We start from the raw sequence: 144179 nt of genomic DNA, 5'->3' as shown, positions 1-144179 counted from the left end.
AGTAGTAATACAAAATAGTGCAAATTAAAAAAAAACCCCTTTAATTACAATGGTATAAGTATATGACTCATGAAAAATAATATGGTAAATTAATTACTCGTTTTTGAGAATTATATTAATACTATTTTATACTACACAACACTAAAGTTATTTCGACAAAGTAAAATGCACCTATATAATTATACACGCATATAATATATACAAAATAACTTTTATTCAAAATGAGTCATTTTTAATAGTAAAATTACAATATACACATATATGTATGTTTCATACATTTTGCATAATAATATTATTACTGCAATGATATGGAAACATGAAATTTTACAGTGTTAGCCACAGTATATGCACTCTCGAGGGCAAATACATGATTAAATATCACATTTGTATAATATAATATGTGCCCAGCTGTATAATATATAATATAGATAGGTGAATTTTGATTGAATTGCTGTTCAACTGCATCATCTCTGCTGTAAATATATTATGTTTCTGGATTTTAAATTCAAGAATATAGATATATGAATATTTCAACTGACGAGATTTTCGCGAGACAATTATATAAGGACCAATCGATGACTTACCCACAGTAATTTTTATTAATAATACATTGCCACCGATTTCAATAATTCACTTTATATTAGATATTATTTATTACAATAATAATTATTTTATTCGCTTAAAACCGATCGTTTTACTATAACCGTCAATATTTTCGTCGGTCGTATACGCTCGGTAAGACACTGAAATCAGAACGGTAGTAATAATACATTAGATTTTATATTTTGTTATTTTTGAGCCAAAAACAGCACTGTTATTCTATCATTATACTTATATGAGTATACTGAATGTCCGGTAATATAATACACGGAATCATTTTTGTTAGTACACTGTGCGCGTAGTTAACTTGATTATTAATGCGTTTACGCTACGTTTTAATATTATTGTAAATGTTGAGGGTAGGTCTAATAATATAATATACTATCCTTTTATCATGCGGCAAGTGTGATTGCAAAATAGTGATGTATCGCAGAAATTTTATTTAGCGTGCATACGTGTAAAGCCATTAACGAGGTGAGATAAACGGGCGTCATTCATTTGGAAGAGAAATCAACTGATGGCCTAAATGGATTTATTTTTAACAGTGTCACATATACGAGTATTTAGTTAGATACCTAAAATATTTAACATTGATTGAAATAAGAAGTACTACGCAGTATAAAGCAGATGATACTTAAACATAAAACCAGGTAAAATTATACATTTAAATAATTAAATTTACTCGTGAAACCTAAATATGGTAATTGAGTATCATCTATTAGATAGTATTGCAGTATATTTATCCAGATAGAAAACACCATTTTCCTACTTTGTCTAATACCGTATATACTCGTAAGTAGCATATAAACAGCTTATAAATATATATTAATTTTATGAATGAGTGATTTTATTTTGTAAATTAAGAAAAAAATATTCAGCAGTTAAGCTTATCTTAGGTTGTAATGTGATCCTAAAATTGGAAGGAAAATGTATTAGACATGTTATGTAACCACAAACATTTCAGTAAAAATACCGAATTATATGCATGTAATCTCTCCCAAATTATCTTTAAGATATATTAGACATATATTTATTGGTGTCCACATAAATATATTCCAAGTGGTCTGCATAAATTAGACTAAAAGATATAATATAATCTTGGCTCATTTGATCAAATTAACACCGCACATTTATGCGCTGAGCTCCAACATAGGTTACTATTATTATTATAAGAAATTCAAAAATGCCTTATAGGGTTAAATAATATATAATGCGATATTAGCATTGTGTTTTTAGGGCATGCAAAATCGCTTTTTAAATTTGAATACTATATCATAATTACATTTTATTCGTCGCGAAATGCGATACAAATCATTTCGGTGATGAAATGGCTTGAGTTTCGATTATAAAAATTAAACACTACGTAATGTATAATATTGTTTTGAAGAATAAAAAATTACTTAAATAAAACACGATAAAAAACTGTAGCTGTAAGAAATTCTAGAAACCCATCATCTACTGGGAAGAAAAAATGTATACAATAAGAAATGAAAATTCAGATTGTATACTCGTATATGGTACTCGTATATTAGAATATTATTAAAACAAGTTATACACATTTTTTGAATTGTTTATTTTATTTAAAATTATCTATATGATAGTTGAAAATGTATGAGAATATTATGTGTAAATGAATATTGCAGCTAAATACTTATACGGGTATTAGTTATATTACGCAATATGGTTATATACATAGTACTTCATTAACTTCATAGTTATCTACTAAGGGTTTATTTATTAATTTTTTTTTTATTAACGTATACATAATGGGACAAATAGTTATCACGGAAAAACATCATATATTCGTTAAAGATTGCAGTTTTTGGTTTATGATTACTGTACTATAATGTTAAGAGGTATAAATGCATCGTGAATTAAAAACATTAGGTGTATCATATATATAAAGTCAATGTAGCAATATGTTACCATGTATAATTATCTATTACGCGTTTGATTCACTTGTCATCAATAAGGTTACAGAGACAGTCGATGTCATTAGATTTATCGAAAAGTAGAAAAGTTATCGAATTGTCTCGAAATACGAAATAATTTTTTTAGATTAATAAAAGACTATTTATTATTGTGTCAACGATTTGTTTTTTGATTCCTCTTTGTGCTTAATAATATATTGATAATAAATTGATAATTTTGTGTGCAAAATGTGTAAAATTTAAAAATAAAAATATCGGGCGTTAAAACAATATTTTGTACGCCGTATATCAACATAAAATCAATCTATGTTTAATGATGGCTGGTTTTTGTGCTAACTGTGCAATAAATTTTAGAAAACCTGTAACGTGCGCGTTTTTTATCGAGTCATACCGCGTTTGCAGTTTTGATTGGAAAAATGGATTGTTGAAAATGAACATCGGTGCATGATATTTTACGCGCGAAAAATTTACCGGGTGGTCGCTTTAATAATTTTATTTTACTTTCTGTTTACCTATAAATCTATCGTCAAAGACATTTTCTATTGATGCTGCGCTGCGATGTCTGTGTGCCTGTGTTAATATGTACACTGTCATTGGCCTGCAAAGCGCACGTGATATTAGAAATATCAACAACAACAAACTTACAATATTACGACATATTGACTAACACGTTTTTTTTTTTTTTTAATTATCAGTCAGTATTTGTTTTACCCGTTTTCAAGAATTAGTGCAATTTTAAAAAGTTCTGTGATGGTTGATTTTTATTTTTACGTATCATAATATTATAAATATATACATTATGTTATAACGCGTTGTTATAATATAATATGACAATTTTCTGGGCATATTTCATTTTGATCTTCTCACTCATAATGTCCGGGCAGTTATGTGCGTTTGACCAATTGTATACACCTAATACAATATTATGTGTTTTTAAAAATTCTATACATTCTTACACGGTCACCCCTATAATATGGGATGATGATAATTAATTAAATAGTAAAAGAACAATAAAAAATATTATTTTATGTCACAGTAGTATTATTTTAATTGTATAGTATAATAATATATGTGCTATTAAACATATTATTTAATGATTTTTCTTCGCCCTTATATATTATTATGGAGAACATTAAATATTTATAAGAGTGTGGTTTCATTAAGGACGAACGCAATTTTGACACTTCTTAGAACCGCTGTCGGAAATACGTTAGGGTACGCATGTATAGGTGTATAGTTAGTATTCACTGACTTACTATTACAAAAACGTTATAATTGAAAATGAAGGTTGATCAACGGTGGTAAAATGTTTTTAGTTTTGCGATATATTTATTGTTTTTAACAAAGAAATACTCTACTAAAATAGATTTTTGTTGTTAACATCGCGCATTAATACAACTACACATTTAAAATTAGACCGAATACCTGATTTTGGCCGTGTGCATGAAATATATTCTAATATATTTTCAATTTTAACGAATAAATTTATATTAGAATTAACTTTAATTGTGCTTTTTTCGGGTTCATTATTATACAGCATCGTATAGTTGTTTTATTTTCTTCATTTACGGTCGGTCGACTCGAAGATTTTGCACTGGCCCAACCAAAGTCCATGTTCTAATGGCTTAGTTATAGTGGAAACCGTTAAATACTTTTGATATAAATATGGTTCAAGTAAAAAATATCGTCAACGTTCAAATGTAAAATAATACTAACTTATATTATAAATAAACGAAGAGTGGAAGGAAAAATAGTGAACAAATAAATATACTGCAATACAATTTATATAAAACGACTCGTCACCTTATTATTCACAAACCATAAATAAAAAAAATATTAAATCTTAAGTTACCAAATTCAACAAAGAAAAAAATACTGTAATAATTCTGTTTTAATGCAATTTTATGTGGTCACCTACCCTAAATAAGGTTTAACCTATTTTTTCCTATGAGTCGTGCACTGAATCTGTTCGTATTTAAATTTTAAATTAATTATCTGCCAGGTTTTTGGTTTACGAGGGTTTCAATTCAGGTCGATTCGTTTGTTTATTAATTAAGCTTTGAATTAAAAAGCATAATTTAAAAGCATAATATTAGGATTTTAAACATATTATTGAAAAAATTCATATTTAAAAAGTTAGATTATTTGAAATCATATCACTTCGTATTAATATTATATGTTTTGTATATACATATAATAACAATACAGACTAATCTAATTTTTCTATAAAATTATTTTTTTTATTTTGGAATTTAATTTTAAAAATATCAAAATCATAAGTTACATTTTATATGCTAAAATGCTTTATGTGTATATAATATGCTAGAGATTATTTTATAGATATAAATAATAAATATAATTTTACTTTTCAAACCAGAGACAAATATATATAAGTACGCCGAAAATAAACGTGATTGACAAATGTATAATATTATATACAATGAACTTAAAACAATAAGAAAACAATAATAATAGATTTTACGAAGATTTTAATATCCCTTAAAAAATTATGTGATATATTTAATTTTTTGATTACTACGGAGTACAAATAAATTATGTTTTACTTTAAAAAAAAATAAAATAAATATATATCTATAAAATTAATTTGTAATATAAGAATAAAGTTTAAAATATACTTTTTTCATTGATTTTGTATAACAATGTATAAAAGCATCTAATTATAGTACCTATACTGGCTTTTATATATATAGCATATATTATTATGATTTATACTGAAGGATAACTAATAAAAATACACATATTGTGTATTATGTAACCATGTTCAATTTTTAAATGTCATAATCATTCATTTCGTGTTAATAAAAGTATGTAGTTTCATCTTTATATTATACGTATTATAAATAAACACAAAAAAACAACTGTGCAAATTTTCGAGCGTGTTAGATTTCTGCATGCTAAAGTTTTAATCGTATTAAAAAAATTTAATAATAAAAAAGAAAATTATTAATAAAATAAATAAATTGTAAATTAAAAAAAATAAAAATAATTGTTACAACGGTTATGTAAATAATTTAAGCCTCTTAACTGTTTTAATATTTAGCTATTATATAAATTACACATGCTAAATCTGTAAAACCTAACGGTTAAAGTAAGATAAATACAACAATTTAGTTTTAGAAGGAAATAATATTATGTTTATATATTTATAAAAAAGGGGGATAACTGTTAACTTAGTTACCTGACAATTTATTTTTGTGAATACAGGATGGACTGATACCAAACTCGAATACCAAAAGAAATATTTTATAATATGCTTAAAATATACTTGAAATTGATAACAGCTATTCATTTTTTTTTTTTTTAATTTATAAGTTGAATAAAACATTTTGTTTTTGTAAATAACCTCAAAAAATCAATAACAATTAAATAGTATTGTTTTCTTAGATAGAAAAAACAAATTTAACTAATTACTATTTTACTTGAAATATTAAGGCTATCACCAATGTGTGTGTGTCGTATTTTCAAGAAACTGGTTAAAATTAAAATTATTTTTAAAGACAAAATATATAAAATATTTTTGACACACTTACATATTGGCTCTAGTATATTTTTTGTACTTTTAGGTGTAAAACCAATTATTTCGAACGATACGTTGATGTAGCTTTGAGCGGCCATATTATTATTATTATTATTATTACAAAATGTTATATAATAAAAATAAAAATTGCATGTAAAATAAAATATTGATATCTTGCAGTATGCAAATATTGATTTGATTTTTAACTATAATAAATATTAAATTTCGATTTTGAAAGATGATGTAGCAGCAATCTGAGTATACGTTAATATATATAATATAGGTACTTCAAGCTAAAAACGAATGTTAATAAGTTCGCTAATAACAGTTACCGTACTCTCCATCATATATATTTATTTCGTTCAGTCACTTAGTTAATAGTTATTTAGTTTTGAATAATATCTTAAGAACATTTGATTACATTTTCAAATTTTTGACCTAAAAATGTATAGTATAATTAAATGTATTTATCTTAAAAAAACTGCAGTTAGAAATGTAATAACTAACACGATACGTTAGTCATAGGATAATAAATTAATTTTAAAGAACCATTTCCTCTATTGATTCATTGAATGTTTGATAATTCTTCCAGTAACTTGGTATTCATACACAATTTTAGTATCAAAATACACAATAATAAGTCACAACACTCAATGCACGTGCTTTCCGTTTGTTGTTACAATATGATTTGTCAGTGCACTTAACGAGGTTAATCAAAATAAAGTTTTTCAACCAAACAATAATAATTCGTTATAAAAATTATAAACACAAATATATCTGTATGAAAAGCCAATTAGGGCACATTTTACAATCATCTATACACGCTTCACATCGTACGTACAACGCAACTTATATTGATGCATTGTAGACAGCGGTCGTAGAGGAACCTGTGCATAGTATAATCAAACAATAAAAATACGGGGATGCCATACAATACATAATTCGGCACTAAAGATAATAAATTTCAAAACGATGCCTGGCCGTTGCCAAAAGTTTATATTGTTTCTTCTTCGTGGTTCCGATTTCCGTGTTCCACGCCGTGCTGTGCTTTTATTATTATATTTTATTTTGATTTCCTACGGCTGTTTAGATAACGGCAAATCGTTTAAAATCGATTTCACGGTTTTAGGAGACAACGAGCCACATATCACAGGTAAATTAGTCATCTAAAATATAATCTTAAATTTGATAAAATATAATAAGAACTCATTTTATTGTGGCTTACAAGCATTAACCTTAATACCTGATTATACAGTATTATATAATATTATGCTTATAATAAGGGTAAAATTTAATGGAAATAAAACTGCATTTTAAACAAATACTCAGGAGGCTAATATTTGTTAATCACGAGTTAAACTATACTCTATTTGCACCTATATTATGTTTATGGAGTAAAGGGTTCTAATGCTTCTAATGTTTTTACCAGAGCCTTCGAAATAGTGATTGTAGCACTGCTAGAAACATTAATATAATACAATTTATGAAACTAAATGCATTATATACGTTACAATATACTCGCTGTAATAAGTTATACGAGTTTTGCCCTTGAGTTTTATAATTAACCATAGAGTACAGTTCAGTTGGGCTGCGGCTAACAATATACAATTAAACGATAAATAAGTTAATTTTTATTCATTCAGTGTTGCTTGTAATATTCCTTAAAGATTACTCAATTTCATATTAATCAAAAAACTTTAAGTCGGAAATCGGACCATTATACATATTTTGAAAATAGATTTATTGACAAAGTTATTATTATTATTATATTTTAATAGATAACTTAATTAAAAATATTTAATATTGATAAAAGAGAATAAAAACCCTCATGCTACTTAGGTTTCTTATTACCCTAGCTACTTCTTTGAAGTAACTCTCGCATAGTAATAAAATTTCATGTTATAGACGATATTATAAGACCCATAGTAAAATATTGAACTTAATATGTGTTCAGGAACTTTTTTCGATTTCGTATAGAATATGAATCATTATTATAATAAATCCAGAGCAGATTTCAGATTAATAATATAATATATTCTATCCAGCCGTCATTATACAATAAAAGGTATTCGTATAAAAAATTATAATAGATGAGTAGGTAGTTTCCAAGATAAAAAAAAACTCACGTTATAAATACTTTTCTAAAAAAAAAAAATAATAATATTTAGTCTTAGGACACATATATTATAATATTTGTAGTACAATAAAAGAAGTTCATATTTTAGGCCATTCAAATCAATATTTCCTTACTTACTTCCTCTAATAGTACTTTTAATTACTAACATATTCCTTCAACTAACAATAAGCTGTTATTGTCAACAATATTATATAAGTCTTATTCTATGATACAAGTTTATTTTTTTATTGATTTTAAAATAACATCGGCAGAAGCGACCTTTAGTTTTATTATTAATTACAATATATGTTATTTAAACTAGATCGTATAATTTATATTATTTTCTTAAACATATATTATCTTAACCAAATGGTGTCTCCATCAGGTCCGAGTACTCCATCTAGGGTGTTAAGGATGTTAAGGTTGTTGAGTTCACTTGTGTATTGGAGGCGTAATAATAACAAAAATAAAAATGAATGTATTTTTTTTATATTAGATTCTAACTTTATTATAATTAAGTAAATTTTATTCTCCGATATTAAATGTATTTTTATCAATACAATCTAAAATATAGTCAATAATTTTAAAATAAACCAACCTACAGTAATTAATTTTTTAATGAATGATGTATTTACACAATTTAATGTTTAATTATTAATTATTTAAACCATCAACGTCGTTTGCAGGTTTACAATAATGATTCTAACTTTTAAGTATAAATTCTTAATTTAATGCTTAAAAATAAATGTTGACCAATTATGATAACTAATTATTATTATGCTTACTGATGAATAAACCTTTTCTTTCAAGGGAAAATGAAATAATTGTATTTTTATGTATGTTTTCATTTTCACTGTATCGTGAAAGTGTTTATTTTTTATAGTAGTTAGGCTCTCTCGTAATGTCTTAATCACCGCGCCAAACCAAACAATCACTAAAAGTAATATAAGATGTTCAAGTGTCAGTTTATTATTATCTATATTTTTAAGTGATTAAATTATAGAATCAGTATTATTTTTTTAAATCATCTAAATGCTTTTTATAATCAAAACAGTGAACAATAAAATTAAGTATTTAAACGTACCTATTTAAATATTCAGAATTTTCTACAAGTTTTACTGAGCAAAAATTATTTTAATTAAAACAATATTTCAAAAATCAACAAATTAATTTTTTATATGAAACTTTTTATACATAAATGATCCCTTAATGAAATTGCTATAATATTGACAGGTTTTTAATTTACAGACACATATCACACATAACCTACATTGTTTTGTAATCAATATAATATAAAGAGCAACCGTTTAGTGTGGTACTTAATAAATTTTGCAGATATTTTTGTTGAAAAACGTTATTATTTTGATTTTATAGATGTTTTTAGTTATTCAATAACAGTTATAAGTATTATTTTTATCAACGTTACAACTATACAAACATACAGCTGTGACAGACTGACAGCGTGAGTATACCAATTTTATAATATTATAAACGAATATACGACAAGTCTGTTGTGCAAAAGCGATTTATCAGCTATCGACTTATATTATGTTGTTACGTGCAAGGAGTACTTGGATCGTAGGATATGGTGCGAAGACCGTCGAAGTCACGGAAGTCATCGATAGCCGCCACCGTTCGTTGCACGCAACTTACCTTCACCCATTGTCCACGATTTAGATTTATTGCTGTCTCGTGTCCAATCGCGTCTTTCTGTCGTGTAAATGTATAATCGTTACCGGCACGCTACAAAAATTTTTAAAAGAAAATATGTTATGTACGTTTTTATGACTTATATTATGTACATAGAATTACAATATGCCACCATCCCCTAGTTGCCACGATACGAAATGAATAATATAAAATGCATAAGTTCAACAAAAAAAAAAACATGGTTACCTATTTTATAGTATATAAAATACCATCATTTCAACAATAAGATAGGGGTTGTTAGATCTGCATGTGAAGTGCGTTTTCACAACTAATCCCCTCGAGGTCTGTAAATATACACGGTAGTAGGGACATTTGTTTATGGCACTCAGACGAATAATTATATTATTGTATGTAATTGATTTTCACACAATATTTACCTACCAGTTCACAATATAATAATATATTATGCTATTATAATATCATTATACTACTAATTATTGTCAACCGTTGGAAGAAAAAGTTAAAACACTATTGTATACTATACGATTATGACGCGATTTCAATACACAATTTTAGGGAATAGGTGTACCTATAATAATATTCTAATATATAATATTATATTAATGCGTTTATTTTTCAGATAAAAAATTACACCTGTACACGCACATGGATATTATATTTTTTAGTAATGTGTATACACGTACACGTTTATCAAAGATATCATTACAACACACACGCGTGGGTTTTTTTATTCAGGGGAACGATTTCCCGGGATATTAAACAACAACAAAAATATAATGCATCAACCCCGTGGGTAAAATGATCATGTGTTTTTTCTTTAATCAAATGGATCATTTATAGTTTTATTTATTTATTTATTTTTTTTTTTTTTTTTTTTGGTAGAGGGTTGATAAAATAGGTTTTTTTTTTTAAGTAGATTGATATAATATGTATTTTATTCATTTTCACATAACATATCCCTCGTTACCTTATTATATTAAAAAAAATTGTTTTCAAACTATAACCAAAAAATGTTAAATAGACAATTTGTGGTTATAGTATTAAACAATAGAAGATTATTATTAAAATATGTAAAATTATTCTCCAAATTTTACTTGACTCGACATAATTGCTTACCATTGTAAACAATACGGTAATACTTATCATATTTTATAAAAATGTATTACATATTAAACATTTATTTTTATTTTTAGATATGGTATAAATTTATATTTTAAACCATGCTTTTAATAATCTAAAAATATTACATTTGCTAATCGCACGCCCATTACGATATTATATCAAATTACAATTGTTCTTAATAAAAACTATAACTATAATTTAAATACAACTTTTATCGTGTATAATATGAAATCATATATTTATAAATACATAATATATTAACATAAACATGTTTACGCAACAAGTTTTATATTTGTTTTATTGACAGGTATAAAAAAGAAGCACCGGTACGCATAGTGTGTGTCGCATAATATTAGGTTACAGCATCTATATATTATAGGTATTAAAAATACTCAAATTTCGTCATATTCAATTCAAAAGATATTTCAAAACAACCCCTCTGCGTTTTGATGATGTAATAACCAATTTCTTTTTAACATATACTACACTGAACAAAAACGTAACTACATGTCTACATCCCCTTTTGGACAAATATCTGAAAATGTTCATACAATACACATTGAGTTATCCTCAAATTAACGATAGCTATTCAATATTTCATACGCCCATATCATTTTGAAAAAATTCTCTTTGATTTAATTCAAAACAATTTGTCAACCGTGTATGAATTTTTAATTTTATTTCCATAAATTTATCAACATTTTATTGGGGTGTGTTATTATTTATTAAACATTTTAAATGAAATACATGGATTAAATAGAATTCCGTTTTTTATAATCAAATACTTGTAGACTTAATCACATTGATGTTTCATAAATCAATAAAACCGGCAGTCACCTTCATCTCGGTCAATGAAATATAAATATGGCGAGCAAAAGTCGCAGTAGGTGTTATCATTTTGGCAGATTTCTTGTGATAAATTATTGTCGTTCACGATATAATAGTATGATACGCTTTTTTATGTATGCACATGGAAGTGCTGAAATACTATAACAATGTTATAAAGTGCAAGTTTATCTGCACGTTTATATGAATAATACAAAATAATAATAATACACATTTTTAAATGTAAATTTCGATATTTTTCCGAATTCTTTCGTTATGCACTTTTAATGTGTAACTTTTTTTTTTATTAAGAAACGCAGATGGATTTGACAAAGATACTGAGATAATAAGATTAATGTGACTAATGTGAGTTCGCTTTTGTGACAATTTGGAATATTTTCAAGAATAAGAGCTCGGCGTTATATAAAAGTCTAATATGCATTGGAAGTATGTATGCGAAACAAGAACGTGCCTTTTCCTCGTTTTTTTCGCCCGTAAAGAAAAAACAAAAATTAAAAATTAAAAACGTCTCGTCTTGTCCAAGTCTTCTCGAATAATCTCCATTGTGATCCCGACACGCGATAAGTATTATTTTGTTTTAACCGTCACAGTCTGGTGGAACAATTCTTTGGCTGAACATTATAATAATAATATTATAAAGGAGTCCGAAGCGGCGCTTTGCTGGAACAGGAGAAATCACACGAGAATTCTTCTTGAAAATAATTAAAACATATAGTCACATTTATTTCGTACATATTGCATTATAACAGTTATATAGGCGCGCGACGTTTTGTATCTACAGAGTTGTTTTACGGTAAGGCTGTTTGGTATAATAATATATAGCTATATATGTATATGATAATATTATGTATGTTAAAATCGGCATCGGACATCATCTAGCACATCGTTTTATAACCAAAAGTGTTAATTTATATATTACTATGGACGACGAGAGTTGTTTAATAATTTATCGATTGTAAAAAAAATTGATGTTTAGCAAAACATACGTAGGCACCACGAGGAACTGGTACATAGCCACATATCTGTTATAATAGCCGGTTAGTTGTTACTCAATATACGTGGTTTGTTTATGTACCGCGTATATATCATTGTAATATAAATTATAATATTATACAAGGACGTAGTATAAATAATAGTGCTATATTTCTACACACATTTTAGATTCTAAGCGTAAAAATAATTAATGTATTTTTTTTACAAAGATGGATGGATTTTTTTCTTAAGTGTTAATCATCAGCTTTTAGGGCAGTAGAAATGTTTAAATCTTCAAATTTCTGCAGATAGGAAATTGGATCTAATTAAAAAACTTAGGAAGGTCAAAGGTAAAGAATTCCTAGTATTTTTCAAGATAATCAGGATGAATGCGAATTCTTACGTAAAATAAATGTTTGACAAAATTGATTTAGTTTTTTTGGTGTAACTTAAAAACGAATAAATACAGACACTATAAATTTTCACCAAATATTTATGTCGACGTTTTTTTAAATATAGTATAATTTAAAAACTATTTGAATTTATTTTGAGAAATAAATAGACATAAAAATGTCTTGAAGTTTTAAATTTATTATTGTTTTTTTTTTTTTTTCTATAAACGTTGATAAAGAAATTATCGTTGGGTAAATTTACTTAAGGATAGATACAAGGACTTTCATAAGTTGTTCAACTTTGAAAAATTTATCTAAATCTCAAAAATTTACAATTTATTATCTTGTTAGAATTTCTTGAGAACATTTTTTTTTGTATCTAAAATTGAATACGAAATTCAGCATTAGATTTTTTTATTATAAAAATAAAAAAGTTTATTAACAAGTTATATTAATTTTTATTACGGTTTGAAGTTCAAATTTTTACAAAATCGGATATTGACACATATGATAACTATTTCTGTTTAAACGATTTTTGTTTTTTGTTGTAATTCAAAATGATAGTTACTTGAAATGTTCACTAAATGTTTATGTTTTATTTCCTAAAAATAGTATAATTTTTTAAATATTTTGACTATTTTTGAGATATTAATTGGAAATATCGAAAAACATATAGTGTGTACTTGTGATAAGACTGATAGACGACCATCTTCACCTATAATCATTTTTCGTATACAATGGTGTATTATTGAATTAAAAATTAACATATTCATTAAAGTGCCTCACTTTACACCTATGCACAGTAAAATGGTACCCACTTAATCACTTTTTTATTTAATTTATGCTTGTTATATGTTAGATATTCATTAAAGTGTATACGCTCATTATTTTTTAAAAATTTATTTTATATATTTCGATATTTACAAAATAATTTTTAATGAAATAATATATTTTTTTTGTTTATTAAGTTGTTTTATATATTTTTAGTTTAATATTTTTCGAAGTTTAAAAATACATATAAATTGAATTTTAAACTAATATTATGTAATACTTAAATTACTTTTATCAGGAGATTTGATTTATTTTATGCATTAATTTTATTACATTTCTATACAAGACTTTATGCATTTTTTTGCTGTATATTTTGAGCAAGGATTTGTAAGTTTTTCAATTTTATGTTGTGATAAATATATATTATAAAGCATATGATTCATATTTATAAATTAATATTATTCTATCGACATAAGCCATATTATTTTATGAACTTTTATTTAGCAAAAATACTTTAAAACATTTAAATTCTAAAAATAATGAAAAAAATAATTTGTTTTCAACTTATTTGGGTTTTTGAAGATTTTGAGTATTCTGAAGAGTTTTAGCATTTTAAAGTAGTTATGTTTTCTAATATAGATCAGATTATAATCTAATTATACGTAAATGTTTATAGTTATCAATGCACATGTTATTGTATCACATTATACATACCTACAACAATTATAAAAACATATAGAATGCATAGTACATGAGATAATTTGAATAATAGATTTTCGTATCGTTTGTCCCACTGTATAACGTAGGTGATAGAAAATATCTACATTAACTGAGTTCATTTTATTTTATTTGTTTTCCTCGTAATATTTGGTATTTTTCGTAGAAAATTGAAATAATACAATATTAAAATGTTAAAATACTCCACACTTCTGATACTAAAAAACCTATTTATAATAAAATATAGTTATTTTAAATTTAGTAATAATTATACTATAGTTGACTATTTTTAATGAAATGCACTTTGGGTCTTCAAATATTGTCTTCATATAATCATTAAAAAACAAACAATTGTTTGTTTAAAGAAATGTTTATAAATTAATTTTTTTATTTTAATTTTTATCCAGAATTTCTTTTCTTGATGTTTAATACTAGCATAACATTTGAATCTAATACGTATTGTCGATTCGTACTTGACAGTGTAAAAATGTATTATTATTAATTATTGAGTTAATATCTTTTACCGTTATATTTATTATTAACAAATCACTAAAATATTTTTAATCACTAAATCCAATATTTATGTATTAATATTTTTACATTTATTAAGTTATACACATTTATACATATATCTCATTTTTCTATATTTTCTTATATTTATTTTACTGATTTGAAAGAATATAAATAAAATAATAACGATTTGTCTTATTCTTAAAAACTATTACTTATCGTTTTTCAAACATCACCCATTGTGAATAAGTATTGATACAATTAATAATATATTATATAGGTATATTAGTAGACATTTTTAGTATATTAATTATATATTTTAGTGGTGTTGTGAAAATGTAGTTTTCTATACTTCAAACACGATAATGAAAGAGGAAAAAAATGATAAATATATCCTTTGTATCAGAGAAGATATAATTTGATATTTGTTGAAGTGAAAAAAATAATAACTAGTTTTTGAAACAAAACACAATTGAATGTACATACGTCAGAGCAAAAACCATATGTTTTATATACTTGATCATTAAAACAACAGCTGATATATGGCTATAAAAATAAAAATTATTAAACTTCACCTTACACTTTTAATGCATATCGTTTCACAACGTCCAGGAAATTTTATTTTTTACATAAACAAGATTGGATCAATATTCGTTAAAAATAATGAATTAATTATTTTGACAATAATTTTATACTTGTTTAATTTGGTGAAGATTTTACACACAATAAAAATTGTACAAGGATGTATTAACATATTAAAATATATTCAAAATACTGTTTTAATAATATTTTAATTATTAGCGGTTTTACATAATTTCGAGGTTTCCCAGTTTGTAAATTATTATTATAGGTTATAACTTATTAGTTATAATACAATAAAATAATTTATTAGGTTTGTTTTACAAAATGTTAGAAAAATATTTTATTTCAGTTATGTTCGAATGAAATAATTCACGTAAATATTACCTTTATATAACTTTTTAGAATTATAGTTCACTATAATAATAAAGTTACACGTAGTTTTGAGCCTGAGTACGAATAGTATAATATTATTATCTAGTTATCAGCTTAAGCCATAAATATTTAAGTTTTTATCTCAAGCCGTAACTTACCTAGTCATCTTCAGTTGCATATTTAAAGAACTTGTATTATTGCTATATGAATAATGATTACTGCACTATAGTAGTATACAACTAGTGTATCCATGTTTTGTCGAAGCTCACCAAATTATAGTAGTTGTTACGTTTTTTATTTAATACCTACATTAATAATCGTGAAAAAATGAATATTTAATTAAACAATTTTTCACTCAGATTAAAATACCTAACACAAGTGAGTACCTATATTAACAAATAATAAGTATAAGTCCTATTGTTTGAGTCTGTTTTTAGCGTCGGTTTACAAACAATGACCTAGTTTCGTTTATATAAATTAAAACATATGAAGAACATAATATTATAACGTTATTACTAAAATATTAATTTTTGTATTTTTGGCTGTATAGGTGACGGTTTAAGTGAATACACTACGTAAATCAACATCATCATACAATGTAAACTTTATACATTAACCATATAAAGGCTTAAGGGTTCAAATTAAAACTACTACAGTACATTTTTGAAAAACTTTAATTCAAAAATATGTATTTTCAAAAAAAACTTATTATTAATCCATGTAAAAAGGTGCTATTATGATAATAACATTTAATAAGACTATTATTCGACTAACGTGTTTAAAAACTATGTATATTTTGTCAATAATTCCTTAAGATGTGCAATATCCATATAATATAATTTTATTAATATATACATATATATATTGATTATTTGATTATTTTTACGATTTTACGTATTATATTTTTATTGTTTTCATTTCGGTCATCAATTGTATTAGTGTACAAAACTATGATTTATATTGTGACTTTATAAGATACGATATATTATTTACTAATTATCACTACGATACTATGCCAGTTTATTAATTATAACACACATTTTTGTCAACTATATACTATACGTATACAGAGCCAGAGTGGGCTTCGATGGTTTTTAATTTCCTCTTATCATGTGTAGATTTTCATGGAAAACCAAAACTCTCAGTTCATACTGTATAATATAATATTGAAAATCAGAAATAATTAATAGCGAAAGCAGTACAACATTGACATCGCGTGAGATCGATGATTTATTATTGAATTTATTCAAAGACAGGATCTATATTTCATAATTTCAAATATTGTGACACTAAATAATCAAGATTGACATAACAAACAACTATACTACCATGATAAGATTATAAACAATGACAGGCCTCGACATTAAAATGTTCAAAACATTATTGAACAGGTAATTACTCCAGTAATAATTACGTTTATAACTTACTGTTAAGTACTTAGAGCTTATGCAATAGAACACTATATAATAATATGTACATATTTTAGTATTCAATTATTAATAAATTATTACAGCATGGCTTTTAACCGAATTCACAAAGTTTGATGATAATTTACACAATCAAAATGCGTTAGTAATAAATATTTTTGCTATATTATCAGCATAAACCTATAAATCTTAATTTACAGGTGCAAATTACTTATATCTTATTATGATATTGTAAATTTTAACTATATTATAAGAAATGTAAGTGCTGATTTATATACTATGATATAATTAACATTGAAAATTTTTTGTCTAAAATAAAAAAGTCAAAGCATTGAATATTAAATATTCTCTGTATTCGTACGAATAACCAGAAATGACAACTGGTTGTGGAATTACATTCATCATTTATACAATTTCAAAATATAAGTAACTTCTGTATATTCAGAGACGTTACTTATGACACTTTGTTATATGCCATGTACATAATATACTTAGTCATATTTTAACAATAAACCCGTAAATTGTACTTCGAATGAAAATGAAACTAGCAAAACTGCACAAATCAAATAATGATTAGTAGTATATAGTTTAAAGTTGACGGAACACGTGAATATTTTATTCATATACATACATAGAAAAAAGCAACGCCCATTTGCATTAATAATTTAGCCCATACAAATATTATTTACTATAGCTGACAATGCGAATGTGTGTAAATACATAAAATAATTTTACATAAAAAAAACTCCTGCAAAAGGCGTATACGTGTACAACAATTTCATTAAAATTATAACATTTAACTCTTCAACCATCAATAAAAACGTCGAAAACTTATCACCTGGTTTGCATGTCAATATATTTTTAATACTATATACATAATTATATCAAACGCGCAATCATTTTTTTTTTTTTTTTTAATTTTAAAATAGTTCACCACGCGTATAACACAGTCGTCCAATAAAAATATAATTATTTATGATTCCGAGAAACACAAACCTAGTCTATACAAACAAGCACTTGGCGGATGGAGAATTATTCGGGCTCGACCGTAGTTCCGGTTTATTAATCGAAGCTCGGGGTAGGGCACACCCGCTGCTACAATTGCCACTACGCAGGACGTGAATTGAAAATACGTTGTTTGGGTATAATCAGAGCGGACGCCAATGCAAGTCGAAAACGAATTATTATCACACACCGCATTATATGCATATATGCGTATACGTTTATTATCATGTATACTGCAGCAGTCTGTATAACGTAATGTGTTGCAATCAAGCGATACATTGGTCACGGAAGTTGATGCTTCTTCCCCTCATTCATGGTGCCTCGAAAAAAAAAACCTTAAAACCGAGTAATGCCTCGTATCCATGTGTATAGTGGTAAAAATGTGTGTTTAATTCATGGAGAGAAGCATTTGTAATGCAAACTCGCACACTCTCCATACTGGTCGGTCGTGAAGGCTCTGACAAGGATAATGTTACACGTAGACGATGGAGTTTCGAAAAGGAAAACGGAAAATCGGTTGATTTTAGGTTTGACGTAAAATGAAAACCTATAAGGTCAACATATCTAATAATACATATTAAATTATGAAGTAAGTTATTTCGGAGTTATACGCATTTTGACTGACTTATTGTTCATATAGGTATACAGACTTTCCTCTATTACAATTTACAGTTTACAGTGCTTCTTGAATAACTCCAATCTGAAGGAATGAAAAAAAAACTTACGAAATGACTGCATGGGGTATTATTTTTTGATACGAATTTGTATTATTTTTTCATAGCTACACAGAATACGCTTTTAAATAACTTATCCGTAATGGGAACCGGAGTTTCCTTCTGTCACGCCAACGATCGAGGCACAAACGATTTATCTTTTATTCTACGCTACAATATACACTGTTAACCGATTAATAATAAATATATTTAATATCAAATGGAGATACATAACATATATTACGGGTTAAATGTGTTTATCTCGGTTGTGGTAGATTATAAAAAGATGTGTGAAACATTAAATTTTAAATAAATTGTCATTTAAATCACTATAGAAACATTTGATTTTGACAAGAAGGCGAAATAAATTATTAATAATATAAGCAACCCATTGATTCTAACAAAAATATAAAATACTGATTTGTATAATATGTGTACAGGGATATATTGTATTCGATATGTGCAGTTATGTTCATGGTATCTACTCCGTATATTGTGTTATAATAATTCGCAGTTATGGCATCGTATATCTAATAATTATTTTATGGTTTAAGAATTTACGATTAAAGTGATAAAATTTGGCACTCTAAACTCAAAATGTCGGTTTCAAACCCGTAAAACATTTAAATGGTTTATTTAAGAAAAAAAAAAAACATTACAATTTACAACCTAAGCATAAGTACGCAAAATTATATTGTAATTCAGAGGACCTCGTACAATAGTTATCTAACCTATTTATATTTTTATTTTGGTAATTTTCTCAAACCATCGAAGATCAAAAACAATTGTGTAAATAAGTTATATGTATGTTGTTCTTCTCGATTAAATATAACGTCATCTTATTTTTAGTTTTCATAGTGACACTACTAACGATATATGCATACGACACACTCGCCTGTCATATGTGTGTCTGTGTATGTAGTGATGGTTAGCTAGTGGATACTGCATATGGCATGTCCGGTCGTTTTCAAACCATCAAGATTTAACGGTTATTTTACAGTAAATGTTATTTTTTCTCGGGCGCTTTTTGTGTCCGCGTAATAGCCAAAATCGATTTTTCGTACACAATGCATAATATATATATATATATATCATATATCGTAAAAATACATGGCGGACCCTTAACACGCGTAGACTCGATAATATGATATATTATATGCCATGGTTACACGACAGCGGAAAATGTTAATGTTCAGATAACGTTCTGGATAAGACACATACAGGTATACGCTTTTATACTTTAACTACTTATACGGTAAATTTCCCGTCCGATTGTGTGCGTTCGAACAATGCGTGCTAGACAAGAGAATTGTTATGTGCTACTACTGCTATTTGTACATAAAATTAATTTTGTTGCTCAACTGCGTATAATATTATGATGCACATAGTAATATTCAAGACTTAAATGTTGTAAACAATTATATAAGCATTGAAGACGATAACGATAACAATGTGTTCGATCGAAAATCAGAGGGATAAGAACACAGAATTATTGTGTATTTAATTCCACGATAAAAGCACAATAATACTGTCTACGTTAATGATAACGTTATGAAATGTAAACTAGAAAAACTATATACCTAGTATTGTGTTGTTATTATGTGACAAAAACTACAATGACAAACTAATAAACATAATGAAAGTATAAAATCATGTTTTGTACTGATGGTATAAAATCTTTGATTTTATTGTTTTTCAACACCATGCAATATTACGTGAACATTATTCGATTATAAATCCAAACGGGTAGGGAATGAAAGTTTGACTTTTTAATTTATATAATATTATGTTTTTTTAAACGATTTATCAATCGTTTAAATTTTTGTAATACATTATTAACCAAATGTTTTGTTGAAAAACCATTTTTTTTTCTTAGATTCCAATTGATTTCGTTTATTTCTTGTAATTTAAACATGTGTTATTGTAAAAACTGAATTTTTCTCCAAATGACATTCATGCAAGTATAATATTTTTTAGTTATAATATAAATTTATATATTTTATAGTTATATTTATACTATTAATTATAGCTTTTTATTTTATTTATTTTTTTAATTTTTATTTGATTCGTGTATTACAAAGTGTTTATTTGTAAGTAAAAAAAGTTTGAACATTTAATACAAGGTTTTATGTAAGGTTATCTTGCAGTGATTAAAAAATATGTTATTAAATGTAGCAGCCAACGGTTAAAGCTGTCACAGTTTAAATGGAAAAATTAAAAATAAATAATAAATTTGTCGTCTCCAATTGATTAGCCTCAATTTGTTTGATAAATTACAATATAATAATTATGGTGGTAGTCTTTTAAAATATAATACAATTATAGTATGACGTAACGAACGCATTCAAACATAATTTCCGTCTTCGATCGGTGGCGGTGTGGGGAGGGGGTGTATTACGTTGGTGTTTTAGTCAGTTTATTATAATATTTTATTTTTTGACTGATTTCGTTTAGGTTTTTAAAAAAAAAAAAAAAAAAGTTATTTTTGTTATTATTACTTCCTGGTTGGCACACCCGACGTCAATGGTTAGTGATGGCGATTGTAATTGTATGATGGTAACGACGAATAATTCGTGACGGCGGCGGCGTGGTGCTGCAGCAGTGACAGTCCAGCCGAAACGATCGTTCACCGATCTGAAACCGATGGACGGAAGAGATTAACCGGATAAATTTGCACCCCGTTTTATAATGATATATATAATCATGTCTCATATGTGTCCGAGTACTAACATGTTTTATCGTAATGTGTAGCACAATGGAATTAACTTGTATGCACTACACATATTATGTATACGTATATAAGTACACCCACAGATCGAAAAAATAAAACAATATGTAAGTACCGGCGGCGCAAGTATTACACATAATGTATACGTGTGTATCTACATACGGCAGGATTCACACCTGAGTGATCTCCGACGGTGGTGGCCGGTCAATGCCAACGGTGCACGTATACATTATATTATATTATATTATTTTATTATATATATATATATATATTATATTGTACCTGAGCGACGGCAGCGTCGGTTTTTTTTTTTTTATCGGTCTAACGTATCTGCATGTGAGCCGTGTAGGTACACATCCTGTCGAGCCGATTTCCGTAACCCTGTTTTATTGTGTTGTCCCGGCGGCTGACTTAATTTTCGTCGATATACGATATTACAACAACGTGTCACGGTGAAACCTATTCGAGGACATCGTCCAAGGGACATCTAATGTATAAATGGTGAGATATTGGAGAGGTGTCCATTGTCGAGTGTATAATACATTTCGCATAAATCGTAAAAACGTTCTTTCTCTTAATTGTATAATATATTATTTATTTTCGTTTTCAACTCGTCCACAAACTTTGACAATTGCATTGCACAATAAATAATCAAATTCGAAAAACAATCGATTTTAAATGAATCCTCATATAAAAATACTTATAAAACTGTATCGGGCTTATAGAACTTTAAAAAAAAATGATTATCGTTAAAAAATAAATATATAACTGAGCTTATTAACATTTATTAAGTTTAGAAAATAGTATTAAAAATTATCCATAATTTAAATACAAGCTTAAATTAAACCAGCAAAATAAATTTAGTTTAAATACATTCCTGTTAATTATAATAGAATTCAAATTATAGAGGTACGAGTAATTTACAAAATTTTCCTTTATTATAACATCACTACATTAGAAATTTCTAAGAAAATATAATTTTATTGATGATTTGAAAATGTTTGTGTCATTATCATTTATTGAAATGTCCAAAGTGTAATTAAATAATAAAAATAAAATTAGTTGGTTATTATTTATGAAAACATTTAATTTAAATTTTAAATTTCACAACTAAACATTTGTTTAACAATATAAATGTTGAGTAACTATTTTAGGTTTAAGAATCTGAGCGAAATTTGAAAAGTAAGTTAATACAGTAATACATTAGCTATGTAAAATAAAATTATTACGAGTATAATCCAAAAAAATTAAATTAATCTTAAAATATATTTATCTTCTATAGGTGCTGGTGCTAGACTTAAATAATTTATGATAAATCCTTTATTTTATAAACTGAATTATAAAAAAATTTAAAACTAGAATGCAGGAAATTTTATAATTTCTTTAGTAATTTTTAGATTATTTCAGACGTTTATAGAATGGAAATATTTAAAAATAACTTCTAATTCTAACTATAAAAATAAATTATTTGATATTTCAAATTATATAATACTAAAACCTTTCGAAGCAATCATTCCATTAGAAAAACATTAACAAACGTGAGAAAAAAGAAATTTTTAAACAATATTATAAAACTATCATTGTGATATTATATCTAATTATCACAATCATTCTGATTTACTTAAAACATTATTCCAACCGTGCATATAATCTTCTTTTCTTTCACTCTTAATAAAATTGAACGTTACTCAATAAAATATATATATATATTTTTTTTTTTTGTATAATTATTAAAGAATAAAAAATATTAATGTTGTGTTTATTTAAATCCATTATACGGTTTTAGAAAAGTTGACCATTTGTAGCTGTTTGATACAATAGAGTTTATGTATACATATTCTAGTATATACAAATTTTTTCCCGTGTCTATTTTAATCGCTTTCTTAAATTTTGGAGGACAATTTCTAATAGCATTCGATTTTTGAAAGTAATGCACATATATTTTTTTTCGACTGTCTAATAAAGCATTACATTTTATAAAATTTCCATGTACTCGTAAACATCATAAGTCTTATTTTTCTTTATACTAATAATAATTACCAACAGATATTATAATATGACTGATAAAAATAACTGTAAAATATACTAGCTCATCGACGTACTTCGTCAAAAATAACATTATAAAAATATACTATGGATATTGACGGATGTGTGGCATAATAATATAATACTCGCAACAAATTGGGTACCTACATTTTTACCTACTAATAAAATATTATATATTATTATAACCTCTTTACGCCGCAGCCAGGTATCGCCGCCAACACCGGACGCACAACAAACGGTTGCCATGTACACATACCACGGTATAATATATTAGTGGGATTGCGATCAACCGAGGACAGCTGGTCTAGGTCAAACACAACGTATTTTTTTTTCCACCGCGTCACCATATTGTTGTAAAATCGTTATTTTACACGGCGCTAGTCAATTTCGTCCGAAATGGCTCGGAGGACCGTCGAAAATTTCAACGGGTTCGTGGCGGCAGCGGTGAGACTCGAATAAACGCGTCACTGCCATCGTTCGTATGATATTAATTTCAAACGGCAATATTCTGTTTCAGGCCCGTCCGCCGCCGAAGAAATCCACCGCAAAACCAACTGCGCCAAGCCGAGCCAAGCCCGTGACAACGGTGGCCGGAAAAAAGAACTTACCGGCGCCCGCTGTGAGGACTACCGGCGTGGCGTCGCTTGCGCCGCCGACCAGGAACAGTCAGTATTGCTAAACGACACAGTTGGTACCAGTGGCGCGGTGAACTTGAAACTTTTCATACGCTATGGTCGAAAATGCCATAGACAATACACCAACTCACCTACCCAAAACCTAATTAACGCGTTGACTGTCATATTTTTTACAACTTATCGGAGCAAACACTAAAATATTAGTTAATATTAAATGTTTTTTTTTCCGTCGGTCGTCATCCATCCACTCACCAGCCATAAGAGAACACTAAAAGGCAGTCGACTCATGATTATGGCTTCGCCGCGCCACTGTTGCCGTCTTTCATCAGTCCAAATATGATAATATCATATTATATATATTACTTACATTGATCACACGCCCGTCATCGATTTTATTATTATTTAATGATGGTTGGCGGCGAGAGGGTTGGGCAAAAGTTATATTATAGCATAATATCTACCAGTGCTTTGCATTATCGCTGAAATTATTTTCACGAACATTTTATTGCAGTGCAAATTATATAAGTGGTTTGAATCATTTGTCAGAGGTCACAATATTTGTATTAAATCCACGTTCGTAAAAATATCCAATGTACGAGTGCTTCTGTGCAGATAAAAAACTTAAAAAAAACGTACTTAAGTGTGTTTTTATATATAAACTATGCTTTAGTATTGATTATATCTTATTATTATTATTATTATTACTGCTATGTATATTATTATTAATAAACAAGCGGAAAGCACTTGAACTAAAAACTATATTTAGATACGAATTTTTTTTAAGAGTTTTATAATTAATAATTCAGCTACAATTGTACCTTTTAATGAATTATAAAAAATAAAAATAAATAGTCTTAGCATTAAATTACATTTAATGATTTCAGTGTTTGTGCCGTCTTTGATAATAATATGCGTTATATAAAGTTACGACTTTTATACAATTTAAATTTAAATTAAAGTAAGGAAGAAAGGTTGGTAAATAAAGGATTGAAAAGAAAAACAAAGAAACATTACAATAACGTAAAACAAAAAACGTTTATGAACGAAAATAATTTTAATCTTTGGACAATAAATATATTCAAACTACTTTTTGGATTTATTCTGGTTACCAATTTCTTTAAATATAGTTTTTATTAAAAATAATAAAAAAAAACTAATTATTTATTATAGTTCGTGTTTAAAATTATAAATATTAAAAACTAAAAACTTAATACTATATGAATTATTTTAGAATATTAAACATTTTATTATACTCATAAAATTAAGTAGGAATTCCAAATAAAGATGATCACGTACTTGTGTATTTTATAAATATACTAACTACCTATTACTAAAGTAATATTATAAATTTTATAATTTAGATCGATAATATATTTCATAAATTATAATTCCATTTTCAGACACAATGTTGGCATAATGATATATGCCATTAGATATACATTTTTATGATATAAATATGTTATTATTATCAAACAATATATCTTAACATTTAACTCTTTATTCGTTTAAATTTTTATACTTTCAATTATTTCTATGTTTGAATAGCATTTATTTTTATTATATACTTTGATATTTTAATATATTACTACAATCAGTTTTTTAAAGACATACTTTTTATAAAAGCCAGGATCCCAAAATATTTTTCGATCAGCATACTATAATATTTATTTTATTGTACATTTTATCATTATCTCGATACTGTAACTAAAAATCTTTATATATTTTAGAAGGTAATTAAACTATACGGCTGTTATTCGTATATTTTTACAAAATTCCAGTCTAATATTTAGTGCTGTACCATAACTAATACATTTATCATTTAATTTGTCAGTTAAATACGTACACGCACCAAATGCATATTATATAATATATTTTGTACCCCCTGCTAGTTTTGGGCCATTTTAATAATTGATATATCTTACATAGAAAATTGTATTCCAATAAATTTGATAAGAATAAAAACGTGAATTGCTTGGTAAATTGAGTTTGACAAAATACGCTCCAGAAATCTAAACATAATTGTATCGGAACCTAAAATAATACGTTTATTTAAAGCTTGTAAAATTATTAATTACTAAATAATAGGTTTAATAGGTTACTTAATGTTTGTATTAATTATTAGTGGATAGTTTTTATAAGATATGGTTTTAGGTTACCAACTATCACATAGAAATTGTATATTTCTAAGTGTGGTTTTAGAAAATATTTTGTTGTCTATCTTGAATAAATTTGTTGTAATAATTTAAAGTTACGCACGTAATTATTCACATCATTGAATGAATAAAAACAATACATTGGTTGAAATAAAAAAAAAATGTTATGATCAGTAATGAGTAATGACAAGTAATCTGAACAAAATCTTTTGCATACTTTTAGATTTGTTTAATTCAATATTTTTCTGAACTAGGTTTATTTTTCTCTTTTTGCTCTTATATGTTTATATTCATAATAATTACAATTTAATATTGATTTTATTTTCATTGGTTTAAGTTTTTATTGTATTGTATCTTATCTTATTTTATTTATTTTTTTGTTACTTAATAATTGTAAACAGAGCCATAATTCTTGCGTGGATCGTTTGAACAAACACAAGACACCATTTTGTATTGGCTTTTATTGTTGCTTAATAACAATTTTCACTTTTGTTGACTAACCATATGTTACTTAAATAATAAACATTATAAATTATTATTTTTCAGGACTTGCAAACGTTATAATAACGTTATGATTTTAACGTTATATTTGACGAAAAACCATTGAGATTTGTAACGTAATTATAACGGAAAAAGATTAACATAAATAGTTAAATAACACAAAACAAAACATAACGCAAAACGTTAAATATAGTATATAATTAAATGAAATAATTAATTTCCAATTATTTAATAGCTATAATTTATAAAATATATTAAAAATTTTAATTCTAAATAACGATATACTCAAAATTTGTGTAACATTTTAATTGTAAATAACGTAAAACAATTTTTTTTTCAAATGCAAGCCCTGTTATTATTCAAACTTAGATATTAAACAGTAAAGCGTAAATTAAGATATAAGTTGCTTTAAAGCAATATCGATATTTATTCTCATTAAATGTAAGACATTTTTTTTAAAATATTATCTTATTTTTTATATTTACATTTTATATAATATTTATTGGATTTTTTTAATGTACAATAAGAATAATTAACTACATTGTACTATCCGACGAGTTTTAAACATTACTTTAAAATAAATTTCGAAAATTCATAATAAAAACTGTGTGTATCATAATACTATATAATATAAATTATAATTTATTCATATTCTTATTATGGTTTTTAAAATTATAGACATTATACATTATATTTAAAATATTCAAAAATATCACAAGAAGAATATATTATGAGGTACATTTTATTTGAAATATTTAGAAGATCAACATAACACCCACCCATTTGCGAAAGTGGAAAAACCGCAACGAAATGTTACTACGAAAAAACCTTCGATCGATGTTCAAAATAAACACGTAAAAGTTAATGTCAGCCAAAATGAAAATAAAATACACAAAGAAGAAAAAACAATTGTTGACAATAGTGTTACAGTTCAAAGCAATTCATCAGATGTATCGGATAACCAAGAATACGAAGATGATTTTGAAGTAAAAAAAAATACAAATAAAAACTATATTTTTAAGAAAAAAAACTATATTCAACAATATTTTTAGGATTATGAATCCGACTTTGAATCTGATACTTCGATCGATTCATTAATAGTTGGATCGACGTTGAAACCAACTGTGCTAAGTAAATCGATATCAAATGACACTGGAAGTCTTAAGTTTGCGCTGCCCATGAGTGTAGAAGAAAAATTAGAACCATTTTTGGATGAAAAGTTTGAAATCAACTCTTTAGAACAGACCATTGAAATGGGCTTAAACAACTTCATAACTGCTGGAAAAAGAAAGCAAGAACAAGAAGTACCTATAACTAATATATATACAACAATTAAAATTTCTTTAAATTTAAATTTGATGTAGGTAAAGAACAAAATTCAAACTAGGGGAAATATTTTGATGGGGATGATTAAGCTAGACATTGTTAGCTTTTCACTATTAGAATTACCAGCAATACCTTATGAACAATATATAAAAATGTATGGACGTTCCAACATGATGCAGGTAAAATTAATTTTTTTTTAGTATAGTGTATTATTTTTTTACTCCTTGAAAATAATCATAATATGATAATAAGATATATTTTTGAAAATAATTATTACAGTAACATAAATTGACGTGTTAAAATATTAAAATTACAATAATTTAATATTGTTAGGTACAAACACAAACTAACGATGAAAACGCAGAGAAGGAAGTACAAACTAATGAAAGTGAAGTAGTCGAAAAATGGACTCAACATCCTATTGTCTTGACTAATTCATTAGACTGTTCATCAATTGAATATTTGAGAGTAAATAAAAAAACAAAATATATAATGCACGTTATTTATAAATAAATAAGTTCTTAAAAATTTAAAATTTTTATAGAATTTGTAGCCAATTTTCGAGTTATGTTTAATACCATAAAGTTATTAATATATTATTAATACGTCTAGCTAATTTTCTAGGCTTTACCAATGGTTGACTATTTTTTTTATTGTTTTTAACGTAATGAAATTTTTTTTAATATGCTTCTAAATAAATAAATAAATAAATAAAAATAGATCATTAATCATTGACACTGAAATAAAAATACTGAAAATTTCAAATAAATTATATATAATATAGTAATATTAAATATTCAGTTTCTACAATAAAAGAAATAAAATTAAAAAATAATAAAACCATGTTTTTCCTGATTTATTTTTTTTCATTGTTGAAACTTTTTCAACGTAACATATGAGTTTTTACTCGTTGATTCATTAAATTAATTTTAATATATTTTTACGCTTTTATGTAATGTATAACAAAATCCACCTTAAAAATCGAGCAGATAGTGCCACGTGTACATGTTTATTTCATTGATCAATTTTCTTGACAGGATGTACTAAATTAGTTAACTTGATAATTGGACAGGATATTACAGAGATAAAACCGATGATGAAAATACCTATTTAAATCATTAATTTACATATACATATATACATATTACATTTTTTTTTTTTTTTTATAGTTAATTTATTCAAATAATTAGTTTTTGAAATATTTAAATATAGATATTCGAAGACTTTAAAGTATATTCAAATGTTTAAAAATGTCTGTACTACGGAATTAGTGTTCTGTATATTGGTACAAACTTCTGTTTCTCAAATTAAAATGCTCCTTTTTATTTTAAAATATTAAGTAAATACATTTTTGAAATATACCTATTTAGAAATTTAAATGAGAAGTTTTTCAGTTATTAAAATGTTTATGCTAAGTATAATAATTCTTAAAAAATTGGATTAAGTATTCATTAAACTTGTACTTTTTTCATGAATTATAAATATTGATGGACTAAAAATTACTAAAATTTCTTAAATTACCATAATTTCCATATCTTTCATACCTATTATTACAACCCTATTATCCTTAGTGCATAATGTTAAATAATTTAATTTATTTACTTATTTCAATTTTGATTATAGTACGACTAAGTAAATAGTTTCAGAAAAATTATCTATATAATTAATTGTACATAAGAGGAGGGAGAGTTATCATTTGAAAAACAGACTTGTGTAACTACACAAGATACTCCTTAAATATTACAAAAAAATCTCAACAATTTGAATACTTTTTTTCCCTGATTAACCAACAGCAGAAAGAGATTTGTTTGAATAATACTACTTATCTGCTGCCATCGTTTATTGGTGAATAAAATGTATAAATAAACACTATATATAATATACAAATACATAATACAAATAAATAGTAACATCTTAGACCAACCTGTGTTGCCGTTCTACTGTTTGCCTGAAGAGTGCTCAGTCGTTGGTCTTACAGTCTTTTAGTATATTTAAAAATTTAAAAAATCTGATTTTGAATAACTGCGTGCCTAATTAAAGCAAAAAAAAAAAGGAAGAACATTTTTGATGAATCGTTCTGTCAATAGTTGTTTATTATGTACTACATTTATTTACATTTAACCAGTATTGTCTCTTGTATGTTGGAAATATAAATATATAAAATTACTTAAGATAAATGCATCATAATATTATATTGTTGCGTATCAATATACTTTTATATTTCAAAAAATATTTACATATAGAATAATGTAATATGTATGTATTATTTTTATAGATGTTTGTATTAGTATTGTGGTTTTAGATTTTATTTTTATGGGAAGACATTCGTAACAAATTGAAATACGTTGGTTCCTTGACTATGGTATATTTATCAAAAATATTTGGAATAGATAATAATAATAAGTAATATATTATGTATAACTTTTTGTATCGTTTGAATCGTTAATAGTTATCATATATTATTAAAACGAGATCGAATGACCGATTTTAAAATTGAAATAAAATCACATTTATTCATATCAAAAAGTTCAAAACTCTATCTATATTTATAGATATAAATAATAAATGTATTATCTAACACTTTTATATACTTAACTAAAATTATTTAAGAATAAATCAACCATCATAATTAGCATAAAAAAATATATACTATACCCATTAAATTATTATGAAATTCATAGGTATTTTTTTGGTTTTCCAATAATTATATTTAAATTTTTTCTTTAATAATACTAGACATAATTTTTATTTTATTATTCATAATAACTAATGCATTTTAATTTTTAATTTATCATTACAAAGTTAATTTTTATAATCTAGAAAAAACACGAGTGAAGAAATATAATTTAAAATAGAAAATAGATATTATGTAGAATCTTATTTTTTATTTAATATCGTTGCATTACTCTCCCATTTGTTCATGCTAGTTAATTATTTAGTACGTAAATTTGAAAAGTTATATATTATATACGTACATTATGGTACGTTATGTTATAGTACAGGATTTTGAAATGTTTAATCTCAATTATTTTTGTGATAGGCGAAATTAGGCGTCGGTGGTACTGGACCACCTGATGATCATCGTCGAATACGCATAACCATGGTAGATCCAGACAGAGTTGTTGAGGTCGCCCAAGTGATACTATTGATGTTGGAACAACAAGCAATGGATCGAACTGAACATAGACTAGTGACTAATGACTGTGACTTGAGCTTCAGCAACGGCCATCTAAGCCCAGCAATTTCCTCCTTGAAATTTCTTGAAAAACATTCAGTCACATCCATAGAGTTTTTAAAAGTCACGTCGATTGTTGAATCACTTGTTACAACGCACGAAGTAAATAATATATTCAATAAATTAGATTTTATTTCAAATAAATTTTTGCTGTAATCTTTTGGATTGTATATAATTTTAAAGTACCTTTAATTTAATTTTTAATATTTTTATTTTTATTAAAAAAAAAAAAAAAAAAAAACAAACAGACAGACAAATCGAATCTGTCAAAACAAATGAAATAATGAATAATGCAAATACTAAAAATCGAAAGTATTATTATACTGATATAATAAATGATATCAGTGTGATAGTGTTAACCTCAGTAGTAAGATACCGGTATTGATATTATAGCCAAATGATAAAGCAATTTTATGAATTATTATTATTGAGATGAAGTTTTAATAACGGCTCAAACAACCTAACAAGTCTTCCGTTTTTGATATATTGTTCTTGTAGAAAATTAATTTCAGATTATTGCAATTATGTTTAAATATTATTTACATTTTGATCGGAATATGTTTAATTTTAATTTTAAAATTAAAATTAATATAGTTGTATAATATTATTTTTCTATTCAGGTGATGAATTCGTTTAATAAATATTTTATATGTATCTGGAGTGTATCAATAACAGAACATCCCGAGTATATTCTCAAGTGTCCTAACCGTGTTACATCACTTTGCACTATTTTTAAGTCAACTATAGGATTTGTTACGGCTGCACACGTGGATGGGTAAAAATAAATAATATTTATGATTCGTTAAGTACCTAATATAGTTGTAACCTACACTTTAGTATTTTTGTATTTTTTAAATAATAACTAACAAATTACACTGTAAAATAATACTTTGAATAAAATATAAACAATTATGTATAAAATAAAGACAAATACTTAAGAAGTTTACAGTAAAATGTTTGAATATTTATATTTTATATTTATGAATATTGATTTTTATTGAAATCTAAATGTAAAAGTTAATTATCATCTGTTTAGAAGTAGTTCATTAAGAATAATATCTACGAAATAATAATATTAAATAGTATCAAGAGCAAAATAAATGAACTAAGAACTATGTGGCGCGATCTAGGTTTTAGCTGTTTAAACTCTAAACATTACAATAATTATTAATGTGTTCAATGTTTTTTAAATAATGTAGAATACTGGGTGACTTGAATAGTATACCAGTTATAATAATTAATACATTTAAAAAAAAAAAAAAAATTATTTTTATAAAATTCGTAATACGAACATTTTTATTATACAAATATAATAAAACCTAATGAGAATTAATTAGCAATGAATTTATGTAATGTGATAATTTGTAAATAATTATTGATTTGTTTTTATTAAATCTAAAAATTATAATATAATATCAATCGTTATATGAATTAATCATAATAATAAAAATTCAAAAATTAGTATAATTAAGTAACTAAATCTTTTGTTTTGAACTTTTTAATATTTTAAAATTATTAGTCATATTAGAATTACGTAGGTACTTTTAAAGACAACCGATGGTTTATGAAACGTTATAAATCAGTATTAAATATTTCTATACAATAATAATTGTATTTTGGGTACTATGACCATTATTGTAAATACAATTTAAAATATGCTATTATGAATGTTAAACTCGTCTTGTAAGTTGTAACACATTCTCGAAATTTTATAGCCACCCAAAACAGGAACTAACGTTTAGCAATCGTATAAACTTAACAGTCTGTAAAATAAAAAAGGGTGTATATTTATGTATTTTTCAATTAAACAGTTTTTAAATATTATAATTTATATAATTTTATACAATATTATTGGTTACATTATTCATCTATGATACAGTTTCATAGTTTATAATATATCAATGGTTTAAATTGCATATATTAATAAATATTGAATTAAATTACTTAGTTTCATTGTTATTATAATTATTGTTTTTATTACATATGTAAACTGTAAAAAGTTACATAATAAAAGTTAAAATTCATATTAAATACATATTATGTGAAATATTTCATTTATTAATATTTTATTAACCAAATTAACTACACAACTTAATGTACAATTACAACAATTGAATTTTGGTACTTGTAGGAGTATATGTGTGTGGGATTTAAGAGAAGCCAAATTACATCACCAAGAAATAGACGGTCTATCTTGTCCATTACGTTCACCGTCCTACAACACTGGTAAAATAAATTGTAGGCAAAATTATTGCCATATTTTTAAACACTGATTGAATTATTTTAGCATTATCGATTGAGCAAGGACATAGGTCGAAAATTGTTGGCTTAAACACGGTAACATATAAAAATGTAACAAACGAAGAATTACCAGACGAGGTTAGTATTTATAAATCAGTATTTACTATATTTACTATTGCTGCTTAATGCATAATTTTCATTAATGTAATATTTTAATTTTGTATAAATTCTTTATTTTTTAAGTCCTCTTACATTAAACTCAAAACAGACTAGTGTATTTTTTTACGGTTTACACTACTAGGTAACGTTAAAAAAAGAAATAAAATAATTTCCTCGTAGGTCTTGAATAACCGAATTTGAACATACAAACATATTAATTGATTCGCGTTTAAAGCTTTGTAGTTTGGACGAAGATTTTGTGTTGATCGTATGGACAGTAGTGGATAGTTGGACAGACGCTTCTGAAGTTTCAGAAAACAAATGTGCGGGCACTGCGCCTTGGAGTTCCGTGAGACTAGTAAAAATGCAAACTTTTAATGCTAATAAAAATGTTCCTAGGTAAGAAAAAAATTGTTTATATACTAAACGTAATGTCAATTTGTCTAACAATATGTATTAGCTAAACTCATCAACAATTTTAGATACTTGTTTAATGGTGTTACGGCAACCTGTTTATGCTTGAATAACAAGCAAGACGCTTTTATTGGTACTAATTGTGGACTGGTATTTCGATACAACTTAGGGGGACACAAAGTATGGCCACCGTATTTTACCTACGAGAATACAGGTAATTAAAAAATTATTTAAAAAATAACTATCTCAAAATAGTCATTTATATAGTGTTCCGATATTATTTTTTTTCTGTAATTGTAATATATTTCAATAACTTCCAATTCAGTCTTGTAGATCTTCAAATATTCATTACTAATTTATTTTGAATCAAACTATTAAATTATATCTATTTTTATTTTTTAAATACCAATGACTTAACTTTATAAAAGTGAATTTATTCTCATTTATCTTTTTATTATTGCTTAATACTTGTAAAAATAATTGCTTAATTAAGTGATAATTGATAAATTTATTATCCGTATTCCATGTCTTCTACAAAAAAGTTCTCTCTAATCAATGGATCAAATAGTTCATTATTCATTTTTATCTCAGAGTTAATCTCAATATTAAGATTAATTTTAATTATAATAAAATCTCAAGTATTGTTTATCTCTGTTATGGAACTACTAAAATTTAGTTTTGTGTATTTGAATATATTTATTTTTTTTTATCATTTTTAGTTTATTTAAATCATAAAACTAATTTTAGTCATTTTTTCAAGATCCAAATTAAAATTATTTCAACCATTTGTATCAAAAAAAAAAAAAAAACTATATGACTTTAATTAAACTTTTCCTAAATTGTATATGCATAGTGAAACTATTAAATTAAATATGTTCTCTCACACACACTATATATATATATGTATGGTAAAAAAAAAAAAATCAATAACTAAGACAACAATTATTTATAATTGTTTTAGCTGAACATTTTTCGGTTAACTCATTGGATATTTGCCCATTTGACTTCAATTTTTTTTTGGTAAGTATTTTTTGTTTCTTTTATTTACTTATTATATTTTATTTTTACATAACTGTTGACAATTCTTGATGAAATATGTCATTTAATTGAAAACCAACATTAAACTTAGTATTCAAAGTTAAAAAAAATATAGTTAAGATATCACCAAACTCGTTTCTTTGCAGATTGACATATTAATATAATAACATTTTTTAATGATTTCTAATGATATTATGAAACAATATAAACATATTTATACATGCTAATTTTTATATAAATAGAGTACAATGAAACAAAATGGAATAGAAATATATTATGATTAATTATGAAATAGATATAAAATTTAGCTACAAGGATACATTCAGGTATATCTAACTTTTCTCCTTACATACATTTATGACTAAAATATGTAAATACTGTATTTTAAAAAGTATAAAATAAATTTTTAAAAAAAAACTTGAAAAACAAAGTAAATTTATATTCAATTATTTTTTTTTTTTACTTTAAAGGTTAGTTAATACTTAATTCTATGTATTAGTATAAAAAAAAAACTAGGTAATAAAAGTAAGCTTAATGTATAATGTACTAGAACATTTTTTAAAATTATAACTAATTTAACAGTAAATTAATTAGTTATTTATATTGAAATAAACATTGTAAATTTAATATTATTATTAAACATTTTAAAATATGATAATTTTAAGGTAGTCTTAAACGTAAATGCATGATTGAAATCTGTATGATATTATCCTTAGTTAAAATGTTTTATATCTACCGTTATATTGCCGTTATAGATATTTATACCTAATAAAAATGTATAATTTGAGAGTTAACATTTTAAACAAACTACTGGTAAAAAAAAAGTGAACAATTGAGTTTATATCATCTCTAAGTACTCTTAATATATGCAAATCAGAATTAAATGTCATTAATCGATTATTTTTCTATGACCATAATATAACGAAGTACGTATATTGCCTATACGAGCCGCCGTGTAACATTCGTGTATTAAGACAAAAAATGTAATTAAAATACCGTGCCCACGACGAATAACAGATAAAGGCTTGTATTGTTATTAAATAAATTATGATTTCAAAGAACCTTTTTTTTTTTTTTTTTAGTTACACTTATAAATAATAAAACGTAAAATATGTGTTTTATATATTTTTAACACTTTCATAATTGATAATTTCAAGACTCTGTAGTTAAGAAAAAAATTTTATCATATAATTATCAGGATAATTTTTCTACAAAAATAATTCTAAAATACTATTTTGGTTAACTAGTTAACTTAGATTTTAAATTTATTTGATACTTCTTCGCAAACGTCTTAAACAAATAACACTTAAACGTTAAGTTCCTCTATATTATGATGAATTATTTAACAGTAGTTTAAGGTTATGTAAGATAGAAAAGTAAAAATAATACTTGGTTAATTTATTTAATACTCATATTGTACATTGTGCTGATTAGACGACTCGAAAATACAAATGGTTTCGGATAGTGGGCTAGGTGCTATTTTAATTACTATTTTAAAGTTTTAACAACTGTGGGTTATATAACAATAATATAACGATCATAAAATACTGGTCTATCAGCTAAGTCACATCAGGCATATCAACTTACGCGTAAAATCATAATAACTCGTTGAAAGGTCTCCGTACAATTATTTAAGTGGAACATACTATACCTGATGCTGTTTTATGCTTTTAATTTTTTTTTTTAAAAATACTATAATATCGTGATACATTATTATTATTATTGAATTAACAAAAATTTAAGAATTTCAATATTTTATGATTACGAATGTTTTGTATGTTAAACTAAATAATAATAATAAATATCATGAAAATCATTTTATACCAATCAATTTTATTTTTTTTTACGTAGCATAATTTGATTAAATATTATCAAAAAACACATATTAAATTAGTAGAATGTACGATAAAAATTGTTCAAACGATTACTGATATGAGAAAAAACGAACGTTTTTAAAGTTCTAAATGCTTCAAAATTATTTAACTCTTGTTAGTTTTAACTGATGTCTTATAACTTATTAAGAAGCATATGCGGTTTGAGTCAGGTTATCGAGTACACCAACATGTCTATTTAAACTGTATTAATCGAGCATACTCTAAGGCGTGCAACTGGATTTCTTATTAATAATTCACTAGAATGCTGACCCGAATATAAATTATCATTTGATAAGGACTTAAACTGTTTAAACGAATATGTAATAGTTCGTTGCGACTACGTAAATTGTAATTAAAATAAAATATATATATTCTATATAATGAATTAATGAAGTATATGTTAATCTTCCATTATGTTTAATTTACTTTATGACATTGAGTTATATTATCTAGACACAACCACGTGTTTGAATAATTTATTAATTTTAACATCACAATTCCAAAAATTTATAGTGTCTTTCATTTTTTATAGTTACTTAAAAATATATGTAAATTATGTTTGAACAATATTAATTATGAAACGATAATATTGTAGTTCACATTAGTATTATTTACGCTTTCAAATTTTTCAGTTTTGTGTGCACCTCGTAGAATTATAAAGTCTTACACAATTTTAATCAGAGATTATAATTTCATATCGTACTTAAAATTTCTATACTTGATATATTTGAAAGAAAAAATATTTTTACCTATCTAATATAATAAAGTAAATTGAACTTCTCTCGAAAAATATTCATTAAAACACGAAGTTAGCTGCAATATAAGTAGTAATACCTGCACCAAAACTTGTGTTTTACTAGCTATTTGCAAAACACGAAATGGTAGTAAATAATAATTAATTTTTTTTTTCGTAAAGATCACGGAAAACAGCTTAGTTGGTGGTTTAATAATTTTGTTTATTAATGCTTATAAAGTAACTAAAAAATATTATACAGACGACCTCATGCTGGCATACTCGTATTTAAGTTAAAAAACGGTATGGTGGTTTTAGTTTATATCACAATATATTAATAAATTGCGAGAATTTATAATCGTATATAACGCTTTAACAGCTATCGCAATTTTTTTTCTATATTTCATTGTCTAAAATTGTATTTGAATTTTTCGTTCGTATTTTACATACATTTAACCTGACTATACACACCCTTGCCAGAATAGCTTATCCAGTTTGGCGTTTTAATTGAAGTGCGTCGTAATAATATTTTCAATGTGCACAGTGCGGCCAGTTGACCATGCTTGTGTTTAATTAACTAATGGCATATCCTAACAAGAACGGACAATAAACTTGTATATTATACATACTTCTGCATGTTGACCTAATTATAAGTAGAAAGATAATAGTACCTATTGCAAACAAAAGGGCAATTGATTGCACATTTAAAGACTATTTTGTACACAAGAGACGATGTCACTATATTATAATTATTTTGTTTTCACGTGGTACATACATATGTATGTATATATATTTATATATATATGTATATAACATGGGTTATAGTACCGCTTTAATTTTGTTTAACTACCAAAAACGTGTTTTACAACTAAATTATGTAAATTCGACTTATGTTTATCAAATAAAAAAAAAAAAGGATAAATATATATTCTAAGTTCTAAAACAATTAGACTAACTTATATTAAATACAAATCTATATAATGTTTTAATTGTAAAGAATTAATTTGGGGAAAAATAAACTGAATTTTGTACTACCTTAATAAATATATTTAATGGAGTTGCATATAATTAAATACAGACCATTTGATTAATTGCTTGTAAAGAGATAAAACAAAGACGGGTGTGATACTGATTGTTTCATGTTTTTTTAGCGCGTATCGACTGACCTGTATTTTTAAAGAAAATTCTTGAATATTATTAAATAACGTGATAATATTAAAAGTATTATAGAATTGTTTAAATTGATAGTAACTGAATAATATTAAGCCACAATTAAATAATATAAAATAAATATAATTATTTAAATAATTATTTTTAAACGTTTTATGTGTAGATTATCTGTTATGTAGTTACCAGTCTGTATAAAATAATTTTAAGTAATAAAAATAATAAAAATGTAAGTAAAAATGATTTGATCCAAAAAATTATAATGCAAAATAAATATTTTTCAGCTATACAAATTAAACAATACTAACATGATAATATCTTCAATACAATTTAAATATATACAAATGTATTTTGTTTTAAGTTCTATGGTTCATAGTTACTCTCTTTTAGTTAGAGTTGCTTGTAATATTTTTAGAGCTGTCTGCATGTCAGATAGAAAATGCAAATCCTTTGCGATAGATTAACATAATGATTAGAATAATATAAACTATAAGTAACGACTTTTTCTCATCAATGCGACAAAATTAATCACATAAACATATGGTGTTTAATAATAATTATATACTTGAATAATAATTGTTCAAGAAATATTATTTTTTTAATTTTTTTTTTTTAATCAACCCAAATCGTCAACAGCACAATGAATAACAAACAATTAATAGGCTTTGAGACATCAAATGATATACTATCTACCAAATTTCCATTAAATGATTAATGTAGTTATTGATTTAAAGTAATAATTATTAATAGGAATAAAAATTAAGAAGACTATTCTTTATGAATAACATGAACAATGTACATTAATTAAAGACGTTGCGTCTTAGTATAATAAACAATTAAATAACAAAACAAATAACACAATAAATAAATTTTTTATTGAAGTCTAAAAATAAACCTGAAAAATAAATTTTAGTACTGACTTATATAAATATCTACAAAAAACGTTATTAGATAGTTTTATAATTATATTTAAATTTAAATTTAAAACAAAAATATTTAATACATACATGTTTGTATCAAATACGAAACAAATCACTAATTGTACATAATATCTTAGTATAAGTGTTACACTATGATGATAAAATAATATGAATAAAAATATTTATACTCATATGATTAATAATATTTACTTTTAAATTTAAATTTATTATTTATCTGTAAAAATAATAAATTTATAATTTTTTTTTTTTGTTTTGTTTTCTGTAAAAAAAATCAATTGTATTTCTTAGTTTAAAATTGAATTACTTATTTTCACAATATTGCTCAATATTATGATATGAAATCAATTTATAAGTTCCTAAGATAAATTTTAAATTTCTGTGTATTTCCTAATAAATATCATAGATGTATAGATTTATAATTGACAGTAAAAAAATAATAGTAAAACGTATTTCTGGTACCTTTGCATAATTTTGAGTTTATAGATAGCTGTGAAAATTCAAAAACTTTTATTGCATAATATACCGACAAGAATAACTAAAACGTCATATTTTATAATCAAAAAACAAATAAATTTAAAAAATTTATTATTATTTAATTGTAATAATTGTTATTATCTTGTGTTTCTTATAAATAAAAACCAAAAAAAATTGTAAATTAATCACACAGAATTAAGTATTAAATATATTAGGATTTTTTAAGATACTTTTTTAATATTGTTTCTTACGTTATAATTTTACTTACCATTTGGATATTAAAAGATATGAAGTTTAATTTAGAATTTTTCTAATATCTTAATCATTAAAAGCTAAATTGGTATGTTTAAATATTATGCGTATTAAATTGGTTTTTTCATTTATTTACTTCTATGGTCATGTAAAAAAATAATGAACTTGAAGCATTTCTTTACACTAATACAGGATACTTTTACAGGCCGCGTGTTCGAGCAACGAAGTTATGCTGTACAGTACTAATCGTAGAGAAGCTCTGAGACGGTTGATTGCATCGTCAAAGGATGGGCCGGGTATCCAAACGAGTATCCTAAAAGCTCGATGGTGTGTTGGATATCCTGGCATCATATTCGGATTAGATTCATTATCTAGGTGAATCCTTCTAGCCATATTATAGTTAATATATTTTCCTTCTTTTATCTGTGTTTTCACTAATCATGATATACCCGTTAATAGCGTACATATGTGGGACCTTTGTGACAATATCACCACACTCAAAATATCCGTACCGTTCCGAAGAAAGACTGTTACTGCCATTTCATTGACGTCAACATCAACAAATCAAAACACTTACTTGGTCAGTCTTAATGATTTTACACAGTAATATAATACAATATTACGATTATAATATCGCTACACATTTATAATATACATCGTATTGAGGTCTAAGACAAGATGAATCAATCACCGTTCATAAATCAAACAAAAATCATAAAATTGTTTGTGTTTATAACTAAGAATTAAAAATATTACACTATGTTTTCCTTCAAGTAGCTATAGTGAAAACTCGAAGCACCATTATAGGAAAAATTTTAAGTGCGATTGAATTTTAAATTTTTACGAAATAGCGTAACGATAACGATTTATCCTCAAACGATTTTAAATATTTGTTAATATTCAAAAAGTATAAGTCGTAGATACTTGAAATTTTACCAGTTATTTAGAATGGTATTTTCTTTACATGATTTAATTTTCAAAATATTTTGACTTTTTTTGAGCTATTTGTAGACAACTGAAATTTTCAATTTTTCTGAACATTTTTTTTTTTTTTGTAGTGTTTATAAATTGTTTTTGGCCAAATCAAAATACTTGAAAATTTAATACAAAGTTTCTTATAAGTTATTCTTATAGTGATCAAAAAATTTTAAGAATACATAGGCACAATTTTTTTTTATTAGCATTTGAAGTTCAAATATTGACACAAATTCGTCAAAACCATGAATATTTGCAAATTATTTTGTAGGTATAATTCATAAAAATTAATAATTAATTGATTAACCATGACTTTTGCAAATTCGTCCTAATTGAAAAATAAAATATTTGTTTCAAAATAGAATGTATGACAATATTTAAATATAATATATCCTAGACGAACAAATCATCTCCGTTCAGAATCGTTTTTCATATACAATGATACCTATTATTGCATTCAAATTTAACCTACCCTAGTCTGAGGTTCACCCCACCACGTAATGTACAGCAGAGCGATACCTACTTTCTCGTTTTTTTTTTATTTATTTCACATATTTGTGAATAAAAAAATCATAAAAAAAAATACTAAAAAGTTTTTCTTAGGCTGGTCATTAAACATTCTAAAACATCTAAAATAAATTTGACACATTTAATTTATAAATTTGAAATTATAGTTTTAAATATTTAAATATATAAATCATGATAATAGTTATTATTTCGTAGTTTAAAAAAATATTTTATTACTAAGATCTTGTAAATTTTCATTATTACGTTTATTGTGTTTAAATCCTATGCAATGTTAAAAACATTAGTACTTGTGTAAAGTTTTATTAATCAAATTATGAAGCTTTTTTAATTTGTATTCATACAATCACATTATTGTATAGTACATTATAAATATTGATTGATAAATATATCTTACAATAATATTTGATAATTATTTTGTATAATTTAATAAAATAAATAAATTCAATTTTACCAAAAAAAAAAGTTAAATATACTTCTAATAAAAAATGTAATTTATAATATTAACATTAAAAAAAATTATAAAATAGTTTTACGAAAAAAGACTGATACACATCTCTGCAAAAATCGTTTTTGAATGGAATGTGATTTATCATTGCATTCAAATAATGTGGCATACCCATTAAAATTTCTTATTCAACATAATGTGGTTAAGTCAATTGACTTCTCCAATTTGTTTTGATTTTATACTGTATTTTTAATTTTCAAACCTAACTCCTGAATTTAAACGCAATTTTTTTTCTTTATCTTAAAATTATTATAAATAAAAATGAACAGAACACAAAAAATTCAAGGATGTTTACATAATTTATTTTTTATATTTATTGTTTACTTATTATTACTAAAAATGTATTGTTCGTCGAAAAAAGTCACTCATACACTATATCCAAAATTGTTGATGTTTTTTAATACCAATTTTATTTTTATTTTGTTTTAAAAATATTACTCATTTGGTGTAAGAACTCAGAATTCACCAATAATACAATTAAACCACTTATTTAAATCATAGTTATACGTTGGTAAATAAAAACAATTTATGAAGATTAATCTAAAAAGTTATTAACATTCCAAGTTGTTACTTTAGTTAGTCTAATTTATTGAAAGATTTTCGAAAATACCTTCTTTAAGTCAATAAATAGCCACAACAATCAATGTTATTAAGAATTTTTCGTTTAACTAATACGATAATACAATAAAACTCTATTAAAATTATATTTACATAGATACTTTAACCCAAAATGCATACCAAATATTTCAACAATAAAACAACATTCGACACAAATTATAATTTTTCTCTCTTTTTTTTTTTTTAATGTTAAAATATAATTATTACAATTTAAATAAAGTGTGTATATTTATATTAAGACATGTACAGCTGTTGTGATTTATTTGCTCGACACATTAAATGTCGAAATTTCAAAATGTTTACCAAAAAAATAAAAATAATAAACGTTAGGTACTGTTTAATGTATTTACATTTCATTAGCTCAGAAATATTAAATGTACGATAATTATTACTTAATTCTCTAAAGGTAATATTTTTAAATGTTGACTGCTGTTGTTTTTAGGGATTGGCGTTTGTGGACGGCACAGTAGAATTGCACCAGCTGAAGTTGGACAAAAGAAACGAGACAGAAGATCGTTGCGACCAGCTCAATAGTTTTTTGGCCGGTCTATAGAAGTAGAACTTCTAACTTAACAAAAATAATGTGCCAATAACAGTGTTTTTAATGTAATAATATGTAATATATTTTTCTAGCTCTGATAACGTGTAATATAATAAAAAATAATATCGAGTACTTGTGCGGTACACAGTATTCTACGGAACAAAAATACCATCTTACATACATGTATGTACAACTACGTAATAATATTTAAATTTGTATTTTCCATGTGCATAGCTATAAACTTTTATGTAATTATATATACTATTGGTGTATTAAAGGTAAAAAAAAAAAATAAATATAATAATATAGTATTATCATAACAAATAATAAATCAAACACAATAGATTATATCATGTTAACCATTTACCGTAATAATTCCCATCCATTTTTAATAGCTTCATAATATATAATACGGTTCTAGTTGTCGATCAGTCTACTTAAAAGTTTTCGGAGGAAAAAAAAAATACTGAATCTCATTTCCCATTTTCTGCTATATCTTTCGCAATCTATTCAGTTATTGTTGCTCCCCGTTCAAGTTCTTGTAGTTTTCGTCAACCAACTTGCTCCACTGGTGCATATTATTCAATGCCCCTTCCTTCATTACGTTTAGTTTTGGATTCATTTGACCCAATGCCTGTAAAAAAAAAAAATCTAATTGTAAGACATGTTTTGTTTTTGCATCTAAAAAATGCATTAACCTGGTATAATGGCAGACATATGTCTGCGATCCATCTGATCTGCAACTGTGGAAGTTCGTGTTGCCTTTCTCTGTCCATCAGAGCTTGGGGCTGGATTTTCAACTCAAATCTTTCTTTATCGCCTTGCTCAATGAATTCATCTGTTACTAGTCTGGCGGCTCGCTTTTGCACGTGCCATTGCTTTGTAGACGCAGCTAAGTCCGACGACGTCATCAACATCGCCATCAACAAGTATCGCTGCGATTCTTCGTCCCAACTGTATTCTTTAGACTCGATTAATCGGAAGAACTTATTTCTCAGTCTGAAAAAAAATAAAAACAAATCTAATGTATGACGTAATATCGAAAAAGAATTATTTAAACATTAAAATATGAAACCAGTAAAGCATTGAGCCATTATTTCAATGAATTATGAGTTATGAAATCTTTAAAAAAAAACATTATACACGGTTTTGTAATAAAGACAATAATATACCATTAAATGTGTTTACATACAAGAATATTAAAACTTGAATATTACTTTTTCAAATAAACTATATTAAAAATATAAAACTCCATTTTATGAACATTTCAATTTTTTTTGGTTTCTGTATAATATTATTGATATTATTATTATTATTATTATTATAGTTTTTGTAGCGTTCGATGTATCAAAAACCTTTACATTCAAATATAATATGTGAGACAAAAACTAAAAAAGACGACGATATATTTTATCAATAATTAAATAATTTTAACAACATTAAAATATTAAATTATTAATAGAAATGTCTAAGTTTATATATAACCTTGTGGTAAATATTTGGTTCAATTATAAAATTATATTTAATGTGGATACTTCTTAATGCTATGTGTTTTTTTTTTTTATATATATAATAATTTTAATTTCTCAGGTTAGTGCTTAAAACTATCATGTTTACTCACTGGAAATACACAGACAAATCAGTGGCCAGTATACTATGTTTCAACACTTTCATCACAGTTGAAAAACTTTCCGCGGATAGACTTGAGAATATATTTAGATTCTAAAAAATAGATAAATATATAAAAAAATATTGCGTTAGAACATTTTACTTGACATATTATTTCAACTTACTTCGCTGCTGAGTATCATCACTGCGTGATTAAAATGATGGTGTTCCATTGTATTGGTAGTGCCATACAATAAAACCAATGCCGATCTGGCTCTAAAACACAATTACAATGAATTAAGAATAAATATTATTAATATTTTAATATTTTATCTTTTATAGTACAATTTTTAAGTTGTTTATTTTTTCATAAATTTTGTTGTTTTGTTGTTACATAAATATTCTAAATTTTTATATTTATATCTTTATTCTTAATAATTTCATATCTTTTTATTTATTTATTTATTTATTTATTTTTTTTTTTGTAGACCATATACACCTATAATTCTTACGTTTAAATCTATAAAAAGTCTCAGCCTGTATATATTCTTAAATAAAATAAAATAAATAAACTAACATTTGTAATAAACAGTAATTTAAATTTAAATTTCATAAGAAAATAAGAATAACACTTATTATTTAAAGTTTACAAATAAAGACCACGTTAAGAAAGCATTATACGAATTCACATTTTTGACTTTTAATAATTTGAAATATTTATGAAATATTTTAATTTTGACAAAAATAGTCTTTACTCAGATTGATCTCAAAAACACATATCGTTGTAAAATCAATAAACTTTAATTTAACTGCCCAGAATTTAACGTTTGAATAGTTTTAAAATTGTATGGTTATTATTATTATTGAAATTAACCACTATGGTATAACATACTTCTCTTGAAATGAATTATTTGTGCCCCTGTGATCGAGATCATGACACAAACATCCGACAAACATTCCCAACACTTCGAGATCGGAAAATGTATTCTTCATGTCACATCCCTTAAAACATATCAATATTTGCTATTTATTCTGATTAAATAATCGATTTATTTTTTGTAATTTATTCACCATCATAATAGCAAACATGACTTGAGCCACATTGAAAGCATGTCTCCAGTTGTGATAAGGCACGTCCCTGTAGTTTCGTTTTACCGTGATAAGGAACCGATATAATGTCTAAAATATAAATTACATATTGACATTATCAAACAAATCCAATTGATTTATTATTATTATTATTATTATTATTATGCCTGGTTATAATCAACGCTATCATTTTTAAACTACCATTCTGATATTAAGTCTTCTAAAATGGTTCTTAGATTAGGTACAACTATTTTTTTTACTATACAATAATATAATACATTTTAATTAATACTATTAAATTAAAACTTATTGTTTGATATTAACATAAAATAATGTTTTACATAATTAAAATAAACACTCCATTATAGTACACATAATAATGAAATAAAATAGTTTTGAACTAGCATAAATCAAGAATCGTGTATTTGATGTTACATACAATTTGTTTATACCTATAGGCTATAATTTAAACTGTTTGGCATTTCGAATACTCCGTATAATAGTATCTTATTATCAACGTTTAAACCAATTAGAAACAAATAAAAACTTAGTTTTTAATGTAACAGATATTTTTCTTCCACCATAGATTAATATTGTAATACCATTGAATTACATAGCATATAATAAATTCCATTCATAAATATAATATAAATAATTAGAAACTTGTATAGATACATATGAGTTTTGAACGTGTATTTAATTTAAAATATTGTAATATTGTTCAGTTTAACTTTTAAATTAGTTTTGTTACTTTGTGAAATAAAGTGTACCTGAAGTTGGACCATTATATATAATAATACATTTTTATATAATATAATAAAATAAAATATAAATTTTCTATAAAACATATTATATTCTTTAAATTGTCATTCCATTCTAGGTCTGTTATCTTAGAGTACTTTCTAAGACACATTTTGACAATTCTCATTATTCACAGCATAAGACCTCTATCATTTCCGCTTCACTTAAATATCTTGCCATTCAGTTCTATTGCCATGGGCCGTTATTTGTACATGCAAATATTTCAAAACCCACAAAATACTTAATAGGATATTAATTCTTATAACGAAAAATGTAAAAATTCGTTGTCGTCTGCTTTGAAGCCATTTGAAAAATATACATTTTTTGTACTTTTGATATATGGTTATGTTATTATTTTGAGATTTTAAAATATGACATAGTTTAAAAATTAAATGTAAGTACAATCGATTCACCACCGAAATAGTTTATTGTTAAATAAATTAATATTAAATTAGGATAGATATTTGTCATTTAAAATAGTTTATTTTATTAGTAATTTAAACAATTAAGTGTTAGTTATATCACTGATATACGTTTAGCTAATATGATTTATAATATCGTAAATGATTTGGAAACATTTCAATGGAAAACTTTTCTTCTAATTGAATTGTATTGAATCGTTTATACTTTACGACATACATATGCATAAAATATTTTGTAAACGACATAACAACCAGACTAATTGAACATAAATATAAAAATTCCAAAATTTTCATTATTACGATGGAAATTGGTCTATATCAAGAGTCAAATATTTTTGTTTACTTTAAACAATCAATTAAGTACATAATATACGTGGTTTTTCAAACACATATATTTTACAAATTATACACTCACTTCTTTTTCAATGTTAAACGTTTTAACAAGTCCAAGTTCCAAAAACATGCTTACTGCCGCCATCAGCATTTCGTCATCGTTAAGTGAAAAATCGTCGAACGTTAAAGAATATAAATTCAACGAATCAGCAGCAGGTACCGGCATACCCTAAGAAAAAATACATTTATTTTCTATGTGGTAGAAGTTTTTCGTTAGAATTTATATTTGATTTTGACAACGTAGTTTATTTTCATTTTAAGGTTATTAATGTTTTTACTTAAAGACACGCTAATTTACACTTAGATTTACGTAAAAAAATGTAAAAATATATTTTTCCGTATAACGAGTTGTCAGCGTCAGTAGGTATACACCACTTGAAACGAGAAAAAGCTAAAATAATAACAAAATACGTTTTTCAATCCGTTTAAATATGTGGGGGCATTAAACTGCAGAAAAACGGTCTAGAGTTCAATGACTGGCCAGTAAAAGTTTTTTCATTATTTTCACAGTGAATGTACAAAATTTATATCCGGGAATAATATTGTCTATTTGAAATCGAAGCCAAAAAAGTTTTAAAAGCATAAGAATATTAAAAAATAAATTTACAAGATTATTGAGCGCTTACCAGAATACGTTCCACCTCTTTATTTGAAGCTGTCGCATGATAAGATAGAACCTGAAATAAATAAAGAAAAAAGAAAAAAACGAACATTTGTATAACTTTCTGATAACACATAATGTATTCGTTTTCGTACGCCCGTACGGTGATCTTACTTCAATGGAGACTTTTTGCCGAGCCATCGCCTTTTCCACTTCACTATACATAAGTGTGTTGTGTATTCCCAGTCCACAGAATATTGTAAATGCCTATAACAAGTGAAATATGATTTCATAATCAGTTATAAGTATAAATAATTCACTGCATCTGTGGCATTAAGTATTTTTCTTATGGATAATAAAATAATATCTCACCTCGAACAACTGTTCGTCGTAATCGTCAAATGGTGACGAGTTCAATTTGTTGATTATACTGGCGACGCCTGTAAAGTATTATTCGCGTTAGTTAGACGAAATATGATCCCGTAACTTAATAATGCGTATAACAACTAATACAACGATAATGTTGTAATTTCAAGTGGCTCAGTCCGACCGAAGTCACTCTACGACTGGGTATTTGCGTTTTATCCCTAGATATCTCGTGGATTTACGTCTGATCACCCGGTAAATCGATCGTAATTTAGTATCACGTCATATACTCTCGGAACTTGAATGTAACATGATAGTAGTTACGACCAGACGTTGATAATGCGATAATAATGCACTAGCAGACGATATCCGATCGTCGAACCCGCTCTGGTTCCTAACGGACAGCGACCGCGAGCAATCAGACTAAGACCGGACGTGATATCGTTACACGTTCGACTATTGTATAATAATAACATAAAAGTTATTGAATACTATGCGCGTGACTACCTAGTACCTAAACGTAACTTTTATGGTTGTAAATGACATGGATAAGTGATAAACAACGCGAAGGATTCTCACAGGATATTGTTCTATTGCAGGACCTCTGGTAGCTATGGTCTATGTGACTATATATTATACATCCCTCGAGTACCGTAATGTCTCTAGTGGTGATACACAGCCAGTATTAAATCATTTGTTATTAATTTCGTTTCTTCCTCTATATGAAAAAAAAAAAAATAATGAAACTTAAAAACATAACTAAAATTCCTGTTAGACAAAAAGACGCGAGTTCGGCAATTATAATTTACAGATCAGATTGTATTGACCCAAATTGAATACTTTATAAAGAGTACGACTAAAACTTAGGTTTTCCTGATTAATTGATTTGCGTCACACATTAAATTGTTAAAACTGTGAAAGAATATTTAATTAAGTATTTCAATTTATTTTGGTTGAAAAATAAATGTCCATTAAACAAAATAGATAGTTCAAAAAATTGCTGTATATTTTTGCTACATTATCGTTTTTATATGATATAGTTATTATTTATCAACAGAAATAATAACGAAATTCGTACACTAAATCTAGTAAGTAATAAGTATGCAAAAAAAACTGTTTGAGAACCACCGTTCCATAGCACTAGCTGTATTTTTTAAAGCGCAATATACGACTTTTATAGTGATATGTAATGTAGTTATTTGTGTATATTATTTAGTTTATATTACATTTCACCGTACCAATTGTTTGACAAAACGGTTCTTAATGATTGGGTACATTATGATAAAATATAAAAGTATGTAATGATGTGAACTGTGCTTACCGATTATTTGGTCGTTTTTATTCCTGATGGGCATTGCCAATAGTGAGTTAATGCCTGAGTCTACGATTCCCTCGCTGCACTCGTGCTCGTTGATGTTCAAAACTTCCCCCGAACAAGCCACCCTCTCAGCAAGACTCTCTAGGTAACGTGATACGTTTTCGCCTTCCACCTTTTGCCTAGAACTAATTTATAAGAAATAATATTGATTAAATAACCGTTTATGATGATGTATATTTAATGTATTTATTTATATATTTTTATATTATCTACAGGTTATAAAAAGTGTATAAGAAAAATATGAGCCATATTAAAATTGAATTTTATTTAAAAATAGTAAGTTTATCAAGATAAATGTTAAATTTATATATTTTTTTATTGTAATTAAAATTTTTAAATTGAAAGAACTTAAAATACTATTACCAAATATTCATATTATCATTTAATATACATGATAAAAATTTAAAAAAATGTTTATTTTTTAAATCACATTTAAAATTATCTACTTTTCTAAGTTTTTTTTCAAATTATATATTTTATAAAATGTTTTTCATGACAGTTGTAAGTGTTCATACTTAAATTTAAAAAAATATTAAAAATACGAGTATTAAAGCAACATTTTTTTATAAGTGTTTGGAAATTAGATCAACATTCTGTATTTTTAATATACAATTTAATTATCCATTTCATAAACATATGAAATAAAATATCCTTAAAAATATAAGTTAACTAGACTCCGTTCAAAATCTTTTTTCGTATTTTACATGATTTATCATTGAATTTAAATTTTATACATTTATTACAGTGATATATTTTAAACAAATAAAATGTAATACAGGAAAGCGATTTTATCGGTTTTTTTCATAGTTAATGAAATAGTAATAATACTTGTAAAATAAAAAAATAATATTCTATGCAACATAATTTTTAAGCATTTAAAATAAATATTGCTCTTATTTTTTTAAATAATTAAAAACACGTTTTATTTTAAAATTGAGCAAAATATCATACAATAATTAGAACGAATTCAATTTTTGATTTTTATAAGGATTTTAATATTTAGTTCTGTTAAATATATGCATAATTTTATGAAATTATGGTAATAAAAAGTTTTCAAAAATTAAATTAATATTAAATTAGTTTAATATTTTAACTAATAGATAACATTATTTTTATAAATATCACCATAAAAAATACACATTACAATCGAATTTGATTTAATATTCTTTCTAATATAAGTAACTTTATAGTATAATTTTTTTCATTCTCATTAATACCAAAAACCTAACTTGTTTTAACTTGATAAATTCATATCCAATTTAAATATATAATATTTTTTTCAAAACTATTTCGAAAACTGTAAAAATTTAAATACAAAAAAAAAATATTTTTTTTATTTTTTTTTTTATTGCTACTGTACAAGAATTATCTTATAGATTGAGAAACCTATATTTAAATATAAATTTAGCAACACAGAACTATTGATCAGTAATAGTGGTACTGGACTTAAAGGGTATAATAAACTCTATTTTAAGTATTATATTATATATTTATACGTGTATATTGATTTGATGTTATGTAATCATACTTTTTAACGTTATTTTTTATATTGTGCTTGGGCGAGTTTAAGTCAAACAGCTTTGAGAAGCTGGTACTGTCACACGATTCGTCTACAAGCAACACGGCCGCTCTTTCGCACTTCAACAGCCTCTGAGCCCTCTGCATTATCTTCATTATAACTTTGTCGATAGATGTCTGTTCTTCAAAGAGATCATGTACTACTTCCAACAAATTCTGCAACGATATTCGTCAGAAATTTTTTAAACACTTCGATAAAATCAACTTCTTTCTTAACTAAACAATCACTTACCCTGTTTCTATCATATTCGGCTCGGGAATCCTCGACGATTTGTGCGTTTGTAATCGCTATTCCGACAAACTGTAAGTACGTCTCAAAAAGCTGTAATCCCAGAAATTGTGATTAAATTATACTATTTTCGTATTGTACACAACAGTAATATATAGATTAGACCTTTTAATTTGGTATAATAAATGTTTAAAGTTAGAAAATTGGATTATTTTAAACCTAGATTACAAATCGTATTTTCTTAAACATCATGTCTTCATTTGTGGTTTTCGATGATATAATTTAGTACGCATTAGTTAAACAAATAACTACACAAACTAATTTTTAAAATCTCTAAAATGAATCAAAATTTATTCAATTTCAAAATAATAATCATATTATGGCTAAGTTTTTTATTGAAAATATTTATGGTTTATCCGATGAAATCTGAATTTTTTAGAATCTTCTCTTGAACTAATCTAATAATATTTAAATTTTATCTTGTGTTCATAATCAATAGTTAACAAAGTTAATTAATTATTAGAACATAAAAACTAATTAAAAATATATCGAAAACTTTCTTCTATAAAAAATATTATTTTATTAAATATCAAATCCTTAACATAAAAACACATAGGTAGAATATTTTTTAATCGCTTACAGCCAAACGTCAAAAATATCTTACAAGAGCATGGATTTTTGAAACATTGTTAGTATTAATATGACATTACCATATACATTTAAATCGTGTTTGAATTATTTATAGTCACTAACATTATTATAATACAGGAATGTTTAAGATTATGATAAAAAATTAATTTCTTAAAATATACTTATATCTCAAGTGTGATAAACTTATAAAATATAATTAGCTCAATATACGTAACTGACGATATTTAAATACCTATGTACTAATATTAAAAAAACACGTCTTGTGATTAAATCATGTCGATTTAAAAAAAAAAAAAAAAAAACTATCTACTTAACAAAAAATAATAATTTAATAACATGACAATCGCGTAATACAAAGTCATATATTTTGTATCACTGGCCAATACATTGTCGTAGGTCAAGTCCTTATCAATTTAATATATCAACAACGAAAACCACGTCAGTAAAATGTTAAAACGTTTTCTGCTCAAAAGCCAGCAGTGGCGGCGCAATTAATTCGACAATTAGATACATATACATGCACATACACGTGTAATAAGTTTAAGTCTATTATAAGTTCTAGATTTATATTAAATTAAAAACGACAGAACCAGAAAAATTGACTGGAAAAGTTTCTAATGACGTGTATGGTATATATAATATATATACGGCTGCTGCACCACTGCGTTTGTATTTACAACAAGGCATGTTTCTAAAAGTAACTTTGTGTCAGGACCACTCATAGAAATTTCCACACCAATTCAAAAATATTTACCTTCTCATCCATGCTGGTGAAATGCCCGTCATCCTTATCCGGATTCTTGTTGTTAACCTGCGCCACCGCAATTATCTCTTCATACGAATTTTTCACTGGCATGCACAGTAACGATGAAGTGTAATATCCCATTATGCGGTCTACTTCGTCATCAAATCTCGGATCCTATAATATGATATATTATTATGACCACATTGTTCTATGTTATTTTATAAATGCAGATATTATGAGTTTGGAAAAAAAAAAACTGAATTTGGCGAGTTTCCTGAAGTCATGTATTTTAGTTTTATAATTACAATATAGTGTCGCCTATCATAGTGAAAAATTATGCTATTGTAATTTCGCTTTAAAAACAACTTTGAAACCACATGGCATATTTGGTATACGTTACGTATATATGTATATACATTAATGAATAACTTATAAACACAAAGAAATAACAGAAATAAGATAGTTATCAGTAACGACAAAAATAAATGAACTGAAATTAAAATTAATCGCACGTACATATAACTATTTCTTTGAAACAAAAAAAAAAAAATTAATAAATTATTAATTTTATTTTCAGACAAACATCTTTAAAAGTCTCGTATTTGTTTTAAATGAATAAAATTTACATACTTTACGGATGGTTCCACTTCAAAGTGATCTTCTAATTTAAAGAAACGCGTTTACATAATATAATACTGATTCAGATATTACAATAAATACGTTAGACTATAAACAATTAATTTTCAATCGATTAACAAACCGATTACAAAATGGTATTGATTTATACAATTATGATTTAAATCATTAATTTTTTTATGATACCTTTTATGAAAAATTTTAAAAATATAAACTTTAATAATAATATTGAAATATAATTTATCATTCAGTGGAACAATGTGCTATTAGTATCATATTTGCTTATTGAAGCTATGAATAATCGTCAACTATGACAATAATACTATAATAGCTATTTAATAACTATATCTATTGTAATCAAAATAATATGACGTACTAATAAAATTTTCTAACTAATATTAATTAAACGGTATTATAATACGTATGGCTTTCCATGCTGCGCCAACGGTTGCGAAATATAATCGATAACAATAATAATATTCATTTTTCCCAATCCACGTAAATATTATTTTGAACTCCAGCTATTATAAAATTGAATTATATAGAAACTGATTAAAAAAAAAAAAAATTACAATATATGTATGTATTTTTTTTAAAATTAGTATTGTTCATTTAACAGTTCTAGTGCTATAACGATAATTTTTGAAGGAAACTTCGCTCGGAAACTTATAGAAAATAAAGTCATCATAGGACCACAATGGTTGGACAACTGGGACGTACCGACATACCTTTTTGTATCTACGGAAATATTTGTATTCCCCAACCGGGAGAATAGGTTCGTGTATATTCGTTACGCGGGATGCTTTTCACCGGTCTCGTTTTGACTGTATACATATATACATTTGTATTATGCACTCGCACAGATGACACAATAATCGGAGGTGGGTTCGATTGAGATGGGAGATTTTTGAAGATGATCCACTACGTATATATACAACTGGAATTTCATTAGCCCACGTCGACCATGTTAGGTCGTATATATAATATTATATATATATATATGCATACATGTGTAATATATATATATAACTGTAGCTGTAGGGGGTGGCGTGTATGACCCAGTTTTATTTTTCAAACGCGCACAGACAAAATACGAAACGTATCAATAAACGTCGATTGTACGGCCTCCAGCAGTATATTATATAACTGTGTAGTAAATTTCTACAAATGTCTGAAAGAGATACTGTAAAAAATAAAAAATAAATGAAAAAAATAATAAATAATAACGCCGATAATAACAATATACGAATGATAACGCACGTAAAAAGGCCAAAAATCTTTTTGAACTCTCGGGATATTGTATTAATATATACCACCAATATAATAATATACGCTGTGCACCCCGCCGATTTTTATTACGTGATATTATATAAATAATATCTGGACCCTTTATGATACGTTGGGCACAAGTCCGAAACGCTATATATATATATATATGCGTTATATACGGAAAATCTCTGTGTTTATCCTCGTACATAGCATCAACCCGCTTCCTTTCCGAACTTTAAAACGAACATATAAACTATTTGAATACCAAATGGATATAAAGTAATGTTCAACTTTCAAAACATTTGCATGAATTAAATTAAAAATGAAAAATAAAATAGATAATGTGTACATACATATAAATCGAGTACAAACATGGTGACGAAACACTAGATGCAGTTTTTCAGACAAAATTTGAACGCAGATGCACCGTAAAAGAAAAATATACATAAAGTATAGACAAAACCGTTGTTGACCCTGGACACAGTTGTTCACTTAGTTGTTACGCAGTGTTAAGTACGACACGTATTCTCTTAGGGGTCGTGTGTGTACCAAGTTATTTTTACAATAAAAACGTAAAAGTGTTATTGTAAAAAAAACCTTTTCGTCGTTGTTGACGAACACTACCGATAAATCAACTTCATTGTTACACTACACATAAAGTTGAATTTCATTAAAAAAAAACAATCGTTCGTGTTGATGATAATTTTTACTTGACCATGATGTTCATAGTTTTTTAACGGTCATAATATTTAAAAAATATTTAATCACAATTCACATTGTGTTAAACATAACTTATTTTTGAGATAATATTTTTTAAATAGGTATAAAAACGACTGAAAGCAAATTGAACTTTCAAATACAAACTAAACCAAACCTATATATATTTTCTTTCAAAAAAAGTGCTCGATAAAACAAAACAATATGTGATAAAAAAAAAATGTAAGGAAAGTTAAATATGCCCAAAATATAACATATTCAAAGTTAGGAATAACATCATATGTATTTATTTAACTTTAAATTATAATAGAACCTTGAAATTTTTGATTTAATGCATATAAACAAAAATATAATAACAATTTTTAACATTAAATTGTTTACAGATTTTTTTAATGTTACCTAAAAATTGAGTGAATCAGAAAAAAGCTTAAAATGTGACTCGTTGACCTTTTATGACAAAGTTCAATGCTTGTGTGTAAGTCAACTAAGTCATATTAAATATAATGTCTACATTTTTTTTAAATCACAACATATTAAGGTTAAAATTATATTTATAGGTACTCAATAATACAGTCTCAATATATGAGCATGTATTACAGTTATTTAATAGAATATTTTTGTGCAGTTGCTTGTTAACTATGCACGATGTAGGTATATTCAACACATATTTTTTTAAATATTTATAAAACTCAGTGATTATATAAAACATAAAATCTATCAACATTCATTTCATACATATCTCAAAAGAATATTTCATTATTTTACTTACATGAATCTATTTCTTTCAAAACCTGTACAAGTCACAGTACCTAGTTTTTGAAAGTACGGTTTGCACGGAATACAAATTTTAATTTTGCATTTTAAAATGTAAATATTTGATGTCAGTTATTCTAAATTACGTAACATTTATTTTAATTCCATTTTACCTATAAAATAGAGTCAAATAGAGAGGTCGGTAATAATTTTATGTCCAATTGCTCTAAGTATAATAGTTTAAAAACATATGCTGGTGTGAGTATGTGACATTTTTGAAAACAATTTAAAATTATAGTTAATCACCAATGTTTTATTTTATACGGTAAGAATAAAAAAAAAAAAATATTTAAGGTAATTAATATGCGTAACCACAACTTAATTTAATAACTATTGACTAGTTACATGCATTAAAAATCATTATATTTTAATTGAAACATACATTTTTAAAATTAACTTTTAGATTTTGATTTTTAAAACAGTATAAATTACAATAATTTATTTTATGTTGGATTTGTAAAAATACATAACGTCAAAACGTAAGATTAAACCAATAACAGTGTTATTGTTTATATTTTTATAATATAATACGTATTGAAATAAGTAACGACCACCCCCCCCCCCCTTCATCTGCCTAATATATTTTAATTATTTAATTATAAATAAACCATGTGCAATTGTTTTACTAAAGAATATAATTCCTGATGCGAAAAATATTTTTGATAATATAATATATTAATACCTACTAAATTATGCATTTAAGACTTGATCATTTTTTTTCTTCATTATTATTGTTGTTTTAAAATTCTATCGTTTTAATCAAATCTCATTCAATACATTTTCCGATAATGACTCGTTCACGCAAATTAAGTGGCAAAAAATAAGGTAAATCGTATTTTGCCCTTTTAGGTGGCTGCCGTTTTGATGGTATTTTAGGGACTCACCTCGCAAGCAACGTCCAGGTTGACCGTCTCGCCGGTGGACGCGACGTGTCCGAGTATTCCCACGCCCCACGGAATGCGCACCTCATTGTCGGTGGCCGTGGCCGGACCACCAGCAACGTCGCACTGCACGCCGTCCGGCAACAGGAACTGGCCGCGGGCGCCGCTGTGTACGTCGAACACCTTGGAGACGAGACACCGGCGCCGGGAACCTCGCGGCGGTCCATCCACGAGAAACAACGAGCCGGCGTCGCAGTCCAGCAACACGGTCAAGTCGTCGACGATCTTCTGCGACAACGACTTGAGGTCCAGGTCGGTGGCAATGTCCCGGACTACTGTCAGGAAGAAGTCCCGTTCGCCCTGCGCGAGCCGCAGATCCCGCTTGGTGTCCACGTTGTGCGCGGACACCGGCCACCTGGGCAACCGCACCTTGGAATCGATGAGCAGTGACAGCATGCTAATCGGGCTTGGTGGCAACGACGTAAATCTAGAAGTGCAAAGAAAAAAATGCATTTCGGCGTTCAAAAACTTGATTGAAATTCGTCGAACGATAGGTCATATTATTTTTCGCTAAGTGTGCCGCGATCGCGCACGCTTGGGTATTGAAGCCTTTAGACCATATAAGATAGCGCGATGAGTGAAGGTGAGCGCTAGAAGAGGGGGAGGAGGGTTGTACCTCAGTTCGCGAAAACAACAAAATCATGCGGGATAATGAAAACGCTTTAAAATGTCGATTCTTATAAATATATTACGTACGACGGGGAAGTCTGATAGTAAACCTTAACCAACTTAAACAAGACGATTTTCGTCCTAAGTCACAGGCCGTGACGATTAGACGACCAGAAGTAAAAAATAACACTCGTCAAACATGACTTGTATTTCTTTTATGACTGAATTCATAAACACACGATAGATACATAAATAAAAGACACTTAAAGCAATTTCATTTCCGTTTGATTGTTTAATACCACAATTAATATAACTATACAAGTACAATGCCATTTATTACCCAAAACATATTATATACTTGTCATTATCTACTTGTTACATCGTATACAAAACTGTCGTGATACGTCAACAACTGTGACGCGATACTTTTTTATTCGCACTTATAGTTTATACGACTCTGTCATTGAAAATTATTTTAGCATGTTTTTAACTTCATTTTGATTCATTTGGCGTGGTACAGCTGTTTAAATAGTTACCAATTTATTTGTCGTTAAGTGTTGATTACTATAATATTCTGTGGGGTATTACACTGTTCGTCTCACGTTTACCGATAACTTTCCACCTACGTTTAAAGGTCAACAAACATTATATAATTTAAGTTTTAGAATCGTGTATGTTAACTATTTCAAACTATTGACACAAAATGTCTACTTAGTATAATATAAATAACGTTTAATCACTGTATTTGAAGAAAACTGCCATGATATAACTGTAACTTTAAGAAATAAATTTATCAATCTTTAGATTATATATTTATTCTTATAAATATCAACAATTTTACAATATATATCCAATACAATCGTCACGATATAACGTAGCAAGAACAATAATTAATAATAATAGTAATTATTATTTTAATATAATTATAATCTCATATTATAAACCAAAACGTGTTTATATAAAGTTCTTAAAATAGTTCTTTTTGAGATTAAATAGTTTGATACGCTTGTAATGATTAGAGATTAAGATATTTTAATAACGGTGAATTTTTTTTTTTTTTAATATATATATGTAAAAGGTAAATCAAAAATTGATTAATTTCTGTTAGTATAGTGTTATTATTTTTATATTATAAATCATAAAAGTAATTATAGCTCATATTTAAAATACGCATTATATATATTTTTGAACAGAACTTTAATCAACCAATTTTGAATTCAATATTTAAATTAAAAATTGTTTTGTATTAATAAAAAAGTAAAATATTATTTCTATAAACTTTTTTCCAGACATATTATAAAATTATGTTACAGTCTGAAACTTTTTAATGGGTTCTATGATTCGTGAATTTATAATTGATCAGCTATATATACAATAATAAAATTCATGAATATATATTGTTTGATTATAATATTTTAATATTTTTAATTTAGGACTTTTTTTTTGTTATACATCATCTATACGTTTTTTTCTTGAAGATCCATTTTATTCAATTTCATACTATATATTATTACTTGTACATTAAACGAAAAACAATTTTCAACAAATTTTTAATGCATTTTATTAGAATACTTTTGATATAATTCATATTGAAATTTAATAAACTATATCCTTTGATATTTACTTTGAATTTTTTATCACGATTGTACATGTCATGTGTTTTTGATTAAAATTTATTTCAGTAAATTTTCATTTCATTTTATTTTGAAACAAATATTACTAGCTTATTTTTACATATATTAATTTTGATAATGTCAGAAAAATACAATAATTAAAAGTATTTTATTTTTCCTAAAAACATATTTACATTATGAACCCTTCAACTGTATAGTTAATCTGATAATGGATAGTGCAGGTGCAACAGTAGTTATAACAGAAATCACTAGCTGTTATCCCAGATAATTTAGTAATTGGACTGTATATAATTTATTATGTAAAATTATTGAATTAACTAATATAATAGTATAAAAAAGGTATGGTATCTCAATATAGTACATAAAAAAAAAAAAATGATATATTATAATAATGAAGGCCTGGTATCTTAGTACGATAAAATCATATAATTACTTAACTTAATTAAATTTAAGGCTCTTTAGCCTTTAAAAATATTAACAACACAAAAACAAACGACGGTTAACTGACCAATCCTCACGCGCAACTATATCGAGTGGTGAATTTCATATCAACGTCACCGTGCTGGGGTTCGTAATCGGCATACAATAAATTATACGAATGAATCTAATATAACTTAATGCTTATATGATGTCGTCACGACGGTTACGCTCTGTAGCATTGACACCATTACCGTCACCAAACATCAGGAACACACGACTGTTCACAAACAAATCGCTGGTAAAGTTGACCTCCCTAAAACAGGAAACACAATATATATGCTAATAATAACCAGAAGGAATAACGCCAGACGATCCGCATAGTCCAAATCCACAGATGGTGTAGTTTTCGACAGACGGCGACGCGGCAAACCACAAACCAAACGCCCAACACAGTAAGGCGAAATGGGCAAAAAAATGAACCAAGAACTAATTCCATCGTTATTCGGTGCTCGTATTTTGCATTTATTTGACATAACAGTCGATCGAGACACGAAACACGCAAACTACGAAACGGGACAACGTTTCTTCCTATAGAAACACCGTTATAACGTAATTACAACCGAATATACTTGAAAATATTTTAAATTTGAAAGTAACGTATTGGGAAACGATCGGAATCTTCAAAATTGCGTAGATATACGAAAATCACACACATTATTACATTTGAGTACCAGACGTAATAAGGGTTGGCTGGTCAGCGCGTAATAGCGTTGAAAACGCATTCTTTTCGGTCGCACTGAAAGCATTACCACGTATCTGGTACTATACTTCATGTGTTACTCTTATTGTGTGATCAGATAAAGAATATAATAATAACAATAAAAAAGACAATTGAACGGTTTCAAAAAATATTTTTTTTTTTTTGGTTAGCCCGACAGGCTATATAATATTATATACTCACAATAAATAATTTTTCCAAGTACTAATAACTTGCTTTGCAATATAAAAATAAATTGATAATTTTATAACTATAGTGATGATTTCTGTTGAAGCTAAAACGATATAAATCAAACGTTTTAGTTTTCTGACGTGATTGCAATGAGCATACTCATGATTTTGTGTAACATAGGTAAAATTTTTACCAAAATAGAAATTAATTTATTTGTAGACTTCTTAACTAGTTAGCTAGCTGCAAGAGAATAAAAATGTTCATACTTATGTATGCATATCATCCTCTTTTATATTACTGTTCTACGTTTAACAAAACAATCGAAACAAAGCCTCTCTAATAAAAGTACACTTCTATAAACACGTATACGAAAAACGTTCTCAAATTAATTCACTTTTCCTTTCCATCACTCTGTCTATCTTGAAATATACATTTAAATACGATTTACATTATGCCGTAACAGTATTGCATCTTGTCGCGTTATTTTTGTTTATTCTCGTTGGTCATGCAATTACAATGACATGCTATATAACTAGTTTCTCACGTTTTAGGACATGAATTCGCGATAATGACGTGACACTCAAAAGTGTAAATATTGTAGTAAAACTAATACCATAAAAACGGAAAAATCATCGAAAATACATCTATCTAGAAGTACTGATACATATACATCTATGTCACATAAAAACCATTTAAGTTCGTCCGACATGTATGCAATCTTCTTAGAGCTTTTCATGTGAAATGAGTGAACTTGACGATGAAAAATGTTATACGCCTATTGTACATTTAAGTCGTCGTCAAGATTCACCAGTTATCCACAGTCTTAACAACGCACGACATTGGCTTTTTCGTAAGACTGATTAATGAATCCATTTTCACTGCTGTGACTCAAAACCCATAGCACAAAACGATGTAAAGCCTTTTTTTTTAAATTTATTATAGCTTTGAGTTATGTACAGCTTAACAGTTAAAAATTATTTATGGTAGGTATGAAATAAAGTAGAAGTACAATAGTAGTTATAAAAATTAAATACAAGTGAAAACTTAAAGTTAATTCTAACTTTTGTATAAATCTAAATCATGTATTTTTTATTGAGTAATAAATTCATAACAATTGTTATTGATAAATTTGAAACGTTTTGGGATTGTAACAAACAAATTTTAGCACGAAATATTTGTAATGGACGGTGGATTTAAGATTGTACAAGGCATTTGATATTATAAAGTCTCCCAAATGGGTTATGATTATCTATAATAATCTGACCCCGTTAAAAATGCTCCAGTTAAATCATAACCTCTCCCTGGAGACAAAATTCTTTTCAGGAATAGAAAAATCTCTCATGGTCTTATAAACCAAGAGGATTTTTATTTAGAAGAAGGTTCGGTAAAGATATTATACGAATATTGTACTCTGAATAAAAATACGGATAAGGAATTCTTACCCCAACCCTATCCCACCCACGTTTAAACAGTAAAATTACCCTTAGTAAGATTTTACTGCGATACCAGTTTCGTTTTTCCGTTTTTCTCCTAATAAATATTAGTTTATACGTTAAAATGTTTGGCAATGGATTATTTATTGTTATTTTATTAGGTATCTATAGTGTGACAATATAATAAAATATTATTATGGCATGTTTCAGCATACCTATCACATACGGATTGACGTTGCAAACGTAAATAATAACAATAATAGTGTTGTCGTGTTCTCGTATTAAATTATCATTTGACAGATTAACAACTCGCATATTAAAAACAATAATACGGATGATGAATGGATTCGAAACGCAAGAAAACGACGGTTTATTTGATATTCTTCGCACGTCCAGGAATTTCTCCGACATTCTTCTTTTCTCTCAAGACTTCTACGATATTATAATAGTATAATATACATTATGCATAATATATTATTCAGGTGCATGTGTACGCATATTATAAATTATTATAACGAATAGAAATATAAATGGACACACGACTTCGAGTGCATCGGGCGAGAACAACAAAAGTGTTATTACATTGAATATAATAGTATACAGTACTGACTGTCGACCGTGTTATAATAAATTATTAAAACTAATACGAGTATAAACATAAAAAAAGCTTTTTTAATTTATTACATTATTGGCAAATTTCTAACATTTTCCGACAATTTCTAATATCGTTAAAAATTCATATGTACGTGCGTAATCGAGCATATAAATAATACAATTAATAATCGCAAATGGTGTAATAAAATAGTCATTGATAAATAGTAACCTAGATTTTATTTACCATTCCTGGAATTTGCATCATATAAACGTACATCTACTCGAATGGAAATGACAATCAACAATCACAAAAATGTAAAAGTAATATGATACGTAATGTTAAGTAAGCCATTGCATGGCTATATTTGTCTTAACTTCTATAGTTAATGCATATTCAAATATATTAAAACTCACACAAAATTTAAACTTGTAATCATAATACAAAGTGGCGCATACTTTAATACTAAATAAAATATAAAACATTTCGATATTTCATTGAAAAAATGCCATTTTAGTGACCAGGTCTGAAATATTTGTATGTTAAACAGTATAACTTTTGATTACCATTTTACGATAATTTTCTAGAACATCCGAATTGTGGTCATTGTGTATAATGTAAACATTATTAAAAGTACAACATGTGCCATTTGAAACATTGAAACCAATGATTTAATTAAAATATATGTAAACTAACTAAAATAACGTACAAGAGTCATTATAAAACTATTCAATTTACCTACTTTATTTATTGAATAAATGATAAAATGACTGTAAACCGATAATTACTTATGAAAACTTATAAAAACGAATTCAATTAATACAAATAACTTTACAATAGTAATTTTAAATTTTGAGTGGAACGATGAATTTTTTGATTTCATAATGTTTCTAGGTTTTTTTTTTTTGTGTAGTGAAACATGTTTTTTCAACTTTAGTAATATTTACTCTTAGAAGACTAAATCAAGTAGGTAGTTTGAAGAATAAAATGAAAAAATTCTCAATACTCTACAAAATAGTTATGAAAAACAAAAGAGAAAAATAAGGAAATCGGGAAGTTTTACACAAAACCAGTATTTATTTAAATCGATTTTGTATTAGCATTTGAGTTTTAATTCTAATAAAATTTATCGGTATCATGAAAATGTTTACATGATTATTTACTAATATATTCATGAAATGTTTACGGCGATAAAGCTGTTAAGTATAGGTCAAATCTTACCAAAAAATATCGATTTTATTTTTATTATATCTAAATAAAATGTCACTCAATAAGTTTAAACTTAACTATTGAACTTTAAAAGCATAATATCTATGTGTATTACTAAAAAAATGCGGCAAAGTTCCAAAGAAGTTTTTCCTGAAATTTCCTGAGCAATTTTTCGAAATACAAAATTTTAAGGCAGAAAGTAGTGTATATTTTGGCAAATTACCAATAAAAATGCTTACGTGGATGTTTTAAAATGAAAAAATAATTCGATATTTTGGTTGAAAAATAAACAGACGTGTAGCTTAAAATCAATGTTTGATTTTCGGCCAGCAAACCTAAGTGAACCAGGCGTATGAATAAAACAAATTGAATACCAATTAAAAATAGACACTTTAAATAATTAATTTTTTTCGCACAGACGATATAGATCCAATTTAATCGCGTTTAAACGATTCGGTCTTAATGCAAAAATTTCATAATTTTGTTTTTTTTTATGTTTATGTTTCACTGTATTATTGTGTCTATACCCAGAAAATAAACACTAGTTGTTGGCTGTTGAGCCTCAATTTCTTATGGAGCATTTCCAGTCAACGAACGGAGTGTTTATTGCTGAAATACATAATTTGGATTTAAAGTAATTTTCAGAATTTGTGTTACGTACGACCTTTATTTTAAATTGTCCAGACAAATAGTAAATATAGGGTAAGGCACTAATGTGAATGCGACATGAAAGATAATAATACAACATTACGTGATTTGCACTAGGTACGTTCAAACCGGAAGTTTGAGAAAGTCATATTTATCTCGTAAAAATAAACTACACCAAAAAGTGTCTTTCTTCAGTTTATTTTATTTTTATTGAGACATCTATTGTAATATTATACACGTGTCGTGAAACGTTTGATCTGACAATATGAATCGAAACAATGTAATTTTTCAGAAGCCACTTAATGGGTAAAACAATATGAGGTAATTTATTATTTTTTGTTTCATGTATTAAATCATTTAAATCTGAAGACAATTTAAACATTACTACTAGATAACTTAACTTAAATTTAACTTCCCTTTATGAATTTCGTAAAAAAACCCTTAGTGCAGGGTTGGCCAAATGAATGATTACTTAAGAAATCTTTATATCGGATTCTAAAGAGAACATTATGTTCGTTGATTTATCAATGACTGTGTTAAAAATAATAAATCAATCTAGTAAATAAATATATATAATGTCCTGCAAGTAATGAGATAAAAATATATACATAGATAAATTAACAATACATTGTTAACTAAACCATTGAATTAATATTTTACATAACTGCAAAATTATTTTTTTTACTCAATTTATACATTATAATTATAAATAATATGTTTAATTAATATATATTTAATCTTGGGATAATTAAGTTTCTTCTATCTTAAAATAAAAATATTAATATTTCTTTTTTTTTTTTTTTGTTTATCATTTATTTAAATATGCACAATCTGTAAGTGTTGTTTTAAAATAAGTGTATGTAATGGAGGTGACATAGCTTGAGTGGCTGGAGATAAGAAGCCGCCCATTGGAGGCACTTAAAGTTATGATTTTAGGCTACGATTTTAATGTAATAACAAGAGAGAGTGGGGTTAAAAATTAAGGGGAGGTAGGAGTGTACAATTTTAGATTAGTAGGTCACGACACCAAGTACGTTTAAAACATCTTCTGGGGTCACCAGGAATAGTGTTGGTGGATAGTTAATATTAATAATTAACACAATAATATTAAACTAATTCGATTATACAATCATAATGCCTTTTTCGAAAATATAGTAAAAACGAATGAAATTACTATCTTTGTGTTCAGTTATAATTATTTCATGAATTATAATCAGATTAAGAATCTTACTTAAATAAAAATAAAACTACAGAAAAATTAACATTTATATTAATGAAATTTGAAGAATTTTGTTGGTCAAAAAGGTAATAGACTTAAATGTAAAAAAATAAAATACACATTGTTTACATAAATTTACTTTTTTAGTTAAAATCTACAAGTATAAAATAAACGAATAAATACCATGTTATTGAAGTGTTAATTTCTACGAAATCATAACATTTTGTTGTTTAAAAGTAGTTGGTAGTACCAATGTGCTTTGAAGATTTGTAAACACAAATTTAAAATATATAAGTCATTTCTTCTTAAATGCGTATATAATTTTGACACAACCAAAGTTTAAAACATTTTATAAAGCTTGAATAACTTTTGTTTTGGTTAGTTTATTAGAAAAAGCTTCGGTAATTTTCAATTCCAAACCGCTTTCTCAAAAAATACTCAAAATAAAAAAATAAAAAATGTACATAGAATTTAGCAGTGATATGAACTTAAGTAGATAAGTAAAAATGGTTAAATTAACAAATTATAAATTTGTGTAAAAAAATTATTATTTTTTAATAAACTTAAATTAAAAATTGGAAATTAAAATCGTTTTTTTTTACCTACGTATATTTGTGTTGGGTTCTGTTGAACAACGCCGATTCATAAATTCACGGAGAAATGAGAATACTTGATATATTAAATATACAGTCAATCTTTATTTAATTTATACTTAGATATAAAAAACACACTATTGTAAGTACAAGATGTTGATAAGCGGTGATACAACCTGACTCTAAACGTCTTAGATATCCTTAACCGTCTGGCGAGCTCTGGCTTAAATTGCCCTTATAAATGGTCTACATAAAATGAGAGTCGACGCAGAGGTAATGACTTACGATGACACGTGCCCCCTCACTCTGCGATTTATATTTTGATAAGTGATAGCCCTTGTCTTTTCACAGTTGCGATGTTTCTGAGAAGTTAACATCGTGTAGTTATGTCTAAAATCGCTTAATTAAATATTACAATGCACACACCATCCGCCCAGGCCTCTTATTCTTCGTGTCATTTTTTTCACGAATGATGTGCCACCTCATCGCGTGAATACATATATTATAAATAATCAATATTATTACAGGTCCGTGAATATAAATATTAAAATAAATATTCAATATTATTACAGGGGTTGTAATAAAACTTATAAACATTGTTATGGGGTTCTGGTAGATAAATTATAAATATTATTACAGGGTCCGTAACTCGTGTATGAGGGTATACTATTGTTAGTTTGTTTTCGTAGTTTTTTGTAACGAAAAGTATATTTGGTAGAACAGAGTTAAAACTACATAGATTTATATAATTGAATGAAAATATAGTGGGAGAACTCTTATTAATTATTGTATACTTATAAACAGGAATACGCAAAATAATACATGTGTTTATCACTGTAATTACAACTGTCACTCTTCAAAGTTTTAGAAAAGTTAAATAAAATAATTATATGATATCATATGTATATTAATATCATGAAATTAACATGAATAAAAAAAAAGGACCAATCACTACCACTCTGCTATACAGTCGTTTTCAAGTTGATCACTGTAATGGACATATTAGATTATTTATATTTTTTATATAAAAATACTAGGAAATAGTTTTACCTCCCTCCTCTGAAGAACCAACTAAATCTGATATACTATCAGAAATCAATTTATCAAAAAAAAAGGGAATTGAAACATTTTTATTATCACAAAAAGCTATGACAGATAAAAGAAATAAAATACACTATATTATAAAATCAATAAGTTAATTACACCACTTAAAATCTAAAATGAATGAAAGAGTATATTTAAGAACAAGAATTGAAATATTAGGTAGACTAAAGTATTGTAAGATAAGTAAGGTTTTTTTTTTTGTTTTTTTTTTTTTCAATTAAAGAAATTTTAACAAAAATTATTACATTTCATTCGTTACACCAAGTAAAAAAACTGATAAAATTTCAAAGTTAATTTTAAAAATGTAGATCAATTTAAATCGTTGTGATATTATTAAAAGTAGGAGCTACAATATTATTATATTAATAGCGTTAAATATAATTATTATTATTATTTTTTTTTTTTTTAATTAAGTCTAATAAAAGAAAAAACAGGGTAATTAGACAATTAGTATGTTTGCTGTTGAAAAATGTATCATATTGTCTATGTTTGAGCTTCAATTTTAACAAGGGATTAGGTAGCAAATTATAACTAGTACACAGTCTATATTATTATCATTATAATTATTGTTATTATGTTTTGCATTGTTATATAAATATTAAACGGAATAATTTTAAAAAAATGAGATGTAAACATAAAATGTATAGTAATTATTTTACATTAGCTCATTAAATCTACAGGCCACGGTCATTTGGTAGAGTCGTAAACAAAAAAAACAAAAACATACATATTATATCAATCTCAAACTTTCTGAATTTTTAAAATCGCCATACTATACTATGAGATCCCGACCGATATACCTTTTAATCAGACATAAAACATATCTCATGCAATTTTTGACCTATTTTATACTATATAAATAATGATTACGTCCATGTTTCTATAAGTACGATGACAGCAGAGTTTTTGTAATTTGTGCATAAAGTTAATCTATAAATAAGTATGAATTAACATTTTAATCATAATGAATCGCTAAATAAAATTATAAAACAGTATTAATTCTCCTGGAAAATCAAATATTTGTAGAATCTTAGATAACATTTTTAAAACAATATTAAGTGAAATAAGTAATATATATATATATCATTGGTATTCATATAAAAACTTGTGAAAACATAGAAAATTGTGACGGTTAATGCAAATGAAAGACACATACATATTTTTAAATTAATGATATTATGTGAATTATTAAATTTTTAATTATTTCATAATATGCAGATATATTGTCATACGTCGAGAATAAAAAGATATTTGACATCTCTTACATGTTTTAATATCTTGATGGACAGTTTTCAGTGCAGGTGCGAGCTTAATAAATAACTTTAATATTCAAATGTTTAGTTAAATAAATTAACTTTGAGAGAATAGAACCAGGAATAATTAATTTTAAGACTCCATAATGTAGAACATCTTGAATATAATAATGATAAAAAAAAAAGTCTTAATGAATTTTAACTCAGACACGTGTCGGCTAATACATTTTGAAACCTATTGATTAGTTAATTAATTGCTTTTATATTTCTATGTTTCGGCTTCAACGGAGAAACAAAAGCATACAATCAATTTAATGAATTCTATTATTTTGTTAACATTTTACAAGATATACGAAAAAAGAATTAAATTCAAAACGAGTACGGGAATGTTATAGTACATTATTTTTTAAACACGGCGTTCTGAATAGACAATTGTGGTGCATCGGTTTCGAGGTGTCCGGAGCACACAAATTAATTATCATAATGACAAAAATAATTTGGCATTTTCTATCTCTCACACTCAGTTTGTTCTTCAATTATAAGACATCCTAGCATAGCAACTATCGATTACGTGTTTGGAATAATGTAAAAAAAAAAAAATTATAACATAAATACGTAAATTTCTTAAACGTTTGAAAAATTGAATACATACAATCCTTACTTTTATTTTTAAATTATATTTAAAAAATACAAAATAATACAAAATATACTTTAATAATGTGTTTTTGTGGTAATTTATTTTAAATTAAGCATAGAAATGATGACGTTTTTTTCTAAATTACAATACCTTAAGTATTAAAATCATAAGAGAAAAAAGAAAAATAAAGTTCTATTTAATGTCATAAATTTCTGCATTAGCCTTACGTCGGAAATTCAATGTTATTATAATTTTTTTATTAAAAAAAAAAAAAAAAAAAAAAAAAAAAACATAAACAAATTATAGTTTAAATTTAAAATATTTGTTAGTTCATTTCATTTTTGTCTAAGTAACATTTACTATACTATTATTAATTTTAAAATATGATTTCATTTTTTGTTAAATAATAATTTATTTTACCATAAAAAATAAAAACTTAAAAAATCTAATATTGTGAAATGTGTCTTATATCATGACAATTTAAATTTAGAGTTTTTTGATCAAAAAATATTAACATGATAGATATTTATTACATTGAGCTGAAAATTTGAAACTTAGCTATAATTTTACAAATATAACAAACTCTCATATTTAAAATTGTATTTAAATATATTTAAATTTATTTTTCGCTTATTTCATTATTTAATATGTTGTTTTTCACATATTATTAAGTATATTTATGAATTATTAGAATCTGCTAGTTATAGTAATTTTTATGGTTCTATTTTATTTTATTTTTACGAACTTTAAGAAATGGATAAGTTTATTGATTTTGATTTTAACGATGGTCTAATAAATACTTATATTTTTTTTTTTTTGTTTACAACCGTCAATACAATAAACCTTATTTGACTGATGTTATAAAACCAAAACAAAATAGCAATTAAATTTGCTCAATGAAGACGTAATAAATTATGGCGTTGTAAAAATACACAACATATTTAAATTATTTTTTTCAGATGTTATATTTTATTATATTAATAAATACTGAGCTTATAAGATGCTAATTGTTTTTAATAAATAGAATCATATGAATGTTTCAGCGTATAACTTTCTTTATGAATGAACATATACATTTAATTTTTATCAATCGTAATATACACTACATATGATAAATGCGATTTAAAAAAATTGGGAACGACTAATCGATGCATGTAAAGGGTTTATTTTTTACTCAATACCAATTACTATTTCTACGATCAATTTAATACCAAATGGTCATCTATGTTATGCATTAAAGCAGATTTTAACTTAATAAAACGGAAGAAAAAATTATTTTAAAGATAAATCAATATTAGCAGATTACCTTCCGTTGTGCTGAAAATAGTATTAGTGAAAAATAAAATAGGAAATAAAAAAGGAAAATTCCATAAATTTTCAAAACGTGTGTACATACCGAAACATTTTTAACGAAGTAAAATAAAAATTACTTTTTAAGATTCTTTGATGTATGAAACGAGTTTTATATTTAAAAAAATAAAAAATTCAGAGCACTCCATAAAAATTATTATTTTAAAGCCACGTAATAAATGTATTACATTAGTTTTATATTCATACATAAGGTTCAAGTTTTTTTTGATTGATGCTATTCGCACAGTCGTAATATAGAGGTTCTACTTCAAATATTATTTCAAAATGCATTTGACCATAATCCTATATATTTTAAACGATCTGTAATTATGTCAAGTACATCTTGCATTTTATCTTTTAAAATATTTTTTGTAAAATACCTATTTACTTTCTAGACAATGTTAAAAGACTTTTAAATATTTTTCGAACAATTATTCACTGAACAATCGGTATATGCATTAACGTTCTGACGTGAAAATTCGTAATTATTATATATTTTTTTAGCATTTGTCATTTTCGTAGCTTAAAAACGTTTTTTGACACCTTCTTTGAATTCTGAATTTATGTAAAGTCACTCACTTTACGTAATTACAATTTTTTAGAGCTCGGGACACTGAAACTGCAAAAAAAACGTTTTTCCCCTTTATCAAATCAATTGATTTTGTTTTCAAGTAAATTAAATTTTGACGTAATGAAATTTAAATACATTTACAACATCTGTTATTTGTATCGTTTAGACAAGCAAATGTATTTTTACGATGAAGCGTGTTATGGTGATGCCAATAATTTCATGTTATTTTTCTTTATTTGTAATATTTAATCTATACTTATAAAGTATAATCGATTAATCATGTAGAAAATTCGTGTAAGTTGAAAACAAAACCTTATATAATTATATCAACGGTTGGTTACTTAGTACAATAATTACATTTAACAATTAAAGTGGGCTCTGTCATTTATTAAATTTATGCCACATAAAATACAAATAAATTTAATATAACAATTTTAGTGAACTTTTTAAAATTCACTCTCTAAAAAAAAAAACATTTTTTCCGTAAAGTTTTACAGTTGATTGAAAAGCCATTTTAAATTTCAATAACGTTGATGAGCAATTTAAATTTACAAAGAACAACTTTTTTCAAACTTCCCGTGTGGTACCGATAAGTTTATTATATACACCATACAATCTAATAAGTAACTGCAGTTTAACATGAAAAAACTGCCTTCGTATTTAAAAATGTAAAAAATAATGTTTATTGAAGATGTATCTCGAATTATGTTTCCATTTGCCATCCTACATGCGTCGGATAAACGATGAATGTAATCTTTTTAAACTACGTGTAAACACAAATATGCCTTTATGTTACCGGAAATGGGTATTATCTTGTAGTAATATTATGTGTTATACACTTATACGTATATATATTTTATTGTGGCTAGATGTATAAAAGAACAAAGCGACTTGCAGATTATATTATAGCAGCTATATATTCATAAATATAATTATATTCTATATTAGGTACATAACAAAGAACTTTAAAACCAGCTTGCTGTTTAATCGGAATAAAATGACGACAAGATAAAGCGATACTCTTTAATCTTTATATTACACGATAGAGACAAAAAATTGTATTTCTTTAAGTTCATAGTGGTTTTTTTTTTTAATTATTTTATTTTGCTTTTATAATATATAAGTACATGGATATATTAATTTATAGTCAACTAATGATTATTTATAATTATTGAAAATACACGGAAACCCTTTAAATTACCAAAAAAAAATGCTTGATTTCTGGATAATTTCAAAAAATGATGGAAATCTGCTTGGTGTTACATAATATTATAAACATTTTATAAAAATACTACTATTTAGTAAATTTTACATCTATAAATAATTTGTTAACAATTGTCATTTATAATAATTATTCAAAGAAATTAAGGTAATAAAATAGTAATTTTGTGTCATTACATTATTATGACCATACATCTTATGATTCAGTCTTCAATTTAATATAATTTTCTTACTTACTAATATTATCTTGTTTAATTTATACATGACTATGATGCTTTTTCTGGAAATGATCTAAATTTGTATAAAATCGGAGAACCTTATGAGAATATGTGGACTAAGGAAAATTAAACTACAATATGTTTAATTAAATATAAACAGTGAAAAGTTTTTTGATAAGTATTGTACAATACAATATAATACACAATACTAGTTATAAAATAAGAAATATATATTCATACAACTATTATAAATGTAAAAATGAGAAAACTAAAATAGTGAACATATTATAATGTAAGATTAGGTGAAATAAAGTCCTTGTTTAGTCTAATCAATGGGGTATTGCGTAAAAATAAATTAATACATAGCATGATAGTACTATACACAGACTACAGAGTCGTTAGATCTTGTCTCATCGTAAATAAAAAAAAATTTAACTTTCATTTATGAATTTGGATACTCAACAAAATTTCAGAAATTAATAATACTATTTATTTATTTATTTTTAAACTAAAGTGACTTGGTTTATTGATTCAAGTTGTTGATTAAATACACCTATGTTTGTAGAGATTTTTACCTACTAGATCAATAGGTTGAGTAAATAAACCCAATGAATACTCAAATATTGTAGTACTTTTAAGTCGGTATTATAGATAGAATTTTGTAAACTTTAATGCTAGTTTATCCGCAATTATTAATCATGGATGTAAAATAAACATTTTTACATTTAATTTCACTCAATTTATTATTCATTAATAATATATTAAATGAATACTAATTCACAATACATGGTCTCTGAAGGAGTCAGATCTACGAGTAGAACTTATATTTGTAGGATTTTCTTGGTTGCGAAAACTTTTTTTAATACAGATAAATATTAAACAATTTACAGGGTTAATTATTTCGGTGAGATATCTTAAGTTTTTGGAAGGAAATAGTTATTGTATAACAAAAAAAAATCAATATCAACATGGACATGGGCATTTTATAGTAACCATTATTACATATTTCATATGCAGTGGTTAGAATTCAACGTGTAAACAAATAATGCAACAGCTGTTTTAAAATGTGTAAGTTATCGTTAAATACCTAATAATTTATTTTATTTCATGTATTGTATTAACAACACCAAAATTTGATAATATTATGTTAGGATCGAGCATTTACGTAAGAGTCTATAGGACTTTTTGCGTTTATCACGCGTTAAATATATAAAAATAAAAATAAAACAATAATAAAATCCAAATAGACGGGTATACTGCATAGTCTATACATGTATATATATATATTATATAATATTATGTACAGTCAGTTTTTGTGGCTGCGTCATCAGGTTTCCTCGTCCAGAGCTGTTATTGCGAGGGATGTCATCGTCGTCGTAATAATAAAAGTGCTCTGCGGTGGAATTATATTCAGGGACCGTCCGAACGTATTTTTTTTTCATCATTTCTTTCGTTTGCGATTTTATGCAAGTTGGGTTGTAAAATCAGCCGCTCTCACTTTAGTCGTCCCATTCACGCGCATATTTTTTGGCCATAAAAATACGAATTATTACTATTATTATTATTTTATTGTATTATTATTGTTGCTCCTTTCGTAACACGCTGTTTCCGTTTTTCTTTGTGCGAAATATTTTTCGACTTTTTAGTACGCTAGTCGTCTCAACCGTTTCGTGATCCACGAATAAGAAACGCAACATAATATCCGTTTAAATATACATATTAACCGAAAATAGCTACTAAGATTTATTTTATACAAAAATAGTCCACAGGTGATATCTGTAATTTTATTATATTTGAAATTTAAAATGAATTATCTTGATTTTGTATCTTCAGTGAAGAATATGTCACTGTTTGATCCGTTTCATCACACCAGCATGTGTTTTAATATTTATTTATTTTTATGAAAAATCTTCTTATTCTATATAAAACACAGATTATTTTATTTTTTTTATTTGCATCAAATTAAAAAAAAATAAACTATATTAAAAATGTTAAGTCCAAGTATAAATAATAATGTTAAGCAAAATGATAATTTTAAATTAAATTAAACTTAATACCTAGTTAGTTTAATGAGTATAGTATTCAATTGTTTAAAGAATTGAAACATTATCCAAAGGTTATAAGCTTTTGAGATTTTTTTCGTTGTTTTCTATGTACATTGGCGACAATATAAAATGTTATGATGTGTAGAAGTACAGAAAATAAACAATACCCTCTTAAGAAAACTTGAAAACTGAAACAAATATCTGATTTTTCAAGATCGAGTCTAGAGATATTTTTCAACATTTCATAAACGCGCTTTTTGAACGTACGAGTAAACAAGTAAACAACACTGCAATGTTTAATTTTTGGCTAATGGTATGTTTCTTTAAGTAATATTATGTTTACAACCAAAAGGATTTAATTTGTCCTTTTAGCTTCCCAGAAATCACAACACAATGTAATCCATGGTGGCTACGCAGTTCCAAATATGTCAACATAACATAACAATAGCTCGACAATAACTCGTTGAAAATATTTTTATGTAAAAATAAGATAATGTTATTAGGCAGTATATTTCTAGTTGGTCTTTATTGTTTTTAACGTTATTCGTTATATATTTAGGAATCACATAACTATTGGATAAATTCAATGATTATTTATTGTATATAACTAGATGAAATAATGTAAAAAGCGAAAAAAAACTATAATTAAATATTAAATTATTAGAATTATTAAAGCATAAACATTTATATTGATACCGTTTTGATCATAGTATGATGTGTATTTGAGGCTTAGCTTAGAAAAACAAAAATATTGACTCAAATTGTATTCACTTGAGTGCAATAGTTTAAACGCTCTTGTTTACATATTATGCGCGTAGTAGATATCTAATATTTAAGATGCTTGAATATTCATTTTATCTTGAGTTTATAATTATATAAATATAATATATTTTTATTTAATTTTAATTATAATTTAATTGCAGTCAATATTAATGAAAGGGTGCATAAAACAGTGTGTCTTATATAATATACAGAGGCACTATTATAAAATATAATTGTCAAAAATAACAGTTTTACTTTTAATTTTTCTAACTTTAAGTTTATATATTTATTATGCTAGTATTTATTAAATAGGGTAAATATATATGAAACAAACAAAAAAATATATATAAAATTATTATTGAAATATTATTATATTTTATACATATTATACTACTATTGACAAATAGCATATTCTATTCTTGTATAATATATATATTATAATATATTTTTTTTCCTTCAATAAAGTATGGAATATATAGAGCTCGAAAATAGTATTATCAATAGTTCTACAGTTTGTGAATTTATGAGTCTTTAAATTTTGGTTTTGAAAAATAGTCCCCGGAAATTGGTTTAATGTGTATTTTATATTGCTTATTACATCAACTTTTTATAAACGAAAAACTATTTGTCTTATAGTACAAATAAAAGTCTTATCGATATACCTTAATAAATATTAAATAGTGAAAAATATTTGACAGAAAAACCAAAATAATCTACACATAATAATTATATGGTTTTAATATAATAATAGGAATACGCAGAAGGCTATACATTCATATATCAATACGAAAAATAAAAATTACTTAATACCCACAAAATAAACCTTAATATTATAAAATATAAACCTTCTTTCAATTTCGTAAAATATGAAAATAAAATATCAATAATGAATTTTTTATCAAAATCAATAGCCATGGTTTAGGAACTACTTTATTAATAGTTGAGTAGCTTAAACAATTTTCACTTAATAATAACCTGCAAATATTTAATAATCGTTGTTTTATGGAAATGATAAATTATGACGTTGCAGTATGATTTGTATAAATTTAATAAAGTATTTAGTATTTGCATACATGATTGTTATTAGTAATTACTTGCATTATTAATAATAAATAATAACTAATTACATAACTATAACCAGTGCTTTATCCAGATTTTTTTTTCTAGTTGGGCACTTAAATTGTTTTCTCTATTATTTCATATTTGTTATGCTGAAATACCTATGTATTACTTAATACATTATAGCCTAATTTTTCATTTACTATTTACTACATAAATTATTGTAAACCATAGATTAATGTATTGTCTAATTAATATGACGTATTGTAAACATGAAATTTTATTTTTAATTAAAATATTATTAAACTATTAAGTATACAAGAACTTAGTTTTTAACTCTTAATGAAATTTAGTTTAATAAAAAACAAGCCATAGCTGACCTTACGCAAATTGGATAGCTAAAAATAAAGGAGATAAAGCAACTAAATAAAATTAAATGATTAAAACATAACAAAAGTAACTTTGTACAAGAAGTTGCGATAAACAATTAACCGTGCAAGTGTACAACGGTATGCGTTCTTAGTATTCGTAAGAAATACTAACAAATAAAAATAACAGTCGTGTATCCAAATTTCATTATTTTAAATAATAACATTATGTTTCAGAAATTGTGGTTATACTCATAATCTATATTTGCGTAGTACTGTAGTTAAGTATAGTGTATGGCAACTCTCCATAATTATAAATAAATGTCAAAGATAACGATGACATTGAAATCGAAAATTTATTTTGACAAAGTATACTTAATATTTAATCATTACTATTTGGCATTTCTGAGTACAAATCACGAATATTTTATCATAGATTTACTTAGTTTTTTATAAATGTATTAATAATATAATTTAAAATGAATTTCTGTACTACAACCAACAAAAAAAAATTAAAAGATTTCGGTAAGGAGGAAAGTTCCTCCAGTACTCCCACTGGCTACGGCATTGGCTATAACTACATAAATATATTATTATTGAAAATAACAATCAAACAATATAAAATAGTAATAAATACTAGATAATAAATATTATATATATTCAAATTTATTTTATTTTTTAATTATACTTTCGAGTTTGTAATTTATGTGCTAATTTTGTTTATGGTTATGAGTTATTTTTTATAATAAAGATGTATAAAGAAACTCATATATTGTATATTAACAGTTAATTCTTATTTTGTACATAAATTTACTTTTGCAAATTAATTCTTGCTCCAGTATAATATATATATTAATATAATTTATTTTTCAACTTATGATTTCATATTTCAAGAAAATAAACGCCATTACATTTAACATTTAAAAATCAAGTATCTAGATGTGCTAATGAAAGAGATAGTCAATATACCTCGAAACAAAGTATCCAGATTTAATGTAATAGCTACTAGATATCTCAATGTTTTACCTGGATATTAAATAAAAAATACAGTCCATATTTTCAAAAAGATAATAAATACTTGTATATACTTATAAGTACACTTTCGAAATTAGATAATACATACATTTTTTAATATTGTTAACAAAACACGTAATCGTGATGGTGGAATCTTAGGTTCGACATACGGGTTGATCGCATTTTAAAATCAGACACAATGATATTACATTATTATATTGACGGATGAGGAAAAACGTGTGTGACAGACCATGTCTTTGGAGTTGATAGCTGTACTGATCAATATACGTATCTATAGAGTGTGTATGTATTTGTTGAGAGTCAATTAAAAGAGAATTAATCGAAAAGTTACCCGACATCAAACACATGAACGCAAAATGAAAATAGTAATTAACGAAATCCCCTTTTCAAAGGTCGTTGTTATTATAAAGCCTCAAAAATATCGTAATCGGACACAATAAAAACTATGTTGATAACTGCAGTTAGACCTCCACACTCTCACTTTCTCAAGAATGAAATTAAATTTACTTGAAGTCGCTTTGGACCCATTGTCACTGTGCACGCGTCCGATACGAAAAATCATGCAAAGAAGTATAATACGTATAATACAAGCAAATATTTGTTTTGTCACGCGTTTAAAAAACTGATGGATGGGTGAATGGGTGACATGGCTGCCGGCGACTATAAAACGCTACAAACATCAATATTGTGGATCGTTTTCGATACACGACTCGTTGAGTGAAGAAGTGTTTTATACAACACAAATTGTTTTTAAACATTTTTTTAGGTTTTTTACATCCCCTCGAAGAGAAGTTAGAAGAAAAACAACCCCCGTAAAGCTTACTGTGAACTATCCGTTCAATTTTTGGATGTGTGCGTATGTATTACAGACAACTCGGCATTTTTGTAAAATATAAACCGTTGACTGGAAGTATACGTAGCACCAGTTATAATATATACGTGATCGGAAACACTAAACGACTGAATTTAATCAAAACCCGGAATCCTCAGAAAGTCAGGAGTATAACAATAACTACACACATACCGAGTATTGGACAATTTCGGGAAAGACACTGAATTGTTTTTTTTTTCACGTCCCTTCGATTCACAAAAAATTAACTTTCTTACCCATATAGTGATATCAGAACACCAACATTATAATCGTATTGATCATGATCTACCGGAACACCTTTTTTTTTTTTTTTTTTTAAGATCTGTCGCATGTATAAAATGTTATTTATCATCATTTTTATTTCATTGAATTTTGTCATTCTTTTTTTTTTTTTCAAAGCATTTAAATCATAAAATACAATACTGACGACAGCTGATTTTTAATAACGCAAACTTAATTTAATAATATGAGCAGAATTTTATTTTTTTCTATAACACGAAGTACGATTATAAAAAATAAACGAGATTATTTAGTACACAGTACTACGACGATATTATTTACGTATATAACATAGCTACATGAATATTTTTCTGTTGCTGTAATATTTCCGAAATGGGTTATACGAATAAAAAGTTGTAGTAGTCACTCTATTTATAATGTAATAAGCACAATATTAAAATGAAAAGATGTTTAACTCGGATATTTGTTATTATTAAAAAACATTTGATAATTATATTATAAACATATTAAAAATATACGAGAGAAAAATAATTAAATTAAATTTTCTGTCAATTTTCGTGGCAGCCTTTAAGAGGAGCTTATTTTATTTTATTTTATGCGTGCTTCTACATAATTTACAAATATAAACTTATTTACACGGAATTTTAGTAAATCGTATATCCCATCCGTATAAATAATTTGTTTACGTATTATGCCTTTTTAACTTTCCATAATTACATATAAATTATTGATATATTATCAATTTTCATCGCATAAAATTAATTTTTAATAACTAAAAAATAAAATATTCAACACCCATAAAACTACGTCATAATAATGTGGTGGAACAGAAAATGTTTATCTAAAGTATACCTATTTTATTAATGAAAATATTTAAAATTATTGTCACTAATAAGACTAGCTTAGTTCCGAATGTCCCGATAGCAAATTCAATATCAACGTTTCATTAAAAAAATAATTTGTTCGACTATTTTTTCAATTAAATTCAAAGGGTGAAACATATGTGAAAAATAAAATCAATATCAATTCATCACACAAGTGGTCGTGTAATTTTTTTTTAGTTCTTTTATCATTACTTTAACCATTGGCCAACCAGTTTAAAATAAAATGAAATCGTCTCCAATAATCACTGTCGCATAAACAATGTCATATAAATTACACACGACTTTCTACTCAAACGTTTATAAATAAGAACAAAAACCGTAAAACATTCTTTTGTAATACTTTGCATTTGTATTCTATTCGACAGGATAAGTATGCTCAGCTGGTAGTCGTATCAACTGCGCTAAATATTTATACACTTATTGTACCAACCAAGTTTTATTTTGAATTCTGTACAACGATTGTAAAGCTCTGACTACACTATTTACAAACAGGAATGATGTTATGCGAACTACTTGGCAAACCTTAAATGAAATTCGAGAACGCACTTGTATTTGTATCATCTTCATATAGGTTAAAAGCCACGGAAAACATGAATTCGACACGCACTGAAAAGTTGTACGCGTATTTGTAAAACGTTTATAATATTACAAATGCTAGTCTGGTGTAATATCATCATGTTCTCGTTATGGTCCAAGGTCGTGGGATGTTGCGCAGAGTCGAGAGTAAAATTAATTCAGCGATCTCCGCACCGTTATTATTAACGGCAAACATACTACACGGCACGCCGAACACGGTTTGCTGTACTGTTTTCGATTCGCAATGTTCACATAATAACTGTCATTGTTGTTACGTTATATACCAGTACCGACCATAATACATTTTACTAGCTACGTATTATTATTGTGACGAAGAAACGGAAACGAATACAAATCGAATATAAATGTAATTGTCGTTAATATGTGTATACGAAAACTGGAGGATAAGATTCGATTTTTGATTATTTAAACCTCAAAATCGGAAATAAAAATAGTACTGTATCCGTATTACTCATTGTTCAAAACTGTATAAATTAGTTACTCATTTACTATCAATATAATATTATAAATGTTTAATTACGATCAATTTTAGTCCGATACGTACCATAATTTTGTAGGACAGGTAACTCGGAACGTCGGTGTTATAATTATTTAGTAATTAGTCACTGGCTTTAAATTGAAAATATAACCAAACATTATCAACATAATATACGCGCGTCATATACATACGATATTTAATTACCTATTACTTTTTTCGATTTAATTACAGTTGACGGCAAATTACTTATAAAAACATGTCCTTCTATTCCTTGCACACATTTTAATAATTACTAGAAAACTATTTACGGAGATCTATAACATTTTTTTTTCGTAATAACAAAATAATATATTTTAGAATAAACATAATTTAATTAAAAAGCAAGTACATATATATATATATATATATATATATATATATATGTGGTAGGTAAACAAACACACAAGTATTTTAATATTTTACTATGGTAAATATTTTATTATAAGCGTTTTAACTGAAATATTAGAAAAGCAAATAGAGTTATTTTTAGTCGAAATATAATTCCATTTGCAACAAATATTATTGCTATAGAATTTCTTGAATTAATAGTTATTATTTTGCATATATCTATATAATAATGGTCTTTATATTTGCAACCAAAATCATCTATATAATTATTTTCTGATAATAATGTAATATAAAAAGTAGACAACTTTTTATATTACATTATAACTTATGTTTAAATTTTCATGAAAATATTTTTTTGAAAGTTATTACTTATTATATACTAAAATTTAAAGTTTCAAGAATAAAAATTATTAAAATAAACAGGGTAATTTTTTTGTTGTATAATATAGGTGTCAAGTTTACTTTGTCATTAAGTAATAAGTAGATAATGAATAAATTAATTTGAATTTAATTACAAATTGTTGAATAACAAAAAACTATTTTTAATGGAGACTGTCAGCCTTGTTATTTTATAATAATTTATTTATATTATTATAAGCGATTAATTTTTTTATTAGTATTAAGTAAAAAATAAAATATAATTATATTTTTTTTTAAATACCAGAGAAAAACAAAACAAAATTAAAGAAAATCTGAAATTGTTGCATAAAACCATTATTTAACAAAATTGTAATTGATTTTTTTTTTACACACTAGATACGATAAATTCTTAAAAACGGGATGTCTCATAAAACTAGTTGTATAATTGGGAAAACATTCATAGGTTTTTATTACTAAAATTTAACACGCTCCATAGAAAATTTATTCACTATCAAGTTAACATAATTATTTGAATGTTAATAGCAGAAATATACTTATAAATAGTAAATAGTAGATAAGTGTACATATCAACTACATTATGAACTCATGATAATTACTCTAATTATAATTTATTAACTATCATCGTTATACTCGTATTGTATATATCAGCTATTAACATGTTCATTATCTCTGTATTCTTTGCATTCCAATACTCATTATGTATTCGTTATTAATATTACTCTCTTCAAATTACCTTTCATATTATATTTTATTGTTCTTATGATTATTAATTCAATTTTTGAGATACAATAACATTAAATTTAATATTTAAATCTGAAAAGACAATAATAATAGAGTTATTTTATAACCGAGTAAATGGTTTTAATAGTATGTAAAACAACGAAATATATTATTCAAATTAATTTACATGTTAATAACTTAATAAAAAATTACACCATAACAAGTGAAATAGGTCATACGATAAATATTGTTTTCATTATATTTTTTTCGAAAAACAATGGTAGAGAAAATTATAATAGGTGTTTTAATTGCTCAAGTGTTTATAACGATAATAATTATATGAGAAAAATATACCTGGAATTACAACAATAAGCATATAATAAACCACCGAGTGTTCCCGTTATCCCGTGCTAGATTTAAGATAAAACATGATGACCTGCATTACATACACAAAAATTAAGTATAAAACTCACTTTCTCATATCCTTTAATGACGATCTTCTACTGGAACAAATCGGTACGTCCTTGCCGATCTCCTGTGTGCGCAATACGCTCCGGGTCTTGGCCCGGGCAAAGTCATGCCTTCGACATCTTTTCGAGTTGGACCGATAAACTTGAGACACGGACAACGAGTTAGTGCCATTAACCAGGATGCTAGGCGCGTTCGGAGACGTGGCTGGCGAAACCTGCTGAACTGCCAGCCCGTTGGCTGGACTCACGTTGCCTGAAGATGACGTGGACGTGGCGGACGATATGTAATCGTTGATGTTTAAGAATCCGTGTGAGACGAGCCATTTGTTGATTAGGTCCAATTCAATTTTTCGGAGAAAATAATCCTGACAGTGGTCGGGGTGACTGTCAAGCCATTCCTCGACCACTGATAGTGTGATTTGCGTCATTTCGTCGCCTTTCAACGATTTGACGTCGTACTCTTCATTCTTCCGCATACATCTACATGCACAGCACAACAGTGATTAGGGCTTGGCGTGAAATTTCTGAGGATTAAACATAATATAAAATTATAGTGAGACATTAATTACAGAAATCTATGATAACATATTATTGTATTATATTATGTTAGATTAGATATTGAAAATATCATTAAATTTACAAGTATTTAATACTTAATTTTTGTTTAATTGTATAACTTAAATGAATTTTGGAAGGCAATTAGCTCGTTTATAACATTTTAGGATATTTTAATTATTAGCGGATGTATATAACTTACAATTATATCAACAATATGAGTTATGTTTATTATTTAAATTATTTTTTTGAGCAAAAATCAACACATATTTTATGCATGTGAGTCAAATTAGAACATATTATGGGCTTAGGTTTAATCAGTAAATGTTTTCATGGCAAATGAAAATCTTTAAAAAAAAATATTTAACAATTAAAAAAAAATAAGCAACAATTTAAACTATTTGAGCGATAACCAATCAATCAGATCTCTTTATTAAATATTAAATCTGGTTGACTCTATGATTAACTACTCTGTTATCAACATTTTTCTTGAGTCCTTATAATTACTATTATAACACGGCATCTAGAATAGGCAATTTCACTACACCACTGTCGCTGCATTAATTTTCTCCTATTTGATTAAAAAAGTTTTTTTGAAATTTCATTATATTACGCAATTACGTAAAAATCGATTAAACACTAAAATATCGTAAAACTCTAATGTATAAATACGGTTGATGATCTTAGTTTTAAATTTGATAGCAAGTAAACTATCAAAAATATTAAATCTAACTACACAAAATTAATTATATTGAATAAAATTTGTTATATTATTGCAAATTAAATTTTATAATATTACATATTATATATTATTTTAAAGGGTTTGTGACAATATTTTATGCTGTAAATTGGTCTATAGTGAAAAAAGATTAAAATCTTCTTACATAGCATATATTATATCTATTGCTAATATACACAATCTTAGATATTTAAAATAATGAAATAATTAGTATGATAGATGTGATACATAAAAATAAAATAAACATTAATAAAATTAGCACATCATCAAAAAACCACAAACTTTTATTATTATTTTTTTTTTTTTTTTGATTATTAAATCAATAAAAAAAAACGAACACTCTAACATAATATATTGTTAATATTGCAGTGCAAATTATATGAAAAAGAAGAAAATATTACCCTTTAACCATCTGCATTACTTCTAACTGTATTATACTATATTTATTGTATATGTATCGATTCTCGAATATTTAAAATTCACTTGTTTACATTTCTTGTTCATATTATATTGAAGATATAAACTCTTTTCTATAGATTTAATAAAATATTCAGACTTTAAATGCATTTATATCAAAATGTTTGCTGAGTGACTATTAATTTTTTACAGTAGGATAATATAATATAGATATTAGCGTTCTCAGTGTATTGGCGTGTAGATATAATATAATATATAAATGTGATGGAGTTCAGAGTTTAAAAGACGTCTATTGTTTATATCGTTTTATACCCTACATAGTCGTTACCATATAAGCCTAAACATATTGACAGGTTTGAATTAATCCAATACGAATTTACATAATTGATGAATTACACAAAAACAACATCAAATAGTAACCACTAAATCTAAATATATAATTAAAATGATTAAGTATTTAGTTAAATATGTCATAGATAATTGTTCAAAAATTATCTATGTAATAATATTGATAAGAGTTCATTATTTTACAGCTATCGAAGCTGTTCAAGTGGTGAACTTGAAATCAATCGTTGTTTTTAATGATATATTATACGCATTTTTAACATTAAATAAATGAGTGAATTCAAATAGTATTTCTCAAAACCATAGTGTATACTATTATATTCTATTTATAACGCATAAATATAAGCAATCGTAATAACCAAATAAAAAAATAATAAAATAGTAATAATTACCAACATAAGTAAAAATTTAAACACATTACATTAAACTATATATATTTTTATTTTTAAATATAAGAGTTAACTCTGACATATAGTAGTTTATAACATACATCACATTAATTTACATTATATTTATTTTAATTCAAGATTTCGTCTAAGGTTCTAATAGTTCTGAATTCAGTTTGTACTTTTAAAAATATTTTATATTTTACTTATGTTATGACAACTACAAACTAGAGATTAAAATAATATTTATAAAAGCATCGCATATACTATTTACAAATAATTATAATATTTTGTCATTTATATTATTATTGTATAATTTAAAACTAACCAAAAAATCATATTGTATATACAAAATATTAATTATAATTATAATAGAATATTAATTTTTGATGATAAATATTTTTGAAGTATAACTAAAATAACAAAGTATGATAAGAAATCGTTAAATTACATTTAAATATCCAATTTTATTTAAATTTAACTTTCAAATGTTCATAAAAAATAAATATGGTTTCACACTAAATTTTGTTTCATTCTAGACAGATGTATTTATCATAAATTTTGTATTAAAATTGTGCACTTTAGTATATTATAATTTAGAATATTATGCATTTTTAACAATAAAATAATTTATAAAATTGATACATTTTATCTAAATCTTTATTTCAAATAATTAATAAATAATATGTCTATATTTTTAAATTTGTTAAAGAAAAGTGTATAAATATAGTGTTGTCTTAAACTTTTAAGTTTTTAGACTTCAAAAAAAAATTATCAGTATAAATCGATAAATAATACAAAAAAATTAAAAAAATTCAAATATCTATAAAAATCAGAAAAATATTTTGTTAATCTTATGCACATTTTAGTATATACATTTGGTGAATATTTAAGTTTCTATTTTTATTTTTTTTTAACGAAAAAACTAAATTAATATAAACTAGTATTTTTACGTGTATATTCCTATTTTATCATTATTTTTTTTTTTTTGTTTTGTTTGTTTTTCACGATTCATTTGAAAAATGTTGTGGTTTTTAGTTTTAACCTTTCTTCTTCTGCACTAAAAATCAACTAGATTTAATTTTCTACCGAAAAAAAACCCACAAAGTTTCAGATTGAAACATTTTTAGTAATCCTGAAGGAGACAAAATTACAAATACAAAAAATAAAACTGTAAAACTAATATAATATTTCACTCAGAATCTAAAAATTGTAAAACATATGAAAAACATAATATTTAAAATGTATCGACTGCAATGCAGCAAAATGGCAAAATATGTTGATTCGTACAATCGCATTCAAATGTACACCGTTCCAGTATAAAATATAACACAATAATAACATAGAATACTATGAAAACGGATTTTTAATAAATGCGTCTTGAAATAAATATTATAATATTTAATAAGTTGTACACAACAACTCAATAATATTATCGCGAATCGCAGTTTATCTGCGTCACCTGTCATAGCGTTGTATAATAATAATAATATATTAAATATATAAGTGTAGAATATAATGTGTTACGAACGAAATTATTACATTCAAGTATTATATTTATAACGGAAATAACACAATTTAAAAATTATAAACTTATGCTCTCGAAAGGTAAAATTATATCCGGTCGTTTGAACAGCCACATAACACACATGTAATAATTATAGCAATAAAAAAAATAATAATAATAATAATAATGGGTAGTTCAGAGTAAGTGAATATAGTGAACACCAGAGGTCTCCAACCTACCGCCTGTCCAGCTTTTCAAACCGGCCCGCCAAGTTAACTGATGTTTTAAAAATATTTATTTATCAATGGTATTTCTTAGTAAAAGAAAAATATTAAAACCTTAAAATAAAATAAATGGTTTTACGTTAATTTTTGTCGATTGCCTCATCGATTGCGTTATCTGCATTATCTGTTTAAAGCGACGATCGTTAATCAAAAAATATTCATTTTTCTAAAATCAAAAAATATCTTTTTTTATTCTCAATTTCATTACCTCTCTATTCCTATAAAAAACTTTCACTCACGATGCTTAAGTATATCTCAGATTTGGTCCTCCGTAAAAAAAGGTTGGAGACCCCTGGTGTACACATTACGTGGTTCAAAAAGGTTGTCGAGCAGATCGTTTGTGGTGAAGGGAAAGGGGGTGTAAAGAAGGTCGCCAGCGAGAGAGAGAATCCATTTACGTATACTATACCGGAACCTCCTCCCACCCAGCAGCATTTCCCTTGAAATCTTAACCCCGTTTTTCACGTCGGCTTCCGTTGTACCGTGCGGGCACGCGACTGAATGCTAACGTCACAGTGACGACGAAACAATACTGGTAATAATAATAATAATAATAATAATAATAATAATAATAATTGATATTCAATGCTCGTATCATACGCGTGTTTTCCGTGTATATTATATGCTGTGCTGAAACATCCACCGCCTACGTTCTACACGGTCTTCTTCCTTTGATCGCCGTGGCTCTTAATGCCTTTTTGTCAAAATCTCGAAAACTGCCATCTGACTCGTCCACCGCCCGCAAAACCCTGACGAGCGCGACCTTTAAAGTAAGAGACGGGCGACGGTAATGGTGAATTCAATTTAACTCGCATAATATGTTTTATAATGTCCTCTTCGAAACAAGCTTCTTTTACGGCTGTAGTACCATATACTTAATACTCTGCAACACACGTGTACGAAACTCGCTACGCGCGCACGTCGGTTGATACATAATATGTATATTATTGTGTAACGTTATATTATAACATGTATGTGTACTCCAAAAACTTTTGTGCGCATGCGGCGATCGGTTTACAATTTGTTTTTTTTCGCAGAGGAAAGTATTAAATTGTTTCTTTTGTACAGACTTTAGACAGAATTGTAAATCTGTTTCTGATCGTGGTGACGTCCGATATGATAACGGCCATGAATTCTCGTATCGAAATTCAAATTGTGACATCGAGTCGTAATGTCCGAAAGCAATCAATATACTTGGTTGTCGTGAAGAGAATAGAACTATGCCATTAATTGTGTTTTATACTACAGTTTTTACGTACATTTATTGTTGGTTATATTTATTTACTGATAACAGATATTATTAATTTCATATTCATGAACACTTAAACGAAATACTTAATTAAAACATATTTTATTTTTAGTCAAAAACATTTTTGATCATACAGATACAGATTATAAAACAAACCAACTTTTAGATATCAATCACCGATGAGAAAAGTAATAAATTATAAAAGATAATATGAATGTATTTTGCGAATCTTTTAAGAGGAAAAAGATAAACAGAAAATTATGGTCGAGATACAACAGAAATTGTATGAGTTGGACAAAGGATTAATATGAGGTCTGCGAATTTTAGTCAACATCAATCTTATTCAATAAAAGAGTGTAGGTAGGTAGATAATGGTTCAAGTTTTTAGATAAATCTTCAGTATTATATGAAATATTCTTGAATAGAAATAGGAGTGGAAGTGATATTTTATAACGTTATATGATTAATATTAGATTGTAAATATTAGAAATTTAATTAAATGACATAATTTTTTTTATATTTTTTTTTTTTTTATGAAATTATACAAGCATGATATACGTACGTAACATAATATATTCAATATTATAATATAATTATTAATCTTAATTTATTTTGTAATAAGTAATAACATTAAAGTTGTATTGATAAATTTTCAAAATGATAAGTTGTTACTTAGATAGAGAATTTATTTTTCAATTTTTCACCAAATTATAACATTCATATTGGCATATTTCATAATAACGTATATTAATATAGAAAAAATATTTATATTTATATTTTTATTTGAATAAACATATTTAACAAACTAACGAAATTAAATTTAAAACTCATCATGTAATATAATTTCATTAACTTTAAGTAAAATGTTCAATACTCGATTATATATTACGTAAAAATGTGCAATTGTCTAGTCGATGAATATACGTAATGTTTTTCATATAATTAAAACAACATAAATTTTAACGTTGATTAAATATAATATCTATATAGCTATTATTAGGACATAACACGCGTAATATCACGATTTAATTGGTTTTATATTTTTTTTAGGTTGACAATTAATAATATTCTTTATAGGAACGGAAACGATACAAATTTGATAATGTTTCCTAATTATTGAACACAGATTTTTTATAACTATAAAAAAAAAAAAACATTGTTTTTCAATCACGCGTAGAGATGGAGGTGGTTATAATTTGTAAACGATACGAATAATTATTAATGTACCTAAATACTTATCAGTATAACGTAAATAATTAAATATTTTCTATTAGATGATGCACATATAATAATTTTAATCGCACTTTTATATTCTGAATTTCTGAAAAAATAAGATTTACAGTACTATTTGCAGTAGACGTGGTGAAGTTATTATAATAGATTTATTTCATGTACGGAACAATACGTTCAGAAATAATTAAAAAAACATTACACACTGTAGTTAAATTTTTTGAATATCTATAATCCAAATGAATCCATGACAATTACATGAACCTTTACCTTACATTATATTTGACTGTTTTTTTTGAACAATCAACACATAAACACTTTAGAGGTTAATATAAATATGTAAATCTTAAAATTTTAAACGTCTGGAATGAAGTGCTGCAGGCGTACTCTGAAAAAGGTTTGTTTATTACACGTACATCACTCATATAAAATTTAATACAACTTTATAGCTTTAGTTAATTATCTACACTCGTACAAAGCTTCATTTTAATGTACAAAAACTTTCAGAAACATATTTTGCTCCAGAATATGATATTAAAAATATATATTATGATTTAAAAAATATTTTTTTTCTCTTTTTTTTTTTTTTTTTTTGAGCAACTGTCATACATTGCATTATACTTTTTAGTTACGAACAATTTTGTATTTGGAACTGCATTTTAATATGAGATCTGCCACTGATTTCGTATAATATATCACCGATGGCTATCAATGGTGACGTCAATCCATGAACCGATCGATAGATTATTTTCGATTACGTAGCATGCCAAGAGATACAAGCACCACTGCCGGCGCGACCTAGCTACCGAACAGTGACTTCTATTATTATTATTATATAATTGTGGTACTTGACGCATTCCTAGTTGTGGGATTAAATTTTCTAGCCGCCCACTACCACCTCAGCAACCACTGCCGACTTCAACGACATATATCATCGCTCCGATTCGGAACTATATATTATATAAATTGAATATATGTCTAGTGGAGCACAGGCGCGTGAAGTAGCGGGTGTGAGAGGGAAAATATTTCGCCTATAAGTTCGATGAACTCTGTCAGTTTGCCGGTCATAAATCCCGGAAACTCGTCGATGAGAACAAATGGGCTATACGTCGTGCATGTGTGTGAGCGTGCGCGTTTTGACAACGATGTATAAAATGCTCTAGCAACACTCATCATTGACCCTTTACCACCAAGTCTTATTTTATCTTTCTAATCTAATTTTTTTCTTTTTTAATAAAATTGTATTTTGACCTATGCAAATATATATTTTATAAGTGTAATAAGTTAAATACGATAATAGTTAATAGTGATAATTATGGTTTGATAGTATTAAGTAGAGAAACTATTCATTCATAGCGCCTCCTATTATTTATTTGAATATGTTTTATTTTGCATTATTATTCGAAATGTTTCGTAACCATTTTACTTTAAGTCTTTTTGGTGGATTATAAATGATGGCGTATAAAAGACTAAGGGATTTAGTAGGATTTTTTGACTTGGAATAGAATTGTTTGTAATGTTTAGTTGTCAATAAGTTAACTATTGGTATTTATAAGTCCTTGTATAGTATTATACATGATCGTCTACTGGTCATGTTCCTCGGATGACTCGGTGATCCAGTTATCTATCCAAGATAAATAGTCTAGAAAGCCTGTATAGATTTTATATTAGAGATTTTGAGCTTGATCCCAAATGTAATTAATAGATGACCAAAAAAGAGGTTATTATTACTATACACTCGTAATATATATATTATAAAATTTTAGTTTTTAAATTATTTGAATTAAACAATAGTGAGTGGATGAGATGTAGTCATATGTTAAATAGATTTCTTTTATTTCATATGTTTGCCCTAAGTAAGCTTTCTGTTGAAGTCCACTCATATTGGTATTTAATTACATGTTGAATTGATAAAAGTATAATGTTAAATGAAATCTGAGGGCTTTCGTTTCTACTTTAGTTGAAATTTAATTTGAACCAACTTACTGTAGTTTATCTTGATTTTACATTTATTAGACACATTAGAAAATTGGTGCCATTGTATATTACGCTGCTTTATAAGGAAGGAAATCTTTGTTTAATGCAAGCTTAGTAGTTCATCTGCATAAGTCGCTAAAACTGTAAGACTTCTTCTGAAGAGATCTGCAGTTTAAATATTGTAAGTGATTACGTAGCATACTATCCGCTTCTTTACGGTATTTTATCGTTGATTTTATAATAGGAAAAATAAAAACGATTATTTTTAGGTTTTGTTTTTATGTTGATATCACCATGTTGAAACTTTTATATATTTTTATATTATTACCGTTCAGATATACATGAACAGTACAATATTTTACTACTCACGTAGGACAAATTTTTGCTACCTGTATGTAAACGTATACAGTAAACAACAGTCTGATATGACGGCCATAAATATCATTGTTATGATAAAATTGAACAAAAACCAAAAAACTACGTTGTTGATAATTATTTTTTTTTAAATCATCAAAAAAGTAACGAAAGAGACAGTACTTTTCGCAAATCGTTCACACGTGTATTATAAATTATTATCCAATAACATTGTGTAATGTGTGGAAAATAAAAAATTATCAATTTAATCGTGAACTTTTATACTAAATATAAATATAAAATTTAATTAAGCTTTAGTGTAATAGTATAATCATTAATTTTTAGTTCATGGTATATTTATTTATTTTTTGTGACAATGGCAAACAAATGCCTCTCTGAATAAAATTATCTTAAAGAAATGAAACTGCTTAATGGAACCCCAAACAAACGTTTATGAAAAACAATTATATTTTTAGACAGATATAATACATTTCAATAAATATACAATTCAAATTGACATTATAAATGAAATGGTTTGTCTCCAAAAGCTTTTCACCACAACTTTCTTATTATAGCATTATAATTTATTATATAGCTCATGAAGTTGTTTTTTGTGTTTTATTTATATCGAATGTATTTGTTCACGCCACCACAGTAATATAAACAATTGCCAACGAGAGTATATTATTTAGTCGCTTATTCGCATTTTACTAAAAATCTAGAAATCATGAATACGAAGTCTGTAGCATTTAAGAGTAAATATCTAAATCTGAACACTTGAAAAAAAATACATTAGAAATTAGTTTTTCCATTTGTTTTGTTTATATCTGAAAAAAATGTGTTGTAGTATATAATTAAAATGTCTTTTTTTCCATCAAGTGATTTGGTAATATTTTTAAATAAAAAATTTAATAATAATATGAACAAATAGGAGAAACTCAACAAAAAAAAAGTCTGCTATAAATTATAATATGATCCATGCAAGCAGATAAAACTAAAAAACAATTATATGTATTTTATCCGTGAAAATTAGTAAGTAGGCACGACTGTGTAATGCATTTATTTAATTTTGATTTTTTTTTTTGAATTACAGCATATAATGATTACACGTGGCGTCAAACAAGACAGTTTTTTTTTTGACGATCAATATATCAATATTTAAGTATCATTACGGTTCATCCATCGTAATATTTTGAATATAATGATCCATAATTATCTAGGCCATGGATATTGTGGAGGTAGTAACACATTTCAGTGTTTTTTTTTTTCTACATTATAATCGTGACATAAACCATGCACACATAATGCACTATCTTAGTATTCAAAAGTACTCATATAACACACAAATGGATTATTTCTTTATATTTATTGTGATTAATTACTGATGTTATAGAAATTGAAAATATATTTTAAATCTGTAATCAAAATACATCAAAATAATTTAAAAATTGCTGACGTCATACTATATTTTTCTTTCTGTTATTCGAATAATAAGAAAACTAATAAACAATAATATGCTGCAATATTTAGCTATATTATACTTATTAGATAAAAATATGCCGTTTAAAAAAAAAACCTTTTCTTTTTTTTTTATGTTCAGAAGAATATTAAATGACTTAAAAAGAAATACGATGATTCTGTAATAATTTTTCAACAAGTCTTCGTGATCATGGGGTCAACATAACTATTAAAAACATGAAATAAATCAATAATAATATGAAAACATTGTGAGCTATTAATACCGATAATCTTAAAGGCAATACCATAGTTTTCTTTTAACTGCCTTGCCTAGGAATTTTATAGCTAACGAAAATATATTTAGTATTTCAAAAGATATTTCGAATTCAATATATAAAACAAAAATATCAATATATATATATATATATATATGTGTGTATGCATGTATGTAGGCACTTAAAATGTATCACCTTGGTCATAGCAAAGAATTGGGTTCGACACCAGTAAAAATGCGATGTATAATGTATAATAAAATTGGCGATAAAATCAAGTTGTCGAGTGAAGTAATTTAAGTTGAATGTATATCATATATTTATATGTATTACGCTTATAGATAGTGTATGCCCAGTTTTATAAGTAAATAGTTATTGTCCTCGATGAATAATTGACCAATAGCCATTGACCTAATTTGGATTCTTCATTTTCCACGAACTCGTGGTCGATATATATACTAACCATCATACACATTTTTAAAATTTATTTCTTCAATAATTGTTATAAGCTTACAATATTTAAATAGTTCATAATATGAGATAATTGGCGAAATTTTAACGAGTAAAATCCATATTTATTATTATTTACAAAGTATGAAAATCATCTAGGTTAGGGTTAACTTAATTACTATCAAAGCATTAGTAGATTATAATGAATATTATACTAATTTATATTTTATTATATGTATAATGTTAAGGGACCTTCACAAATTACCACTGGTAACTGAGTAACTGGTTCTATGTCAATAATATTATCGTCTCTAAAATCGCTATTAAATTTTAGTTGGCTATTAGTTATTATTGACTATTTAACGAATCATTAATCGTTATTAGCAGTTATTGTAACTTTTAAACAGTGAATGGTTTGTTTTTAATTTAAAACAAAAAAGAACTAAAAATACTAAAATGTTAATTTTATGATAGGATTTTTGTTTTTATATTCCATATCAAACAAAATATTTTATGCCTAAGGATTTGATAGTCTAATTAAATAAAAATAACATTAGAACTTTATTAGGAACTTAATATTTTTCAAACACAATTTCATTAAATATTATACTATTCAATAAGAAAAGAAAAGTTATTTGATTTTTACACGCATAATTCTACAATACAAAACAATACTATAATTTCAATGTATTTAGTTAAAATAAATATAAAGTATTACATTACATGTTTAATTGTATAGGTGTAGTTAACTAAAATACACACATTAAATGTAATATTAAAGGCAAATATTTGATTAAAATTTAAAAAAAAAAAATTATATTATATCAAAGAAAATGAAATGAAATACAAAAATGTAAACCATACTAAATATCTTATACTTGTACTATATGAAAGTATTAATTTCCATTGGTTACGCTAATGTTTTCAGTAAGTTTTGCTGTTAATTCTCTATTGAAAATCAACAATAGTTAAAGTAAAAAATTAATTAAGAAATCGGATAGAATAATGTCTGCATAATTTATCACACGAGAAAACAATCTTCAATTATTATATTTATTATACTCATTTTTAACTGTTCAACGTAAAAATTAATTATATACAAGAATCGATTATAGACGATTCGGCTACTCTAAATCAACTTAATATTAAAATTAAATCATTATTTTTTTTTTTATATAATTTCATACACTACGAAGTTTTGGCAATCGTATAAATATAGACATTATATTCATTATAACGATAATTATATTAGGTTTCGTTAGATTTCAACAATGAAAAGACTCAAATTACAATACAGCTGCAGACGAATAAAAATATAGTAAAAAGAAGTTTAATAAATTCAAGGGGAAGGGAATCTTAAATATACTGATACAATGAAAGTAAAAAAAATGACGACTGTAGAAGAAATAGTACCATTTGCAATGTGTACATCGCGTCTTAGAAGGTAGATGTGTAGTTGTAAACGGGATTAACTAAATTATTACATTTCTTTTCAAAAATAAAATTATTTGTTCGAACCAGAGTTTTCCCATCATGCCAATAGAATACGACGACTTTACCCTATTGTCTGCAGTATATTAGTATACATTTAATCGTTGGTTTGCTATATGACATGACTTGAAAACGAATCCTACCTATACCGATGTTAAATTGAAATCTAAAAATTTATTTTATTTTTCAATGAATAAAGTAACAACAGAATATCGTTATGATGTCGTACGATGTATGCTGTAATATTGTATGTATCGCGAAATAGAGCAGCAACATAATTAATTTATAAGAATACCTACTCAGCTATGTAATAATAATATATTGTGTTGTGAATAATATTTTTTTCTCCGTTCCTTTGACAACAGAATAAATAAAAATAAAAACTATCTACAAAATAATGCGATGACATAATAACATCATCATAATAACTCGCGAGCGGTACAACACATACACGTTGCAACGCGCTGTAACTTCTGAAAACTGTTCAAACGAAATAAATTATTGTATTTTTGACGCACCGCCTGTCAACATGAAATATCCCATCGAGAAAGTCCCCCCCAGTGGATAATCGAATAATTTGTTTTACTTACGTGTACGTGTATACGACGCATAGAATGCAATGGGACCAGAATGCGGAGAAACCCGAAACGAACAATTCGAAATACTCCATTAAAACGCCGAATTCGCTAGACGCGCGTGGATTTCCCAAGCGTCTGCCCCGGGAAAGGGCGCGAATGATCTGTATACGGTCTTAGACGTGATAACCATCATTGCAGCAATCATCATTGCGTGCATGCAGAGACAGTCGAAACGACGATAAATTCACATGGAAAACAAATTACCCGTCCAGTTTAATATATATACATTGCCTATAGGTGTAACACGCAACGATTGATTTTTACGATTGAAAACACAATAAAAAACGATTTGTATTCGTAGTCGCTACTGGAGCGGCTCTATGTTAGATCTAAAGAAGTAAAGAAGTGCGTTCTGTTTTTGATTTTTATTGTCATTATTATTATTATTATTATTATTATTATTATTGTTATTATTTTTGTTTATATGTACAACAATTGTTGTAAGCAAAATAAGTCATAACAGAGTTCTTACATATTCCTATCAGAAATTCGGTTCAATACATATATCTTTACAAAAGGAAATATAATTTGTCTTTTTGATGAATTTCATCAAATTATGCTATTTCCTTTGTGAGATAATAATGTTCTCTTTATTTTTATTGTTATTCTTAGGTACTTTTTATTTTAACTTAATATTATCATTTTATACATTAGTATAGATTATAATATTCAGTTTAATATTTTAATATTGTATGCGATAGGATTTTTTTTTATATTTATCTATGTAACACTATGAAGAAGTGACCTCTTTACTCCATTATTTTCATGTTATAATAAAATATTTTATTAATTGAGCTTAATATTCAGCTTCTGTAACAGATGGTCTGAACAAAAAGTTATACTAAAAAAAAATAGAATATTATATCATAATCCAATACCATAGACTATAAAAAAATTTTTCTTTTTTTTTTTTGATAAGTTCCAACATTTATATAACTTTAAGAATCCAAAATAAAATAAATAATATTTTCGGTGCCCTATATATTATAGTTTATAAATAGTAATATATAATTCGGACAACTACAGTCCACGTTTAACTAATTACTATTTATAATACTTACAAACCATAGTGAATTAAAACGGTTTTCTCTCTTGCGATATCGTAATTACACGGATGACGTATTTACCACTAAGCACCCAATTGGGGGCGTGTTTTAAAATACTTAATCCTTAAAATGTAAGCTGTACATTTTGTACTATACAATCGATTTGATCTCCATTTAAAACTGTTCAACTTAATAAATTATAGACTTCAAACATAAATAAAGTGTACATAACATAATGAAACATACCTATGTACTTTTTTTATTGTGTCGAAATCATATTTATGAAAAAAATGTCTGGCAATTTACAGCAACAAAGTAATACAGAGTATTGATGGGTTTTAAATATTTCTTCAGCTCTGACTTAAATTAAATATGCTGTAAACGTTAATATTACGATATAATCACAATATCAGACATGTTATTGTTTACTCTGATTTTTTATGTCAACTATTCAAAATAAAAATAAAAATTACATGTCAATGAATTTATAACTAAGTAGGTATTATAGTATCTAAGAAATTGAATTTATAAAGTAATTTCTCTATGCATCATTGTATACAGTGTATACAATTTATATACAATATACATGTTTTATTAAAGCAGAAAATCTCGTGACTGCTGCTGTCAACTGTCAAGTTACATTATAGGTACAACGTTTTAAAACTTCGTGATACACAATTCACTGATCCAAATGTCAGTTGAAGATATTACCTATTAGAATATTATTTTTTTCTTTAATATACACATTAAGTGAGATCCGTTATTATCTAAAAAAATAAATTAAAATAAGTATAACTATTGATGAACCCTGAGATCACATCTACGAAAATAAAAATTATTTTTGGAAAATTATACAACAGAACTTGAAAGTAGGTTTATTAAATTTAACTCATGACCAAGATACTCAAAACTTTTAATGCCCTGAGAATTATTGTTGATTATTCTATAATACAATTTCATATCAATCAATAAAACCTTACGTGATTCACTTATTAAAAATAGAGCTATATTATACAACGATCGATCTAATAACTTATCAATAAGTCGCTTTGTATAATAATAATTCATTGTACATGCACACATAAAAAATATTAAAATATCAGATTTAAGAGGAAAACTTGAGTTTTTAATGTTACGAATTGTATCAAAGACAAATACATTCTGATAAAAGTTGAATCACAGCGTATATTTCAAACCTTTCAGTAAGTAATTATACAAAAAACATTATTTCATATCGAAGAAATTATAGCATGTTCCTTTAATTTAATGTTAATTCAACATGAACCTAGTTCGTAACACCAATAACCATGAAATATTTAAAATCACCAAATCATTAAACTCAATAATAAAATTCGAATATACAAAGAGACAACTTGGTTTTCCCCAATGTCAGCACTGCCAAAAGTATGGACACACACGCAACTAATGTCACTGCAATCCATGATGCGTAAAATGTGAAGCTAAACACTTCATCGAAAATTGCACAAAACAACTGGAGGAACCAGCAAAATGTGCTAACTGTGGTGGAAACCACACTGCCAATTATAAAGGATGCCAAACCTTTAAAAAAATTTTAAGCCGCATCAAATCCAAAACCAAAACAACAAAAAGAGATAATCAACACACTCAAACTCAAGCTGCACTACCTGCACTTCACAGGAGTGGGCATGATACGCTACACTCAAACCCAAAAGAAAAACCCTCATATGCCGAAGCCACAGCAAATAAACCACTATCTGATCAACCTCTGTAAATTGTCACAAATTTCCTTAATGAGTTAAAATTAATCCTAAAGCCCCTCCTAGCTGCTCTAACATCCCTAATAAACGAAATTCCACCCCTTAATTAATTAACACACATATCACATATCTTCTGATTATCCATACCACATTTAATAATAAATTCTAAATTGTATTAATAAACTTGTAATAATATGTATTATGTTGACACATTTTAAATATGATAAATGAAAAAAAAAAAAATTTAATGTTCTAAATTGTCTTAACTAATTTATTAATTTCTTACTCGATACCAGATGGATTGCATATTCACAATGGGGACAAAAACAGAATTACATTTTCTTATTTTCATGATAACATCAACAGAAGTTCGTATAATTTCCAATATATACGATTATGTGTATTGATATTATTATATCCACAATAATCGAAATTTTCTAAAAGTATATACGCTATTTTATTGGACTAAATATTGTTACAATTAAGCTAACACATTTTTACAAATAATTTACAAAGATAAAATAAATTAATATTATTCATAGTAGTGTTTAATTCTTATACAAACTCACACTGGTAATCTACTCGTAATATAGACAAGTATACAACGTATCATAACAATTTAACATATTTTTGTTCTATATTTTACGGCACGTACTAATTTTTAATATTATACATACAAATCTACAAAATACATTATCATTTTTCTCTTGAATTTGCTTACGATATTTTTTACTAATTTAAATTTAAATTAGAGAGTTTTATGGGACAAAACACTTCTAAAAAATAAAAACGAATGCCTACACCGAAAATGTTAGGTAAACATTTGCTTATAATAGTCAGAAAGATTTTAAAGAAAAAATAAAATTTCAAGTACAAAAAAATATTTCCATTCCAATGATATAATATAACTCATTTTGTATGAATATCGATAAAAAAAGTTGGCAAGATATCTCCAACTTTGAGTTTGCACTTATATTATCCAGACCGTGTTAATATATTTACATAAGCTATTTGTATCGTTATCCGTAGGCTTCTGAGGATAAAAATCAAAATGTATACTATTCGTAAGCTGTTATGATTTATCGACACAGCCAGATAAACTGCAGAATCGACACAACATCTTTTAAGCCTGATTTTTCTTATCTTCTTCGATGTATACGTTTGGAAATTCTAACCATTTTGTGAAACTTTTTCACGCTTGAAAGACGATATTTTGAGATTCCATCACGACGAGAACGTAGTGTGATGATTTAACGAAAAGATTTCACTTTAAAAATAAAACAATGGGATAACAAGAAAGACTCTATATTTTATTTTATTCTTCGAACCTCGAGGGTAAAATTGGAAGCAAGCTTAACAAGTTACGTTATCTATGGTGCTTTATTATCGGTTTACGTGCGTTAAATGGATGTACTGTTCTATTCAATCGATGAATAAATCCAATTGACAATAATATTAAAAACGTGTTTAACGCGTATCGATTGACGATATCAACGTATTGCGATGACGAAGTTTTATTTATTTGCGCGTGATTCATGCTTCAGTGGCTTGTAAACATTTGTCAACATTTTTTTTTTTTTTTTTACGCATAAGGATTTGTTATACAATATTTATTTTTAATAAAATCTCGGTTGAACACCTATTGTTTTTTCCGTTACGATTTCCATATTTTATTACGATTAAAACGTTGTTTATGCATACACCTTCTCGCATTATAGTTAAAACTATACAAAAACGTACGGAAAACGCGACGTGTATCTACTGAAAAACAACACACTAGGATTTAACATCAAGGACACACATGTAAAATATGATAATTTTTTTTTTCTATTTTTAACTTTTGACGTTTACTCCGGCTTACATTTACGGTAATTCGCTGGTGCGTGGGGCGTTGTTATTGTTTTATGGATAAAGTAAAGTCCATATTTTTTACCATGGTGGAGATGGTGGTGTGGTAGGAGGCGGTGCACGAGTAAAACATTTAAAATTATATATAGGTACTTGAGTGGGACATGGTAAATATACAGAGTGATGCATTTTTAATGCTGTAATTGTTATTGTACCTACGTGATGTGGTATGGTATGTCGTATAGGTCTACGGTGTACAAATGCATAAAATAACTTAAAATGTCGTTATTTTTTTTTTTTTTTTTTTTTTTGTGAATTGTTCTTTTTTCATACTATCATACGGGTTCGTGTAAGCGAATAGTTAATTTAATTGAAAATACAGTTTAAAAAAAGAAAAAAGAAAAACAATTGTCGCACTTCAAAGACCCAAAAACCCGTCAACATTAAATAAACTATCGTTCGACCACCCGTCGTGTTTAACGATGCTAGGTCGATAGACGTTTCTGAATATTGGTTCCCGGATTATTTCTTATATAACATTCAGAATGGTACCGATTGAAGTATTATCATCGTGTATAGCTTTTTTTATATTGTTTATCGTGGTTTAAAATTATTGTAACCAAAAGTATTAAAATATTTGAAAACCTATTCGGTTTTATCAAAATGATTGTTGTTCAAATATATTATATTTTTCTATTCCTTTTCGCTTGAAATCACCAATCTACATTTGTTTTAAGCAATTTTAAAATCGTTATTATTGTGCAGCCGATTAGTATATGAGTTTTTAGATAAATGCCAACCAATTATTGGATGTAACAAACGTTTTTTTTTTTTCACATCAGCTCCTATTTGAGCGTTGGACGTCCTCCAATAAAAACAATTTGGTAAATCACTAATAGTAGATACAATACCGTGTTTACAAGAGATATAGTAAACTAAGACTTGATGGGTACCTACAGAGAGTGCACAATTAGGTCTGAGTGCACAACGATCAAATCCAAAACCATATTACGCAAGTACAGCGAAATCATTGACTAAAGCAACATCTCACATTTACATAGTTTTTCCAATAATAATAGTAATAAACATTAAGTATTACTCTACGGCCTGGGCTATGCGAGTTCGTGCGTGTATGTGTTCAGGAACGTTCAGATACAACGTCATATGATAGGAATAGTCCACGACCGTAACCTTATCTATAGTTAAGGACCACAGCTTATATAAGGCGCTGAATTAAAATTTTTCATTTTTTTTTTAATCGCACGATTGAATTTGCTGAGTAATACCACTGTCGACACGATGACGGTGTGACAATTCAAGTTGACGCGCGGTCGGAACGAACAGTATAACCGCAATAATAACAACAGCTGCTGTGGTTACTGTGTGTGTGTACGCCGCCGATTTCTCATTGTTACCCAAATTTTAATCGGATTGCTGCTCTAAATGCGTTGGCATTGTATGTGCGAGGCGCGATGAAATTTGCCGGGCAAAGCAAAGGACGGTGGACGATGGCGGTCATGGCAGAGGGGTGACGCGACAGACGTGTCGGGAATGACGATCCGTGGAAGGTTTTTATCCCAAGGTTGCCGCCGAAAGACGATCCAAAACGTCGTCGTGTAATAATATTATATTATATAAGTGAATTTTCCGTCCTACGCATATACCCCCACATCCCGCCGAGCGTCGTACGCCAGACCTCCTCTGCCCGGTGGTCGCGCGGTTATCGCCGAGAATTATAAAATGATATTATAATAATGCATTATACGCCGAACGCGCTTATTTTCGTGTCGGGCGTTTTTCGACGATGAATATTCACAGCAGGCGACAAAAAGGAAGTCAAAAATAATTAGACGACGTCCGCTTATTATATCCGAGAAATGTTCCTTCTGTTCCGGTCTGGTTTATGTTTGTTGTGAATTTGTTGCAATTCCTGAATTTGATATAATGTCGTACGCCAACGTACCGGATGTTTCCGACAACCCTGCGCGACTTGTCGTGTTAATTTGTAAATTCCTTTTTTCGGGTTTTTGCGTGCCAATTTTCAACAACACAACGATGAGAATATTATATTCCGGTCGTAACGCACTTCTACGGGAAAAATCGATGATAAAATTAATTGGAAGGTCGTTTATTTTCTCGAGATGAAGGAAAAACGATTTCATTATTATTTATTTATATTTTTAATTTTATATTATTATATTTCGTGACGTGATTCTTCCGACCCGATCTCTTAAACCTGCATGCAAATACAAGCGAACAAATTTTCAAAGGACTAAGCACATTTTATTAACTTCCTTACGTGTATTCCTGCAGCGACACTCGCGCTGTTTTAGTAATTTAACGTGCTCTTGTGATGCAATTTTAATATTGTCTTTACATCCATTATACTCCACAATGAATTCATATGCTTCATGTACAATAAAAAATGAAACCAATGCTAAATAAACAAAAATATATTTTTTACACTATAATAATATTTCATATTGTTTTTGGTGTAGGTAGATACCATGCGTTTAAATGACAACAACAAAATAATAATATATTATACAACGGAAACCGAAACCTATAAATCCACTGTAATTATAATTTTTCTAAAACTTCTTCTCTCGTTTCAAACCTTAAAAATGATCTACAAATATTCTTATTGAAAAAAAAAAAAGAGACTACTCACAACTTAAATTTATTACTCTACCAAATCTTCTACCGAATACCTGTAACACAATATGTCCGTTAACTGAATTTTCTCTACATGAAAGTTTATAACAGGTTAAATAATTATAACCAACGTTAATATTCATTTGAGCATTATTAATATACAAGGGTTAACGATGAATTATATTTCATCAAATCCAATAAGGTTTTCGAATAATAATTATAATAGATTATTACTTCGTAGTTATTATATTGTGCTTTGTAGAACTTTAAATATATGTCAAAGAAATTAAATTTCTATGTCGTTCATGCAAATGATGATATTATCTTTGTATATTACAATTTATTTATTATTATTATTATTATTATTTTTTTTCTTTTTTAATTAAAGTTTTTATTTTTAAATATATTCATAAATAGTATGCTTAAAATAAATTTCACGATTTAAAAAAAATATATATTTGTATAAGTTTTTCATTGAATAAGAATATTTTCTGAAAATAAATTGGCGAATTAATTATCTCCATAATAATAAAGAAACTTGAATTTATTTCCCAAAATATATTATACAAGTATATAAAATCAAATAATACCTACGAATGGAATTTAATATGGATATATTTCTCTCGCGTTTATACATTAATATAATATAGTCAACACTTATTATATGAACAGTTGGTGAATAATTAATAATTAATTATATATTTTATTATTTTGCAGTAATATATTTACTGCGTTATATCAGCATTTTAAAATAAAATTTTTACGATGGGAGCTTTATTATTTACTCAGTTAAAGCTCAAATGGGACCAACAGCGGACAGTATAAATGCTTGTAGATGGGTACATATATATGTGCGATAGACTAAACGTGACATTAAATTGGATATTGACACTCAAACTATTCAAATCAAAAGAAAATAGGTCATACATACAACAGTAAGATTGGCTCGGTAAAAATCTTACAAATGACTAATACACGACCCGTTTCATATTCAGTGGCAGAACTCTATACGGTGCGAATAATGGCAATAACAAACCAACATCAATAACAACGCCATAATTTACCGGTACGGAAACACTCCATTTCCACACGATTACTATATGATACGATGAATACGAGTTATAGAGAAAAAAAGTACTTTATGTTATCCTATTGTTATAAGTTAAAACTCGTATATAGGTGTTGTTGAGAGTTAAAATATCGCACTGAAAATTCGACTGTACACGCGTATGTATTATTAAACGCAAGTGAACAGTTTTACCTATTGACCTACATCACCGGAATATTGTAAATAAAATATCGTTAAATTTATAATATTTATAATAGTCCGTGCACGTATATTGACATAGACTTGTGTGTGTGTGTGTGTATATATATATATATATATATATATATATATATATATTAATTTATATGATGTACAGACAACCCTCACAAAATCATGCTCGTAAACTATCGCAATTATGTTAAACTTGAAAAACTTTCGTAGGGCACGTAACTCTGTCGGTAGTTCAGGTCAACAATTTCCTCTCCTACGATACGATCTATCACGCCGAGCGCAGAGTGTTTACCGAGTTTATAATATTATAATATATCATAATTTAATATAACTAAATCCAAAGTTAAGGGTATTGCATTTGATCGTTGATAGTGTTATTTATACCCAGATACTAGCTGTTTGAAAATTTCAAATCAGGCCATTTGCTCCTCGTTCGATTAGTTCGAAAAGCGCTTTTATTTTGTATAATATGTATGATACGAATTCGTATAAGTGTTTCAATACTGCGACAGATGTTATAAATATATACTTAAGATATAATGCGAATTATGCGATCTCAATAAAAATACAATACAACTAGACATAAGAATAGAATAAATAGATTTTACTGTACTTATCAACACATATTGTAGAACACGGTCAGTTGATGTCAGCTTATTATCAATTTATGGTCATCGTTTTATAAAGAAGAACAAGTATATAAATCCTAAACATGACGCAAGAGCAGCAATATTTTTAAAACCGTATTCATTGTTTTCGATTATTCTGGTTGTGATAAGGATAACACGTCGCAACTGATAATAACTATTACGTACGTATTTTAAATCGTGCCAAGAAACGATCGATTTATTTATAAACAGCTAAATATTAACCGTCTAGACACATTCATTATTATTTTATTTATTTATGGTTTTTTTTTTGTTTTTTTTTTATTAAATAAACTGTTTTGCGATTTCTACAAAGACAGACAATTTATTCTCATTAAAATCTAAAATATTTCTGTACCATTACGTAAATTGTATTTGAAAAAAATAAAAAAAAAAAGCACAATGTTCCTGCATCGACAAGAAATCATGGTGTGCGTGAAAAACTCAAACGCTGTGTAATATAAATTTTCTATTACACCAGTTCCTCGGCACACGCGTTTCACAGACACTCTCTAGAGTGAATTAAATTTTTTTTTTAACCCTGTGAATAAGGAAATTTTTTAGTATTATTATATACTATAATGTGCCGTAATATTCCGCTCTAATGGCCGTGGAACTCAAAATGGAATTCGTTTAAATATATATATATATATTAAAGTTTTGTTTCTCGAATAGTGTTTGTACGTATAAGTATAAAATTTTTCTTTTACGGCTGTATTATACTTTCTTGTACACCTCTTATACGTCACATTATTCAAATTCTGGCGACGACGTTTTTCTAATAATTTAATTTAAACACCAACGATGCAGTGTTCTTGACTGTAAAATAACTTAAATAATGATTAACGATATCGTAATGTTAATGAAATATATAATATATATTTATACAAAAGAATGTACTTTATGTCGTTTTATATCTGGTTTTAAAAAAATTAATAACTACTATAATAAATAATAATGAATCGATACTAAAAAATTACAAAAAAAAAAAAAAAAAAAATGTATTTCTTAATTTTTAACGACCAATTATAATGTATCACAATTTTATTTCAAAAATAAGCACGCTGAATGCTGATATATCAACATAAAAATTAGTTCTAGTTTTAATTGGTAAATTAGGTAATAAATAGTTATTTTTAAAGGTTTTTTAAAGTGCTTAATTATCGTGCATTTATTATGTCATTAATGAAGTAAACAAATAATAATTAATATTATATACAAAACTAATCTTAGCCTCGACCCAATTAAGTATTTAAATTATTAAATACATTTTATTAAGGTAAGCAAAGATAATTTGGGGAAACATATGTAGTTATTTGATTAATTTTGATTACACAATAAGTGCATAACATGAGAAATAAAAAACACTAAATTTTGCCAACTCTTTTTTATAGGCATTTATTCCAAAAATAAACAAAATATTTTAGGTTTTACTTAAATCATTAGATTTTTTATTTAAGTTTAGAAAAAAGTACGATTAGATAATTATAGACATACACATATATATATATATATATATATCTATATTTAAATACCTACTCTACTTCATTAATTTTTTTTTAATTATGCACTAGTTTTACTATTAATAAATTTACTAAATTTTTAAGTTAATAAATCAAAACTAAAAATGCAACCATAATAATTCTCATAAGAACACTATCGGAATCCAAATAAAAAATTAATTTTACTTTTACTTCCCAAAATATTGTAAAATTATTACAATACATTTTTTACTGAAAATAAAAAAAATTTTTTAGTTCCATATTTTTATCCATTATAAATTATTAAAAGAATCATGTATTCAATTATATAAGATCTACAGGCCATGTATATGACCCAGCGGGACGATCTGGAAAATTAAAAAACAACATTTATTTAAATGCAATAATTTATGAAAAAATAAATATTCTCTTCTTTAAAAAATGAGATTAAGGAAGGCATTTTTCTTGTTAGCTGTAACGTAGAAATATTGGGAACCGATTTAGATCGAAATTATAAGATTTATTATTGTGTATACGTAAAATGAATAATTTTTGTATATATATATTTACAACTTTCATTGATGAAAGTCGTCTTGCCTGATATATGGACAATTTCTGCATCAGTTATTATTTCGAACTAAACATTTAATTTATTATTTTAAATTTTGAACGGAGTGATAAATATATTGGTTTCATACGTTTTATGGGTTTTCTATCATTATTATTGTATTTTATTTTTATGTTTTTTTCGTTGTATAAAGACTATTTACAGCGAAAAAACAATTCAATCTTCAATAATGAGGGTTGTTCCTGGAAGAAAATCGGACTTTTCAAAATAATAGGGATAAACAAAAAAATTTAAAGAAACATGACTTACACTCAATTTTTGAAGAAAAATCGACTTTGTTGTAATCTTAGAATAACAATAGCTATTTGATATTTTCTTCGAGTATTTAGTTTACTATTTTTTAAATATGAATTAGTTAATAATTTTTCAAGGACATCAAATCTTTTTGAATTATTCATAACAATATTAAGAATACTTGAAATTTTCTTCAGTTTTTTTTTTCGATTTGTATTGATTATTTGATTTTCTTTCAGTGTTACAAAAGTTGAACCTTATAGAAATTTGTTGAAATTTTGTAAAATTAAAAAAGATGCAGCATCAAAACAAATAGTGTGTCATAATAGGGTGAATTATAGAAGAAGAATGTATTATTTTTTATAATATATTTTACAATTTTTAACTGACATTTAAATAAAATAATTTTTTTTAAAAACTTAACACTATAGTTTATTATATTTAAAATAGTTTTGTTAAATTTTACGTCAAATTTTATTAGTAGATGAGATTTATGACATATGTACGAGTATGTGATGACAAAATATTTACACTTTAGTCTTATAAAACTTTAACCTAATAAGACATAATTATTTATAGATATTTTTATTGATATATCTTTTATTCAATTAAATTTATAATCAATATAATATATAATTTATATTACTAATGTATATCATAGTATAAATGTAATACATTCGCATTACAGTAATCAATTTCATTGTTAATGTTAACTCGAAAGTTTCGAGCTGATACCTACTGTGCAGCAAAAAAAAAATTCCTCAAGTTTTATTTTATGATAAGTTTAAACACAATTTTACCTGGTAGAATATATATGTATGTTTTGTTTTTATTTTAAAATTTCTTGTTTTTTATAAGACAAATACGTCAGTCAATGTGTTATCAACAACAATTAGTGACATTTAATCCAATTAAAAAAGAAAAGATTCATTCTTTATAGAACTATGAAATATTTCCATGAAGCGAAAAAAATATAAAATTTAACACAGTCAATATCATATAAATAAATATATATATTAAGTATTTTTGCGTAAGTATATGTACACTTATGCCATAAAAAAAAATATATCTTAATATTTGCAATTTCGATATTCAACACCGCTGTAGGTCATCTATGCGGTATAGATATTATAACGACGTAGTATAAGGTGTCCATATATAATATTCAAATGCAATAGCAAAGTTCATAAGAGCGTATTTATTTTTATCTTACATAGACAATCTATACGTATAAAACCGATCGGTGATCACCATAAAACCGTGTGTCTGCGTACGGACCGAGTATTACATACAACGATAATATTATAATATTATCCCGGTAGTGTCGGTATTTTTTTCATCCAAATAATATAATATGAATACTCTAGCTATAAATTATTATTTTTATTATTATTATAAATCCAAATGTGAGTGGATATAATATACTAATAGTAAGTATCATAACCGTTACGAACGTGCATTTTCGTAAACTGTCTAAAAGGTTTTATGGGAGAATTGATCGTTTATTATAATTATTTTTTTCCCATAATGTAGTCTGCAACGATTTAACAACGTATGAAATTTTTGCAATAAATAACGTCCGTTGAAATAATTTGACCCTTTATTAACGTGGGCAGATATTCAAGAGAATAATTGATCAGACAATTTTATAATAATTAGAAGGCCGGCACACTAATGTACACTTAGTCACGACGTCTCCAATCGATCCTGTGCCGCGAAGACGTCTTGTCAATATCAAATAAATTTTAATATCATGGACGTAATACAATAAGTTAAGCTGATTAGTTATAAGTATTTAAATTTTATAAAAGCATGACAATGGACCAACATTTTTGTGGAAAGGAAGATTTTACAGTCTACTTATCTGTATCAACTTTAAATACTATCCAATTATTTTCACACACTTTTCTAGTCCACCTATAGGTGTATATTTGTTTCAGTAAGAAAAAAAACTATTGCCCAATTTTGAGTAACCTAAGTATATACGACTACTAATTGATGAAATGAATAGGTTAGTTAACTACAGCGCTACCTGACCGTTGTATAAAGGCCCCTCGATGACTTGAAAGGTTTTATGAAATATTTCAATGATATAAATTTTATGACATTTTAAAAATGAATACGAATATGTATGATATTATACGATGTGGTGAAGATAGACAATAATATTTTTATAATACCAAAGAATATTGGAGATGCGCGTAACTTGCAATTCGAGTATATTATTATTTATTATATAATATTATTAGTGCATATTACACAACCGGGCATTGATCCAATGACAATATTTCTAGTAAAACGCACTATTAGCGTTTCCCATCTTTATTGACGTCAATGATCTATATTATTTACAGGGTATTTTTGCAACGAATACCGTCATGAGAATATATATACACCATCACAGTAAAAAGTTCCAAAAATAAAATTTCCAGAATTTTTTCCGTCTCAAAAGGGGGGTTTTATATTATTCTCTTTTAATTTAAGGTCTACAAAGTTTAAAAACAAATATTATATGGTTCTTTTGAAAAATGTCCCTGTAACATCACATGGTTTTTCCTCAAAAGTGAACCGAAGTACAATAGCCTAACAGCTAACATATCGTTATGCTTTTTTTGACGATAAAATAGTGCAAGCATGATTTATTTAACTCTGTAACGTATCGTACTGATCATAATATCAATCGGCTCGATTCCAAAGCGGTTTCTCAATATTATTCTACGGTAGGGATTTATTCGTTGATATTATCATGACTTGTGATACGTAGTTAAATCGATTAATATATGGTAAGCCAATATCTTGTGCAATATGTAGCCAGTTGTGACAGTAATCACGTACAGTGTATACATAATATTTTTTATCGTCCGAGTTAAATAATACAACCTGGTCAATTTGCATATCATATGCTGTTCAATAATTACAAATTATGCAAAACCAAATATAGGTGATATAGTAACGTATGAAAAAAAAAAAATAAATAAGCAGAGGAAGAGTCTTATTGATTCATGACTATACGCAATGAATTTTTACCGTAAGTAAAATATTTACCGTTTCGCTTTTATAGCAAATTATAAAAAAATAACTCACGCGCTGTTATATAATGATAATGTTTACATAATACATAATATTTTACACGCATAATGACACAAAATGGTTCGTTATTGTTTTAATATTTACGTGCATAATTTAATATATTATAGTGATTCTGTACATTATCTCCACGCATGTGAAGATGGACATATTTTATTGTAATCTGTGGTGACTTATGTTATTTAGAGTCACCGTTCATATATCATTAAGTACCGTGCATGATCATATTGATAACACGTTATTATATGGCATTACTATAACCACCCCATGTACTCGTAGCTACAACTGGCTGTGCGTCAGACGTAAATATAACCTACATACAATTACAATTAATACATTGGTGCAGCAATTTTCAAACTTATTATTACTCAAGTTTCTTCTAAACAAGAAAATCGTTTTCACCTCACGCTCCCTTAATAATTTTATAAAATAGGCTATAAATTACTTCAAATTTATTGATTAATTATTTCTATGTTTGAATGTATTCTTGTCGAAAGAAACAATAACGTATTAATTTAACATAATATTACCAACAAAATAATATAAAATGTAATCCAAACATTTGTCATTGAATTAATTGATAATCTAAAATCGTTATCTCCGAGAAAATAATTTAAAATTCAATGCCATATAAACATTATAAACCCAAACTCGAACATTATCTGAACATAAGTGTACTTAAATATGCATTTCACGCGTCCCCCGCTAAATAATGCTCGTGCCTCTTTCGGGAGGCGCACCGCACAATTTGAGAACCATAACACACAATATAGTGTATTCGATTGACCAAAATAAATTCATTTTTAATTTACCCACCGAATTCCTCTCATTTGTCGTACGATAACATACCACTGTAATAACGTTTACAGAGGTAATCGAACAATATACGAACCACTATAATGCTATGTCGTATATCCGCACACCAAATCCACGTGAATAACACACGTTCGAGGCGTGCCGTTAAGGGTGTGCCACTCCATCTTGTGTGCACACACGCAAGCACAAAAGTGTTTGCAAATGGTCCGGACGCCCTTGAAAAACAAATACACATACGTGGATACGAAACGGATACGTATGAGTGTGTAAACATTGGACTTATTCCGCCCGTTTGTTAATATGCATAACTATTGGGTTGTCACCTATTCTCTCAGTGTACACGTGATCATGTGTGAATGTGTGTGAAAAGCTGCGGGTGTATGAGCGACGGCGGCGGCGAAAAGGGTCAAGCACGATGTAATAATAATAATAATAATAATAATAATAATAATACCGACCGAGGAGCCGCTATTCGACTATTCGACCGCCTTTTCGCCACTGTCGTCAACATATCTGTGCGAAAGAAAAGTTTTCTTGACGATGATCGTTTTATTTTTTTCCTATTTTTTCTCTAACGACCAAAACTTTTTATCTGTCACCAGAGACTGACAGACATCGTCCGTTGTTCACCTATGCAACGATGTATATATATATATATATATATATATATATATTTATATTTTATTTATTGTATATATTATAGTTGTTTCCCAGTGCAGGTGGCTTTCGTAGACGGGACACTTATTATACATATTATATTAACCGCAGACGAGCGATAAATACGGTTTTTGCGTTTGATTGATCACTGCGCGGGTTCAAAACTCGTCGATGCAATATGCTACTATATGTTTGTATCTATACGAGAACAAAAATGTATTAAATAGGATCAAGAAAACAGTAATCCCATAGGCACAGCAATCTCAGTAAACTTTAATAATCCTTCTTTTTTTAAATTAATAACCTGTACCAAATTTTAATCGTTCTCATTCATTCTTTAATTGCTTGCCTTCTATATTGAAGTGAATAGACCCTAATTAATCAATTAAAATTGTTTCCATGACGATGCCTTCCATTTTTCAATCTTACATCATGTTATCCTGAGTAAGTTCTGAAATTCTATTTATATCTCTATGGTGTTCTAAGGGTTTAAGAAAAATGTTGTTCCTAAAAAAATATATTATGTCAAATTTAATTAATTTAAATCATAATCTATTACATTTGTTATCAATTATTATATTGTAAAAACTTTTGTCTCCTGCGAGCACAATTCAAATTTGAATCTAGAAAATTTTACCATTCATATTATGTTGAAAATCTGAAATGTCTTTATCGAACAGACCTCATCATGACTTTTGGAAGTTTGTGGGTCATAAAAAAAAAATATTATTCTTAAGTACCTATATCATTTAATGGAGTATATGCATAATGCGGAAAGGAAGTTTCTGATATTTTTTCCTCTTATTTCGCGTCAGTTTATTCAAATGGCACTGATGATTGATCGTTTTATTATTTGCTATGTTGACATTAGAAGGAACCAATTACCTACTGAATATATTCGATTACAGCGTTGTTTATGTTTATCAAAGTACATCAACTCTATGTGGTGTATTTTCTATTGTTTTTGGCAAGGATCCGACAATATTATTTTTCAAATGCGATCAATCATTTCCTATCAATCATAGATTATTTTAAACATTTCACTTGATCCAGAAATTTCCCCATTAATTTTAAAATTTTACTCAATTATACCAATACATGAATCAAATATAATTCTTCCAGACCACTTTAAAGTGTAATTGAATCGTTTATTCCTCCGAAATATGATTTTCAGATACATTCACAGATTTATGTTATCTATATTGACTTTTAATAAGGTTAACTACAATCATTTTATAAGTGTACTAGGAAGTTATTGTATGCTTCTTATTGCTTGGTTAAAATCGTATCTTAGTAATAGATATCAATTATCAATGAATTAAAGTATTTGGTATTAAATATAAGATATTCTTGGCTTTCTCCAGATTCCTTGAAGGTAGAAATGTATCTTCTATTTTATTTTTGTTGCTTATTAACAGCATACAAGGTTTAGTAGCTGATGATATACAACTATATTATAATATATATTATTCAATAATTGTAATGACTGTCTAAAATTAAAATCCGATTTGAATAGCTTTGTAAAATGATCTAATACGATAAGCCTATTATAAGATTTGGATAATTATAAGTTTACGTCATACTTTAGAATGCATTCAATTTCAATTTATAAATATCTCTGATTTTTTATATTTTGCGTTGCGATGAATGTATAATTATCCTTAGCTTTAAACTTAATAATAGTTTATGCCATGAATCTAAACACTACATTAAAATGGTAAGTTGTAGAACTTTAAAGATTCATTGCTACGTCATGATATCGGTGAAAAAATGTAAAGCGAAAAAAAACTACGAAGGTGTTATACTGCGCATTAGTGTACCTTATCCTAGATATTGCTCTGTGTTATGTGATCTTTTTACAAAAAGTAATTGTATTAAATTAGAGCATTTTTGTTATTCGCTAGATCCTAAGTAAATACTTCACTACATGATTAAACTTCTTTAAGTAAGATACTTGAACAAGATTCCTTGGAAGACATATTTTAAGTATATCATGTTTAAATAATTTATTGTCCCGTAAAATAGATTATTTACTATTCCCTCACTGACTTAAAAGTTCAAAAATTTAATATCCGTTTTCAAGTTTTCTTATATGCAACACCATAAATAAGACTGATGACTATTGTCAATACTATAAACCCTTTGTCTTCCGAATAGTTTTTATGTTAGATGATATTATATTATGCTATTTATTAATTGTTAATAAAAGTTTTAAAATTTGTAAGTATCTATCCTAAAAAGCTTTATAAATTATTAAAATAAAAATATGGCATTTAACATCAGACTTAAAAAATGTAATCGATACATATTCCATTTAAAAAATAAAACTCCAAAAATTCAAATTATATTACGTTAAAGTATCACATCATATTACACTAATTATTTTTATTTTGAAATGTATAATATTATAATTTACTTTTTGTGTTTTCTTTTATTATTTTAAATAATGATCAAACTTTTTTTTCCTTTAACGACCAATCTCTACTAAACGTTATTTTTGAGTTAATGTTTTGTATAGCTGTATTATAGTTTATTCTTAAAAATAAAATGTGTTTATCGAAAATAATACAAATTTTGTGCGTTAAACGTTAATTAACTTACACCATTTTAATAGTTTTTTTTTTTTTCTATTAAAATATTGATTGTCAAAATACTTTTAAATAAAATTTTTTAAATAATTATTATTTATTTTGTTTAACTTCGAATAAACACCAAGGAAAATTTCTTAGGAAAATCACTCTGCTGTATATGTAAACGTTTAGGCACCTCGTTATTGATTAGGTGAATGTAATTGGTGTGTTAAATTTGAGCTAACTTAATGATAAATCATTAAATACGTTTAAACGACGATTAAGACAGTCTGTCAGCCAAAAATATAATTAAAGATTCAATAATACCCTAATATTGTTTATTAAATTTATACCGCTATATCATTAGTACTATCGTAGTTTAATTTTCTATTATTTAGTTGAATTAATTTTTACCAAACTCAAATAATACTTAATATTTTACTATTATTAAAATAATTTTATATAATATAACTAGCTGATATTAACTTAAAAGTCAATATCAATACATACCGTAGAACGGTGTTTATAGTGTTTGAGGTAATAGTGTATACTGTATATTTTAAGAAACAAAAAGTGTTAAGTCTCTTCCAATAAAATTTTGGAACTAAAATAACAAAAATCGTGATTTTATGTTTCAATACCAAATTTCGTAAAATTTGAACTTGAAGATCTATAGATATAAACTGTGATTTTGTTATATTTGAAATTTGTAAAAAGTAAAACATTTAAATATCTATAGATAGCACAAAAATAATCATACTATTTTTAAAATTATATTGTATCTAAAAAAAATCAAATAAAAATATTAAATTTAATGAAAAATGAAATTTTTTCATTATTTATTCATTTTTGAATTACAACTAATAAAACATGTTAAAATTTCCACTTTTTATTTAAAGTAATAGAATTTTATTTTAACCACTTAAAATTGCCAAAAAAATCCAATTTTTAAAAATTATATAATTTTTTTACTGTAAAAAGTTTACAATAGATATAAAAAAATAAACGGATCATTGTGAAATCATTGTGATCATTTAACAAAACAAATGGATTCATTACTTCATTTCGAACCTAATAGAAACAAATTAACAAATTACGATTTTATTTTTACAATTTCTTAAATACTGGTTTAAATCTATTTAAAAGAAGAATAATACTTTGGTTATGACAATATTTTCATAAAATATGGTATTATTTTTGTTCGGCTTCCTGAGACTGTTTACACTTATTCAATATCGGTTTATGTAAAGTATTGTCTTTTATTGTCGTCATATTATGACTCGAGTTGATTATACGTCATCCAAACTAATTCATAGCTCAAAAGTTCTCAGGTTCACAGAGTTTTCGACAAATCCATTTTTAACAATGTCGGATAAATGATAATCCACGGCTCACAATAGATGAATATATGGCCGGAAAAACTGCGACGTATATGCGAGATGCTCGGCTGCACGGATGCAAACTTGTATGGTTCATGCAATAATATCATAACCACAAGTCACCACGTGATTGTCTTCGGTGATCGATAAATTTCTGTTGATACTATGGGAACTAAATTGCATTTGAACAAGTAAACTTTGTGTGACATAGGCATTTAATTTTATTATCAATATAGATTTTCGTAGAGTAGCAAGTACCTATATTACACGTTTGTGTACAGACAGTAGCATAATATGAATGGTATGTAAAATAAAGATTTGAAGGTGTATTGGTGTATTTTTTTAGAATTAATCTTTTATGTTTTATAAAATTAAATAAATACAATTGTTTGATAATGCAAAAAAAAAATTATAATAAGTATTATTTTTAATCTATTATGTTAAACCAAAAAAGGAATATTAGTGAGATAAGTTTAATGACTCAGAAACTCCAAAAACTCGTTATAAAATTTTTGGTTTAAATGCAGCAATATGAAAAAAAAATCTGATTAACAATTTATTATAAAAAATGGTAGTTCTCATTTAAAAAAAGAAGTTTCAATCACCACATGATTTTTATTAATTGGAAATAAAATCAATATTGAAAAGTTTTTTTGAGATACGGCCTTTCAGTGTAAAGGTAATAACTAATAATGCATTATTAAAGAAAAATGAAGAGTTGAGCATACTTGGTGATTGATGAATCACTCTAAATATAAGACGTCAGATAAATATTAAATTAATTTAATTTTAATCTTTTTTCCAAGTTCGGCCGACATCGATTACACGCCTATAACACACTGCACAAGGAAGAAAAAGGACCACAAAATCTATCGCTAAACGTGTTTTTGCAATTAGTTATTTTTTCGTTTAACATCGATCGTCTGCAAGATGTAATTAACATGAAATTATAAAATATCGATGTATAATATAGTCACAGCTAGTTTACTCTAATATAGCTCAATATTAATGTAATTTTTAAATTTATTTTATATTTGTTCAGCCACTACAACAACGACTAAAGACTGCGTGGTTTATCATTTATCGACTAAAATCCCATAATATAACCATCGGTATTTCGCTCGGTCACTTTATCCATCACAATACTATTATAGATGACTGCAACATTTTAAGATTACGAAAAATTATTTGTGACATTGTAAAAAAATCTATCAAATTTCTCTGGACGTAATCCTAACCTCATTCACGGCGATACAAAAATTGGAAAATGACCTGCCCCAAATAGCTGTCACTCGACAAAAACAACGATTACAAAATATATAACTATTATGCTCAGAGCGATTTAACGCCCGGTTAGGTTAGGTTAATTCGGTGATAAATTACCATTCAGAAGCACTTGTTTAAAAAAAAATTCTTAATGGCAATATCTAATACGAAAAAAACATATTTTTTTAGATCATATGCTCTTTGTGATGTTACATCATCAAAAATATTAAATAGGCATATTAAACGTTACGTTTCTCCATATTATCTCATATACACTCGTCATACTCTATATTATACGTCATATTAATGTAATGACTATAGTATTCAATGAACGTTATTAGAATATTTATTATACAATATGCACAACACAAAAAGTATACAGTACCGAGAGTGAGTATCGACGATTATGTATTACAAATATACACAAGAAGCTCAATAACATTACATGAAAATCCGGAATAGTAATTGTTAGCGCCAACAAAATGATATTGTGTGTTTCGATAAACGTTCGAACAAAATTTTGATACGATCGTTTAAAATAAAACTTTTAACGTATCATAAAATAATATATTTTTATAAAGCATTTAAGTAAATACCTAATAAACCAAAATCAGAGTATAATTTGTTATAATATTATACAGTATAGTTATTTTCAAATTCTAGTATACGTGATATATTTTCAATACGAAGAGATTACCAATGGAGCAGTGAGGCACGTATATACGCTAAAATAGAAAGTTATTGTTCATCCTAAATTTAAAAAAATATTAAAAATACACATAGCTTAATATAGCTGGTTCATGATTACACGTGTATAAGTATAATTTTCTATTAAAATGATATAGAAAAAATAAAATTTCAGAAAAAACCTAATATTTTTCTTGAATTTAAGCTTAAAATTATGTAGGTATGATTGAACGCGACTTTTTCTTGATTATTTCAAGCATGTAAACCCAACCTTCTCGGGTTTTAAACGAATTACCGGACTATTTGCAAACATTTTAATTAAATATAAAATAAAAAGATTAATACAAAAATATTCTGAAATTATTTTCAAATACCTATCTATATTATAAATAAATGCATTGCAAATCATTTCTGATTTCTTAGTAATATTGTTATAATACTAATTCTGGTTTTATTTCATATTATAACTGCTCTATCTTACATTATTTATTATGGTATTATAATATTATTTTTAATTAAAATTATTGAACTATCATTATTTGTTTATTATCATAAATAATACGTGACTGAACTTTAATATAAGTGAATGGTTTATAAAAAGTTTAAAAACTGCCATTTTTTTTTTGTTTTTTAACTATCCTAATTATTTATGTTTTCTAATTTCGAACAATTTCCGCGATATTAATTTAAACGCACAGTTGTAAATTAAGTTTTTCAAATATTCCATCTCATGAAATTGTATTGGATTAAAAATATTGAAGTAGAAAAGTTTTTAATTATACATGTACTATGTGTACGTATGTCAAAGTGCTCGTTAAGTCAAAATTTACGTTTCTAATATATTATGAATCTGAATAAATTTCTTACCCTATTAGTTCCATTACACCAATACTATGAATTAAAATATAAATCCTAAGAAAGTTTGAAGATTAGATTTACATATTTTAAGTGCAAAATATAAAATTACTTATTTTTATTTTTTTATTGAGAAAACCTATTTATTTTTTTTCTAACTTAATACACTAACTTTTTACTAATGATCATGAATCTAGACACATCTTGATATAAAAAATATATTACGAAAGAATTTTAGATTCTAAAAGTAATGTCTGTTTTTATTATGACGGTATACTTACCGTGGTTTGGTGATTTTTCTTATTACTGCGCTATTTTGTAGAATAAACATTTTCTACGTAATATTCAAAATAATTTATTATTGTACCTATTTAATTAATGGGTGTTAAAAGCTGTAAAAATGAAATCTAAAAAAATTATATTGTCACAATTTATTTTAAATAGACATTTTAAATTCAAATGTTGACGACATTTGATACTTAAACAAAGAATAATAATTTTAATTGTCTTTCAACAATATTCGTGAGGACTTCAAATTTTTACATATTATATCATTATATTTTGTTATACACTGCAATGACATTTTAAAAGCATTCAGATTAATATTAAACCATTGCCTATTTATATTATACAATGCTTATCGTATAAATTACAATAATATAGAATTATACGTACATAATACAAAAATAAACTTACTTAATATTACTGACTGACAGACCGTCACCTCTCAGTATCATTTTTCGTATACAATGATTTATTATTAAATTCAAATTTAACACATCCATTATAAAGACTTATTTAATAACGAAGTACGCCTACACCTACTGAATTATTCTCTATACTTTACTACTTTCTTTTTCTTACTCTTAATTATCTATAAAAAATAAAAAACCAATACAGAAAAGTTTCGTTTCATGAAGAGTAGCAATATCAACTTGTTCGTTTTAAACTACCTACGTATCGTACAATTTATAACATGATATTATAATTTATAATATTTAAAATATTTTAATTTTATAATGTTACGTATGCTTATAATATACATTAAAATCAAGTAAAGTATTTTAATTTTTCGATAAACCTTTAATTTATATTTTGTAAAGTGATGAGATAAAATTAAATGGTCGATATTTAGTCAATACTTTTATCAAAAAAAATAAATATTACAAATACAAGTAAACAAAATTATAAAAAAATATATATATTTCAATACAAAATATACCTACGTATTAATGGTATTTTAAGCATTTAAAAGCAGACTATTGTTCGCTAAATTAATTAAAAATTCCTATGTGTAATAATATAATGTCACGTACGCTTAGGTTCCTACTAAAACTATACTGACTAGTGGATATGAAAGACAATTTCACAGACGAGACGAACACGTTAAACAAAATAGCTCAGTTGAAAAAATAATGTTGTAGCTCAGTATGAAAGTTTTTGTACTTTTATCTACCAATTTGTTCAACTTTTCTAGAATTTAGAATCCACTAAATACCTAAGTCTCTTACTTTTGACTAACAGTGATCAATTTATTAGTTAATTAACTAGTCATTATTACTTATCAGTTATAAATAATTATGAGTGTATATAACAATACAATTTCAATTAAATATTCACGTTAAAGTAAAACGCCAATACTATTTAAGAAGAAAAAATATTTTATTATTTTATTAACATAAATGTTAATCTAATAATTATTAGTATTTTTTATCATGTTATATAAAAATATGAGTAATAAAAAAATAACTATTAAGACAAGTTTTTCGGTAAAATGAAAAATGTTCATAATTTTATAATTTAATGAGTCGTCTGAATGTTTAAATGACACGGAACTAATTAAAATAATAACTAGCTTCTCGGTGGAATACATTTTTTATCTACCTAACCTACAACCATTTTTATGAAAAAATTCTATTTTTTAAATTATTATAATTTTTTTATTTAATACGATTTTAATAGATTTTGTAATTTAGATGAATAATTAATATTTGCCTATCATAATTTGAATCAAAAGGATTTATGTTTATGTCTAATGTCATAAATATCTTCATATACTCTGGTAAAATATACAATACTCATTCAAAAATGTTAATTACTAATGGTACCAAAATATGTTATCTAATCATTGCGAAGATAATTTTATCAATAAAAATTAGAGTATATGAAACAAGAGTACAAGATGTATCATGTATTTAAAATTAACTAAAGTATACAGTTCACATTTCTTAAATGTGATTAAATACAATTTAATATATTACAACTATCAACCTATATTTTTATCTTTCATATTATTATTCTTTTCAATAAAAAATTTTTAAAAATTATTTTTCTCTTTCTATTGCTTTCTTCCAATTACTCGGAAGTACAAAATCAATATAAACTTACTTATTCTAATATAATATCAGAGTATAACGAATTTAAGTATCATTTATATTTTTTTCAATAACATTTACTTTATAAATGTTTTTAATATTGTAGTTTTCAATATTTATTATGATATTATATTAAGACTCTCAATGAATTTTCCAAATTGAATGAAATTACTTCATATTTTATAAAAAACGACCTTTAAAAATGTCTCGCCGTACAGCTTTGTATATAATAAAATAAGAAAAACAATTTATCCTCCATCATAGATGGTAGTTATACACATTGAAATAACGTATTTCTTGGCAAAGAGCGTTGTTTCCAAAGTTCGAATAAATTACCGAACTAAACAGCTGTACTGTTTAAAATACACATTAAATATGGTGATCGATATATCATATAAGTATTATGTTATCAACAATTTTACTTAAAGCACTCATGCTAATAGAACCTTTATTTTTTTAAATTAAATTAAATCTTAAGTTATTACGAAGGAACGCAACTCAATAGCTGTTTTTTTTAAAGTTTAAACATAATATTTTAGTATACAATAGAACCAATTTAATTATAATATAATATTATAAAACTAAAAAAATAATACTTTCTTCATTATTTTCATGAAATTATTATTTAATTATCAAAAACTTCATTTTTTTCGATATAAATATAATATTTAGAACATTTTGTAAAATTAAAAATATATAAACTGTAAAGTCTATTTTTTTCTTTTCAATTCCTTATTTCAAGAAATTGCACAGAACATTAACGTATCATATTAAATAGTACACATATTTAAATAAGGTTGATTTAGGTTTTATAAACTAAAATGTATATTAAACAGCACTTTAAATAACAATAATATAATATAGGTATAGAGTAAACTACCATATTTTGGAAAAATAAAAAACTATTAATCTTGTGTATTTGTATAGAAAACAAAATATACTAATGAAACATAATAAGATTAAACTGAGAAATGGTAAAAACGCACGGTTAATTTTTCTATTTAAATTTATTATTCCATAGCAATCGGTACTCAAAATGTACTAATTGCATCAGAAGGAAAAAATACGACCAATGATAAATGAAATATCGCTCGCTGCAGCGTATTTAATTTAATTTTGATGAAATGTTACTGTTTTGCAAGTTGCAAATGTCTAGCTTAAAATCATTTTTTAAAAACTAATTTTCTGTACCACAAATGATCGCGTGACTTTTACTGGACAACCCTAACAATCGTCAGTTCTTGATTCTAAATCAGCGAATAATACAGGAATTTTCGTTTTCACGACACGAGCGTGGAATGCGAGTCAAATATGCGTCACCGCCGAATGTCCCGACGTATCGATTTGAAACTATGTACCTATATATTATACGGAATCGAATGTTAACTGACAAACAGAAAATTACAGCAATTATGATAGTGTAAAACTATATATAAATATAAATGAATTCAAATCAAATCATTCTCCATAAAACCAGCTGCTCGTTCAGACTTTTCTGAGAATTTCGATTCCACAATAAAACTTACCATAAAGTTATCATGTAACAGAACCACAAACTCAAAACATAAAACTTTCGAGTCATGTTCACAAAATCGCTATTTATATTATACATTATATATCAAGTTATCGTATAAGCAAAATGTGCGTGGGTTCAACCACCAAATTTTGAAATATACACATTTCACGATGCCCAATACGTCTTACCTCACAATCGAACACATCTGAAGGCTGAAACGAAAACAATGGTTCTACGAGATGTATTAAATCAGATACACAAAAGTAACTCGGTGGAGTCCACGAAGGTGTAAAAATCAATGATTTAAAAGCTTATCTACAGCTAAAATGTCCTGTAGTCCACCGTGAAAGTGCTGACGTTACATTTATTTATAAACTTGCAAGTGGCCTCATTTATTGTTCCTCAATCGTTGAACTTATATAATAGAATATGAAAGTATACTCATTCAATATTTAATATAATATGAGCAATACCCACCGTAATCCAAATAATCTGTTAGATGGTAAGTCAAATGAATCGAGTAAATCAAAATATATTGAACAAATATATTTTTTCATTTTATTAATCAGATTATTGTATTAATTATGTATAATTTAAAACAATCTATTTATTTTAAAATCGGCTATTAAGTAGATATTCGTCATTTACCTACTTAAACAAATGAACAACGATAGTAAATTATAGCTTACCCGAGGGAGGAAAAATATGACCTTAGTAAGAGCCGACGTGGCCGTGGGTATTACATTTTTTCGTGTCAGCTACAAAATGGTGGTGGCGTTAGATGCCACGTTCAATAAGGTACTTTTTTTTTATTAAACTACAACCTGTTATTATTAATCACTTAGACAAATTTTCCGGCAAAATGAAAAAAAGACGAAAATTCGCACAAATCCATTACGATATTATATTATAGACCACGATGGGTGTTTCGAACGATTGTAGTACACATCCTCGTGGTATTGGCCGTGCGAATGATATTATTCAACTGCATTATTAAACTCTAGAGTAGACCAAACAGAGTTGTGTAGAAGTGTGGAAAACGGATATCCAAGATGGTCGTCACTACAACCCGGGAAACATGATTTAAAATTAGGAAAATCATTCCTCTTGGATCACGATCGTTTGAGTGGTTTTTCATTAGTTTTATTTTTCTGTACGACAATGTGACCACACATTATAATAACATCTGTTTCAACTTTAACCCATTCGTATTACCAAAACTATTGTAAGGTATACGTAGCTTTGACTTGAAAAACCTTTTAACCTTATTAGACACTGCAGCCAGACGATAAATATTAAATTATTATACAACCGTTTGTATAATACCTTCGTGACATCGCGCGTTTATATTATAATTATAATATCAATAAATAATGTGTGTGTGTTGTGTCCGAGAACATGCTCTCGCTATCACTTTCGTTGAAACTGATGACCGATCGTTAAATTTTGGGGACGTATTGAAAACGAACGCGTTTTATCACGACCCACTGCCGCTCCGCCAAACGGTCAGCCAAGAGGAGATGATCTATTCAACAATTGTCTCTCTTTCGTCACCAAATATTCGCGTTTCACGCTGTAATAAAATATACAAATAAGTATACGATAATCACCTATGTAACCATGTAGCAAGCACGATAGTCTGTGTTTCTGGAATTTTAATATTTATATACATAGACACAGATTGCGCATATTGAGTTTTTTAATAATATAATACGCGTCAACTGCAGTTTGCATCGCTTGTCGTAAAAACGTATGATAGAAACGGTACGAAATCAATTATTATCTCAAGAAGGTCATTGTTATAAGACCATTCGCATACAAAACACGAGATTAGAAAATACCATTGTCCGTTTTGTAACATTTCTCATTCCAATTCAATTGGATATAACGAATAAAATTAAACGGTTTGTGTAGAATGGGCTTTCATAACTTCGTGAAATAACCCTTGTTTTATTTTCCAGTACATTTCATTCTAGCTGGTGTAATATCTCAAGACTAATTAATTATAGTATGAAAAAACTTATCAAAGAATATTAGTAGTTAGTCCACGAAATTGCAACCAAAAACGTGAACGGTGATTCGAACACGACAATCGAACAATCAAAAATTAATATCTGCACAATAAAAAAATAACACATCAAGTATTTATGGATTATAATAGTTAGTATAGCATGTTTTCGTCTTTGCCACGCAATACGAACTAGTTGTTATTGATCGGTCATGAGTACTATTGTCTACAGTGGGTATTTCAATTCGTAAGGTTAATAGCTCCTTATCTGAATTCGTACCTAGATTTATGATGTACCTAATATTATGTATGATGAATGTTATATTGATTTATTAAAATGTCTATTTTGTGCGTTGAGACTTTTTGTCTTGGTACAATGTATTAATTTTTACAGTACTATTACAATAAATACGAAGAGGTTTTTCATGGCACGAACTGAACATTTATCTCTTCCCGAAAAACAATTTAAATTAATGTAAGTAAATTAGAAAATTATCTTCACTGATTAAATTTAAGTTAACCTAGAGAAATAATGTCCTAATGAAATTTAGGGGTTATATTAAAATAATAATTAACTTTTTGTTTGTCCTGTTAATTTCGGAAAATATTTACTTAATCATTTTAGATTAATATATTAAGAAATTATTTCATTTTATAAAAACATAAATGTATAACAAGCAATAATATTTTATTTTGCTTACCATTTATAAATATATATATTTTTTATGTTAAATTTAGAGTCTGCAAAGAGTACATTGCAATCGACTAATCGATCGTTGATGATTTTAAAATCAATCTCCGTCTGTTAGAATATACCATTGACACTCATTAACCCAACCCCCTCCTCCAAATGAATTCCAATAGAAGTGTTTTTGTTTTTTATGGCTCCTCGAAGAAAAAATGTATTCTCATTTCTCAATGAATCATTATCAAAAAAATGTTAGTCATTCTAAATATATTAAATTACACTAATCTAAATAACAAACGTTGTTTAGTACAGAACTTATGGGTGATAATTTTTTTTTCACACGTGGTACTGATTTACGTTACGTACAATAAAGTTAACGAACATACTAAGTGCTTCTAAACAAAAGTTTATAATGAAATTCATGATGATATAAAGGTTAAGTAGAGGCAATAGTCATCATGTATTTTAATCTAACAAGAAAACTCCTGTACTACTCTCATCTACCACTAATAATCATTCATTATCGCGCAGACTTTTGTTCTACGTTTACACTGGAAACAAACCGCAGAGCTCGTAAATCTTGTGTACAACCCCCCCCCCCCCCAAACAGCTGTTTTAACGTGTGCTCACCAACCAATTATAGTTACCAAACAGGATTTAAAAAATAGTGAGTATTGATCCTGTTGTTTATAAATCACGATGTGTAAATAAAAAATTAATGAAGTATCAAACAGAGCACTGCAATAAAATATAATAATATATATTGTTATTTGTTATCGCCCCATAAAAATCCGTCGACTTGACGTACATACGCGTTAAATTGCGGCAACAGCGATTTGTCAGGGAACACAGCAGATTGATAGAACGTACACCAATATTTGATGACATCCATAACACACATACACGGTACGTAATACGTATACTACACATCCGTACCCCGTGTATAATATCGATTCGAATTCTAGTCTTGAAAACTTCCGAGCTGAGAGCGACCATTGTCGAAAAATAAAAAAAAAACGGTTCGTGGCTCTCGGCATTTCATCTCGACACCGCAATACAATCTATTATAATATAAACGTTGTAATACATTCTCGCGGTCTGTACATCGATTCGGAAATTCCTAAGGTGCGTCTGACCGGTCTGAGGATTTAGAAGGATTCCGATCCGCGGCATTGACCGTGTGATATATTGTATACGAAGCAAAATTGAAAAATAGCCCTATCTGAGCTTGGTATACTGACATAGTCTATATATGCAATAAAACGACATATATGCAGCGCATATGCACCCGTCAAGACCACGGTCCATCATCCTTTTTTCGTAGACACTGCGGAGGCCATGCACATATATACATGTATTTATATGGACCCGAATAAACCTTAGTGATGGATCTGATTTTTTTCCGACGATTGTGGTGGCAAGAGGAAAGGGTTGCCGCACGTGCAACCTACATCCACGAATGATGTGTATGAAGTCAGTTTGACCGGTGCACGACGACCAGTTGACTTGATCCCGAAAACGAAGTCTTAACAGTGTGTATACATGATATTTTAATATACGGTGATGTGTGTAGTATATATAGGTGACTAATGAGAGTGAAATCCTGCACCGCTTCGGAATAATAATCGAACATGCACCCACATACATCATATGGGTGTATAATATATCTTACGCATGGTCATGATCGATGGCCGCTGTAACGGATGTGGCCAATTTATTTGGCTCGGTGTCACTGCGGTGAACTTTAAGAAAAGAACAGAACAAAACGTTGCGAATTTGTTTTTCCTCCGGAAGTTTTGACATATGTTGCAAACTTATAAAATGACCACTCTCTTCAAGAGCAATATTTTTTTATATATATAACGTTGTCCGGGCAATAATTCATGCGTGCGTCACGTTTACTGCTAACCGTCCCGCGGAGTAATTTTCGGAAAATTATTACGACACGGCTTAAGTAAGGAAATCGTGCGCATAACCAGCGTATATATATATATATATATATTATGCATAACAGTATTATTGTGTACCGGGCCATATATGAATGTGTCGTTATTATACAGACGACGTGTGTGGTGAAGTCTGCTGCAGTGTACAAACGAATAATATAAGTTATAATTATTACAAAAAAACATCGCTGCGTCATATTATATAACGTCAAAAATCGTTCTATGCATCCATCAACGATTGACCGCCTGTGCTTTTAAGACATATTTATCCGTTTGATAAAAATTTGTTTTTTCTGTGAAGTAACCAGTATTATTAAATAAGTATCATATATTTTTTCCGTCATGTATTTCGCACGCTTTTTTTTTTTTATTGAGTCCAATGTCAAGATGTTCCTAATTTTAGAAAATATCTATCTTTAAAATACTATAAAAATATAGGTCGAATAAAAATAAATCGGCTTTTATGCATGTATATTTTTTATCATTTAACATTTCACAAAATAAATATATTTATTTTTGAAACGAAAAATGTTATTCAGACTTAAAATACTGAATCACATCTTTATTTAATTTAAATATCTAAGATTACTTGTGTAAAAAATTTTCAAATGATTGTTAAGTTACCAGTACATATTAATTTAATTTAAAATTGACCAATTACGTTTACTATGACAAAATAAACCATTTCGTTTTCATTTAAGCGTGAGATATCAAATTATGTACCTATCTAATTATTTACTTAATTCTTATAAATAATAAACTTCAATAATTTTATATAATTATTACCAATAGTAATAAAAAAAAATAATAATAATAATTACTACGGATTTAGGGACTTTTTAAACTTTTATTGATAAACAAAATTTGATTGATCTGTTTTTATAATTTATAATTATTATTATTATTTTTATTCTTATCTATAAATTGTATATATTGTACATTCTATAACTAACGCTTTAAATCAGTTTTCTTAATTATTTACTGCCGTTTATAAATTATTATTATATTTGAAAATACATTCTTCGAACAGAAAACGAATCACTTTATTCTTCTCGTATTACTCATTAAATTCAATGTGTAAAAACTCTCTTACGACCTTGACTTTTTTAGGTACCTCATTTTAGCATTTTCTCTTATCTCCCAACTTACAATCAAACAAAGATCAGTTAGGTCATAAAATAAAAACTAACAGAAATTGCATTCAACGTAAGTGCACTCCATTAGGATTTAAGAACATAAAAACAATTGTACAGAAAACTGAAGGACATGTAAAATGTTAGAAAAAAGTTTGTTTCAATAATTAATTTTAACAAAAATCAGAGCATTTGAAAGAACTTGTATGGTTCAATTATTTCGATAATCATGATCGAAATTCTTTAAAGTGGTCCACTTATGACCATTTTCTAGATTGTCTAGATATTATATAGTATGCTGTACTCATGAGGAAGTAATACTAACATAGTCTCATCCTCACTTAAAACATGAAAAAAAATACAAAATACAATTAATATATAGATATACGGTTTTATATATATTATAATAATATATAGTATTGTGTTTATTTTCGGTTCTACAACAAAGATCAAATTTATTGTAAAATTCTTATCAACTTGAGGGCAATGGACGAGAACCATATTACATGATTAATAAATATAAAATTATTTAACTATTTAGTATGAATATTACCAATTAAATTAGCTTAAAATATTTTTTTATCATTTGAAACGACTTAGCAATCACGTAATATACTAATTATTTATGTTATAATTTACATTTTAAAAACTTATACATATCTTCAATTGTATTAAACGGAATTAAAATAAATTATAAATTACGATTGTAGAGACAACCTACTGTGAAGAACTTGTGAATAATATACATAGGTAGCTGATATGCGTCTAACCTTGACGCAATGGCGCCGCCCTGAAAAATCCTCAGGGAACAGTTGATGCTGGCCGGAAGTGACAGAGCTCACAAACGTCCTTATAAAATTTTACAGATTTGTTTTACCAGGACGTAGTAGCACTAACACTTTTGTTTAAAAACATTTTGATCCAGAATCAATTTGCGATGACCACATTTTTCTTATATTAACTAACATGAAAATTATTATAATTATACCCGTTTGCGAGTATACCAAATACAATATTATAATATTTTCCGTTTTTCAGTCTTTACGAAATAATATTGAGAATTGGATGTCACGTCACATAACATTATGACACAGTTTACTGTAAGCACGGATCTAATGTCGATAACAAATAAGAAAATCTCGATGTTGACGACGTATTTATATTACACCCTTATGATATAAAATAAATAAAATGTTTAATTAAGTAAAAAAAATTTCTGACTAATTAACAAGGGATAAAAAAAAATTGCAAATTGTTGACAGTTAACGCTTAAATGTTTACGAGAAAAGCCTTAAGAACATGTGTGCATCGCGGCCTGAAAACTTTGATTAAGGTATTGGATGATTATTATGTTTAATGTTTTCAAACTGTACAGGGCACAATAAAATTCAATTTAATAAACTAAAAGTAATTATGATTAAATTTCAATGTCAAACAATCTCTAATTATTAATTAAAAATTAAACATTTTGAAATACTATTAAATAAAATACCATCTAAATATAATATGAGTATATTGTAATAACGATTTTAAAATTACATCACTATTACTTATCATTTAGAAGTGCCGTTTCTCTACAGCAAATAATAATACGTACAATTTTTATTTATTTATGTCGTAATCCAAACTATATCATTATAACACAATTCAATTATTATTCTATGAAGGGTTTTAATAATAAAAATGTAAGTGGCAAAGTAAATACTGCTTTTTTGTACAGTAAGTGTCGAGTGGTTCACTGAAATGGATGTGCTAAAATTGGATTCTATGATATATCATTGTACAACAAATAAAAAAAAACGGTTCTAAATGGAAACGGTCTAGCGGCCTATATAACTTAGTATATTTTATAAAATCTCTTTTATATTGCTATTAAAATATTTTATTTCACTGATAGTACCTATTATTGAAGGTTGGTTGTATTTTTGCGAAAACATTGCATTTATTACATTATTAATATACCTAACCTAACCTGGCCCATAGCCACCTTACCGTAACATAATGTGAAAAGGTTCATGTAATATCTTAAAATTAATCTTAAATATTTTGAAAATATCATTACGTAGAAGAAAATTCATGGCATAAAAAAAAACGTTAAACAACGTTTTTTAAACTGTAACAAGATAATTAACATCTTATTTGAAGATAAATACTTATAATATTGGCGAATATCCAATGTAGTAAAAATTTGAAATTGAAACCCTCATAAAAAGTTTAATTAAATTCCTAGTAGAACTTTTTTTTTTATAATACTGATTTAAAAACCAATAAAGAATCATATTATACAAAACTTATTTTAAGAATATTAATATTAAAACATTTTATAAATTATAACCACAACACAATGTTGGCGAAATTCGTTAAAATTCTAACTTTAAACGATTATAATTTTTTTTGTAAATTTACGGCCGATTTTTTTTTTTTAATTTTTATTATTAACAACTTATATAGAGTCTATAGAATTAAATTGACAATAAAAAACAACGAAAATTTCAACTGTCTATAAATAGTTCAAAACCAGTGAAATTATCCTTCAAATAAAAATATTAACACTCAATTATTTGTTTTTAACTATAACAAAATTTAAAAATCAATTCTATGTAAAAATTTTCGCTTTTCTTTGATTTTAATTATTTTGTTTCTTTATTTTTTCCAAATATTAGAAAAGTACAAGGAATTTTTTACTTTTGACTTCCAAAATATAAACTACATCCAATTTTTAATCATAAACTATCCACAACATTTAAAACTAAAACATTTTTATTTCTTTGAAAGGCGTCGAAAGACATAAAAAACACATATCAATTTAAAACAAATGCATTCATCACTCTATTTAGAATTTAAATAAATATATTATGTATACGTAGATTAAAACTGAAAATGACGTATAGACAAAGTTATAAAGAACACGAAACACTACACCACCAAACAATTATAGTTATAAATATACTGTGTTTGGTTTAATTTTCTAGAGGAACTATACATACATTTTTATCTCCACATACATTTCCTGTACTGTCAGGTAAGTACAATCTATCATAACTTTGATAAATAAGTAGGTATAGCATTATTTGATAAAATACATTTATTTTCCTCTTATAATATAAAACGATTTTTTTTTTTTGTATCAAATAACATTCATTATTTCAAAATCTATTAATACTTTTGAAAAAATATTTTTTTAGATGATTTCTAGTCAAAATAAAACAACATTCTTTTTAATGTTTTTACCTTTTTAAATGACAGCATATATTTTTAATTTCATATTCTAAAGCAAAATAATTTACAGAGTATTATGACATATGAATTCGAAATTTTAGTGATTAGTTTATAAGTTATAAGTATTTAAAGTCTTGGTAAATGGAAAAGTACAAGAACATTTTTCAGAGTATTCCTGTACTTCTCCACTCCATTGACCGCTCACCTAAACTTTTAATACCTCATAACTCATAAACGACTTGTGTGAATTTCGATTTATATATATCAAAGTATTTTGAAAAATATTCTATTTTAGAATAAGAAATTAAAAATATATAAACAATCATTCAATGAAGTAAAAAAAAAATAATAAATTATAACGAAATATTAAAAAATACAACTATTTAAAGAAATATTTAAACTGTAAAAATTTTTTCCAAAAAAAAAATAATAATAATTTATATTATTACTTTAAATCGGTACTTTATTTTTTAATTAAAACAAATAAGAATAATAAGAAATGACAAATCAGATATTCCTTTTTTATAAATAAAATTGATTGATTTAATAATTATGATAATAATTGACAGGTTACTTAACAGTATATGTTTACGCATACGTATATGATATAACTAAAATGAAATCAATAAAATATAATATATTATATAATTTTTTTTTTGTTGATATTATATTCTACTTTAATGTCAATTTTTATAAATAAGTGTTGTATAAATGCAATTAGCATTTTTGGATTTTCAATACAATATACTATTTTACATGATGTACCATATGACTGGTTAACAAAAAGAAATCGTTCACAGTTGTTGGCCTATGTAAACTATAGAATATAAAGAAAAATTAAATGGCATTTATTGGAATGTGAGAAATAAATAATGAAATAGTTTCCATCAATAATATACAATACATGAATTAAAATATATTACGAATATTTGTAAAAATTTTAAAAAGAAAAAAATAATAGCCTTATTAGATTCTAACTAAAACGAGTAGTAAATTCCATGGTATAATAAATAATAATTAGCCCTATGGTTGTCAAATCACAAGAAAATGTGATTGGTAGTAACTATACCCTAATAAACTATAATATTTATCTGGTAAATGGGTAAATAAGAATATAATAGGTACAAATACCTTTTAAAAAATAATTAATATTGTGTTGTATTTACAAAATGTACTGAAGACAACGTGTAAAAAAATGTAATACTCTTCAAATACAATACAAGAACATAAATTATCATTCACTGATGAATAAAACTTAAAAATAAAATGTAGATAATATTATTACATTAAAATTGTATAAACTTTTATAAAAATGGATATATTAGAAAAAATAAATTTGGCAAACAAATGCTATTTTGGTACCAGAATCCTGCTAAAATCCAGATCGATATCTTTAAATTTAAAAGTTATAATGTATATGACATTAATAAGCCTCACCATATTATATGACTCAAAAAATGGGCACTAAAAGATAAAGGAAATAAGATCAAACACCTTTGAAAGAAAATACGGATCTATGGCTAATATCTTAGTTCACGAACCAGAGGGTTAAAATCACAAACTAATGAGGAGTTCTTAAACATATTCCACAAACCGTGTAATACAGAGAAGCTGCAAAAACAAGGTTAATGTGAACCGGACACACCTAAAGAAAAAATGGCGCAATGATAAAATTAGTAAATGAAGAGGAACTAATAGGATAAAAAACGCTAGCCAGACCACGCCTTAAATGGGAAAACAATGTGAAGAAAGAAGTTAAAGCTGTAGATCCAAAGAGCATACTGGAGGAAAGTAGCTGAAGATTAAGAAAGACAGAGGGAAATTTGCTGTACGAGATGGTCTTAAAAGCCAGAAAATCCCCCCTCATAAAAAAAAAAAAAAACATTTTTGTACATTTTTTATAATTTCAGAATAATTAATAAAGAACAAAATATAAATTATAAGAAAAATTTTGGAAAATATTCAACTAAAACTAATATTATCGATAGAATTTAAAATGTTTTATTTATAAGCCATGAAAATAAAAGTATAATTCTCCCAAAGGTGTTTGCCCAAATAAATTACATTTTTAACTAAATCTATTTAATTTTATGAACTGTTATTTTAAATATTACAATAAATTCAAAATGGTTCAGTTTTTTTTTTTTTTTTTAATTAGTTAAATATTTTATTTTAATTCATTCTATCATGGTGTATTTTCAACAGTTTGCAGATTGTCAACAGAATATACGACATACATTATAAATCAGATAAACATAGCATAAACCTAAATATTAACAGAATTTTTTAGGTTTACTGTTATAATACATCTGTGATATAATATACATATAGGAGTTTAAAAATAAATTACTGTTCATTATTCACATTTTATAAAATCAAATAAGCATAGTATGAATAGCATTTTCGAATAGTCGCAAATTTACACTCGACGAATGCAAAGATTATGCCCACTGTAAATATACATAATTATTATAGTAGAATATAATATATACTAGGTATATAATATTATAAATGAGTATATTGTGTTTATGTTATAGCTTGAATTAAGTATAAAAAGTATGTAGATAGAACACATTTTAAAAGTTCAATTCTTATCAATGAAAATGTGATTATAATTTTACATAGAGTTTAATTATTTTAATATCAGAGAAAAATTGAATTATGAAAATCAGTTTAGAAGAGAATATTAATGTTAATAATACGCTTCTATCAGGTATTATACAAATCAATCAATAATGTATTAAATATTATTACATTTTACTATTTGTGTTTGTATTAAAAGAAATATTTTACTTTTGTCTGTAAATTTAATATTATATATATTATTAAAAAAGTAATAAAATAAGTATGCTTAATTAAATAAAAACATAATACATTAGGAAATAGAATTGATCTTTTAGATATTTTTTTCTTTATTCAATTATTTCTTGATTAACTACTTTTTATTTGATTTATTTAACACCCCAAAAAATTTGTCAAAAAACAAAAGCAAGTTCTATAGACATAAAAAATTAAGCCTGATTTATTTCTTACTAAAAATGAAAAGTACTTAAAAAAAAATTATGTTCCTAATTGAAGAACGTTATGCGTCGCAATAATATGTATATATTATATTAAATATAAAATAAAAAAAAAAAAAATGATACAAACCTTCAAGACCCTGACAAAAATCCCATTATCCAAAAGTTATTTTTCATTTAAACGAGTGGCCATATTTTATGCGATGATGTTTTTTTCATTTCATAGACACTTTTATTCCTATTACCACGGTAAATGCGTTATATATATTGCAAACGTACAGTTTCGTTCACACTGTAATATTGGAGAGTCTATTTGGTGATAAATGTTGACATTAGACACACTGGTACGTTTCTAATGACGTCTATGAGTACAGAAAAAACAAACCCTTTTCACCAATATTTCTTAGACGAGTACGTCGTCAGGAGGTAAACAAATAGTTATAACTTATAATATATTCAATATCCATATTGAAAATCTAATGGTATTCGAATCGGCTGTAGACAATATCTGTACGTATGTCTTGTGTATTTTTCACTCAGACCCTTTAGAGAAAAATTCAAACAACCCGTTAAAACAACGAAAACTAGTAAACAGTAATTACAAACTATTACAAAAGTTACTCGATTTCAAAAGTGTACATCATTCCTTAATTTTGTTTAAACAAAACAATCAGGGCTTGAAAACGTTATAGTAACGTTAAATTTAACAAAAAATGATTAAAATTTGTAAACGTAATTATAACGGAAAACGATAAACATAAATAGTTAAATTACACAAAACAAAACATAACGATTAACAAAATATATGAAATACCATCAAACAAAACATAACACAAAACGTAATATAAAGTACATCATTAAATGAAATAGTTTATTTCTAATTATTTAATAGTTGTAATTTATAAAATATACTAAAAATTTTAATTCTGTATAACGATAAACACAAAATTTGAATAACGTTTTAATTCTGAATAACGTATAACACAACTTTTTTTTTCAAATGCAAACCCTGATAACAATGAATACAATTTTAGATTAATTTACGTTTACCAATGAAGATCACACAAATGAATACTATTGAATAATATAAATTGTATACATAGGTACTCAATGGTAGTACACTTTATAACACTTAATATAATAATCACAACATAACCACTCAACACCTAAATCAACGATTTTATTTTTCAAACAACTTTTCTCGAAATCATTAATAAGGTTTAAATTTATGAGTATTTATTTTATGAAGTATAATACATCGTAATATAATGCTTTAGGTAAGAATGATGAAAATTTGAACCCAGTTAGGTATACATTTTATAATTCTATAGAGTATTAACAGAAATATCTATTCAAATTTTAAAAACATAAATGATACTAATTCGCATTTATATGTATAATAGACATTTATATTTTTAAAATACTTATTTTACGTATTTGTATACGTTAAATTCGGTTAAGACAAACTATAGATTTTATTAATAATAAAAATTGTTATAAATCTGTGCAGGTTATTATTATGATAGCGTAATGAAACATGTATTTACTTAAAATTCATAATATTTAACAAATATTGAAACAAAAACATGTTTTCTTATAATAATATGTTATAATATGTTTCGTTATAATAATATGTCATATCATAGCTTAAATTATCACTATTGTTGTAAACGTATTATTACACCGTATAATTTTGCATTGTTAAAGGCATTTACTATAATATAACATTTAAGTTATTTTTTTTAACTAACCTATGTGTTAATATAGCATATAATATTGATTATAAAATTGAATATTCATAAAAAGTAAAAGAGTTTAACTAGAATAATATATTTGTCAATGAACATTCAACTTCTAGTACTTAAAAATAAATGAGATGAAAATTATAAGAATTAAATACTTTACCTCAATAAATAATTTTATTTATTTTAAAATATATTTCATTCCAGAATTATTTTAAAACATATAATTTATGTTAATTGTTTATTTTATAATTGTTTATCAGTTTTAGATTTAAAATATGTCTATGTAACTTTTACATTTATATTTACTATTTTATAATTTAATTTATATTTTTGTTATTTTAAATATAACATTTATCGTCAATTACAATCAATAATACAATATAAATTAATATAGTCTCTCAGTATATAAATATTGTTTATATTATTTTTTATTCTTAAATATGCTAATAAAGATGAATAAAGATAAAAAAAATCTCAAATTAATAATATTTTCATACTATAGGAATTGAAACCTCAGGCTGGTGTATTAGAAGTTTTTATTACGTAATAACCATTTGTAATATAAAATGCATATAGTACCTTTATAACCAGGTCAATTGAGTATTAGTTTAAACTTTAAATCGAATAATTCTTGATCGTAGCCCAAATAATTTAAATTTCGACTTGAGTTTATATGTTTTAATATTTAACATTGAACAGCCTAAATTCAACATTGTTGATCTAGTTCAAAAATATATTGACAATACATATAAATTATTTGGAGATAAAATACCTAATGATATTTTATAGAGCACACGCATATCAGCTACCAGTGCAATTAATATTACCTACCAATTAATTTTTTTAAATAGTTAAAGTTTACACTTTCAAATCATTTTAGAAAAATATGTTGTTTTTATAAAATCAGTATATTCATATACCAGTACTATATTTTTATAAGTGTATCTATAGTTGATTAGTATAATAAATTATACATATCATTAATTGCACTTTATTACATATGTTAAATTTTAACAAACTGTTTGAAAAAATTAAAACTGGAAATTTTTTATTTATATCAAATGCATTGAGTTTAGACTTTCCAGATGTGTATATAATTTACACAGTGTCGGAAAAATATCAAACGTTAGGAAAATAAAATTATAAATATTTATTCAATTCCATATGTTATTATTTTTATATTCTTATTAACCGCATGTTACTCTTTGAATTGAACCAAAGTTCAATAAACAATAAATACGTAATATTTAAAAAACAATTTAATGGTTTCAACGACTTTTCGTTTCTCCCAAACATCATATAAATATGTTCAAAAAAATTTAATTTTAATTTTTGATAAATTTACTATGATAATAAAATAAGTATTTAATAAAACTTAAAAACATAATAATTATCATACTTAAAGCTTAATAGCTTAAAACAAAAATACTTGTTTTAAAATAAATTTACAAAATCTTAAATTTGAATAATAGTAAAAAAAAATAATGATAATATTATGGTTTTTTCCTTTTAATAATTCATAGATAATGTTAACATTTTAAATAGCACTAGTAAATTAAATATAGTCTTACAAGAAAAATAATTCAAATTATATTTTTCTGCATCCACATATTTTAAAACAATAGTGTAGAAAGTCCGACCTAGAAAGAAATTATGCTAACTGTCCCTTAAACATGATTCGGTCATTCACAAACGTTTGTTTGTAAATTAATATTATAAATACCTAACGCTCAAAAACTTTTGTAAAAAATGAATGAAAAGCGAATTCCGTTAATATCCCCGCTATAATACATGCATAATAATATATTCGTGGTTTTATCGTTCAAGTCCCAAACTAACATTACATTTCACATTACAATTGGTTGGATTAAAAAATAACGATAGCGTTCTTCTCGAACGAATAAATTATATAAAACAGGCTATATTTTTTACCAGTCCATGATTATTATGCATACAAGCCGAAAAACACGTACACAATATTCTTTTCGAACTTCAGTAGCGTTTCGATGACACAATTTATTATATAATACCATTGTTTAGCCACGAGGCTCCTACGAATCTGTGGTCGGCCTCGATGACTACACCACCGAAAGATGAACTTGGAATAAACCTGGAGAATTGCTTAAAGAGAGGTGACCATACAAAATATAAACATTCGAGTTGTATGTAAAGTATGGATTACACAATTATAATATGACAACGTATAAATTAACGTATCACCAACGACGAAGTGTTGACAGTTTATACAATGATTGATAATAGACTAACAGATATCTGTCCATTTTCGTCATTAATTGATAATAATAATAATAAGAATAAGTAGCAAATAATAATAATAATATCTGACCAAACACGATCTAAACAATTCGTGGTGCAATTTGTAGCATAATATACGATATAGATATGAGAAATAATGACAGCATTTACATTGACTCCGTTCCTATGCCGATGTTGTCGTTGGCAGGTGACCAATTGACGGCGACAGTCAGGCCACTGGTCAGCTGTTTCGTCTTGAGCACGACGGTATAACAACAGGCAACCAAAACAATGATAATAAGATCTGATAGTAGACCACACTTGTAATTCACACACGTCGACCGATCGGTACACAACGGAAGTCGCGTTGTAATGTTATATTAATTTAGCGACGATCGGAACGACACAGCCTCAATTTTAGACGAAGACCGCAAGGCAATGTATATATATATATTTAAGTTTAGCAGAGTGCGGATGTCGCAACAACGATATATAAATATACGGATCAATACCAAACTAAGATCACCAACCAATGTATATATATATATATTTAAGTTTAACGAAGCGCGGAGATCGCGACAACAATATATATATATAAATACGGATCAGTACCCAACTAAGACCGTAATACAATGTATATATATATATTTAAGTTTAACGAAGTGCGGAGATCGCGACAACGATATATATATATACGGTTCGGAACGTGAGAGGTGTAACCGTTTTGATTTCAAACACAAGAAAACCGACCTATGCGAAGGTGAAAATCTAAAACGGGCGCACACTTGGATACTTGGACACTGTTCACAAGACGGTCTGAGGCGGCAACGTGCCGACAACTTGTTACCACGAAGGCGTCGCACCGAGGAGACACTATTCCTTTTGCCGGTGTCTCCGACAACACCAAAAAATATGCTATTCGAAATTAGTGGCCAATGACCCTATATCACCTGAGATAGGGCAATATCTATACGTAATCTTTACGGCGGTTATAATTCCGTAAAGATACGTGATTGTTAGGGCCGTTGATCTACTAATTCGTTTTTACTGTCGGGCAATCGATTTTAAAATAGCACATAATAGGGCCATCGACCCCAGAAGAGAGGAGTCGCGATTAGGGCGGCATTAATATCTATTTGAAGTTATCGCACTCGATAACTTGCGCGAACAACCATAGTCGAAACACGTTAACTGTGTTACTCTCAAAGGTCCCCTGACGGAAAATCAACTGCGCGGCGAACGGTTGGAGGGGGTTATTTATCACGTTTTCATGACGTAAGTATGTATACAATAAAATATTGTTTCGTGAATTTTATTTAATTTTTTTTTTTTTTTTTTTACTACCATACGTGCACGGAAAACGATTAAACTATATATAATTATAAAGTTCAGGTCTAGTGCGTACACATCATGATTTAAAGTAACCGATGGGTTAGTTCTTGTTGTTGGCAGACTGCAATAAGACTACAGATTACAGCAAGAAAAATCGGACAAAAAACGATTAAAAAAAAAAAAAAATAATAATAATTATAATAAATAATTTTATCATAATATTCTTAATAATTACGCGTGAGACTAATGATAAACACTATATAGCGTTTTTATTATGCAAATGCAACGTAAGAATAAAAAAAAAAAAAAAAAATTATTGGAAAACATTATCAGTTACCTGCTGAAGTAACGGCCGCCGTGTCTCGAACGTGAACTTAGAAAAACGTGTTGGCACGGAACAGCAGTCGGGTACGGTCTCGGCGGACACCACGCACCGGAGAGCTGAACTTTAAGTAGCGTTCTGCCGACGGTTGCTGTGGGAACGACGTGCTTATGGGTCTTCATTACGCCGGGCGGCGGTGTGGCAGTGCTGCCACCGACGGCGTCGGACGACGAATACGATTATTATCGTAACGATGGCGGCACGGCAGTTTGTGTATATATTAGTATAATATTATTGTACGCGCCTGATATTATTATCACGTGGGCAATACGCAATAATATCGTACATTATGTTTTAATAATAAACAAATGCGACCGACGCATTGGTTGCCACGACACGTCCGGTCGCTTTTACTTATTCTTCTGTTCAACGGCACATCCGACACAAAATGTACGATGTTCTAGTTAACCGTATGACACGGCAATATTATACTGTTATTTTGTGATCTAGTGCGCGGTAAAAAGAGATATAATACCTCTACCTATTTCGTCCACTCGTGAGCACCCTCTGCTCCTTCCTACGCGCGGGCCTACGTCGCGCCCAGTCCGAAAGATCGGCGTCATGAAATACAAAAAAATCGCCGCCAAACGACGGACTTCCGGTGGATTTTTCCGCGAGTTCCTCAATGACTTACTGGGCAAGTACCTACCTGCAACGCTCACGCGCCCGCGATAATATCAGTATGACGAACGCCGTACAGCGTACCCAGCTTCCGAGGTTCGCGCGGACGCTGACAAGCTCGTGTCGTTTATAATGATATTATTATAATATTATGACGTGCTTACCTATATTGTATAATATTCGGTTTGCTTTTTAAGTATACGCGGTTGGCCGTATCGGGGTAATGCTAAGCGAGGATAACATTAAAGAACATGTCTATCGTCGGACCATGCACAAACACTTTGCCTACCCGCAATCAATAGTCTACCTGAGTAGTAAAATGTCTATGATATTCGGCGTGACTAATTCGTTTGTCGTTTTAGTGTAATATTACGTATGTCCGCCGTGAATCCATCAACATCCCCCGATTATTATTATTTTTTTTTATTCATATAAAATAAACTTTGGATGCATAGGTTATGACATATACAGAGTTTTTACTTAACTAGTTTTTTTTTTTTATTACATTATACAATATATAGTTTGGTTTTTTTCGAGAATAGAGTGATTAATTAATGTTGTCTCCAGGCTTGGTTCCTAACACTGCATCTAAAAGTGTTGGGTCGTATTCATCAGACTCTTTTTTGTACTTGTGACATTCCATCAATAAAACGAGTTCCGCCGTTAGGATTTCTGCACAGGTTTCGCATATCGCATATATCTAGGTGGATTTTTTTTTTTTCGTGAATACAACATATAGGAAACATAAAAAGTTTCATTCTACCTATAGTGTGTCCAATTCTTAGTTATTATTAAATACTATTTTTTTCTTTTAATTTTATTTTAAATTCTTGGTTTTGCCAATCGTACAGTATTATTCTTTTGATTTGTTTTAATGCTGGTTTATTTTCAATTTTATTTTGATAATGTCTTGAATTTGAATTTTTTATATAGGTACATTTAAGTTTTAATCTGAATGAGTGATGTATTAGTAAGTTCCAATGCTCTTTTGGCTTCTTGGCATTCCCTTCAATATTGCTGTATCCTGCGGAATCTAAATGAATGTTATGTTTATTCCTGTGTTGCGTGATTGAATTGTTAGTAATGACATTATCATTACCGTTCGTAATGGTATTATTACGTATATAACTCCGATTCATGACGACGATT

General features: G+C 26.4%; 2 protein-coding genes across 3 annotated transcripts; one reads left to right on the top strand and one right to left on the bottom strand.

Moving 5' to 3' along the window:
• Window positions 1-24455: 24455 nt before the first annotated feature.
• On the top strand, window positions 24456-44640 carry LOC112593589 (WD repeat-containing protein 60-like). Its single transcript, XM_025338063.1, has 16 exons — window positions 24456-24503; window positions 24577-24724; window positions 28108-28334; window positions 28401-28652; window positions 28713-28853; window positions 29008-29142; window positions 31715-32011; window positions 32530-32684; window positions 34041-34135; window positions 34197-34288; window positions 34545-34708; window positions 34792-34937; window positions 35685-35743; window positions 41408-41577; window positions 41662-41782; window positions 44271-44640. The coding sequence occupies exons 1-16, from the start codon at window positions 24456-24458 to the stop codon at window positions 44379-44381; spliced, it is 2361 nt and encodes a 786-aa protein (XP_025193848.1). The 3' UTR covers window positions 44382-44640.
• Window positions 44641-142484, bottom strand: LOC112593588 (dual 3',5'-cyclic-AMP and -GMP phosphodiesterase 11A-like). Of its 2 annotated transcripts, none has more exons than XM_025338061.1 (17): window positions 142365-142484; window positions 84567-85087; window positions 58550-59033; window positions 54240-54404; window positions 52838-52927; window positions 52556-52761; window positions 50971-51152; window positions 49656-49723; window positions 49458-49550; window positions 49309-49359; window positions 48705-48851; window positions 47049-47156; window positions 46870-46979; window positions 46163-46253; window positions 45991-46091; window positions 45068-45368; window positions 44641-45003 (listed from the first exon to the last, which is right to left on the bottom strand). In XM_025338061.1, the coding sequence occupies exons 2-17, from the start codon at window positions 85037-85039 to the stop codon at window positions 44884-44886; spliced, it is 2790 nt and encodes a 929-aa protein (XP_025193846.1). In that variant the 5' UTR covers window positions 85040-85087; window positions 142365-142484; the 3' UTR covers window positions 44641-44883. The 2 variants fall into 2 exon arrangements, with proteins under 2 accessions (XP_025193846.1, XP_025193847.1); XM_025338062.1 differs by having other exon boundaries at window positions 44884-45003; window positions 84567-85043.
• Between the last annotated feature and the right edge of the window lie 1695 nt (window positions 142485-144179).

Source organism: Melanaphis sacchari, unplaced genomic scaffold, assembly GCF_002803265.2.
Source record: "Melanaphis sacchari strain LSU unplaced genomic scaffold, SCAv2.0 Contig20_pilon_pilon, whole genome shotgun sequence".
Taxonomy (NCBI): Eukaryota; Metazoa; Arthropoda; class Insecta; order Hemiptera; family Aphididae; genus Melanaphis; species Melanaphis sacchari.
The sequence above is the reverse complement of the archived record's forward strand: the minus strand, read 5'-3'. Positions and strand labels throughout refer to the sequence as shown.

Coding starts and splice junctions, on each gene's coding strand:
- LOC112593589 (XM_025338063.1), top strand. CDS start 24,456: ATGGCTCGGAGGACCGTCGAAAATTTCAACGGGTTCGTGGCGGCAGCG. Junction 28,854..29,007: donor GACGTTCCAACATGATGCAG/GTAAAATTAATT, acceptor TAATATTGTTAG/GTACAAACACAAACTAACGA. Junction 32,012..32,529: donor CACTTGTTACAACGCACGAA/GTAAATAATATA, acceptor TTTTCTATTCAG/GTGATGAATTCGTTTAATAA.
- LOC112593588 (XM_025338061.1), bottom strand. CDS start 85,039: ATGCGGAAGAATGAAGAGTACGACGTCAAATCGTTGAAAGGCGACGAA. Junction 52,762..52,837: donor CCGAATATGATAGAAACAGG/GTAAGTGATTGT, acceptor ATATCGTTGCAG/AATTTGTTGGAAGTAGTACA. Junction 49,724..50,970: donor TAAAAACGACCAAATAATCG/GTAAGCACAGTT, acceptor AATACTTTACAG/GCGTCGCCAGTATAATCAAC.